The sequence below is a fragment of the Oryctolagus cuniculus genome, chromosome 15 (genome assembly GCF_964237555.1).
Source record: "Oryctolagus cuniculus chromosome 15, mOryCun1.1, whole genome shotgun sequence".
Lineage (NCBI taxonomy): Eukaryota > Metazoa > Chordata > Mammalia > Lagomorpha > Leporidae > Oryctolagus > Oryctolagus cuniculus.
Genome location: NC_091446.1, coordinates 35096274 through 35220846, shown reverse-complemented (window position 1 = coordinate 35220846; position 124573 = coordinate 35096274). Strand labels below are relative to the sequence as shown.

Genomic DNA, 124573 nt, shown 5'->3' with positions numbered 1-124573 from the left:
GAAGGGAATTTGAGATTTTGTGTTCAATTTGGTCTGGATAATTGCTTTAAATACATTTTAATATAGCTTTTAAAACTTTATTTTTCTTTATTGGAAGGCAGAAAGAGAGAGAGAGAAAAAAAGAAAGAGAGTAAACAGACTTAGAGAATCATTTCCTGTATCTTTGTTCACTCCCCCAAATTCCAATGACAGCAAAGGCTGAGACAGGTGAAATCAGAAACCCAGAAGTCAATCCAGGTTTACCCCATGGGTGCAAGGGCCCCAGGAGCTGAGAAATCATATGCTGACCCCAGGTATAGCACTAGCATAAACCAGCTCAAACAGTGAAGCCAGGAATCGAACCCAAGCTTCTGGCATTGAGTGCCTGTGTCAAAAGCAGCAGCTGAATGAATACGCCACATTGTCTATTCTGGGGGATTTGTATGAGATCTTCTGATGCCCATCTTGTGTACTATGTCCTACACACAGGCAGCCTCCAGAACAACTTCAACAAATAAAGGAAACATAAATATTATTAACTCTCAATAAACAACACACTATGTTCATAATAAAGCAGACATCGCACCCAATAGGAGGTCCTTTAATTGACTCCAAGGATAAAGAAATCACATGTGCTCACATGAGCAGAAAAAGACAGGATTCTTCACTTTAAATCACTGTTGAGGAAAGCTTGGTTGGTACAACCAAGAGAAGAGACAATCTCAGAAATTTGCTGGAAACTATTGGGAAACTAAAACTACCCTCACCTCCAGTTCAACTCTAGCCAAGGATGATTCTGTTGGTTTGGGTCTGTCATGTTCTGAAATGAAAAGTGAAATAATGCAGCAATTCAGGGAAATAATAAAAAGAATGCTCTTGCACATGTAATAGAGGAGAAGAGGAAGGGAAATCATTCAGTGGACCCACAGCTCAAAGAACAACAACTTGTTGACCTGAGCAGGAGGTGACACTGTGTTCATGAGAATCTAAATCTCACTGAAACATAAACGTTACTAGATCACCAACGACTATGCTTATACAAAGGCATGTTTTACATATCATCAGATGTTTCTGTAAATTGGCTAGTGCTATTATTTCTAAACTTACTCGCAAAAATAAAGTTTTGTCTTGAAACACCTTAGAGAATGTTTTGTTGGTCATGAATAGAGAGATTCTGACAATTAACAAGGAGTTTCACACCCTACACATTATTTGGATTCTGTCAACTTTGCCTAAAAAAGGTAAAATCATTCCATTTGAGGGATGAGGAAACTTGGCCTGGAGATTCAGTCCCAAGATCAAAGACACACAAACTGCTGATGTTAGACTTCTGAACTGATTCCATGTGTTCCATGTGTTGCTCTGTTCTTTGAAAAAGGCATTCAGTTCAACTGGGCTTACCAACATTTTCAGAGTGTGCTTTGGTTCACTATTGTGTGATTGACTCTAACCTGTGGCTTTCATAATCAACATGAATTTAGTGAATGATTACCACAATAATTGATCAAAATCAGGTTCAATACAGTTTAGAACTTGAACAGTTCCACTTCTTGATTCATGCAACATTCAGGAGAACGAGAAGAAATTTTCTGCCTAATTCACATAGTTCTAAACTCTTAACAGAACCACAACAATTATTTTGTGTTCTCTGACCTCTGTCACTCTCTGTACAGCAATCACATTACTCCTTGAACATATGTGACCCTGCTCTTCTTCTCCTCCTTTCCCATGAGTTGACATCTTGCCTGGACTGTTTATATGCACATAGTGTTTATAAAAATCATGGATAATCTTTTTTGAAAAGGAGAGAGATGGACTGGGAAAGAAAGATGAGACAGAGCGACCACCCATCTGCGGGTTACTCCTCTAATGTCCATAGTATCTGGTGATGTGTTTGACTAAAACTGACAGCCAGGAACTCGAAACAAGTCAACCACGTAGGTAGCATGGCACCAGGAATGTGAGTCAAGGCTGCATCCTCTAAGTGTGTGCATTCTCAGGACGATGGAATGGAGAGCAGCACTGAGACTGAAACTCAGGCCCTGCTCGGGAATGCAGGAGTCCCAAATGGCACATTAAGTGCTACACCAAACACTAGTCCCACGATCATATAAAATCCAAAGATAAAATGATCTTTGGGATCAACTATTCCAAATTTATTTATTTATTTATTTATTTATTTATTTATTTTGTTTGTTTTTGACAGGCAGAGTGGACAGTGAGAGACAGAGAGAGAGAAAGGTCTTTCTTTGCCGTTGGTTCACCCCCCAATGGCCGCCACGGCTGGCACACTGCGGCCGGCGCATCCCGCTGATCCGAAGGCAGGAGACAGGTACTTCTCCTGGTCTCCCATGGGGTGCAGGGCCCAAGCACTTGGGCCATCCTCCACTGCACTCCCTGGCCACAGCAGAGAGATGGTCTGGAAGAGGGGCAACCGGGACAGAATCTGGCGCCCCGACCGGGACTAGAACCTGGGGTTCCGGCGCTGCTAGGCAGAGGATTAGCCTGTTGAGGCATGGCGCCGGCCCCAAATTTATTTTAATGTTCAGAAATGAGCAATTCTTACCTCAGTGATATATAGTGTCATCAGTACATCAGTAAAAGTGATTGTCTTAGAATCCCAGTGTTCCAGACTGGTGCTGTGGCATAATGCGTAAAGCCACCACCTGCAGTTCAGCATCGTCATTGGCTCCAAATCAAGTCCCAGATGCTCCATTCTGTGAGTCTGCTGTGTGGATTGCTTCCCATGTTGGAATATTCACTCCTTTTTAATTCCATTTGTATTACCAAAAACTTAATCCAATCTATATGATCAGTTTAACACTTAATCGTATCCAAATGCTGACTTTAACACTTAAAATGCTATTTTTACCACTGAGCTTAAAGGGATTTGGTATCCCATGGTAAGTTTGTAAACTGTACTGTTAGATGTAAATTTTTGCAAATATATGCAGAACTATACAATTTTACAGTTGCGAACTATACATTTCACAGGTACAACAGTTAATATTCCTACAATGCTGACCCATCCACCCATACTCCCACCCTTCTTCCTCCTCTTTTTTTTTTTAAAAAAAACAACTTTTATTTAGTAAATCTAAATTTCTTAAGTACAGATTATGGATTACAATGGCTTTTTCCCCCTTATAACTTCCCTCCCACCTGCAAACCTCCCATCTGTCGCTCCCTCTCCCATTCCATCTACATCAAGATTCATTTTCAATTCTCTTTATATACAGATCAATTTAGTATATAATAATATTTCATCAGTTTGCACCCACACAGAACATAAAGTGTAAAATATTGTTTCAGTACTAGTTATAGTGTTAATTCACATTGAACAACACATTAAGGCCAGAGATCCTACATGAGGAGTACGTAAACAGTGACTCCTGTTGTTGACTTAACAATTTGACACTCTTGTTTATGGTGTCAGTAATCTCCCTAGGCTCTCCTCCTCTTTTTCTAATTCAAACTCTTGATTTTACTAATATCATTTTCAATTTACACTATACAAATATGATTAACTCTATGTTGAATAAAGTGTTCAACAAAATACTATGAAGGAAAACAAAAAACTGCTCCTCAACCGTCAAGACAAGGACTGTTCAAAGTCATTGATTCCCAGCACTTATTTTAATATAAGGAATACTAATTTCCTGCATTTCATACACACAAATTTACGAACATGGTGATTCCTCCACACTACCATCCTTGACCACACAATTCATATTTTAATATCATAACCTCCTGAATTCCTCACTTCCAGGTTTCCTAGTACCCTGGCCAGTGATCAGCACTGCCTCCTTGCAGTCCACCTTCTACCCTGGCTACTTTTTGCTCAGGAGACTTGCCCCACAGCACCCAAGAACCTGAGGCCGGTGCTCCAGTTCACTCACTTCCACCTCCAATAGACTCATGGCCAAGTACAGGGAACTCGATGTGACTGGAGCCAAACAGTACACTGGAGTGTGTCTGGTCAAGGTTTCTAAAAATTTTTCACCGCAATGGACTTAAGTACCTGAAAGAGATGAAGCTGAGAAACTGCGGATTTCCAAGAATCAAGGAAGAACTGTGGCATCCTTTACTTTGGATGAAGATCTTTCAAATATTCATTATTCTGGTGAGAAACCCCTTTCAGTCAGTGCCCCTCAAGATCATCCATCTACCTTCCAAACTGCTGGATGGTAAACAGTGTTTACCGAGAGCTCACTGGAGAGGCTGTCTCTGGAAGAAGCTGGAATAAAGCGCTGAGTGCCAACATGCTGCCAATGAGAATTACATGAGATTGAAGAGATGGCAAGCAGAGGAATCTCCCAAAGCAGTAAGAACATACCAACAACTGGGTTGTTCTTTTACTTTGGAATGTCTAACTGTGCACTCGGCTCTGTGCCCTTCCCTGGGTGGTCAACATTCTCTACATCTCTTGCTTCCACATTTCCTGCATTCTGTTCCCCCAAGGGAGCTTCTAGGTCTTTGAATTTGAGCCACTGTCCTGCAGAGAAGTGGTCTGATTCTGCACACTAGTCCCTCAGCTCGCTGTGGAAATCCTGAGCTTTTCATCAGTTGCCCTTAGTAGTTTCTATTGTGTTTTGACTTCTGTGTTTTACTGGAAGTGGTTTCATATCCAGAGCCCTGATCTTTCTTGCAGAAGATGAAATAAATTGTTGTTTTCTGAATAGTGAGAATTTTTCCCAGGATTTTTTGCTACCTTGCATATAACCCGATGTATCAGGGGTGTGGACCTGTCCATGTAAGCAGACGCTTCTGAATATTCATTTTCTTGTAACCTTGAAGAAAACTGATTGTGGGTTTCGATTATGTTGCAGCTAATGTTGATAAGCTAATGCCAGGTTTTTGTCTTGCTGTGATGACCACTCTAAAACATGCTGTCTTAATGCAGAGAGAAGTGAATACTTGAATCATGACAGCACACTCAACTTCAACCATGGACATGGTTGAAGCAGTGAGAAATGCTCCCTTATCACCAGTGAATCTGCACTGAATGTCTTCAGCATTTGCTGCCCTTCCCACAAGTGCAGATCCTCAACAGGATGAAGTCCATGCATCATGTCCCTGTCTGGTGCAGAGGCCCATGTGACACAATGGCTAGTTGCATCACACCACACCATGGAGGTTACTGAGCTGAGCCCCACCTGTAAGCAACCTGCACCAACCATGAGGGCTGATCATTCAACATGGGTTGAAGTGGAGGAAACTAAATAAAGTGATTAAACATTATAGGAGTTAATGGATAGACAATGCCTCTGAAGAGAGGGAGTTGCAGACAACAGCACAGAGGCAGAGAGTTTATTCTCTTTCAAATAGGAATGAAGCATAGCTGGTATGAAGGTGGCACAGAAACAAATCCATTGACAGCTGCAGTGATGTCCAGGTCCTTTGGACCAACCGGAGATTGCAGTTCAAAGTTCTGCAAAATGGAGGCCAGGCCCTCTCCCACACAGATCCATTTTCCTGAAAATAACAAACAGAGAGAGGTGTTAGTAAACTGGCACAGGTGCAGTCTCTTATCTGTGGCGCGATCTACATTCTATGCCCCGGTACCCGCCGCCATTACTGACATTCTATGCCCCGGTACCGGCCACCATTACTGAAAGCCAGGTAGACACATGGCCCAAACTACCTGTGCCAAGCTCCACCCCCAACCTAATGGGATTGGCTAATTCCTACCTCACTGCCCACCCCCTGGATAATCTATATTAGACCTCCATCCCAGACATGCATTCTCTTTTTCCTTCGCTGCCCCTTCACTCCGGTTTGTAGGATGTTCCCCAATAAACCCTTTCCTTTATTCTGGTGTTCGGTGTGTTTTGCGATGGTTAACATTAATATATAACAGAGGGCAATCACTTGCAGTCTTAACTCTGAATGTAACAAACACTGTGTTAGTAACTGGTACAAAGAAAATAGATGGTAATTGATGGATGCATGGATGTGTGGATGGATGCATGGATGGAAGTTTGGAAAGGTTTGCATAGACAAATGTATAAGGTCTGGCACACTTCTCTCTCCTATTAGCCCTAGCCATGCACATTTTTCAGCAACTTTGATGCACAATCAAATTTCAGGTTTTGCATTCTACTGTTTTTTCTGACCGCATAAGAACAGTTTTCTGATCCTTTCATTCATTATGTCCTTAATACTGCGCTTCATTTCTCGTCTGTACATTACGTCTATTTCTTTTGGGGCAGATGAAATGTCATCTTTACTATCAGAATGTTGGGTACTCCACACCATGCCTCACAATTGGATATGAGAGAGCAAGAACCAGGTATCTTTTCTCCATACTTCCTCCCTACCCCCTGCAGAGTATGCATCCCTCTCATACAGCACTAAAAACAATGGAAACTGATTATCTTTACTCAGCTAGTCACTAAATTGGGTGAGGTCTTTGAGTTCTTTGAGTACTGTTCTGTGCTTGCTTATACTTGTATCTCCAGACAAGACTCCTCAGGGTGAGAGACACCACATAGAAGAATTTCAATGAAGTTGTGGAGTTGGACATCTTTACAATGGTGTGTGACAGAAAGTCTTCTCAATTTTACCTTCTAGGAAGATATCTTAGGTACCCCGAGTATGCATCTAGAGGAAGAATTCAATCAACCTATAGTTTAGATTTCTCAGGGTGGAAGGAATGTGTCAACAACCCAGAGCCTCAGTAACCTGGTGAATAATGAGGATGTATTGTGAGCAGAGAAAGTTCATGGACATTGCGGGTTGTGTTCCTGATCGTGTACAAAAAGGAATTTACCAGTTCCCTAGATGGTAGCATGGTACCAAAAAGTTTTCTAGTTCCAAAACCAGAAAAAAAAGTACTGCAAAGAAAGAGAACTAGAGACCAAAATCCCAGATGAGCATTTAGCAAGAATTCTCAGATGAATACTAGCTATTCAAATCCAACAACATTTCAGAATCAGTATTCAATTGAACCAAGTAAGATTTAACCCTGGAATGCAGACAAGGTACACCATATGCAATTCAATAAGTGAGATTCATCATATTAACAATTGTGAAATAAAAACCATATGATTAACTCAATAGGTGCAGAGAAATCCTTTAATATATTTAAAGCACCATTTCATGATCAAAACTTTAAGGAAAATGTGTATAGAAGGATCATTCCCATATAAATATATAGGACAAACCAACATCCAGCATCATATTGAATGTGAAAAAATTGGAAGCATATCCATTAAGATGTGGAACAAGACAAGGAGGTCCACTTTCACCATTACTATTCAATACAGTTCCAGAAATTTTGTCAGAGCCATTGTGCAATAAAGAAATCAAAGGGATACAAACTGGAAAGCAGGAAGTCAAAGTATCCCTGTTTGCAGATGACATGATCCTTTATTTAAGGGAACCAAATGACTCCACCAAGGGACTATTGGAACTCATAAGAGAATCTGCAGGATATAAAATCAATACATAAATACATCAGTAATATTTGGATACAAAGACAATGCCATGGTTGAGAAAGAAATTGTAAGATTAGCTTCATTGAAAATAGCTACAAAAATTTAAATATCTTGAAATAATTTTTTGACAGGCAGAGTGGACAGTGAGAGAGAGAGACAGAGAGAAAGGTCTTCCTTTGCTGTTGGTTCACCACCCAATGGCCGCTGTGGCCGGCATTCTGCTGCCAGCACACCACGCTGATCCAAAGCCAGGAGCCAGGTGCTTTTCCTGGTCTCCCATGGGGCGCAGGGCCCAAGCACTTGGACCATCCTCCACTGCACTCCTGGGCCACAGCAGAGAGCTGGACAGGAAGAGGAGCGACCAGGACAGAATCTGGTGCCCCACCGGGACTAGAACCCGGTGTGCCTGCACCGCAGGCAGAGGATTAGCCTATAGAGCCATGGCGCCGGCCTTGAAATAAATTTAACCAAGGGTGTGAAAGATCTCTACAATGAAAATGTTAAAAAATTAAGTAAAAATAGAAAAAGACATAAAAATGGAAAACTCTTCCATTTTCTATTGTAAAGCATAATATCATAAATGTCCATACCACCCAAAACAATTTGAAAAATACCAAGGACATTCTTTTCAGATATAAAAAAAATTGATGTTAAAATTCATATGGAAACATAAGGAATCCCTGTGTTTTTTTTTCTTTTTTTTAACTTTTATTTAATGAATATAAATTTCCAAAGTACGGCTTATGGATTACAGTGGCTCCCCCCCCCCATAACGTCCCTCCCACCTGCAACCCTCCCCTTTCCCACTCCCTCTCCCCTTCCATTCACATCAAGATTCATTTTTGATTCTCTTTATATACAGAAGATCAGTTTAGCATACATTAAGTGAAGATTTCAACAGTTTGCTCCCACACAGAAACATAAAGTGAAAAATACTGTTTGAGTACTAGTTATAGCATTAAATCTCAATGTACAGCACACTAAGGACAGAGATCCTACATGAGGAGTAAGTGCACAATGACTCCTGTTGTTGACTTAACAAATTGACACTCTTGTTTATAGCCTCAGTAATCACCCTAGGCTCTTGGCATGAGCTGTCAAGGCTATGGAAGCCCCCTGAGTTCACTGACTCTGATCATATTTAGACAAGGCCATGGTCAAAGTGGAAGTTCTCTCCTCCCTTCAGAGAAAGGTACCTCCTTCTTTGATGACCCGTTCTTTCCACTGGGATCACACTCATGGAGATCTTTCATTTAGTTTTTTTTTTTTTTTTTCCCCAGAGTGTCTTGGCTTTCCATGCCTGAAATACTCTCATGGGCATTTCAGCTGGATCCGCATGCCTTAATGGCTGATTCTGAGGCCAGAGTGCTGTTTAGGACATCTGCCATTCTATGGGTCTGCTGTGTATCTCACTTCCCATGTTGGATCGTTCTCTCCCTTTTTGATTCTATCAGCTAGTATTTGCAGACACTATTCTTGTTTATGTGATCCCTTTGACTCTTAGTCCTATTATTATGATCAATTGTGAACAGAAATTGATCACTGGAACTAGTGAAATGGCATTGGTACATGCCACCTTGATGGGATTGAATTGGAATCCCCTGGTATGTTTCTAACTACCGTTTGAGGTAAGTCAGCTTGAGCATGTCCCGAATTGCACATCTCTTCCCTCTCTTATTCCCACTCTTATATTTAACAGTGATCACTTTTCAGTTAAGTTTCAGCACTTAAGAATAATTGTGTATTGGTTACAGAATTGAGAAGTTTCTGTTATCCCTGTGTTTATTTTACCTCAATTCATAGTAGATAAGCTTTAGACTGAACTCAGCTTTCCATCACCTAATGACTGGATAAAGAAACCGTGATTATATGCATACTGTTGAATATACTGTGCAATACACATAAAAAGTGAATTCCTATCTTTAGCGATAGAAACCTTATGCTTAGTTAAATAAGCCAGTCCCAAAAAGACAAGGGAAAATGGAGGTCACCCAACTCAAATGCTTAGTAACTTCTGTATTATTGCCAGATTGTCTGAACTTGAGTCACCTTGTATTTGATGTAAATGAATCATTTTTTAAGCCAGCATTAACTACATTTCCTTCTGTTTACACACAGCATAATCTTAATAAATAATTATATCAGTAAGTTAGGAGCACCTCATGAAATTATTTCATGCCCAATATAGAGTTCACAATTTTCGCCTTCTGCCAAAACTTGATATGGAATCAATTGTACCTGCAAGTTCATTAAGAAGCTGAAAGTATGCAAAGCTGATATGGCAGCAAAACCTAGAATGATAAAAGGTTCCTCAAGAAATGATGAGGTCAGCACCACTGTGTCCAGAAGGGAAGCAACTGGCAAGATGGACGGGGGACACACACAGGAATGAATCGGAAGGTACAAGGTGAAGAGACGCTGTGGTCATGAAGATACATCTGAGATGTTCATTGTGCACACTGACCAAGGACAGAATAGGAGTAGTGCTGATGCCAGAACTAATGGACTAATTGTATGGGGTTCTCACCCACTGTATGTGAGGAGAGAATAAGCCATTGAAAAGGACATGCGCGTTTGGAAAGGACTGAAAAGATTGCATGACAGAGAACCTATCGGAAGGAGAAATTTTTAAATATTGAGGACAAGAGATCATTTATATTTATAGTTTTAGTTTTCTAACCAGTCCCTAAGTAGGCATTATATTAATGAAGTTTTTATAATATCGAAATGATCTGTGCATATCAGTGTTATATAATCAACACTCTGAAAATAAACTAAATCCTCTCAGCACATACATTTGCTACACAAAGACACACACACAAAAAATAGCAAAGTGGTAGACTTTCCATACAATAGAGCAGTGATACTGCTGTGATGGCAATTCTGGAGCAATGTCACAAGCATGCTACATCAGGAAGTTCAAGAATCAGTCCCTGCAGGAAAAGAAAATCACTGATCTTGAAACATCTGTCTGGGGAAAGTATTTCAGGACTCTGGGTTCTCATCAGACAGTTGCAGCATTCATGCTAGTGCTTGATGAAGAACTTGTCTGCTGTATTTCTGGGAATTTTGGCGTTTCTCATATAAGTAGAGGCCAACATACGTCGTACCTCAGCTCTGTGGCAGGCAATTTTGGGGCCAGTGTCCTGTGCTGTGTGGCTTTCTGGTCCCAGACTGGGCAAGGGAAATATTTTCCTTTAAAAATAAGGAGTTGTGCCTTTTTATTACTGAAGGGCTGGGCATTGTTTCAACCCCATGTGGTCCAACAACTTCTCCAGGGCATTAAGTGAGGAATTTAAAGAAGCGCAATGACTTTAGCATTTTTTTTCTATTTTTACTGGACCCGATTTTAACAAAATCTGTCACACACTGACCAGTAGCAGAGAAAACAGAACAAGATCCAAGTGACCACATGACAGGAAATATAACCTTTGGTAAAATAATTTAATATTTTCTAAATAAATATGTAGTTGCAGGCTTTGTCAAGGAAAAATAACAATATGTGTGATGCAGAAAATTCTCATTTCCAGAATTGACATATTATGTCCATTTCTCAACAAAAAATTACATGGTATACAAAGAAGCAAGAAATATGACCCATTAAGAATTTAAAAATGATTTTACAGGGACAGCACTGTAGCACAGTGGGCAAAGCCACCACCTGCACTGCTGGTATACCTTTTGGGCGCCAGTTCGAGTCCTGACTACTCCTCTTCTGATCCAGCTCTCTGCTATGGCCTGGGAAAGCAGTAGAAGATGGTCCAAGTCCTTGAGCCTCTGCACCCACTTGGGAGACCTGGAGAAAGCTCCGGGCTCCCAGCTTCGGTTTGGTATAGCTCCGGCCATTGCGGTCATCTAGGGAGTGAACCAGTGGCTGGAAGACCTTCTCTCTCTCTCTCTCTCTCTCTCTCTCTCTCTCTGCCTCTCTGTAACTCTGCGTTTCAACTAAATAGATAAATCTTTTTAAAAAAATGATTTTACAGAAGTAATTTCTGAGGAAACAAAGTCATTGGTCTCATGATAAAATCTTAAAGTTCAATTTCTAAAATGTTCAAGAGCTGAAGAAAATTATATACAAAGAATGAAATACAGTTACAAGAATATGTGTGAAAAAGTAGAATATAACACTAAAGAAAAAGAAAATAAAGAAGGAAAAACAAAGAGAAACTCAGAATTTGAAGATATACTAAGAGATAAGTATTCATGTTATGAGTAGCTATGCGCAGCTGGCACTGTGGTGTAGCAGGAAAAGTCACCTCTTGCAGTGCCAGCATCCCATATAGACACCACTTCAAGTCCCCGCTTCTTGACTCCCAATCCAGCTCCTGCTAATGCTCCTGGCAAAGTAGTGGGAGATGGCCCAAGTGCTTGGGCTCCTGCCCACTTGTGGGAAAACTGGTAGAAGCTCCTGGCTCCTGGCTTTGGATTGGCATAGCTCTGGATATTGCAGACATTTGGGGAGTGAATCAGTGGATGGAAGATCTCTCTCATAATGTCTGTAACTCTGCCTTTCAAATAAATAAATAAATATTTAAAGAAAATAATTTAAAAAGAGTAAATATATAGGTAATGGTAAAAATAATATTTTTATGTTTTTAATGTAAGTGTTTTTAAATAAAAATCTTATAGCAGAATTATAAATATATGTTACTGGATATAACATAAAAAGATACAGTGTGTAATAACAACATTATGCCAATTAGGAAAAGCCAGTCCCAGAAGGAGAAACATTTTGTGTTTCCAGTTATAGGTACCTAGAATAGCTAATACCAGGAAACAGCATGTAGAATGGTGGTTGACAGGGACTGGAGAGCAAGAAATTATTATTTAATAGATATTAAGTTTCTATTTTGTAGAATAAAATAATTCTGGTATGGATGGTGGTGATAGTTACAAAACAAAGTGAATGTGCTCAATGTGACCAAATGTTGTTCCTCTTAAATAATTAGTTTAACAACTTTTCTATTATGCACATTTTGCCACACTTTAAACTTCTTTATGTATTACACATCCTAATCAAATATAATTTATCCAAGAAATTCAGGGGTGGTTAAAAGAAAAGCGATTAGTGCAGGATAACCCATTTTTAGAATGTGGAAAAAAATCATCTCAAAAGATTTTTAAAAACCATTAGCAGTAAGAGTTCAAGTTGCCAGAATAGGAAGGGAGCTTACTGCTCTATAGGGAAAGATAGGTAAAAAAAAAAAAAAAAAAAAAAAAAAAAAAAAAAAAAAAAAAAAAAAAAAAAAACTGAAGATACTGCATTCCAAGGGGAAAGTTAGGGAGAAAACTGTGGTGGAAATTCTGCAGACAGTAGAGGGACCCTTAGATCTATGCGGAGGGCACAGACGCACAGCATGAACATGGACACAACACAGGAACTCAGCGGCTGTGCGCCTAAGAGAAAATAGCTATGGAAAGTGAGGTGAGATCATACTGTAGCAGCCCATGCTACTGACAATATAGCTGGGGGGAGTACCTACCATGAGTCTGGCCTGGAGCCCTGTGGGGGACTCAATACTTGCTAACATAGTGGGCAAAAGAGGAACATTTCTCCCTCCCAAAACTTCCACAACAGCACTTGGCAACTGAGTGATAGAGGATGGATGCCATTTTGGATACAGGTAACAGCTGCACCAGCTCTTGTGTGCAAAGCAACTAGTTGAGACGAGACAGATGCCAACTGTGAATTGGAGAGGGAGGAGGATGAGGAATGGGAGAGTGGGTGGGAGGGCTGGTATGGTGGGAAGAATCACTATATTCCAAATATTGTATGTATGAAATGCATGAAGTCTGTATTCTTTAAATAAAATGTTTCTTTGGGGAAGTAAATAATCAATCAATAAATAAATCTTTAAAATAAATAATTAAATAAATAAATAGAAACAACAAAGAGATCTATAGACCAATATCTCTGATGAACACAGACACAAAAATCCTTAACAAAATATTAGCTAATCAGATCCAACAACACAGCATAAAGATCATTCACCTGGACCAAGTGGGACTCATCCCTGGAATGCAGACATGACTTAACATTCACAAATCAACCAATGTGATGCATTACATAAACAAAAAACCTAATATTATCATTACAATAAATGCAGAGAAAGCGTTTGATAAAATATGACATCCTTTCACGATGAAACACCCTTTCATGAAGAAAACCTTAAGGAAATTGGGTATAGAAGAAACATTCTTAAGCATAATCAAGGCAATCTATGATAAATCCACAGTCAGATTCTTATTGAGAGGTAAAAAATTACAAGCATCTCCAATAAGATCTGAAATGAGGCAAGGATGTCTACTATCACCATTGCTATTAAATATAGCACTGGAAGTTTTAGTCAAAGCCATTAGAAAAGAAAAAGAAATCAAAGGGACACAAATTGGAAATGAGGACGTCAAACTACCCTATTTGCAGATGACATGATTCTATATATAGGGGATCCAAAATACTCCACTAAGAGACTATAGAGACTTATAAAAAAAGACTATGGCAAAGTTGGCAGACACAAAATCAGCACACAAATATCAATGCCTTTGTATACACAGAAAATTTGATAGCTGAGAAAGAACTTCTAAGATCAATTCCATTCACAATAGCTACCAAAAATAAATAGCTTGGAACACATTTGACAAAGGATGTCAAAGACCAATACAATGAATATTACAAAACAATAAAGAAAAAATGTAGGAGAAGATACAAAAAAATGGAAAAATCTTCCATGTTTATGGATTAGAAGAATCAATGTCATCAAAATGTCCATACTACCAAAAACAATTTATGGATTCAATCTGATCCCAAACAAAATACCAAGGACATTCTTCTCAGATCTTGGAAAAATAATTCTACAATTCATATGGAATCACAAGAGACCACAATAGATAAAGCAATCTTACACAACAAAAACAAAACAGGTGGCATCACAATACCAGATTTTAAGTCACACTGCACAACTACACAGCAATTATCATCAAAATAGGCTAGTACTGACAAAAAAAAAAAAGAAATATAGACCAATGGAACAGAACAAACTCCAGATATCAGTGCATGCTTCTACAACAAGCTAATCTTGGACAAAGGAACTAAAACCAATCCCTGGAGCAAGGACATTCTCTTAAACAAAATGGTGCTGAGAAAATAGGATCTCCACATACAGAAATATGAAATAAGACCATACCTTCTACTTTATACAAAAATCCACTCAAAATGAATCAAAGACCTAAATTTATGACCCCATAGCATCAAACTACTAAAGAACATTGCAGAAACTCTGCAAGACATTGCCATAGGCAAAGACTTCTTGTAAAAGACCCCAGAATGACAGGCAATCAAAGCCAAAATTGAAGTGGGATTACATCAAACTAAGAAGCTTCTGTACTGCAAAACAAACACTCAGCAAAGGGAAGAGGCAACCAACAGAATGGGAGAAATTATTTTCAAACTATGCAACTGATAAAGCTTCACATCCAGAATCTATAAAGAGCTCCACAAATTCCACACCAACAAAACAAGCAACCCAGTGAAGAAATGGGCAAAGGAATTGAACAGACATTTTCAAGAGAGGAAATTCAAATGGCCAACAGATACTTGAGCACATGCTCAGGATCACAAGCCATCAGGGAAATGCAAATCTAAACCACAATAAGTGTTGTTTTTTTTTAAAGATTTTATTTATTTATTTTAAACTTTTATTTATTTATTTATTTATTTTAAACTTTTATTTAATGAATATAAATTTCCAAAGTACGGCTTATGGATTACAATGGCTTCCCCCCCATAACGTCCCTCCCACCCGCATCCCTCCCCTTTCCCACTCCCTCTCCCCTTCCATTCACATGAGGATTCATTTTCGATTTTCTTTATATACAGAAAATCAGTTTAGCATACATTAAGTAAAGATTTCAACAGTTTGCTCCCACACAAACATAAAGTGAAAAATAATAGATGATTTTTTAAATTATGATGAAATCAGATCAGACCTATTGTCATGTTTAATCCCTGTGAGAGTCAATGGGAATTGATAATTTCTTTTTTTTTTTGCAGAAGATCAGTTTAGTATACATTAAGTAAAGATTTCAACAGTTTGCACCCCCATAGAAACACAAAGTGAAATATACTGTTTGAGTACTTGTTATAGAACTAAATCTCAATGTACAGCACATTAAGGACAGAGATCCTACATGAGGAGTAAGTGCACAGTGACTCGACTTCTGCTGTTGACTTTACAAATTGACACTCCTGTTTATGGCATCAGTAATCTCCCTATGCTCCAGTCATGAGTTTCCAAGGCTATGGAAGCCTTTTGAGTTCTCTGACTCTTATCTTGTTTAGACAAGGTCATAGTCAAAGTGGAGGTTCCAGGTCTTGGCTATTGTGAATTGTGCTGCAATAAACATTAAGGCGCAGACCGCTTTTTTGTTTGCCAATTTAAATTCCTTTAGGTAAATTCCAAGGAGTGGAATGGCTATGTCGAACGGCAGGGTTATATTCAGGTTTCTGAGGAATCTCCAGAATGACTTCCATAGTGGCTTGACCAGTTTGCATTCCCACCAACAGTGGATTAGTGTCCCTTTTTCCCCACATCTTCTCCAGCATCTGTTGTTGGTAGATTTCTGCATGTGAGCCATTCTAACCTGGGTGAGGTGAAACCTCATTGTGGTTTTGATTTGCATTTCCCTGATTGCTAATGACCTTGAACATTTTTTCATGTGCCTGTTGGCCATTTGGATTTCCTCTTTTCAAAAATGTCTATTGAGGTCCTTGGCCCATCTCTTAAGTGGGTTTTTGGTTTTGTTTCTGTGGAGTTTCTTGATCCCGTTGTAGATTCTGGTTATTAACCCTTTATCTGTTGCATAGTTTGCAAATATTTTTTCCCATTCTGTCGGTTGTCTCTTCACTCTCCTGACTGTTTCTTTTGCAGTACAGAAACTTCTCAATTAGATGCTATCCCAATAGTTGATTTTGGCTTTGACTGCCTGTGCTCCCAGGTCTTTTCCAGAAATACTTTGCCTGTGCCAATATCTTGAAGGGTTTCTCCAATGTTCTCTAATAACTTGATGGTGTCAGGTAGTAGATTTAGGTCTTTAATCCATGTTGAGTGGATATTTGTGTAAGGTGTAAGGTAGGGGTCTTGCTTCATGCTTCTGCACGTGGAAATCCAGTTTTCCCAGCACCATTTATTGAATAGACTGTCCTTGCTCCAGGAATTGCTTTTAGATCCTTGATCAAATATAAGTTGGCTGTAGATGTTTGTGTTGATTTTTGGTGTTTCTATTCTGTTCCATTGGTCTATCCATCTGTTTCTGTACCAGTACCATGCTGTTTTGATTACAACTGCCCTGTAGTATGTCCTGAAATCTGGTATTGTGATGCCTCCGGCTATGTTTTTGTTGTACAAGTTTTCTTTAGCTATTCGAAGTCTCCTGTGTCTCCATATGAATTTCAGCATCATTTTTTCTAGATCTGAGAAGAATGTCTTTGGTATCCTGATTGGAATTGCATTGAATCTATAAATTCCTTTTGGGAGAATGGACATTTTGATGATGTTGATTCTTCCAATCCATGAGCATGGAAGATTTTTCCATTTTTTGGTATCCTCTTCTATTTCTTTCTTTAAGGTTTTGTAATTTTTATTGTGGAGATCTTTAACATCATGGTTAAGTTTATTCCAAGGTATTTGATTGTTTTGTAGCAACTGTTGGTTTTTGTGCATTGATTTTATATCCTGCCACTTTGCCAAACTCCTCTATGAGTTCCAATAGTCTCTTAGTGAGTTCGTTGGATCCTCTAAGTAAAGAATCACATCGTCTGCAAAGAGGGATATTTTGACTTCTTGCTTCTGAATTTGTATTCCTTAAATTTCTTTTTCTTGTCTGATGGCTTTGGCCAAAACTTGCAGACCTATGTCAAATAGCAGTGGTGAGAGTGGGCATCCCTGTCTGGTGCCAGATCTCAGTGGAAATGCTTCCAACTTTTCCCCATTGAATAGGATGCTGGCCGTGGGATTTTCATAAATTGCTTTGATTATATTGAGGAATGTTCCTTCTATATCCAATTTGCTTAGAGTTTTTATCATGAAAGGGTGTTGAATTTTATCGAATGCTTTCACTGCATCAATTGAGATAATCATATGTTTTTTCTTTTGCAGTCTGTTAATGTGGTGAATCACATTGATTGATTTGTGAATGTTGAACCAACCCTGCATAACATGGATAAATCCCACTTGGTCTGGGTGGATGATTTTTCTGATGTGTTGTTGTATTCTATTGGGGAGAATTTTTTTTTAACTTTTATTTAATGAATATAAATTTCCAAAGTACGATTTATGGATTACAATGGCTTCCCCCACATACCGTCACTCCCACCCACTACCCTCCCCTTTCCCACTCCCTCTCCCCTTCCATTCACATAAAATTCATTTTTGATTATCTTAATATACAGAAGATCAGCTTAGTATACATTAAGTAAGGATTTCAACAGTTTGCTCCCACACAGAAACATAAAGTGAAAAATAATAGATGATTTTTTTAAATGATGATGAAATCAGATCAGAACTATTGTCATGTTTAATCCCAGTGAGAGTCAAGTTGGGAGTTGATAATTTCTTTTTTTTTTTTTTTACAGAGGATCAGTTTAGTATACATTAAGTAAAGATTTCAACAGTTTGCACCCCCATAGATATTGGTGAGAATTTTTTTGAGGATTTTTGCATCTATGTTCATCAGGGATATTGGTCTATAATTTTCTTTCAGTGCTGCATCTTTCTCTGGCTTAGGGATTAAGGTGATGCTGGCTTCATAGAAAGAATTTGGGAGGACTCCCTCTTTTTCGATTGTTCTGAATAGTTTGAGAAGAAATGGGGTTAGTTCTTCTTTAAATGTGTGGTAGAATTCAGCAGTGAATCCATCTGGTCCTGGGCTTTTCTTTTCTGGGAGGGCCTTTATTACTATTTCAATTTCTGTTTCAGTTATGGGTCTATTTAGGTTTTCTATGTCTTCCTGGTTCAATTTAGGTAGATTGCATGTGTCCAGGAATCTATCCATTTCTGATAGATTTTTCTGTTTGCTGGCATACAAGTCCTTGTAGTAATTTCTGATGATTCTTTTTATTTCTGTGGTGTCTGTTGTTACGTTACCTTTTTCATCTCTGATTTTATTGATTTGGGTCTTTTCTTTTTTTAGTTAGTTGGGCCAATGAGGTGTCAATTTTGTTTATTTTTTCAAAAAAACACTCCTCGTTTGGCTGATTTTTTGTAATTTTTTTTGGATTCAACCTTTTGATTTCTTCTCTGATTTTAATTATTTCTCTTCTCCTACTAGATTAAGGTTTGATTTGCTGCAGTTTTTCTAGGTCCTTGAGATGTGCTGAAAGCTCATTTATTTGGTACCTTTCCAATTTCTTGATATAGGCACTATTGCTATAAACTTGCCTCTCAATATTGCTTTTGCTGTATCCCATAAGTTTTGATATGTTGTGTTGCTATCCTCATTTACTTCCAGATAGTTTTTGATTTCTCTTTTGATTTGTTGAATGACCTAGTGTTCATTCAGGAGCATGTTGTTCAGTCTCCATGTGTTTGCATACTTTCTAGGGTTTCCTGAGTTGTTAATTTCCAGCTTCATTCTGCTGTGGTCTGAGAAGCTGCATGGTATGATTCTAATTCTTTTGAATTTGCTGAGACTTGCTTTATGGCCTAGTATGTGATCAATCCTAGAGAAGGTTCCATGCACTGCTGAGAAGAATGTGAAGTCTTTAGATGTAAGATTGAAAGTTCTGTAGATATCTGTTAGATCCATTTGGGCAATAGTGCTGATTAAATCTGCTGTTTCCTTGTTGATCTTCTGTCCGGATGATCCGTCCATTTCTGAGCGTGGTGTATTGAAGTCCCCCAGTACTATTGTATTGGGGTCTAAGTCTCCCTTTAAGTCCCTTAACAAATCTTTTAAATAGACCGGTGCCCTGTAATTAGGTGCATATACGTTTATAATAGTTACATCTTCCTGTTGAATTGAACCCTTATTCATTGTATAGTGTCCCTCTTTGTCTCTCTTAACAGTTTTTGTATTAAAGTTTATTTTGTCTGATATTAAGATGGCTACACTCACTTTTTTTTCATTTCTGTTGGCATGGAATATCTTTTTCCAACCTTTCACTTTCAGTCTGCATGCATCTTTGTTAGAGAGATGTGTTTCTTGTAGGCAACGAATAGTTGGGTGTTGTTCCTTAAGCCAGTCAGCCAATCAGTGTCTTTTAACTGAAGAGTTCAGTCCATTAACATTTAATGTGACTATTGATACGTAGTGACTTTGCCCTGCCATTTTCCTGAAGATATTTTCTAGTATATGCTTTGAGCTTCCCATGCTCTTTTACTGGTAGGTGTTCTTCCTTTACCTTCTTTCATATTGATGACCGTGTTTCTGTGTTTCTGAGTGTAGCACATCTTTAAGTATCTTTTGCAGGGCTGGACAGTGGCGGCAAAGTCTTTCAATTTCTGTTTGCTATGAAAGGTCTTTATTTCACCTTCATTCACAAATGAGAGCTTGGCAGGATATAATATTCTGGGCTGGCAATTTTTCTCTCTTAGCACCTGTGCTATGTCTCGCCATTCCCTTCCAGCCTGTGGTGTTTCTGATGAGAAGTCTGCTGTGAGTCTGACTGGAGATCCTCTGAGAATAATCTGACGTTTCTCTCTTGCACATTTTAGGATCTTTTCTTTATATTTCACTGTGGTAAGTTTAATTACCACGTGTCGTGGTGAGGATCTCTTTTGGTCATGTTTATTGGGGGTTCTATGAGCTTCCTGTACTATGATGTCTCTGTCCTTATCCAAACCTGGAAAGTTCTCTGCTAGTATCTCATTAAAAAGGCCTTCTAATCCTTTCTCTCTCTCCATGCTTTCAGGAACTCCTAGAACTCGAATGTTGGTTTTTTTAATAGTATCCTGTAGATTCCCAAAAATATTTTTTAGATTTCTAATTTCCTCTTCTTTTTTTTGGTTTGACTGTATGTTTTCCTGTGCTCTGTCTTCTAAGTCCGATATTCTCTCTTCTGCTTCACCCATTCTGTTTTTAAGGCTCTCTAATGTGTTTGTCATTTGATCTATTGAGCTCTTCATTTCATTTTGATTTCTCTTCACTATAACACTTTCCCGTTCTACTAGTTTCTGCGTTTCATTTTGATTCTTCCTTAAAATTTCATTTTCACGAGAGAGATTTTCAAGCCTGTCCAATAAGGATTTCTGTAGTTCAAGGATTTGCTTTTGAAAGCTCCTAAATGTTCTTATCATAATTTTTTTGAAATCCGTATCTTGCATTTCTTCTATATCATCATCTTCATAATCTTGGCTTGGGGTGTTTTGTTTATTTGGAGGCGTCATAGTGTCATCGTTGATCTTGTTCCCTCGATTTCTGTGTTTGTTGCTTGGCATAGTTAATTCTTTTTTTGTCACTGTGCGTTTTTTTTTTTTTTATTTTATTTTATACTATGTCCGTGTTAAGTGGACTGCCTGCTGTTGGAGGAGCCTTGGAGGCTTGAGATGGGTGTGGCCTGAGAGCTCTGCTTTGTTCTTCTGGGTTGCAGGTGTGCAAAGGTGACACACTCAGGTTATGCGTGGTAAATCTCTTTATTTATTTATTTATTTATTTATTTATTTTATTTTTTCAAGAGGTAAGTAATACCACACCGCACGGCTGTGCAGAATTGATCGTATTTAGCTTCCGATCTCTAGCTTTTACCCAAAGAGTCTGTGCAGGCTCTGTTTCTCCTCTGGACTCCCACTGGGTTGCCTAGGCTACTGAATTGTAGTGATTCAGTTCCTTAGCTCTCCCCTGTTACTATGTAAATCCAGAGAGGGGGCCTGCTCTTTGTCTCTTGCAAACCTTGCAAACTCTTGCAAAGTCTTGCAAACCTTGCAACCTTGCAACGTTTGCAAGGTTGGCAGAGTGGGAAACCCCCACATTTTTTCCTTCTATCCTGTAGTCAGTCTGGTGAACTTTCCCGCTCCCCTCTAGATTCTGACCACCGTTTCCCGGCAATGTCTTGGGTTACTGAGCTCACCTCCCCTTCCAGTGCTGATGTGTGGACTCAGAGCCCTGGGCATCCCAACTCTCCCCGCTGGTGTCTGTGTGACTTCCACTCCCCTTCCTGCACTGGTGCACAGACCCTGCGGCTCCCGCGGCTTGGCTTCTGCGCAGTGGGCGACCTTGTTCTCCCAGTAGGTCCTCCGAGTCACAGTCACTGGATCCAGAAGATTTTCCTCTGCAATTTTTTCCTGATCCTTTTTCTGAGGCTACTGTAACTCCACTTTTATTAAACTAAATTTTCCCGGACTATCTGTTCACGCCCTCACTATTCCGCCATCTTGGCTCCGCCCTCCACAATAAGTTTTCACCTCACACCAGTTAGAATGGCTCTCATATAGAACTCAACAACAACAAAAAAAAATACTGATGAGGCTGTGGAGGAAAAGGCACCCTAAACCACTGTAGATGAGAATGTAAACTGGTGCAGCCACTTTGGAGAACAGTATGGGGATGCCTTAAAAATCTGATACAGAGCTACCATTAGACCCAGTCATTCCACTCCTAAGAATTTACCCAAACAAAAAGAAATCAGCATATGCAAGAAATATATGTACCCCTTTGTTTATTTCAGCAAATTTCACTATAGCATAGATATGGAATCAACCCAGATGTCCCTCAACTGAAGACTGGATAAAGAAATTATGATATATACACACTATGGAACATTACAGATCAGTTTTAAAAAAACAGTAATCCTGTCTTTTCTAACAAAATGGATGCAGCTGGAAACCATTCTCCTTAGAGGAGTAAGTCTGTCCAGAAAATATAAATACTATATGTTCTCTCTGATCTGTGCCAACTAATAGCTTACTTAAAGATCTGTAGGCATGAAATTGACACTTTTAGATGTGATGGTTTTGAATAGCCCTTGTCTCAACCATTGAGGAGGTTTGTTTTTTCTTCATACTATGTGTTGAACTCTTAGCCTAGTGTAGGGTAATAAAGTTAACTGAAAATAGATGTTTGCAAAAAATAAGAATGGGAAGAGAAGGAGGAAAGGGAGGAAAAAGAAGTTAGGAGTGCAAGTGGGAGGAAGGATAGGTTGGAAGAAATCACTATGTTCCTAAATTTGTATATATGAAATGCCTTAATAAAATTTTGAAACAAATAAATTTGAATAATGCAATGCTGTTCACAATAAAAAGGGACTCAGGAAATACAAATAAATTTCCTTATCACTATACAGAAGGTTTTGAAAAATTACAAAACTAAATCTTATTAAATTTTTAAAGCCTAAATCTTATTCTCTGAAATAAAAAGGAGGAAAATAATACAATCAATGTGTACTTTCACCACTGCTATTCAGCATAGCTGTAGAAGGTCTAGCCAGAGAAATTAGACATGAATAAAAATGTATTCAAATAGAAAAGAAGTGTTTCTATCTAAAGATGACATGAATAAATATTTTTTCTTACAACCCACAAATAACAAAGAAAGGGGGTAAATGGAGCTAGATAGGGAAAGAATTAATGAATGCAATTTGAAGTTAATATCAATTCAAAATAGACTGTTACAGATTTAGAATGTTAACAGTATTCCCATGGTAATTATAAAGAAAACAAATTACCATATGACCCATAAATTTCACATTTAGGTATACCCTAGAAAAATGAAAGTGTGTCCATAAGGAATCCTACATGTAGATGTTCATAGAAGCATTATTTCTAAGAGCTGAAAGAAGAAATAACATAAACATCCATCAAAAGAATGATAAACAAATTGTGGTATGTGTACGTGCAATGTGGAATGCCATCCAGCTACAAAAAAGGAATGAAGTAATGATACGCGCCACAGTGAACCTCTCAACAGTGTGCTAAAATAAAGGAGACAGAAACAAATGGTCAAATACATTCAGTGCTTTTACTTGATGTGTCTATAATATGCAAATCCACTAGACAAGACAGCAGATTAAAACTCACTGCCTGACAGGTTAGGGGTTTGGGGAGTTATCATTTAATTGAGAGGATAGGAGTCTGTGCAGTTATGTAAAGGTTTTGAAAGTAGAGAGTTGGTGTTTGGACAGCATTGAGAATACACTAAGTAACACCAGTTTGAAATGTAAAATGGTTCATTTCATGTTATGTAAGTTTCTCCTCAATTTTTACGTGACAATAATGAAAAGGACTATGGATTTAATGCAATCCCTCTAAATATTCACAAGTGTCTTTGTGGAAATTTATAAGTTTGTCCTAAAATTTTCATTGAAATTCAAGGAACCTATTATAGCCAAAATGGTTTTGAGAAAGAACAACCAATGTTAAAAATCTCACACTTCTCTACCTGAAAAGTACAGTCGTTAAGACTTCAAGATGGTACAGCTGGCATAACAGATACATAGATCAATGGAATGGAACTGACAGCCTACAAACAAACTTATATTTATGTTCATTTGACTTATGACCAGGGTGCCAATGTATTCAATGGGGAACAAATAGCCTTTTCAACAAAGAGCGCAGTGATGACATGATCCATGCTCCCAGATTGCCTTCAAGACACCAACCTCTGTCTCCACGTCTGTACAAGTTATTGTGTTACACTCAGCTAAATCCAATTCTCTCTTCTACCAATTCTTTCCCAAGATACAACTGAACACCTCCACACACACCACACACTCCATCTGAAATTCCCTCTCCTGTCCTGCACTGTAAATTGCTAATGACCTCCTTCAATGTGTAGGATATGCAGACTAAGCTTAGTTCCCCTCTCCCTTACACTTGTGCAATGATGATGTCATCTTCACATTACACCATGATTTTTTTAATTGTTTGTAATTATTTATTTGCACAGGAGATGTGCACTGTGTTTCTCCTTTGCAGGATTATTTTTATCTAAAAACAAAACCTAGGTATTCTAATAATTTAACAATTTAATTTTATATTATGTGTCTTCAACACGTTTATGGTAATGTACATTATAGGAAGTATGTATTGGCTTTCGTTTTCTTACACCGAAATAACTTATCTTTTAATTCTTTATTTCCACAAAATTTATATAAAGTACCCTAATGTTTTTCATAATACTGAGAGTTCATTCATTCTGAAGATATGTAAATTGCTTGTCAAACCAGCCTGATCATTTAAATATCCACTGTATATACAGAATTATTCAATGAATCTAAAAATACACAAGAAAACAAATAACAAGCTGTTGTGAACATCTTACCTGCTCCATTTTGATCAAAAAACAATCAATAAAGTCCCTAGGGTTGTAAACATCAAGAAATTTTTGGTTTTCTATCACTTTCTGCATAATAAAATTTTTTGTATTATCAATATTTTTTACTAAGGTGCTATGATTCCTAGGAAATAGTCAGTGAGAGCAGGGAAAGTATTGCAAAACTAAAAGAGACTACAATAATTTGATAAACATTATAATGCGTGTATGTATACATATATACATGCAAACCCAGCCATAAATGTGAATTACAGATATAAATATGAATAAAATAGTGTCCATCTTAAAAAGAATGCTTTTACTGTAAATATGTGGTATTTCTATATGCTTATAGAAATATTTGAGCATGAGAAGTCTGACCAGGTTATCAAAGATAAATTTAATTTCCTAGACTCACACATAATTTTTTTTTTGACAGGCAGAGTTAGACAGTGAGAAAGAGAGACAGAAAAAATGTTTTCCTTCCGTTGGTTCACCACCAAAATGGTCGGTATGGCCAGCGCTGCTTCAATCTGAAGCCAGGAGCCAGGTGCTTCCTCCTGGTCTCCCATGCAGGTGCAGGGCCCAAGCACTTGGGCCATCCTCTACTGCACTCCCGGGCCACAGCAGAGAGCTAGACTGGAAGAGGAGCAACCGGGACAGAATCCGGCACCCCAACCGGAACTAGAACCCGGAGTGCTGGTGCTACAGGCAGAGGATTAGCCTAGTGAGTCACGACATCGGCCTGTTTTCATAGTATAAGATCCTCTTTATTTGAATGTCATTTTGTTTCATAAATCATTTGCTACAAACTTAAAATATAACAGGAAATGACGGCATTGTGGTGCAGCATGTAAAGCTACCACTTGTGAAGCCTGCATCTCATATTGTGTGCTGGTTTGAGTCCTAGTCATGTTTCTCTGGATGTTCAGAAAGTGAGCAGCAAATAGATGGTATCTATATATATTTCTATCTCTCTCTCTTTTCTTCTTCTTCTCCTCCTTCTCCTCCTCCTCCTCTCCCATTTGTTTCTCCCTCTCTCTCTGATCCTGCCATCATATGCATAAATATTTTAAGAAAATAACAGCCTGGATTTCCATTGATTGACAAAGATATTTTTTGTTCAGTCATCCAAGTGGCTTCATAGAAATAGGGCTTGGAGTTTAGTGGAAGAATCACTGGACAAGAAGATAATGGACATAAACATTAGCCCAGTATTTGGACACTCATTTTGCTGTGTGTAAATAAAAATTTCCATCACCTTTCACAGTGTTCAATGACATCAGCTCTGCTGGGACAGTGCTGTCTAAACATTCTCTTCATAGCTTGGTCCATGTAGCATTTAGCACCTGTCAGATAAAGGAACATAAATGGCTTCCCAGCAACAAAAGATCTCACTCCCACCTCCAACCATGGAGAGCTCAGAATCCTAACAGTTTCATTTAATCTTTCCATCAGTTTAAGAAAATCCTCATCTTTATAATCAAAGCGATTATGGAAAATAACAGAGCAGATCACATTGCAGGGAGCACAGCCCAGGATAAAGGTGGGATCACAGGGTGAGGCTGAATAATTGAAAACAATTTTAAAACACCATTAAAATATACATATAAAGCACGTTATTTTTATCCATGTTAATTTAGAAATTTTAAGCAATGTCCTGCCTACAAATTCCTGTGATAGTAAAAAAAAAGTGGCACAAAAGAAATCAAACATAATTTTACTGTAAGCCTGAGTTGACCATTACAACCTAGCTGGCTAAATATTGAGATTTCAAATACTGAATCACATTTATTGTTTTTCAATGCACTCTTTTATCACAAGAGATCTGCTATTTGGAAAGAATACTGAAAAAAGTTTTAAACGTAATAATGTAGGTTTTCAAACCAGAATCATGCATGTGTACAATGCCTATAGACAATAAAGTACTGAAATGGAAGGCAGAAAATAGTGTGGGCCAGGAAATTTCTTACAGATAAAATAATGAATAGTCACAAATAATGAAAAATGAAGTGTTGAACCAGTAGAGAGGGACAAAGAGATGAATTGTGAGAAAATTCACATACTTGAAAGAAAAAAAATTGTTAAAGCTGAAGGCATGCATGTAATATGAGAAAACCCAAAAAATAAATTATGAAGCTTATGATACAGTCTAAAATGATTTGCATTCCAGATAGAGTGCTGGGTTCAACACTAGGCCCCACTCCTACCTCCACTTCCTGACAGTTCAGACTATTAGAGGCAGCAGGTGATGGCTCAAGTAGCTGAGATCATACCACTCAAGCGGGAGACCTAATCGAGTACCCACTTCTGGCTCGATCATAGGCCTGGCTATGTGGGAATCTGGGGAGTGAACTAGTAGATGAGATAACTCTCTCTCACTCTGTGTGTGTGTGTGTCTGTGGTGTGTGTGTGTGTGTGTGTGTGTGGTGTCTGAATGTCTTTCACTTTAAAGAAAAATTTTAGAAAAATAAGTAAGGAAACCATAAGTGTAAGATGGATCTGTTTCCTTAAAGGAGCAAAGTGAGAATTTTAATTTATTTATTTCCAGCATACATCCCATATTGGGGAAGCCAAAAAGTAATTGGAATCTTAATTATCAAGAATTTCAATGTAAAAAAAAAATTCCTTTCTTGAGACATGACTAGCCAATATCTCAAATTGCTTTCCATATATAGCATACTTGAGCAAAGCTGTTTTTTAGTTACTTCTAACATATTGATCTGAACAACTATACCATATAGAAAAATGTGTATTAATAAAATTTAAAAATTACCCATAAGTTGAGTGACCCAGGAAGAGTTCCTGGCTCCCATCTCTGACCTGGCTCAGCCCTGATCACTCCAGTCCTTTGTGCAGTCAAACAGCTGATGGGATCTCTCTCTTCTTAAAGATTTGTTTATTTATTTGAAGGAGTCAAAGAGGCAGAGTGAGAGAGAGAGAGAGTAAGAGTGGTCTTCCATTCACTGATTCACTTATCAAATTGCCGCAATGGATGGATCTGGGCCAATCTGAAGCCAGGAGCTTCTTTTGGATCTCCCATGCCAGTGAAGGGGCCCAAGCACTTGGGCATCTTCTACTACTTTCTGAAGCCATAGCAGAGAGATGCATCAGAAGTGGAGTAGCTGGGGCTCAAACTGGAGTCCATTTGGGACGCCAGCACTGGAGGCCGCGGCTTTACATGCTATGCCACAGCCCCAGGCTGGGGTCTCTTTTTTATGTTTGTTTAATTAAAAGCAGAGTTACAGAAAGTATAGGAGAGACAGAGAGAGAGAGAGAGAGAGAGAGAGAGAGAGAGATCTTCAATCTGCTGTTTCACTACCCAAATTGCCATAGCCCTAGGGCTAGGCCTTGATGATTCCAGAAGCCAGGAGCTTCTTCTGTTCTCCCACGTGGGTGCAGGGGCCCAAGAAATTGCACTATGCTCTGATGCTGTCCCACTATAATTAGCAGGTAGCTGGATCAGATGTGGAACAGCCGGGTCTTCAAAAGGCGCCCATATGTGATGCCGGCATCACAAGAGGAGGCTCCAGGTGCTTTGCTGCAGTGCTGGTCAGGAGATCTCTTGCTTTGTCTGTCCTATGTTTCTGTCACTCTGTCTTTTGAGTAAATCAAATAAATCTTGAAGAAGAAGAAAAAGAAGGAGAAGGGAAGAAGAGGAGGAAAAAGTCGAAAAGGACAAGGGAGTAGAGGGGGTGAGAGGGAGGAGGAGCACAGAGGACAAGGAGAAGAAGAAGAGGAAGAACAAGCAGCAGCAGCAGCACCAGAGGCAGGGCCAGGACATTGCACGCAGCACATCAGGGAGGAGCAGTTTCTTCCATCCTGTAGCATTCTGGGCCACGCAGCAGGGTTTCTCAGAATCTAAAAGAATTCTGATGCCACCAGTTGGCCACTGAATGTTTACTTCTTTCTTTCATTCACCTAGACTAATCCAGAACCGATAGTGATGCCAGTTTTTATTGATTCTGCAGAGAAGTTCAAGATTCATGGATATTCTGAAAAAAGAAACCGCATGTATAATACAATAGATGATTTCTTGAATGAAATTTCTATCAGAAGCTCTTCACTTATCACTGATGTTCAGGCAAATGGCTGAAATCAAAGAGATCCTCAGTACTCCCGATTTTTGTCACTTAGTTATTTTGATTCTATCTACAGGACCTAAATATTTCTCTACTCAACTCCTGAAATTGGTAGAAGAAGCATCAAAGCTTACAGAGAGCATTTTGATATGTAATCAACTGTTTTAAGAGTGTGCATCCAAGAATAGATTTTATTTTAAAAAGAGTCAATCTGTTTACCCTTTGCATACCACAGAAGGAGCATAATGAATACTTACCTTAGTTAGGATTTGCTGATGTCCTTAACATCTATCTGGAGAGTATTTCCAATGATGGGGAAAGGAGAGGGCCCAGAAGGGAGCTTCCCCCTCCCGGAATTCTGCTTCCAGAGAGAAAGGAGAAGTAAACAGCAGAGCCCCAACACCAGGGCCACAACTGGATCCATTCTCTTCTTCCTGGGATCCTTGTGAGCTGGGAAGCACAGGCTTTATACCACTCTTGCTAATATGCTTCTCTGACGGGTCAAACTATGATGCACTTTTTTTTTTGACAGGGAGAGTGGACAGTGAGAGAGAGAGAGACAGAGAGAAAGGTCTTCCTTTGCTGTTGGTTCACCCTCCAATGGCCGCCACGGCCTTCTTGCTATGGCGGGTGCACCACGCTGATCCGAAGGCAGGAGCCAGGTGCTTCTCCTGGTCTCCCATGGGGTGCAGGGCCCAAGCACTTGGGCTATCCTCCACTGCACTCCCTGGCTACAGCAGAGAGCTGGACTGGAAGAGGGGCAACCGGGACAGAATCCGACGCCCCAACCGGGACTAGAACCTGGGGTGCTGGCGCCGCTAGGTGGAAGATTAGCCTAGTGAGCCACAGCGCCGGCCACAAGGATGCACTTTATCCTTTCTTCTGAGTGGACTTTGCCTCCTTTACAGAGAAGAAAAAAGTTTAGTCCCATCACTTTGTTACCTATGCCCACTCAGGAAATTGTAATTTCATTGTACTAGGTTGCGCCCATGTATTTGTAATTGGAAAAAAAAAAAAAAAAAAAAAACAACAACAAATGGGTGGTTTCCATGTGCAGTCATGATAGAGAATTAATTATAATAAAACAAAATTCTGCCAAATTCTGTCTTTTTTATGACTAAAAGAAATCACAATATGCTATGACTTGTATGTCAATGTATTTTATATGCATATAAAATATATATGTAAGTGTGTCTTAGAAGTATGCCAAAAATTAAACACTTTGTACTCAATGATGGCAGCTATTCAAATATTTTATATACTCTACTAGTATTACAGGTAACTAAACATTAGAAAGTAACCATAAACCATACATATTGAACAAACAGAAATGATCAAGTCACTAGCTATATAAATTGGCATGATTTACCATTAAATTTTAAAAGGAAAACTCGAGAAATCAGAGAATATTAATTTTTGTTTTTCAAATGAATAGAGATTCAAAGACAACAGAGGACTTGGCCAGGGTCACAGGGCTTACAAGTCACAGAAGGGAATTTGAGATTTTGTGTTCAATTTGCTTTGGAGAGTTGTTTTAAATAAATTTAATATAGCTTTTAAAACTTTATTTTTCTTTATTGGAAGGCAGAAAGAGAAAGAGAGGGAGATAGAGTAGACAGGGTTAGAGATCCATATCCTGTATCTTTGTTCACTCCCCCAAATTCCCACAACAGCAAAGGCTGAGACAGGTCAAATCAGAAACCCAGAAGTCAATCCAGGTTTACCACATGGGTGAAAGGGGCCCAAGAGCTGAGAAATCATCTCCTGACTCCAGGTATAGCACTAGCATAAACCAGGTCAAAAAGTGAAACCAGAAACCAAACCCAAGTTTCTGACATTGAATGCCTGTGTCAAAAGCAGCAGCTGCACTACTACGCCACAGTGTCTATTCTGGGGGTTCTATGAGATCTTCTGATTCCCATCTTGTGTACTACGTCCTACACATAGGCAGCCTCCAGAGTAACTTCAACAAACAAAGGAAACCTAAAATATTAGTTACTCTCAACAAACAACACACTATGTTCATAATGAAACAGACATTCCTCTTAATAGGAGCTCCTTTAATTGACTTCAAGAATAAAAAACCATATGTGCTCACACGAACAGAAAAAGAGAGGGTTCTTCCCGTTTATTCATCGTAGAAGTAAAATTTAATCAGTGTAACTAAGGAAAGAGAAAATCTCAGAGAATTTGAGGGAAACTCTTGGGAAACTAAGACTACCCTCACCTGACTTTTGGCTGTAGCCAAGCATGATTCTGTAGGTTTGGGACTGTCATCCCTCACCTGACTTTTGACTCCAGCCAAGCATGATTCTGTAGGTTTGGGACTGTCATAGTCTGAAATGAAAAGTAGATAATTCAGCAATTCAGGGAAATATTAGAAAGAATGTACTTACAGGTGCAATATAGGAGTAGAGGAAGGGAAATCATTTAATAGACCCACAGCTCAAAGAACCAAAAAATGTTGACCTGAACAGGAGGTGACACTGTTCACAAGAAGGTAAACCTCACTGAAAGAAAAATGTTACTAGATCACCAGTGACTATGGTTATACAAAGGCATGTTTTTACAGTATCATCAGATGTTTCTGTAAATTGGATAGTGCTTCCTCCTGGTCTCCCATGCAGGTGCAGGGTCCAAGCAGTTGGGCCATCCTCCACTGCCTTCACTGGCCGCAGCAGGGAGTTGGACTGAAAGAGAAGCAACCGGGACAGAATCCGGCGCCCCACCAGGGCTAGAACTCGGGGTCCCAGTGCCGCAGGTAGAGGACTAGCCTAGTGAGCCGCGGTGCCAACCCAGAGCTATTATTTCGAAACTGTATTTGTAAAAATTAAGTTTTGTCAAAAACAATTTAGAGAATGATTTATTGGCCATGAATAGAGAGATTCTGACAATTAACAAAGACTTTCAAACCCTACACAATCTTTGTATTCTGTTAACTTGGCTTAGGTAAAATCATTCAATTTGAGGGATGAGGAACTTGGCCTGGGAGATTCAGTCCCAAGATCAAAGACACACAAACTGCTGATGTTAGACTTCTGAACTGATTCCATGTGTTCCATGTGTTGCTCTCTTCTTCGAAAAAGGCAATCAGTTCAACTGGTTCACCTCATTTTCAGAGTGTGCTTTGATTCACTATTGCGTGATTCACTCTAATCTGTGGCTTTCAAAATCAACATGAATTTAGTGAATGATTACCAAAATAATTGATCAAAATCGGGTTCAATACATTTTCGAACTTGAACCATTCTGCTTCTTGGTTCATGCAACATCCGGGATAAAGAGAAGAAATTTTCTGCCTATTCACATAATTCTAAACTCTTAACAGGACCACATCAATTTCTTTGTGTTCGATGAGCTCTGTTGCTCTCTGTACAGCAATCACATTACTCCTGCCCTGCTTCTCCTCCTTTCCCATGAATTGACATCCTGCCTTGATATTTTATATACACTTAGTGATAATAAAAGTCCTGGATAATCTTTTTTGAAAAGTAGACAGATGGACTGGGAAAGAAAGATGAGACAGAGAGACCTCCCATCTGTGGGTTACTCCTCTAATGCCATAGTTCTGGTGCTTTGTCAGATTAAAACTGATAGCCCGGAACTGAGTGCAAGTCAACCACATAGGTAGCATGGCTCCAGGAACATGAGTCATTGCCTTCTGCCTCTCAAGGTGTGCATTATAAGGACGTTGGAATGGAGAGCAGCACTGAGACTGAAACTCAGGCTCTGCTAGGGATGTCAGGAGCCCCAAATGGCACATTAAGTGCTACACGAAACACTAGTCCCACGATCATATATAATCCTAAAATAAAAGTGATCTCTGAGATCAACTAGTCCAAATTTATTTTGATTTTCAGGAATGAGCAATTCTTACCTCAGTGATATATAGTGTCACAAATACATCAGTAAGAGAGATTGTCTTAGAATCCCAGTTTTCTACTGCTGGTGCTGTGGCTTAGCTGGTAAAGCCATCACCTGCAGTTCAGCATCGCATATTGGCTCCAATTCAAGTCCCAGCTGCTCCATTCTGTGAGTTTGCTGTGTGGATTGCTTCCCATGTTGGAGCATTCACTCCTTTTTAATTCCATTTGTATTACCAAAAACTTAATCCAATCTGTATGATCACTTTAACACTTAATCCTATCCAAATGCTCACTTTAATATTTAAATTCTACTTTTACCACCGAGCTTAAAGGGATTTGGGATCCCATGGTAAGATTTTAAACTGTACCCTTAGGTGTAAATTTGTACTAATGTATGCAGAACTATACAGTTTTACAGTTGCTAACTTTATGCATTTCACAGTTACAACAATGAATTCTTCCCACCATGCTGAAATTCTGACCTACATTCCCACCCCTCTTCCTTCTCTTTTTTAATTCAAACTCTTATTTTTACTAAGATCTATTTTTCAATTATATACATATGACTATATTCTATGTTGAAAAAAGAGTTAAACAATATAGTATGATGAAAAAAAAAAAAACTGCTCCTCAATGCTCAAGACAAGGCTGTTTAAAGTCATTGCGTCTCTTGGCAGTTTTTTAATATAAGGAATACAGATTTCATGCATTTCATAAATAAAAGTTTAGGAACGTAGTGATTGTTCCACACTACCGTCCTTCCCCCAACAATTTATATTTTAATATCGCAACCTCCAGTGTTCTTCAGTTGCAGATTTCCTAGTACCCTAGCAGGTGATCAGCAGTGTCTCCTTGCAGTCCACCTTCCACTGCAGCTAGCTTTTTGCTCAGGATACATGCTCCACAGCACCCAAGGTCCTGAGGCTGCTTCTCCAGTCCATTTGCTTCCACCTCAAATAGATTCATGGCTAAGCATGGGGAACTCAATGTGGCTGGCGCCAAACAGCACACAGGAGTGGGTCTGGTCAAGGTTTCTAAATATTTGTCACAGCAATGGACTAAAGCACCTGGAAGAGGTGAATTTGAGAAATTGTGGATTGCTAAGAATCAAGGGAAGACTGTGGTGCCCTTTACTTTGAATGAAGATCAAGATCATCCGTGTGTCTGGCAAACTGCTGGATGGTAAACAGTATCTACTGAGAGCTCCTTGGAGAGGCTGTCTCTGGAAGGAGCTGGAATAAAGAGCTGAATGCCAACATGCTGCCAGTGAGAATTACATGAGATTGAAGAGATGGCAAACAGAGGAATCTCCCAAAGCAGTAAGACCATCCCAACAACTGGGTACAGTTGTAACAACCAATTACAAACCTGTTGCTAGTCATCAATACAACATTGACTATGAAAGGAGAAACAAGATGGAAAACGAGCCCGAGCTGATAACAGCAAGTTTAGGCTGTTTTCAACCCTTGAGGAGCACTAGTATTCCAACCTTAGGGACCTGGTGGACATCACAAAACAGCCTGTAGGCTAAGTGAAGGAAACCTTGAAAGAAGTTCGTATTCAGAATGTAAAAGGGATCCATAAAAATATGTGGGAGCTCAGGCCAGAAAACAGACACTAGAGGGGAAAAGAAAAGAAAGATTAAGCCAGTGCCTGGGGAGCTGGCTGGTGGAACCCCTGCAGGGTGACACTGAGGCCACAGCCTTGATTCTGAACACTTGAGCACCTGTGTCTGTAGCAGTAACATGGCTGGTACTTTTGTTTCACTTGGACGATTTTTTTAAACCTGTAATTCTTATAAAGTTTCATAAATGTTTTTTTGAGAAGAAAGAAATTTTTATAGACTTGTATCAAACCAGATTATCCATGAATAGGATAGGATTAGGGGATTAAAAGGGTTTTTCTTTATGATTACCTTCTAAATGTAAAGTGAGGAATTTGTTTTCTAGATTAAGACTTTGTCTTGCTCTGTCTCTTGAGGAGCAGATGTAATGCGGATTCAAAGAGAGGAATGTCAGCTACAGAAACTGTTAAGAATGAAAAGTCAAAGTTCCATATTCAGAAAATTTCTGGAGAACCATCTGTTTAAAAAAAATGGAGGGAGAAGGTGCCCGTGTTTCATGTCCAAACACACATTAATAAAAGGAGAGCATATAGGTTTATAGTGAAATGTCAGTTTTCATCCTGAGTTCATTGTACTCAATGATATTGATATGAGAAATGAACAAAAACTTGCTCAGTTAGGACTACTTGGAGCCAGCCTTTGGCAGAGCAGGTAAAGCTGCATCCTGCAATGCAGACTTCCCATACTGGTGCCTGTTCAAGGCCTGGCTGCTCTACTTCCAGTCCATCTGCCTGCTAATGGCCTGAGGAAAGCACCCAAAATGTACCAGTAATAGGCCCATGCTACCCACATAAGAGACCAGGAAGACACTCTTAGCTCCTGGCTTCTGCCTGGCCCAGAGCTGGCCAACACAGCCATCTAGGGAGTGAACCAGCTGACGGGAAGATGGATCTTTCCTTCTCTATAGATTTGACTTTAAAATAAATAAATAAAAATAAATAGAAGGAAACAAAATCATAACCTCCAAGGAGATGATATTAGAAGATGGATTATTTGATAGAGTTTTAGGTCATGAGCTTGGTGCCCACATATTTCAAATTTCTGCCTTCTATAAGAGACCCCAGAGAACACCTTCATCCCATCTGACACATGGAGACACAGCTAGAAGATGCCATCTGCACACCAGGAAGATCCACACCAGATAACAAATGTGCTGGAGCCTTAATTTTAGACTTCCCAGATTCCAGATGTATGAGAAGTAAATTTCTGTTCTGTATAAGCCACCAAGTCTATGACATTTTTTACATCAGTCTCAACAAACTGAGACTCAATTCCGTATGAGTGAAGTTAAAGAAATTCTCGTGCTGAAAAATGGTCTATCATTTCTAAAGGATTCCATCTAAATTCAAATTTACTGGTTGATAGAAAATCTATATGTTTAGTGGGAAGATAAGTGGGCTGATCTGATTAATAAAATTAATGAAAAGTCAAGTTAAAGATGATGTCTACTGCTCATATTATCCATATTCATATTCATCTGTTTTGTCTGCACAAGATCAGGAGAACCACATCCTTACAGAAGAAATAGTGAAATGGCAACAGTGTCTCTTTAAGCTTGCTTGGAATCACAGACTTCTCCCTGAAACCCTCTACCCTTAATTCCAAAACCCTAAGCCTGTGGTAAATTCCTCTGACTTCCTACTCTCCTGAATACCTTTAGCGATCAGGGGCAGTGCCAGACCTGGAAGCTCAACAGTGATCCAGATATCAGGACAGTTGACTCCAGAAGCTGAACCATCCTAGGGAGAGCTGTGGCGTCTGCACAGCTCTCTTTAAACCAGGAACCGAGAGCCTCAAGACTGCAGAAGCCCTAAGAGAGTACAACTCTGGGAAGAAGGTTGGTGGAGACAAGGCACATTCATAATGAAGAGCTCTTCCTCTTTGCCAGCCCTGGAATACTGTATCTGATGGTGGGTATGAGAAGTTGCTGACTGTATCTGAGGAAGGGCCACCTTCTGGATGTGATGGTCATGAGTGCCAAGAATGTGAGTCTTCCTGTGGGGTTTGCCTCCATCTGACCTGAGCAAGGCTGTGTGATGCCTCACCATAGGGAAGCTGGACCTGACATTAGAGGGGTTTGGAGAGCCTCCAGCCTATGTGATATTTCCTAATTCTAATAATAGGATATGAAACTGTGCTCACAACAAGCCCCTATGTGCACCCACTTGACAATGTGTCAGTGAACATTTGTGAAGAGAAAGGAAAATAGGTGGGTGAGTGAAGGAGGGGGAAAGCAAAGATGAGGCATTAAAACCAGGTATCAGGGCCAGCGCTGTGGTGAAGTGGGTAAACTTGCCTCCTGCAGTGCCTGCATCCCATATGTGTGCCAGTTCACGTCCTGCTAGCTCAACTTTGATCCAGCTCTCTGCTATTGCCTTGGAAAGCAATAGAAGATGGCCCAAGACCTCGAGAAGACCCAGAACAAACTGCTGCCTCCAGGCTTTGGATTGCCACATCTCTGGCTATTGCAGCTATCTGGAAAGTGAACCAGCAGATGGAAGACCTGGGGAGTGAACCAATGAATGGATGAACTCTCTCTCTCTCTTTCTTTCTTTCTCTGCCTCATCCTCTCTGCAACTCTGACTTTCAAACAAATATACAGATCTTAAAAAAAATTGGATAGATTCCAAACGAGGGCAATGGAACAAATGGATACAAGGGCAGATGTTCAATGCTCACAAATAGGAGATAAGGGAAGAATATTTTAGTGGAAACAGAAATACAAGCCCTGTAGCACCTGTCCATGGTGTCAGGTCATGGGGACAAAGATCACAAAAAGTTCGTACTAGGATTACTATATTAGAGTAATGAGAAGTCTGAGGAAGGACTAAAGAAGAGGTTCTTTCCAGTTGTTTCTCTAGATTTTGAGTTGATTTCTGTAGGACTGCATTCTGGCTTTTCAGGATTACTGCTTGTTGAGTCAGTGGTTTCAGATTGTCCTGTCTCTCTGGCTGCTGGTTGGGATGTGCCTTGTCAGATAGGACCTACAATATTCCTCTTTTCCTTTGATGAGATGGTCTTTTCATTTCCTTCCTCCTCAAGTTCTCACTCTGCCCTCTTGATGGAGGCTTCCTCTGACTGGACATCTTTATGATGACTTCTCAGGTAGGCTATTTTTTCCTCTTCTTCAGTCCATGTTGGTGTGAAATGTATTGTTCTTGCACTTTGGAATGTCTAACTGCACACTTGGCTCTGTGCCCTTCTTAGGGTATGCTGAAAAATGAATATAATAATAACATGAAAAGCTGAATAATGACTCATCTCCTGAGCAAAGGTGTTCATGTCCTAATACTGTGGACTTATGAACCTATAAATATGTTATTTTAAATAGTAAGTGTGGCATTGCAAATGTGATTATATCAGAAATCATGACAGGGTTAGATAATACTGATTTGACCAGGTGTGGCTCATGCAATCACAGTGGTCTTCATGCAAAGGAAATAAAACGTAGTAGAAAATGTGGCCCATTTTTCTCCCTTTTGTTGACCTTATTGCCCTTGTTGCCCTGCGACTTCGGGAGCATGGCCTTCGGCTGCCTCCTCTCTCGGCCCTCACTTCATTACATGTGCTAAGGTGCTTGTAGCTGCTCATAACTAAACGCTTGCTGCACGTGGCTCCTGGACTGCTCACTGGTTGGTGTGGATCTAGACTTCCCTTTTTGCCTTAGATAGAGCCCTCACTTTCCTATGTGTTTCTCTCAAGAGGAAAAAAAAATCCTTAAAACTAGAAACAAAGAAAGGAAGGATGGAAGGATGGAAGGATGGAAGGAAGGAAGGAAGGAAGGAAGGGAATAAAAGAAAGAAAATATGATAGTGAGAGCAAAAGGTTGGAATGATTCAAAGGAATCACAATTCAAGATTGGTGACATCCAATACACACAGATACACACACAGACACACAGACACATACACACACATCAATAAATGTATTTTATGTTAAAGTCTCTAGAAGAAAACAACTCTGATGATATTTATATCAACCCCAGTGAAACTGATATTGGACCTTAGAATGCCATAACCATAATTTAATCATCTGCATGGCTTTGAGCCATTGCATTTGTGGTAATGAGTAATAGTAATAATGAGAACCAATGCAAATATTATTTGCCTCCTAGTTTACAATAAAGATTAAGTTACAGAAAACATTTATCCAAAAGCAGGGTAAAGGTAAACACTTTATGTTTGATGAAGAAAGGTACAAATGGAAGAGAGATTACAAGACTTAATGAAACATTCTGGTTTGATCTCATTGAGAAGTTGATTTTGTCAGTATACAAGATTGCCTTCTTGCTACACCTTTGTCAATACATGAATTACCACATTTTCATTTTCCTGTCAAGAAGATTTAAAAGGTACTTAATAGTTTTAATTTGCAATATTTATTTTAAATAAATTTTCATGGTTAATAACAACAATCTCCATTTCTTCTTCTATGTCCTTAATAACCATTTCCTATATTTCTACTATTGTGGGGGTTTTCATGGAATATTGTTAAATAAAAAATGAAGTTTGGGGCTGGCGCTGTGGAGCAGTGGGTTAATGCCCAGGCCTGAAGCTCCGGAATCCAATATGGGCGCCAGTTTGAGAACCAGCTACTCCACTTCTGATCCAGCTCTCTGCTATATCCTGGGAAAGCAGTAGAGGATGGCCCACGTCCTTGAGCCCCTGCACTCGTGTGAGAAACTCGGAAGAAGCTCCTGGCTCCTGGCTTCGTATCGGTGTAGCTCCAGCCGTTGTGGCCATTTGGGAAATGAATCATCGGATGGAAGACCTCTCTCTTTCTCTCTGCCTCTCCTCTCTCTGTGTAACTCTTACTTGACTTTCAAATAAATAAATAAGTCTTAAAAAAAGAAGCTTTAGAGTGCACATGTAGTAAGAGTCCGATGTTATAAAAACATGTAATGCTATAGGTATTTATTTATATGTACTGTATATTCTCTGACAATATATAAATACACATTCATATTTGCACAGAAACATGTAAATCTTTATAATAGTTTATTAACTGGGGCACAGTAGGTTCAGCCCCTGTTTTCAACACCAACATGCCATATTGAAATGGCAGTTCAAGCGCTGACTGCTCCTCCTCCATCCATCTCCCTGTTAATGCAACTGGGAAGGCAAGAGAAGATGGACCAGATACATGGGTTTCTGCAATCCACATGGGTGAGCAGGATATAATTCAGGATGCCTGGATTTAGCCTAGCTGTTGCAGACAGCTTTTGCTGACGTAAATATTGCAGTCATTTGTGGAGGGAACCAGAGGATGGAAGATTTCTGTCTCTCCCTCTCTATATGTCATTCCACATTTCAAATAAATAAATAAATCTTTAAAAATAAGTATTAGCATAAAAATGCATGACAATACGTCTCTCTGGGATATGAGCTCAGAAACGGGCATGAATGATGTCAATTTTTAATTTCAGATACAGAAGAAAGGAAACACATGGTTAAAATACAAGGAGTATTTGATTTTCAGTTACCTTTGGTTTAGAGAGGAAATGAGGCTGATTGATTCAAGGACATAGCCCAAAATTGCCTTCAAAATTATGTTAAGTGTGAAACAGCATGATGGAATGTAGAAAAGTGATAACATAGGCTTTCTATGGATTTTGATCATGTCCTGGAAAGAAAGCACTGAGAACATAAGATTAGAAATAGAACAATGCACATGTATACCTGCCTCTAAATTGAAAACAGGGAGTAAAATGATATTCCAAATTTTTATCCTATGTTCACAGTAGCCACAAGAAGGAATATGGGACTGTGAAATATAATGATCATCTTCCCTTGAGCTGATCCTCTCAACTTTCCCTACAGGTTAGAACCGTTCTTAGCAGAGTTTCTTTTAGGGCCTAGCATAATGGCATAGCAGGTAAAGCCAGGAAAAACAGTGGAAGATGGCCCCAGTGCTTGGGTTTCTGATACCCACATAGCAGACTTGGATGAAGCTTCTGATTTATCTGGCTAAGCCCTAGCCATTGCAGCTTTTTGTAAATTAACCAGTTAGTGGAAGAACGATCTCTCTCTCTCTCTCTCTCTCTGTCTCTCTCTCTCTCTCTCTGTCTCTCTCTCTCTCTCCCTCTCTCTTCTTTCCCTCCCGCTCCTTCTGCCTCTCCACTCCTGTTCACTCTTTCCCCCATCTCTATAACTCTGACTTTCAAATAAATAAATAAATCTTTAAAAGATTTGTTTCTCTCTTCTGAAACCACAACTCCAATAACTCTAGGTGAGACTCAGACAAGACAGCTTTCTTCCATCTTCCTTTTCATCCTTCTCTCTGCTTGTCATTATGAAGACTGGTGGGAACTATTGGGACTCTATTTTCTTTTATTTCTTATCTGCTTGATGCACGAATGAAGAGAATACAGAGAACTGACACTAGGATTGTTATTTTATTTTTATTTAGAAATAAATAAAAATAAACTGAATAAATAAATAAAAATAGACTGAACTCAGCTGTCCTTCACCTAATGACTGGATAAGAAACTGTGATTATATACACACTGTGGAATACACATCAAAAAAAAAAATCCTGTCTTTTGCAGCTAGAAACCTTATGCTTTGTGAAATATGCCAGTTCAAAAATGTAAATATCATATGTTTTCCCTGATATGCATTGACAGAGTACAAAATAAGGTAATGTATGTGAACAAAATTCACATTTAACATTTGATTATGATTAATGTCCTTATCAATACTCTTGAGAAAGAGAGGTTTTTCTACTTACTACTGGTTGAATTCTTTATTTATTTGAGGGTTATACTTGTGAACAGAATACAGACTGAAGATATATCCTTGTATAAACTAAAAGAAAAAATAAGAAAGGAGGAGGGCGGAGGGAGTGGGGGAGGGATGGAGTATAGGGTGGGTAGTATCATTATACTCTTAATCTGTACATATGGAACACATGAAATTTGCTCACCCTATATGAAGAAAAAAATTGAATTAAAAGAGTTATCTTCTATGAAGTTCCATGGAAATGAATTTACACCTGCTGAGAAAAGCATGAAGTAGTCACTCTTCTTAAAGTTGCCACTCTCATCCAGAAAGTGTCCAGGGTCAAATACCTTTGGGTTAGGAAATGCTTTTTCATCATGTAGCACAGATATCAGTGTTGTTATGATGTCCGTGCCCTGGATAAAACAGAAACAGATAATCCAAGTATGAAGAAGTCACTGAGCTGTTAAAAAAACAGTGGAAATCACTTAGGACAATGTTTGATCAACAGAGGAGGAAGCCCAAGTCCCAGGAAGAGCAGTGACATCCCCGGCCACACAGACCAAGTAATGAGCAGAGATGAGCGGTGGCAGTGATTTTGCTAAAATGCCCTGTAGCAGCATCTTCCATGTGAGCACGTGGGTTCAGTAGCAAGTATGAAACCCGTGACCATTTATCACTGTGGCACAGTTTGTTTGTGCTCATGTTAAAATTGAGGGAGATCTTTATTATAGTTTAATCCTAACTCAGAATCTGCCCCTACCTCACCACTGTGGTTCAGGGAATACACCAAGCACTTATGTGCTTTCTTGTAAGTCATATAAACTATTATTGTATCAATAAATTCTACGTATGAATGCTATTGTCGTTGTATAGTGAAAATCCTCATTATTGGAAAAAACACACTAAAGTATTGATGTAAAAATAAATGTATCGTTATAAAAGAAGATATATACACACTTCATATCTACAAATATACATGAAGGTACAAGGGTCTTTGAAATATTACTGGAAGTGTATATTATATTTTGCTTTCATTTCCCACAAACTTACTGAACCATATTTTTATATACACATATATTACAACTGGTAAAATAAAAATGGAGATGAAAAATATAATTTCAACAAATATACTCAAACAACTGGACATTTATAAAGTAAAAAATGAAGCATGATCAGCACAGCGTAAATTAGAATCAATATGAAATAAGCCATTGGTCTAAACACAGGAGCTAAAACAATAAAACTTCTAATGACAGGTAAGTGTAAATTTGACACCTTGTGCAGGTAAACTTTTTTCAGCTAGGACACAAATCCCAAATAGACCACATATTATTGCAGATAGTTTTACTGGACAGTAATGTCATCACCAAATAACATTCACAAGCCCAGCCTCTCACCTGTTTTTCTACAGGAGGAGGGGAGATAAAAATGCTTAAGCCGAAAAAATACAAAAGAATATTTTTGATGCATGAAAATTACATGAAACATAAATTTCAATTTCAATAAAAACTGGAACAAGAATCCTCATTCATTTACACATTGTCTATGACTGTTTCCATTCTTTAAGGGCAGAAAGAGAAAGCCATGGCCTGGAAAGTTGAACATATTTGCTTTTTGGCCAATTACAAAATATTTGCTAATTCCAATCTAAGATGATTACCTCCAGTAAGATCAATGGCCCTAGACTGTGGTGGAAGAAATCACTCAACAGATTTGTGAGAGAGTAGACTCATCCATGCAGTGTGCAGATTTCTACACAACACTGCCCTGTGCAGAGGGAGTGAGTGGCTCACACCCTTGGAGCACCACACTCTCTAAAGACATCAGGCACAGGGTGAACCTGAGGGATGAGTATAAAACAGCAAGTACAGCAATCCCCTCCAGCAGGTCCCCAAACCTGATGCAACAGAGGGACGAGGGACGGAGGGTAGAAGAACATATCATTATGTTCTTGGAATTGCATCTATACAACAGATTGACTCTGTTCATAACTAAAATTAAAATTTAAAAATTTTAAAGATTAAAACCATGTTAGAGAACATTTCTCACATAATTTTATGAGGCCACCATTGTCTTGATATCAAAAATCTGAAAAGAATTCTAAAGGAGGAAAAATTGCAACACAAAAACTCAAGAATAAAAATACTGAAGCCTTAAACAATATGTAGTAATGCAAATGTAACTATGTGTATTTACTCATAATACTTAAATTTAGGAGGGGGGTGGAATACAGTGAATATACATAGGCCTAATTGCCTGATTCCTACAGCCATGTGGGAAACCAGAGGAAGTTCCTTGGTACAGGCTTCAGCCTGGACAGCCCTGGATTTGTTGCCATTTGTGAAGTAAGCCAACAGATTAAGATTCTCTCTCTCTAACTCTGCCTTCAAGTAAGTAAATATTAAAATAAAGAAAATCTGTTATATTTTAATATGCAGTGTTAAAAAAGGAAAAAGCTTTTTAACAATTTCTAACAAATGTTAAAATGTTAATTATCCAACAACAACAAAAAATTTGTAAACCACTGTACTAAAAACAAAACATTACTGAGGAAATAACAAAGAGCCTAATCAAAGGGTATCAAAATACATTCACAAATGCAGATTCAACCTGTCAAGATGTCAACCTCTACTGAATTTCTATAGAGATTTAATGTCATACTGATAAAACTTGAAAAACAGGGAAATTGACAAACTGACACCTTTAGCATTCATTTGGAAATGAACCAAAACAATTGGCAGACACCCACAGCCACACAACAAGATCTGAGGGAAGCAGCACTGAGTCCATCAAGATGCCACACACAGGGACTTTCCCCTACTTTCACAGGATGTGGGCAGGGCTGGAACCACACTGTGGGTGAGAAGCTTAAGAGCACTGAGGTTTAATGTAAAAGAAACAAGATTATCTTGCATGAGGCAGGTTAGTGGGAAGGAGGTCAATGAATCTCTGGATCTCATGTATCACAGCATCCGTGTAGGGCATGCGGCTCCTGTCCTGCATGCAGGGGCTCTGGTGTCTGCCAATCACATGCTCAATCTCCTCCTGGACTTTAGCTGAGAAGGCACAAGTAAGAAATAATGGATAAAATGAGAAAATTGGCAATTTAGGGTTTCATGAACCTTAATGAAGGTATCTCAACAGAATTATAAGCTATAAGCCCAGAAATAAATGTAAGTTACCACAAAAAGATACAAACTACCAGTATGATATATTGGTACATATAGGCCATATAAATGCACAGATGAAACTAACACAAATACAAGTAATAAAATGCTCACCCCCCCAAAAAAAAAAAAACAAAATATAATTAAATCAAGAAAACACTGTCCTTGCAGAAAGGAATACAAGAATGAAATCTAGCTTTTAAAAGGCATAGGGCTTAAGTTATGTTAAAACAGATGTGTGTGTGGATGTGGGTGTGTTGATACATGTTATTTTTATCTTTTGTGAGTCTGTATATGTATTTACAGGTTTTGGAATGTGTGTTCATTTGCAATGGTACTCTTATCATCTTCCTACTCCCCAAATTTAGCCCTTTTGAGCATACCTGTAATTTAGAATCATGTTTCTTAAAAACTTCTATTTCTTTATTACCGACTTTTACATTTATTTATTTCCTCGTAAGACAGATGGGAATTTTCATCTCCATCTTTCTCCCATATACACACATGCCCACAATGACAGGCATACAGCAGTCACTCCATTTAGCAGGATATATTTAGATCACACATTTTGATCATATCAGCATTCATTTTTCATCATTCTGAGCACATATATTGTCCTAGAGAGACAATACTTCGTCTTTAATTTTTATTACTTTCTTTGACATTATTAACTTTGTCATCATTTTTCCATTCACAATTTTCTATCTCCTGGATAGAAATATTTCCCAGTGCTCAGATAGATGTTTCAAGCACCTGCTGATAATTCTCTGGTTATTGTGAAACTTCAGGTTATTAGTCACTTCATTATTGTTCTTCATGTCTCTGCTCATGTCTGCCTATCCATTTGGTCTACTCTGCAGTGAATATGTCCAGTACCTGGTACCAGAATCCCCAACACTCTATCCTCCTGTGGGAGCTTTCAGTTCCTAGAGCCCACAACTTCTCACTTGGTTTCTGACATTTGGATGGAGAACCACATTCTGTATTTTTCTGAGAAAATGGGATAAGTAAGTTTTTTGCAAACATGAAGGTTTAAAGATACCCTTTTGCTATTAATGAGATAATAGTTACTCTTGAGAATTCTGATGCTATTCTAGGTCCTAATCTTTTAATATGATCTTGTCCATCTCTCTGAAATGGATGGTGATTTTCTCTTTTATTCTTCTGTTCTGAAACTCCATGGCCTTGTGTCTTGTGCAGATGTTTTTATTTCATTTACTTTGCTGAACACTTGGAAATAATATTTTATCAAGAAGGCAAAATATGGAGGTCTCCATTAGAGCCATTTGCTCTCTGGAGGATTCATGTGGCAGCTGAATTTCAGGAGACAAGATGGAGAGAAGAGTCAAGGTCTTGGAACTCCAAGAGAGCCACACTTTTCTTTGCAGCCTTTACCTCACACCTCTGTGCCTGAATAAAGGGCTTCTGAGGCTTGATGTGCCCAGAAATTGAACTCCCTTTTCCTGAGGGGAAATTCACTTAGCTGAGAAGAGGAGTTGTGGGGGGAACTGGGACCCTGGGACCGGGATAACCCCGTGTCTCAGCCTCTTGTTCTATCCTCATTGACACTTGGGATTTCCAAATCCTAACCCTTGGGGGTGCAGGGACAAAGACTAGCTTCTCTTCCTTGATGACCCTTCCTCTGCCACACTTGGGTTACAGCCTCTCCTTCTCTGCAAGCCAATGATCATCTCTGCACTGCTCTGGGAGTTTCCGGCATTTACTGGAGAGTTATGAGCTGGTTCCTGTACTCACCTCCTTCTACTTTTAAAGCATTATTTCACATTTGTAAGTGTGCAGTTTTTTTTTAAGTGGGAGCTTGCGCAAGGGAAAAAGTGTGTTATCTTACCTCCTACAAAACTAAATTTAATTCAGAAAATATTCTAAATGAATTTGTCAAAACATATAAAATTATTTACATCACCTCTCCTAATATTGTTTTATTCAAGACCGGCTTTAGGGCAATAGACTTCTGTTGTAATAACATTACTTTGGGTGCATCTTCTGACTGAAAGGAAACACCTGTCTTATGCATCTATATTTTGAATACCCCCACACTGGAATTACTTAAGGAAGCCTCACTGAATTTCAATTGGTCTTCAATAAGAAAAGCTTCCTTGTCTTTTTCTCTGTATTAGAGCACTGAATTGTCAGAATGAGGAAAGGTAGCATCAAGACTATACCTACTGCTCAATGGGGTCTTTTTGTTATGAAAAGAAAATGCAATGCTGCGCCTCCCACACATCACTCCCATGAGCTCCAGCACAGCCCCCAAACATCACTGCTCTTCCTCCTGCCAGGCTGTCTTCACTGCTCTAGGATCTCCTCCTGCATTGTACAACGTTGGCCTGTTTTATTCTGATCACTACACTGCACAGAGTACAGTTGTTGGCACAGAAGTTTTTAAACAGTGAGACTCCTCTAGCACAAACAAGGCAGAGGACAGTAGCCATGGCTCCCAAGCTTTTCTCCTGAATGCAGTTTGCTCCTCCCTGAGTCATACCTGCGACCTCGGGGTGCTTCAGCAGGAGCAGGAGGGAGTATCTCAGCGTTGTGCTCCTTGTCTCAGTCCCAGTTCCAAAGAAATCAGACACAGTGGTTACCAAGCTTTCAAGAGTGAACTCTAAATTGTTTTCCTAGGAGTGATTTGATGCAATTTGACAAATTACTTGCCAGCATATATTATTACACAAAATCCAAAATAACACATTTATTTTAAAAGATAGCTAACAGGGAAAACTGAAAGTGCAATATTAGCAAAAACTCTTTAGAGATGTGTGGACACTATTGATAAGGTGCCCCCAAACTTCAGACTATACTATTACTTCTCATCTTCCTAAACATTCCATTATTAGACTCTTGAGTGAGGTGTGTCATGAATATTATTTTCACAAAAGAATATCAGCAGAAGCCTAGTGATACCACAGCCTCTATTTCCTTCTTTTTACTTGAAACATTGTTGAAAAATGGTATCATCTTGGAAGAGGAGGATTTAATCATGAAAATGAGGGTCTATGTGCTAAATATGGCAAGGAAAATGGAGGTCGCCCAAAGTAACGCTTAGCGATCTAATTATTGCTAGATTGGCTGAACATAAGTCACCTTGTATTCGACGTAAATGAACCATTTGCTTAAGTCAATATTAACTACATTTTCTATGTATAAACAAAGGAGCTAAATATAAACAAAACATAAGTCTATTAGTAAGTCAAGATCATACCATGAAATGTATTACATGCCCAATAAAGAGTTCACAATGTGGTCTTCTGCCAAAACTTGACATGGAATCAATTATACATGCATTTCTTTAAGAAGTTAAAATTGTGCAAAGCTGGTAGGGCTGCAAAACCTAGATGACATTGGGTTCCTCAAGAAAAGATGAGGTCAGCACCACTGTGTCCAGAAGGGAGGCAACCAGCAAGAAGGACTGGGGATACGCGCAGGAATGAATTGGAGGTACAAGGTGAAGAGATGCTGCGGTCATGAAGTCAGATCTGAGAGTTCACTGTGCCCACAGACGAAGGAGAGATCAGAAGTTGTGCTGATGCCAGAGCTAAGGGACTAATTACATGGAGTTCTCACACACTGTGAGTTAGGAGAGAGTAAGCCATTGAAAAGGACATGTGGGGCCTGGCTCTGTCGTGTAGTGGGCTAACACTCTGCCTGTGATGCTGAGATCCCATATGAGCACTGGCTTGAGTGCTGTCTACTCTTGATCCAGCTCTCTGAGTGGCTCTGCGAATTCACTAGAAGACAGCCCAAGTCTTTGGGTTCCTGCATCCTCATTGGAGACCTATAAGAAGCTCCTGTTTCCTGGCCTCAGATCAGCTCAACTCTAACCATTGTAGCCATTTGGGGAGTGAGCCAGCAGATGGAAGATGTCTCTCTCTCTTCCTCTGCCTCTCTGTAACCCTGCCTTTCAAGTAAGTAAAATACATAAATCTAAAAAAAGAAGATAAGGGAAAGACAAATGAGTTTGGTTAAGGACTGAAAAAATTATGTGACAGAGAATTGACCATAAAGGGAAATTTTTAAATATTGAAGACAAGAGATAATTCATATTTATAATTTTCTAAACAGTCCCTAAATCAGCATTTTTATCACTAAATCCCAGCCCCTAAATCAGATGTTTTCATAACATCAAAATGACCTGAGTTATGTCAGTGTTATATAGTCATCACCCAGAAAATTAACTAAATCCTCTCAAAACATGAAGTTGCTACACACAGACACTCACATCGATTGCTAATCCCGCCTTCAGAGGGATTTCTAAGTTCATCAAGTTATAATTTCTCTTGAATCATTAAGACAAGCAGTGTGCTCACAAACCACCACTAATATTTCCTTCTTTTTAAGTGGATTTGAGATTCACTGGGTACTAGCACATAACCTGTCATAATTAAGCTAGACTCTATGAAACAATAGCCAAGGGGTAGACTTTCCATACCATACAGCAGTGATACTGCTATGATGGCAATTCTGGAGCAATGTCACAGTCATGCTAGATCAGGAAGTTCAGGAATCAGTCCCTGCAGGAAAAGAAAATCACTGACCTTGAAGGATCTGTCTGGGGCAAGTATTTCAGGACTCTGGATGCTTGTCAGACACTTGCAGCCTTCAGGCTAGTGCTTGATGAAGAACTTGTCTGCTGTATTTCTGGGAACTTTGGCGTCTCATGTATAAATAGAGGCTAACATACGTTGTACCTCAGCTCTGTGACAGGCAACTTTGGGGCCAGTGTCCTGTGCTTCCGTGTGGCTTTCTGGTCCCAGACTGTGCAAGGGGAATATTTTCCTTTAAAAACAAGGAGTTGTGCCTTTTGATTGCTGATGGGCTGGGCATTGTTTCAATCCCATGTGCTCCAACAACTTCTCCAGGGCACTAAGTGAGGAATTTAAAGAAGCGGAAAAACTTTAGCATTTTTCTATTCTTACTAGACCCAAGATTTTAATGAAATCTGTGTCACATCACTTTCTGATAGCAGAGAAAATGAAACAAGAGTCAAGTGATCACAAGACAGGAACTATAACCATGCTAACGCAATTTATAAAAAATATCTAAATAAACAGATAGCTGCAGGCTCTCTCAAGGATAAACGGCAATTTGTGCAAGGCAGAAAGTCTCATTTCCAGAATTGTCACGTTATGATTTATTAAATGTCCAGTTTCAGCAAAAAACTACAGGGTATACAAAGAAGCAAAAAATATTGTCCATTAGAAATTTTAAAAATGATTTAAAGGAAGTCATTCCTGAGGAAGCCAAAACATCAGACATATGATAAAATCTTTAAGTTAAATTTCTAAAATGTTCAAAGAGCTGAAGGATATTATGTAAGAAGAATGAAATACAATTACAAAAATATGTGGTTAAAACTAGAGTATACCAATGAGATAGAAAATACAGAACAAAAAAAACAAGGAGAAACTCAGAAATAAAAGTCATATTAAGGGATAAATATTCCTGTTAAGAGTAACTATATGGCCGGCACCGCGTCTCAATAGGCTAATCCTCCTCCTCCCGGTGCCAGCACACTGGGTTCTAGTCCTGGTCGGGGCACTGGATTCTGTCCCGGTTGCCCCTCTTCCAGGCCAGCTCTCTGCTGTGGCCAGGGAGTGCAGTGGAGGATGGCCCAAGTGCTTGGGCCCTGCACCCCATGGGAGACCAGGAGAAGCACCTGGCTCCTGCCATCAGATCAGCGCGGTGCACATGCTGCAGCACGCCGGCCGTGGCGGCCATTGGAGGGTGAACCAACAGCAAAGGAAGACCTTTCTCTCTGTCTCTCTCTCTCACTGTCCACTCTGCCTGTCAAAAAAGAAAAAAAAAAGAGTAACTATATAGGGCTGGTGCTGTGGTGTAATGGGTAAAGCCACCACCTGCAGTTCTTGCATCTCATATGGGTAACAGTTCAAGTCCCTGCTGCTCTACTTCCAATCCAGCTCCCTGCTAATGTGCCTGGGAGAGTAGTGAAAGGTGGCCCAAGGGCTTGGGTTCCTGCCCTCTAGTGGGAGACCTGGAAGAAGCTGCAGGCTCCCAGCTTTGGATGGGCACAGCTCTGGATATTGCAGTCATTTGGTGAGTGAACTAGTGCATGGAAGATGTCTCTCTATGTCTCTCCCTCTCTCTTTCTATAGCTCTGCCTTTCAAATAAATAAATATTTTTAAGCAAATAAGTTAAAAAAGATTAACTCTACATTAATGCTAAAAATTAATATTTTTATAATTTTAATATAAGTGTTTTGTTTCTATGTTATTTTAAATAAAAATTATTATAGCAGAATTATAAGTCTGTGTTCCTGGAGATAAAAATAAAATACACAATGTCTAATAGCAACAAAATTAGGAAAACCCAGTCACAGAAGGAGAAATGTGTGTTTCCAGTTATACGTAACTAGAATAGCTAATTTTTCATTCAGGTCCCAAAAATGTAGAAGCAATTAGAAAAATTAAAAACAATGTTTTAGATTTATGGGATACCATCAAATGACACAACATATGTGTCATAGGAGTTCCTAAATGTGTGAGAAAAAAGAATGAAATAGAAAGTCTCTTTAGTGAAATAATTACAGAAAACATCCCCAATGGAAAAGAAATCAGCATATGAAAGAGTTATCTGTACTCCCATGCTTATTATAACACAATTCACAATAGCTAAATATATGGAATAAACCCAGATGTCCATCAACTGAAGACTAGATAAAGAAATTATGGTATATATGCACTATGGAACATCACAGAACAGTTAAAAAATAGAATTCCTGTATTTTCTAATAAAATGGATGCAGCTAGAAACCATTCTCAGTGAAATAAGTCAGTCCCAAAAAGATAAATACCATATGTTCTCTCTGATCTGTGGCAACTAATAGCATGCCTAAAACCTAATCTATACATGTGAAATTGACACTCTGAGAAGCAATGGTTTTCAACAGCTCTTGTCTTGATTGTTGAGGAACATTTTTTTTCTTCATACTATTGTTGAACTCTACTTACTGCAAGGTTAATCTTATAAAATTAACTGAAAATAGATGTTTGCAAAAAATAAGAATGAGAATAGTAGCAGGAGGAAAAAGAAGTTGGGAGTACAAGTGGAAGGCAAGGGTAGGTTGTTAAAAATCACTATGTTTGTATTCTTGCATATATAAAATGACTTAACAAAATTTTGAAAAATGTAAAACTGTTCATGATAAAAAATGGCTAAGAAAACACAAATAGAGGGGCTGGTGCCATGGCTCACTTGGTTAATCCTCTGCCTGCGGCACTGGCATCACATATGGGCACCCAGTTCCAGTCCCGGTTGCTTCTCTTCCACTCCAACTCTCTGCTGTGGCCAGGGAAAGCAGTGGAGGATGGCCCAAGTGCTTGGGTGCCTGCACCTGCATGGGAGACCAGGAGGAAGCACCTGGCTTTTGGCTTTGGATCGGCGCAGCACGCCAGCCGTGGCGACCATTTGCGGGGTGAACCAACAGAAGGAAGACCTTTCTCTCTGTCTCTCTCACTGTCTAACTCTGTCAAATAAAATTAAAAAAAAAAAAAAAAAAAAGGCCGGCGCTGCGGCTCAATAGGCTAATCCTCCGCCTAGCGGCGCCGGCACACCGGGTTCTAGTCCCGGTCAGGGCGCCGGATTCTGTCCCGGTTGCCCCTCTTCCAGGCCAGCTCTCTGCTGTGGCCAGGGAGTGCAGTGGAGGATGGCCCAGGTGCTTGGGCCCTGCACCCCATGGGAGACCAGGAAAAAAGCACCTGGCTCCTGGCTCCTGCCATCGGATCAGCGCGGTGCGCCGGCCGCAGCGCGCCGGCCGCGGCGGCCATTGGAGGGTGAACCAACGGCAAAGGAAGACCTTTCTCTCTGTCTCTCTCTCTCACTGTCCACTCTGCCTGTCAAAAAAAAAAAATACAAATAGAAAAATCTTCCTTATATTGATATGGCATTTATTAAAAGTTGTAATACTGAATCTTCTTAAATTCTTAAAGCCCAAAAGCTTATTCTCTGAAATAATGGAAAAATAAATACAAAGAATATGTACTTTCAGTACTTCTCTTCAACATATCTCTGGAAGGTCTAGCCAGAGATATTAGACATGAAAAAGTAATAAATGCATTCAAATAAAAAAGTAAGATTATTTCTTTTTGTAGATGACATATATATACATATATACACATATATTTTATTCATGAAACTCACAAATGACAAAGAAAGGGGTGATGGAGCTAGATAGGGACAGAATCAATGAATGCAATTTGAAGTTTATTGATATCAAATCAAAGTAGACTATTGTAGATTTTGGATGTTAACAGTATTCCCATGGTAATCACAAAGAAAATATAACCATATAACCCAGAAATTCCACATTTAGGAGTATGCAAGAAAAGTGAAAGTGTGTCCATAAAGTATCATAAATGTAAATATTCATAGCAGCATTATTTCTAATAACCAAAAGGATAAAATAACACAAACATCCATCAATAGATGAATGATCAACAAACTGTGGTATGTGAACATACAAAATGCAATATTACTCAGCTACAAAAAAGAATGAAGCACTGATACAAACCGCAACTTAGATGGGCATCTAAACAATGTGCAAAATTAAAGGGGCCAGAAACAGAAGGGCACATACATTGAGCCTTTTTACATTAAGGACTCATAATATGCAAATCCACAGGGACAGAGAGCAGATTACAGCTCACTACCTGACAAGGTAGGGAATGGGGAGTGATCATTTAATGGATAGGATAGGTTACTGTGGAGTGATGTAAAGGTTTTGAAAGTAGTGAGAGCTGGTGTTTGCACAGAATAGGGAATACATTAAATAACACTAGTGTAAACTTGCAAATGCCTCATTTTATGTTACATGAATTTCCTTTTAATTTTTATAGGAAACAAAAAGATCTACGGTTTTAATGCAACCCCTCCAAATATTCACTGGCATCTTTGTGGAGATGTACAAGCTTATCTTAAAATTTATATTGACATTCAAAGGATTAAGATACCCACATTGTTTTTGAAGAAGAACAACCACATTAAAGGTCTCACACTCCTCTACATGAAAACTACAGTAATTAAAACTTCAAGTACTGCTGACATAATGACAGACCCATAGGTCAATGTAGTGGAGCTGACAGCCCACAAACAAACTTAGATTTAGGTTCAACTGACCTTTGGCCAGGGTGCCAAGGTAATACAATAGGGAACAAGTAGCCTTGTACACAAACAGTGCAGTGATGACATGATCCACACCTGCAGGTTGCCTCCTAGACACCAACCTCTCTCTCCATCTCTGCACAACTTACTGTGTTACAGTGAGCTAAGTCTTTGTCTTCCTTCCTCCTACTCTTTCCAACTGCACACTGAACACCTCCACGCACACCACTCACTCCACCTGAAATTCCCTCACCTGTCCTGCACTGCAAACTTCTAAAGACCTCCTTCAATGTGCAGGATATGTGCAAAACCCTCCCAGGCTAAGCTATGTGCCCCTCTTGCTTACACTTGTTCAGTGATGATGTCTTCTTCACATTATCGCATGATAGTCGGTGAATTTTGGTTGATGTAACTGCTTTCAATTCACCTGAGATGTGCATTATATTTCTCCTTGGGTAGATTATTTTCATCTAAAGAACAAGTTCAGGGTATTCTAATCATTTAAAAATTTAATTTTATATTCTGTGTCTTTAAAAACATTTTTTGAAATGTACATTATTTTTTAAAAAGCTCAGCTTCCTTTTATACACTAAAGTAAACTTCTCTTTTAATTCTTTATTTCCATAAACTTTATGTGAAATCTCTTAATATTTTTCAGGATACTAAAAGTTCACTCCTACATGTTAAAGTGCTTGTCAAAATGGCCTGACCATTTTAACATCCATTGTTTCTACAGAATTATGGGATGAAACTCAAAACACAAAATAAATCAAATGATGAATTGTTGTGAACAATTTACCTGCTCCATTTTGATCAAGAAACAATCAATAAAATCCCAAGGATTGTTAATATCCAGGAATTTTTGCTGTTCTTTCACTTTCTCCAAAATAATATTTTTTGTATAATCAAAATTCTTTATGAAGGTCTTATGAATTCCTGGCAAATAGTCCATAAGTGCAGGGAAATTATTGCAGACCTAAATAACAAGACAATAATTTGATGAATTACATATAATAAATTATATATAATAAATAATAAATGTGTATACACACACACACACACACACACACACAAAGCCCGGTTGGGAATTCGGCTGTAATTATGAATAAAATATTGTGCCCATCTCAGGGAAAAATTTTATTTATATATGTGGTAGTTCTATATGCTTATAGAAATATTTGAGGCAGAGAAATCTGACCAGAAGATCAAATATTAAGGTCATTTGCTAGACTCACACATAATTTTTATAAAAGTAATGACAACTAACCAACCACAAAAAAGGAAACCTGTTGAAGTGAAAGGGACACTATAAGAAACCGTGACTTGATCAGCCCTTGTCCTGTTGATGTACAATTTAATACTTTATCCCTTTTAGTGTTTTAGTGTTTTTTGTTGTTGTTGTTGTTCTAGTTAATACTATTGGTTGAACTCTGGAATTAAACACAATTATTCTTAGGTGTTTAAATTTAACTGAAAAGTGATCCCTGTTAAATATAAGAGTGGGAATAAGGGAGGGAGGAGATATACAATTTGGATATGCTCAAGCTGACTTGCCCCAAGTGGTGGAGTTAGAAATGTGCCAGGGGATTCCAATACAATCCCATCAAGGCGGCATGTACCAATGCTATCTCACTTGTCCAAGTGATCAATTTCAGTTCACAATTGATCATAATGATAGGTCTAAGAGTCAAAGGGATCACACAAACAAGACTAGCGTCTGCTAATACTAACTGATAGACTCAAAAAGGGAGAGAATGATCCAACATGGGAAGCGGGATACACAGGAGATTCATAGAATGGCAGATGTCCTAAACAGCACTCTGGCCTTGGATTCAGTCCTTAAGGCATTCGGATCTGGCTGAAGAGCCCATGAGAGTATTTTAGGCATGGAAAGCCAAGACATTCTGGCAAAAGAAAAAAAAAAAAAAAAAGAGGACCTAAATGAAAGATCTCTGTGAGTGAGATCCCAGTAGAAAGAACGGGCCATCAAAGAAGGACATAGCCTTCTCTGAAGGGAGGAGAGAACTTCCACTTTCACTATGACCTTGTCTAAATAAGACCAAAGTCAGCGAACTCAAGAGGCTTCCATAGCCTTGGAAACTCATGACTAGAGCCTGGGGAGTTTTCTGACACCATAAACAAGAGTGTAAAAATGTTAAGTCAACAAGAGGAGTCACTGTGTACTTACTCCTCATGTGGGATCTCTGTCCTTAATTTGTTGTCCAATGTGAATTAATGCTATAACTAGTACTCAAACAGTATTTTAAACTTTATGTTCTGTGTGGGTGCAAACTGATGAAATCTTTACTTTTTTTTTAACTTTTATTTAATGAATATAAATTTCCAAAGTACAGCTTATGGATTACAATGGCTTCCCCCCCATAACGTCCCTCCTACCCACAACTCTCCCCTTTCCCACTCCCTCTCCCCTTCCATTCACATCAAGATTCATTTTCAATTCTCTTTATATACAGAAGATCAGTTTAGCATACATTAAGTAAAGATTTCAACAGTTTGCTCCCACACAGAAACATAAAGTGAAATCTTTACTTAATACATACTAAATCAATCTTCTGTATATAAAGATAATTGAAAATGAATCTTGATGTGAATGGAATGAGAGAGGGAGCGGGAGATGGGAGGGGTGCGGGTGGGAGGGAGATTGTGGGGGTGAAAAGCCATTGTAATCCATAAACTGTACTTTGGAAATTATATTTACTAAATAAAAATTTTAAAAAATGATTCTTATTTTTACACAAAACATGTATGAGTCTTATTTTTTACATAAATCGTTGTTATAAACTTGAAATATAAAAGGCAATCAGAGTATTGTCGTCCAGCAGGTAAAGCTGGAATGCCAGCGTCGTATATTGTGTGCTCCCTCAAGTCCCAGCTATGCAACTTCCTGCTACTGGGTCTGTGATGGCTCAAGTACTTAGATCAAGTATTTAGGTCCAGCTCCTGGCAGCTGCCTGGCTTAGCCCTGGTTGTTAGGGACATTCAGAAAGTGAACCAGCAGATGGAAGATCTGTGTTTCATTTCTCCCTGTCTCTGTGTTCCTGCCTTTCCAATAAATGAATATTTTAAGAATAAAACAGCCTGGATGTCCACTGATTGACAAAGACTTTCTTTGTCTAGTCATCAAAGTGGGCTTTATAAAACCAAGGCTTGGTGTTCAGTGGAAAAATCACAGGACAAGAAGGTAATGAGCACAAACAGCAGTCCAGTATTTGGACACTCGTTTCCTGTGTGTGAATAAAAGTTTCTATCATCTTTCACAGTGTTTAGTGACATCAGCTCTGTGGGGCCTGTGCTGTCTGAACAATCTCTTCACAGCTTGGTCCATGTGGAACCTTACACTTGTCAGATAAAGGAACTTAAAGGGTTTCTCAGGAACAAAAGATCTCACTCTCACCTGCAACCATGGAGAGCTCAGAATCGTAATATTTTCATTTAATCTTTCCATCAGTTTAAGAAACTCTTCATCTTTATAATCAAAGCGATTATGGAAAATAACAGAGCAGATCACATTGAGGGAGCACAGCCCAGGATAAAGGTGAGATCACAGGGTGAGGCTGAAGAATTGAAAACAATTTTAAAACACCATTAAAATATGCAGATAAAGCACTTTATTTTTGTCTATGGTAATTTAGAAATTTTAAGCAATATCATATCTACAAATTCCAGTGACAGTAAATAAATGGCACACATAAAATCAAATATCACTTTACTATAATCCTGAGTTGACCATGACAACCTAGCTCGCTAAAAAATGCTATTTCCAATACTCAGTTCACATTCACTGTTTTTATGTGTGCATTTTTATAACAAGAGATCTGCTATTTGGGAAGGAAAATGCAAACCATTTTAAACTTAATAATTCAAATTTTCAGACTAGATCACTTATATGTGCAATGTCTGTAGAGAACAAAGCACTGAAATAGTGAGCAGAAAATAGTGTGGGCCAGAAAACTTAGAATAGATAAAATAACAGTCACAAATAATGAAAATGCTGTGCTGAACCAGTATTGAGGAACTATAAAGACAAATTGTGGGTAAATTCACGAATTAAAAAAAAAAAAATTTTAAAAGCTAAAGGCATCCATGCAATATGAGAAAAAACAAAAATGAAAAAAAAAAAAAATGAAGCAAGTTGGAGCCGGCATTGTGGCTCAGCAGGTTAAAACTCTGGCCCGAAGCACCGGCATCCCATATGTTCATCTGTTCTAGTCCCATCTGCTCCTCTTCTGATCCAGCTCTCTGCTATGGCCTGGGAAAGCAGTAGAAGATGGCCCAAGTCCTGGGCCCCTGTACCCACGTGGGAGACCCAGAAGAAGCTCCTGGCTCCTGGCCATCTGGAGAGTGTACCAGCAGATGGAAGACCTCTCTCTGTGTCTGTACCTCTCTCTGTAACTCTGTCTTTCAAATAAATAAAATAATTCTTTACAAAAAATGAAGCAAGTCATTGGCCTAGTGCTTATGATACCATCTAAGATGAACTGCATTCTAGATAAGGTGCTGGGTTCAACACTAGGCCCCACTCCTAACTCCACTTCCTGACAATTCAGACCCCTGGAGGCAGCAGGTGATGGCTCAAGTAGCTGAGTTCATGCCACTCAAGTGGGAGACCTAGTCGAGTATGCACTTCTGGCTCTATTACAGGCCTGGCATGTGGCATTCTGGGAAGTGAACTAGTAGATTAGATCTCTCTCCCTCTCTCTCTCTCAGTGTGTTCCTGTGTGTGTGTGTGTATCTCAATCTTTGACTTTCACTTTAAAGAAAACTTTGAAAAATAAGTAAGAAACAATAAGTTTAGGATGCATTTGCCTGCCTGAAGGAGTAAAGTGAGAATTTTTCATTTTTTTATTTCAAACATATATCCCAGATTGAAGAAGCTAATAAATATTTGGAATCTTCTTTATCATGAGCTTCAATGTTAAAAGTAAACAATGAATTTCCTTTCTTGAGAAGTGAACAGCCAATATCTCTAATTGCTTTCCGTATTTAATATACTGGAGCAAAGCTGTCCTTTGGTGGATTCTAATATATTGTTCTGTACAACTATACCAAACTACGAAAGATGTTATATAAAATTTAAAAGTTACCTGTAAGTTAAGCCAGTCTCTCATTTTACAGAGAAACAAATGAAAATACAAGAAAGGTTTTCATTTTAGATGGTACAGTGGAAATGCCACAATCAAACTACTATTTCTAACAGTTGAAATATTGTTAAAAAATCATTTTATGGAATAATGTTTATTTTGCATAACTAGGCATATACATAATACAGGGTATATTTACTTAAGAGAGATAAATCAATAGAGGAAATAGACTCAACAATGGACAGCAATTTTTATAAAAAGTGTGATGGCAGAGAATAGCAAGTGACAGAAACCTTGTTAGGAATTGCCTAGGGAGACAAAACTGCACGTAGCACCACTGGTGTCCAGCACTAGGCCTGGGCCTGGGTAAACCTCAGACAGGTCAGTGAAGCTGAGCATGCAGATGTGAACGCCAGCGAGGGTCATTTCTTGCCCCATAAGAGGCTGATGGGTCATTGCCACCTATGCATTTGCCAAGTTTCCACCATGGAATGTTCTACAATAGATAACAGCATTCAGGCTATGGGGAAAATATTGCTCTTCAGTTCTTTCAGAAAATACACTCAAAACTTATATCCATGATTTCTGATAGGAAATTACTGAAACTGATTTGGGACAGAAGAGTATTAAATGAACTTTTATACCCACACCAGATGCAGAACCATGCTGTACACAGAGCACAGATCCGCACAAACTCCCCACTTCTCTGTTTCAAACCTCCCCTCCCACCATGGGAGCAGCAACCAGGCCTCAGGATGAAGGCTCCACCCACCCTGCAAGGTTTCCCAGGCCAGAATATTCGGGGAAGCAGTGTGAGGTCAGCGACGTGGGGTAAGGGTCACCCACCGCTGGTTTTTCTCAGCTCCTCCACCAGGCAGCGGGCCTCCTCTTGAACTCGGTCCTCAATGCTCCTCTTCCCCATCCCGAAATTCTGCAGGGTCATGAGTGAGAAGCGCCACATCTCCTTCCATGTCTTTCCATTGCTTAAAACATTTCTTGCCAGAATGAGAAACAGAAACTTGGAGGGAGGGAAATCCCAGCAAGTAGGAAGAAGCTGACATGAGGCAGCCACACAGATGGCCAACTTCTGTCTGAGTTGCTTGTCAAGTTCTGTTTTCTAACCTCTCTATCTCATTACCACTGTTTAACACACACGCGCGCGCACACACACACACACACACACACACACTTACCTAGTCCTTTAATAACTTTTTCACCTATAGGAAAACTGCCTCTTCCAGCAAACTCCTCTCCAAGACCAACCAGGGCCTCCTTCACTGACTCGTATCCATGCAGCACCACAGTGGGCCTCATGCCCTGATACACAGTGAACACGGGGCCATAGCATTCTGAGAACTGGGAAGAGAAACAAATATCACCAAATAAAGTACATGTCATCCACAGAGTGTGTCTGATTCAGACAGAAATTAGCATTGTCTATGTTATCTCTTTATTCTGCCATGGATTCAAATATTTCTGTTTATATTAAATAGTAATTATTATGGTTGCCACTCATGAATGACCTGTGATGTTCTGTACAATAGCTCAGGTAGTTGGTATGCAATTGCCAGTTAATTCTTAAGCAACACACTCAACAAGTTTGCAGTGTTTCATAGAAAAAGTAATTGGGGTCTAGTATTCCAAATTTATTTCCAGTTTCCTTTCACCAGAAATTAGAAGCTATTTGCTGCTTATTCAATCTCTGTGGCTTGAAATCAATACCTGGCTGAATTCAGGATCACATGGCAAGCCCTTCTCATAAGGATCCTGACTCAGTAGGCCCGTGATGACACTAGTGATGTATATTCTTAAAAGCCAACCCAAGTAAATCTAATGTTCAGCCCAGTATGAAATCTTCTGGTATTAATAAGACAGAGAACGAGCAAGCTGTCTTTCCCTCTGTGTCTCTCTTTCTGTTATTTTGCCTTTCAAATATATAAAATAGTCTTGAAAAAAATAATCTGTCACCCTCACGGGAGACCAAGGAAGAGTTTCTGGCTCCTGATTGGCCCAGCTCAGCGCTGATCATTGGAGTCCTTTGTGCAGTCAAACAGCAGATGGGATCTCTTTTATGTTTGTTTAGTTAAAAGGCAGAGTTACAGAGAAAGGAGGAGAGACAGAGAGGGACAGATCCTCCATCTACTGGTTCACTCCCCAAATGAGAACAATGACCAGGGCTGGGCCAGGCTGATGCCAGAACCAGGAGCTTCAAGTGGATCTCCTTCAAGGGTGCAGGGGCCCAAGGAATTGCCTCATCCTCTGCTGCTTTCCCAGGTACATAGCAGGAAGCTGGATGAAAAGTAGAGCAACCTGGTATTGAACTGGCTGCATATGGGATGCTCATGTCAGATTTCCTGGCTTAAATGTTATTCTACAAGACTGGCCAGGAGATCTCTTATTCTGTCTGTCCCTCTGTATCACTCTGCTTTTGATTAAATAAAATAAAGCTAGAAGAAGAAGAAAAAGAAGGAGGAGAAGAAGAGGAGGAGAAGGAAGAGGAAGAAGAGAAAGAGCAAGGAGAATGAGAAGCAGACACAGAAGCAGTAGCAGAAGGAGAAGCAGGAGGAGGAAGAGGAAGAGGAGGAGGAGAATCAGAAGGAGAGGAGAAGGAGAATCAGCAGAGGCAGGGCCAAGACATCTCAAGAAGCATCTCAGGGAGGAGCAGCTTCTTCCATCCTGTAGCATTCTGGGCCACACAGCAGGGTTTCACAGAATCTAAAAGAATTCTGATGCCACCAGGTGGCCACTGAATGTTTACTTCTTTTTTTCATTCACCTAGACTACTCCAGAACCCATAGCTTGATACAAGTTTTTATTGATTCTGCAGAGATGTTCAATTTCCATGGATATTCTGAAAAAAGAAACCACGTGTATAATACAATAGATGATTTATTGAATGAAATTTCTATCAGAAGCTCTTCACTTGTCAGTGACCTGCAGGCAAAAGCCTGAAAATCAAAGAAGATCCTCAGTACTCCTGATTTTTGTCACTTAATTATTTTGATTCTATCTATGGGACCTATATTTCTCCACTCATCTCCTGAAATTGGTAGAAGAAGCATCAAAGCTTACAGAGAGCATATTGATTTATAAACATTTGTTATAAGAGTCTGCATCTGGGAATAGATTTTATTTTCAAAAGAGTCAATCTATTTGCCCTTTGCATGCCACAGGAGGAGCATAATGAATATTTGCCTTAGTTGGGGATTTGCTGATATCCTTAACATCTATCAGGAGAATATTTCCAATGATGGGGAAAGGAGTGGGGCCAGGAGGGAGCTTCCCTCTCCCAGAATTCTGCTTTCAGAGTGAAATGAGAAGTAATGAGTGGATTTCATTGTTTTTTTTTTTTTTTTTTTTTTTTTTTTTTTTTTTTTTTTTACTGTTGTATAGTATTCTGTACAGTACATGTCCCATAATTTCTTTATCCAGTCTACTGTTGAGGAGCATATGGGTTGATTCCAGAAAAAATATGGAGAGGTTCACACCCTACACATTCTTTGGATTCTGTTCCCTTTGCCTAAGGTAAAATCATTCAATTTGAGGGATGAGGAAACTTGGCCTTGGGGACTCAGTCCCAAGGCCAAAGACACACAAACTGCTGATGTTAGGCTTCTGAACTGACCCCATGTGTCCCATGTCTTGCTCTCTTCCTCAAGCAAGACTTTCCTTTCACTTGGGTTCAGGAACATTTTCAGAGTGTGCTGTGATTCTCTATTGCATGACTCACTCTAATCAGTCACTTGAAAAACAAACATGATTTATTTAATGATTACCACAACAATTGATTAAAATCAGGGTGAAAAAAGTTCAGAACATGAACAATTCCACTTCTTGGTGAATGCTACATCCAGGGCAAAGAGAAGAAATCTTCTGCCTAATTCACATAGTTCTAAACTCTTAACAGAACCACACCAATTTGTTTTGGGTTCAATGAGCTCTGTCACTCTCTTTACAGCAATCACATTACTCTTTGAAGATAAATGACCCTGCTCTGTATCTCCTCCTTTCACATGAGCTGACGTCCTGCCTGAACTTTTCATATACACATAGTGTTTATAAAAATCCTGGATAATCTTCCTCAAAAAGTAGAGAGATGGGAGGCCTATATGTGGCATAGTGGGTAAATCAATGCCTACAGTACCAGCAACCCATGTAGGCAACAGGTTTGAATCCCATCTGCTCCAGTTCCAATCCTGCTCTCAGCGATGGCCTGGGAAAGGTGTGGAAGATGGTCCAAGTCTTTGTATTCCTGCACCTGTGTGGGAGACCCAGAAGAAGCTCATGGCTCCTGCCTTTGGATCACAAAGCTCTAGCCATTGCGGCCATCTGAGGAGGGAAAACAGCCAACGGAAGACCTCTCTCTCTCTGCCTCTCTTTCTCTCTCAGTGTTAACTCTTACTTTGAAATAAATAAATTAATTGGGAGGGGCAGGCAAGATGGCGGAATCGGAAGGGAACACACTGATAGTCCGGGGAGAGACAGTTTAATAAAAGTGGAGATACTGCAGGTTCAAGGAAGAGTAGGGGAAGAAACAGCAGAAGAAACAATTCCAGAACGAGTGATTCACAGTGGACCTGCATGGAGAGCATGGGAGCCCACAGTTCCGGACACCAGTGGCAGACTCAACACACCAGCACTGGAACGCAAGGTAACCCGAACCGCAATAGCCCGAGACACCGGCAGGCAAGCGAAAAGAGGAGACTAGAGGGAACGACCCCGGGGGGGGGGTTCACCAGGCTAACTAGAAGAGAGAGAGAGAAAAAAAAAAGTGACCGATATGGACACGGGTTTCTCTCTCTCTGCTCACCTCTCAAAGGTGAGCAAGACAAAGAGCAGGCACCATCTTGGACATAAGTCATAAGCAGAGCGACCTCAGATTGGCACCGGCCCTGAGCCTAGCAGAAAAACCTGACTCTGGACAGCGTGAATTACCAGGAGATAAGGACCTAGTGAATTTGTGGTGCTACTGAACTGAGACTGTGAAAAAAGAGATGGTGGGGGAGAGAACTCACGGAATTCATGTGAGCACTCTCCAGAGACGCTACAATTCCGTAACTTTGGCAACCCAGTGGGAGACTGAAGGAGAATTTGAGCCCACTCTGAGGGCAGAACAGATTCCCTGTTTGGTCCTTGGGAAAGAGCTTCTGATCTCTGGCTCCTGTGGGTATATCATTTGCCTGCTAACTACCTCCAACTTCATTCAGCTGTGCGGAATTACTTCCCTTTTGAATCAAAAAAAGAAAGAAAGAGAGAGAGAGAGAGAGATCTACCATGCCTAACCTGGGAGTGTCACCTTTGGCACACCAAACAGAGCTCTCAGGCCACACCTATATCAAGCATCTAAGGCTCCATCAAAAACAGACAGCCCACTTAATCTAGAGTCATAGTATAACAAGAAAAAGCACCACAGTGAATAAACCAAATATCTCCAATATGCCAAATAACAAACACAAAAACCGAGGTAATAAAAACAAGGAAGTCACCATGACGCCCCCAAATGAAAAAGACACTCGAATTCAAGATTATGAAGATGATGAGATGGAAGAAATGCAGCTCTCAAAAAATTGATAAGAATATTAAGAAGTTCTCAAAAACAAATTCTTGAACTACAGAAATCCTTAATGGACAAGATAGAACATCTCTCGCGTGAAAATGAAATATTAAGGAGGAATCAAAATGAAACAAAACAACTAGTACAGCAGGAAACTGTGATAGTGACAAGAAAACATAATGAAGTGAAGAATTCAATAGATCAAATGAAAAACACATTAGAGAGCCTTACAAACACAATGGGTGAAGCAGAAGAGAGAATATCGGGCTTAGAAGACAGCGAACAGGAAAGGATACAGTCAGACCAAAGAAAAGAAGAGGAAATTAGAAATCTAAAACGTATTGTTGGGAATCTTCAGGATACTATTAAAAAACTCAACATTCGGGTTCTAGGAGTTCCTGAAGGCATGGAGAGGGAGAAAGGATTAGAAGGCCTTTTTAGTGAGATATTAGCAGAAAATTTCCCAGGTTTGGAGAAGGACAGAGACATCCTAGTACAGGAAGCTCATAGAACCCCTAATAAACATGACCAAAAGAGATCCTCACCACGACACCTTGTAATTAAACTCTCCACAGTGAAACATAAGAAAAGATCCTAAAATGTGCAAGAGAGAAACGTCAGATTACTCTCAGAGGATCTCCAATCAGACTCACAGCTGACTTCTCATCAGAAACTCTACAAGCTAGGAGGGAATGGCGAGATATAGCCCAGGTACTAAGAGAGAAAAACTGCCAGCCCAGAATATTATATCATGCAAAGCTATCATTTGTGAATGAAGGTGAAATAAAGACTTTTCATAGCAAACAGAAATTGAAAGAATTTGTTGCCACTCGTCCAGCCCTGCAAAAGATGCTTAAAGATGTGTTACATACAGAAACACAGAAACACGGTCATCAATATGAAAGAAGGTAAAGGAAGGAAAGCTCACAGCAAAAGATCACAGGGAATTCAAAGCATATATTAGAACTTATCTTTGTCAAATGGCAGGGCAAATTTACCACTTATCATTAGTCACATTAAACATTAATGGCCGGAACTGTCCCGTTAAAAGACACAGATTGGCTGATTGGGTTAAGGAACAAAACCCATCTATTTGCTGCTTACAAGAAACACATCTTTCCAACAAAGATGCATAGAGACTGAAAGTGAAAGGCTGGAAAAAGATATACCATGCCAACAGAAATGAAAAAAGAGCGGGCGTAGCCATATTAATATTGGACAACCTAAACTACCACAAAAACTGTTAAGAGAGACAAAGAGGGACACTATATAATGATTAAGGGATCAATTCAACAGGAAGATATAACAATTATCAATGTATATGCACCTAACTACAGGGCACCGGTTTATCTAAAAGATTTGTTAAGGGACTTAAAGGGAGACATAGACCCCAATACAATAGTACTGGGGGACTTCAATACTCCGCTCTCAGAAATAGACAAATCATCTGGACAGAAGATCAACAAGGAAACAGCAGATTTAATCGACACTATTGCCCAAATGGATCTAACAGATATCTACAGAACTTTCAATCCTGTATCTAAAGACTTTACATTCTTCTCAGCAGTACATGGAACCTTCTCTAGGATTGGCCACATACTAGGTCATAAAGCAAGTCTCAGCAAATTCAAAAGAATTAGAATCATACCATGCAGCTTCTCAGACCACAGCAGAATGAAGCTGGAAATTAGCAACTCAGGAATCCCTAGAGCATACGCAAACACATGGAGATTGAACAACATGCTCCTGAATGAACAATGGGTCATAGAAGAAATTAAAAGAGAAATCAAAATCTTTCTGGAAGTAAATGAGGATACCAGCACAACATACCAAACTTATGGGATACAGCAAAAGCAGTTTTAAGAGGAAAGTTTATATCAATAGGTGCCTACATCAAGAAATTGGAAAGGCAAGAAATAGATGAGCTTTCAATTCACCTCAAGGATCTAGAAAACCTACAGCAAACCAGACCCAAATCTAGTAGGAGAAGAGAAATAATTAAAATCAGAGAAGAAATCAACAGGATTGAATCCAAAAAACATTACAAAAAATCAGCCAAACGAGGAGCTGGTTTTTTGAAAAAATAAACAAAATTGACACCCCATTGGCCCAACTAACTAAAAAAAGAAGAGAAAAGACCCAAATCAATAAAATCAGAGATGAAAAAGGAAACATAACAACAGACACCACAGAAATAAAAAGAATCATCAGAAATTACTACAAGGACTTGTATGCCAGCAAACAGGGAAACCTATCAGAAATGGATACATTCCTGGACATATGCAACCTACCTAAATTGAACCAGTAAGACATCGATAACCTAAACAGACCCATAATGGAGACAGAAATTAAAACAGTAATAAAGGCCCTCCCAACAAAGAAAAGCCCAGGACCAGATGGATTCACTGCTGAATTCTACCAGACACTTAAAGAAGAACTGACTCCAATTCTTCTCAAACTATTCAGAACAATCAAAAAAGAGGGAGTCCTCCCAAATTCTTTCTATGAAGCCAGCATCACCTTAATTCCTAAGCCGGAAAAAGGGAATGGGAAAAAATATTTGCAAACTATGCAACAGATAAAGGGTTAATAACCAGAATCAACAAAGAGATCAAGAAACTCCACAACATCAAAACAAACAACCCACTTAAGAGATGGGCCAAGGACCTCAATAGCCATTTTTCAAAAGAGGAAATCCAAATGGCCAACAGACACATGAAAAAATGTTCAAGATCATTAGCATCGGAAATGCAAATTAAAACCACAATGAGGTTCCACCTCACCCCAGTTAGAATGACTCACATTTGGAAATCTATCAACAATAGATGCTGGAGAGGATGTGGGAAAAAAGGGACACTAACCCACTGTTGGTGGGAATGCAACTTGGTTAAGCCACTATGGAAGTCAGTCTGGAGATTCCTTAGAAACCTGAATATAACTCTACCATTCAACACAGCCATCCCACTCCTTGGAATTTACCCAAAGGAAATTAAATTGGCAAACAAAAAAGCTGTCTGCACCTTAAGGTTTATTGCAGCTCAATTCACAATAGCTAATACCTGGAACCAACCCAAATGCCCATCAACAGTAGACTGGATAAAGAAATTATGGGACATGTACTCTATATTATACTATACAGCAGTCAAAGACAATGAAACCCGGTCATTTGCAACAAGATGGAGGAATTTGGATAACATCATGCTGAGTGAATTAAGCCAGTCCCAAAAGGACAAATATCATATGTTCTCCCTGATCGGTGACAACTAACTGAGCACCAAAGGGGAAACTTGTTGAAGTGACATGGACACTATGAGAAACAGTGACTTGATCAGCTATTATCCTGATGGTTGATGTACAATGTAATACTTTATCCATTTTAGTATTTTTCTGTTCTAGTACCATTGGTTGAACTCTGTAATTAACACACAATTATTCTTAGGTGTTTAAACTTTAACTGAAAACTGATCTCTGTTAGGAATTTGGAAAACATTATGTTGAGTGAAATAAGCCAATCCCAAAGGGACAAATACCATTTGTTCTCCTTGATAGGTGACAACTAACTGAGCACCAAAAAGGAAACCTGTTAAAGTGAAATGAACACTAGGAGAAATGGTGACTTGATCAGTCCTCAGCCTGACTGTTGATGAACAACTTAATATGTTATCCCTCTTAGTATTTTTTTTGTTTGCTCTACTTAATACTTTTGGGTTGAATACTGTAATCAATACACAATTATTCTTAAGTGCTGAAACTTAACTGAAAAGTGATCGCTGTTAAATATAAGAGTGGGAATAAGAGTGGGAAGAGATGTGCAATTCAGGACATGCTCAAGCTGACTTACCTCAAATGGTAGAGTTAGAAACATACCAGGGGATTCCAATTCAATCCCATCGAGGTGGCATGTACCAATGCCATCTCACTATTCCAAGTGATCAATTTCTGTTCACAATTGATCATAATGATAGGACTAAGAACCAAAGGGATCACATAAACAAGACTAGTGTCTGCAAATACTAGCTGATAGAATAAAAAAGGGAGAGAACGATCCAACATGGGAAGCGAGATACACAGCAGACCCATAGAATGGCAGATGTCCTAAACAGCACTCTGGCCTCAGAATCAGCCCTTGAGGCATGCGGATCAGGCTGAAAAGCCCATGAGAGTATTTCAGGCATGGAAAGCCAAGACACTCTGGCAAAAAAAAAAAAAAAATACCCTTCTCTGAAGGGAGGAGAGAACCTCCACTTTGACCATGGCCTTGTCTAAATAAGATCAGAGTCAATGAACTCAAGGGACTTCCATAGCCTTGGCAGCTCATGACAAGAGCCTAGGGTGATTACTGATGCCATAAACAAGACTGTCGATTTGTTAAGTCAACAACAGGAGTCACTGCGCACTTACTCCTCATGTAGGATCTTTGTCCTTAGTGTGCTGTACATTGTGATTTAATGCTGTAACTAGTACTCAAACAGTATTTTTCACTTTATGTTTCTGTGTGGGAGAAAACTGTTGAAATCTTTACTTAATGTATGCTAAACTGATCTTCTGTATATAAAGAGAATTGAAAATGAATCTTGATGTGAATGGAAGGGGAGAGGGAGTGGAAAAGGGGAGGGTTGCGGGTGGGAGGGACGTTATGGGGGGGAAGCCATTGTAATCCATAGGCTGTACTTTGGAAATTTATATTCATTAAATAAAAGTTTAAAAAACGCATATGACAAAAAAAAATTAATTAATTAATTAATTGAAAAAAAAATAAGAAAACAAAGTAGAGAGATGGACAGGGAAAGAAAGATGAGACAGAGGGACCTCCCATCCGCAGTTTCACTCCTCTAAGCCCCACAATGACTGGTGCTTGGTCAGACTAAAACTGAGTGCCAGAAACTCAATGCAAGCCAAGCACATACGTAGCATGGCCCCAAGAACATGAGTCATTCCCTGCTGTCTGTCAGGGTGTGCATTATCATTAACATGGAATGGAGAGCATCACTGAGACTCAAACTCAGGTCCTGTTAGAAAATGCAGTAATCCCAAATGGCATATTAAGTATTCCACGAAACACTAGCCCCACGGTCATATAATCATAAGATAAAAGGGATCTCTGAGATCAGCTAATCCAAATTTGTTTTGATGTTTAAGGATGAGCAATTGGTACCTCAGTGAAATATAGTGTCACCAATACAGCAATAAAAGAACTTGTTGGGGCCGGCGCCATGGCTCTCTTGTTTAATCCTCCACCTGCGGCACCGGCACCCCAATGGGCACCGGGTTCTAACCCCAGTTGCTCCTCTTCCAGTCCAGCTCTCTGCTGTGGCCAGGGAGTGCAGTGGAGGATGGCTCAAGTGCTTGAGCCCTGCACCCGCATAGGAGATCAGGAGGAAGCACCCGGCACCTGGCTTCAGATCAGTGCAGCTACAGCTATAACGGCCATTTGGGGAGTGAACCAACGGAAGGAAGACCTTTCTCTCTGTCTCTCTCTCTCACTGTGTGGAACTCTACCTGTCAAATATAAAATGAATAAATAAATAAATATATAAATAAATAAATAACTTGTCTTAGAATCCAAGTTTTCCATCCTTCAGTTCAGTGAATTCTCACATCCCATCGTACGGAATTCTGATCTCAGTTCAAATATTCAGGAGATGAACACTGTTAAACCACAACAATAGTAGAATAATACAAACTCAGCTTCCCTAGAACTGTCAGTTAGAATAAGAATTTTGTTGTCCATTTCTAGAATTTATTTCCACAATACAGCTTAAGTTACACAGAAAAACTATGTCCACTCCACACGCACACTCAGACTTTCCTACAATTAAAAACTCTCATGTGTAAGCTTTCTTCCATACATTGAACCAACATCACCAGGAGTTCATATTTTACATAACATTCATTCCTGCCTTGTTAATTCTATCAAATTGACCAATGTTATTGAGATATGTGCACAATTGTGGTATCGTACAGAATAAATTCACTACCCCAAAACCCTCTGTTCTCTGTTTATTCATCTCTCACAACTACCCCTACCCCACCCACTGCTCTGAGGCCTCTGCCCACAAATCACTATACTTTCTACTTAGAGCTGCCTTTGCTCTTTTTCAAAAATTATTGAATATATTTGTCTGGATTTATTTCTGTCTATTATGTTCCAGAATTTATTTGTCTATTTTTACCAATATACTTTAATATAAGGAATAAAAACTTCATGCATTTCATACACACAAATTTAAGAACTAGTGGTTTTCTACACTACGGTCCTCCCCCCCCACAATTCATATTTTAATATGGAAACCTCCAGTGTTCCTCAGTTCCAGGTTTCCTATTATCTTGGCAGGTGATCAGCAACACCTGCTTGCAGTCCAGCTTCCACCACGCTAGCCTTTTGCTCAGGATAATTGCTCCACAGCACCCAAGGTCCTGAGGCCGCTGCTCCAGTTCACTCACTTCCACCCCCAAAAGACTCATGGCCAAGTACGGGGAACTCCATGTGACTGGCGCAAACAGTACACTGGAGTGTGTCTGGTCAAGGTTTCTAAATATTTGCCACAGCAATGGGCTAAACTCCTGAAAGAGGTGAAGTTGATAAACTGTGGATTGTCAAGAATCAAGGAAGGACTGTGGTGTCCTTTTCTTTGGATGAAGATCTCTCAAATATTCATGATTCTGGTGTGAAACCAGATGTAGTCAGTGCTCCTCAAGATCATCCGTGTGTCTGGAAACTGCTGGATGGTAAACAGTATTTACTGAGAGCTCCTTGTAGAGGCTGTCTCAGGAAGCAGCTGGAATAAAGAGCTGAGTGCCAACATGTGGCCAGTGAGAATTACATGAGATTGAAGAGATGGCAAACAGAGGACTCCCCCAAAGCAGTAAGACCAACCCAACAACTGGGTACAGTTGTAACAACCAATTACAAACCTGTTGCTAATCATCAATACAACATTGACTATGAAAGGAGAAACAAGATGGAAAATGAGCCCGAGCTGATGACAGCAAGTTTTAGCCAGGCTGTTTTCAGCCTTTGAGAAGCACTAGTATTCCAACCTGAGGGACCTGGTGGACATCACAAAACAGCCTGTGGGTTACCTGAAGGAAACCTTGAGAGAAGTTGGTATTCAGAATGTAAAAGAGATCCACAAAAATATGTGGGAGCTCAGGCCAGAATAAGGACAGTATAAGAGGAAGTAAGGAAAGATTAAGCCAGTGCCTGTGGAGCTGGTTGGTGGAACCCCTGCAGGGTGACACTGAGCCTCAGCCTTGATTCTGGACACTTGAGTGCATGGGCCTGTAGTAGTCACATGGCTGGTACTGTTGTTTCTCTTTGTCAATTGTTTAAAACGGTTATTCTTACAAAGTTTCATAAATGTTTTTTGAGAAAAAAGAAATTGAGTTATAGACTTGTATCAAACCAGACTATCCATGAATAGGATAGGGTTAGGGGATTAAAAGGGTTTTTCTTTATGATTACCTTCTAAATGTAAAGTGAGGAATTTGTTTTCTAGATTAAGACTTTGTCTTGCTCTGTCTCTTGAGGAGCAGAGGTAATGTGGATTCCAAGAGGGGAAAGTTAGCTACAGAAACTGTTAAGAATGAAAAGCCAAAGTTACATCCTTCAAAAATTCCTGAAGAACCATCTGTTTAAAAAAATGGAGGGAGAGGTGCCCGTGTTTCATGTCCAAACGCACATTAATAAAAGGAGAGCATATAAGTTTATAGTGAAATGTCAGTTTTCATCCTCAGTTCATTGTACTCAATGATATTGATATGAGAAATGAACAAAAACTTGCTCAGTTAGGACTTCTTGGAGCCAGCCTTTGGCAGAGCAGGTAAAGCTGCCTCCTGCAATGCAGACTTCCCATACTGGTGCCTGTTCAAGGCCTGGCTGCTCTACTTCCAGTCCATCTGCCTGCTAATGGCCTGAGGAAAGCACCCAAAATGGACCAGTAATAGGCCCATGCTACCCACATAAGAGACCTAGAAGAAGTTCCTAGCTCCGGGCTTCTGCCTGCCCAAGTGCAGGCCAAGGTAGCCATCTAGGGAGTGAACCAGCTGATGGGAAGATCGATCTTTCCTTCTCTGTAGCTTGACTTTAAAATAAATAAATAAATAGAAAGAAACGAAATCATAACTTCCAATGAGATGATATTAGAAGATGAATTATTTGATAGAGTTTTAGGTCATGAAGCTCCTAACTTTTCTGGCTAAGCCCTAGCCATTACAGCTTTTTGTAAAGAAACCATTTAGTGGAAGAACGATCTCTCTCTCTCTCTCTCTCTCTCTATCCCTCTCGCTCTTGCTCTTGCTCTCTTTCCGTCCCGCTACTTCTCCCTCCACCCTCCTATTCTCTCTCTCCCCCATCTCTATAACTCTGACTTTCAAATAAATAAATAAATAAATCTTTAAAAGCTTTGTTTCTCTCTTCTGAAACTACAAATCCAATAATTCTAGTTGACATTGAGACAAGACTGCTTTCTACCATCTTCCCTTTCATCCCTCTATCTGCTTGTCATTATGAACACTGGTGTGACATATTGGGACTCCGTTTTCTTTTATTTCTTATCTGCTTGATGCACAATCGAAGAGAATACAGAGAACTGACACTAGGATTATTATTTTCTTTTTATTTATAACACGGAGACTGAAGTATGGGTCTAAATTGTCATATTTTAATATTTATTTCTGTTTTATAGTGATAAGACTCGGTAAAGCAGCATTGATATGAATTATCAAATGTGGAATTCAGCATAGGTGTTGCAGAATGTAGGAAACAGCAGATATCCCTGCGATAAGATCCCACTAAACTCCTTTAATTGTGGTTGTGTGTTCACTGGATCTGGTGGATCTGATGGAATAGTAAGATGTGAGAGAAGTCATGGAGGGTGTCTCTGATAGAGGAAGGGATAGACAATGCCTCTGAAGAGAAGGAGTTGCAGACAACAGCACAGAGGCAGAGAGTTTGTTCTCTTTCAAATAGGAATGAAGCAGAGCTGGAACGAAGGTGGCACAGAAACAAATCCATTGACAACTGCAGTGATGTCCAGGTCCTTTGGCTCAACCAGAGATTGCAGTTTAAAGTTCTGCAAAATGGAGGTCAGGAACAAAAACAGCTCCATGCGGGCCAGGCCCTCTCCCACACACATCCGTTTTCCTGAAAATAACAAACAGAGAGGGTAATCACTTGCTGTGTGTAACTGTGAATGTAACAAACACTGTGTTAGTAACTGGTAGAAAGAAAACAGACAGTAATTGATGGATGGATGGAAGTTTGGAAAGGTTTGTATAGACAAATGTATAGGGTCTGGCACATTCTCTCTCCTCTTAGCCCTAGCCATACATTTTTTTTTTTGACAGGCAGAGTGTGTCGTTCCCCGTCTTCGTGGAGGAATGACACAGGACCCTGAGCTGTTCTTTTGTCTGCTCGGCCCTCCCCGGGTTTGCTGCTGGTTCTTCCCGGGTTGGCTGCCGTCCCTCCACCTCCGTGGAAGGGCGGTTCCCCCTGCCACTTTCCCCACTTCCGCGGGGGAGCGGCACACCGCCAGCCGGCTCTCTCGGGGGCTGCACAGGTGTTCCTTCAGATAGATGTTCCTGGTGCATGTCATCTCTCTCCTCCTTTATAGTCCTCTTCCACCAATCCTAACTCTGCTACCCACACGCCAAGTACGCTGCTCTCCTCCAATCAGGAGCAGGTCCTGCTGTTTATTGGTTGAACTGGAGGCAGCTGTGTAGAAGCTGTTTCCTCCTCTCCCAGCGCCATATTGTGGGAGAGCAGATGCATAGAATAAGTCTTAATTCCAGTAACAGTCTAGTCCGAGTTGCTCCCAGTTGCTCCCCACAGATCCCCCTTTCTTTTTATTTTTGGCGTTGATACGCGCCTGTCTTCGGTGCCCTGTGGCACACACTCTGCTCTGCTTGCTAGAGTTGCCCACAGGTGCTTACAAGCCCTATCAATCAGGAAAACCGAATCCGGGTCCTCTCTTCGTCATGTTGTGAGGAGGTTTTTAGGCGCTGATGCATGCCTGTGTTCGGTGCCCTGCAACGCATGCTCTGCTCTGCTAGAACTGCCTGCAGGTGCTTACAAGCCCTACCAATCAGGCAAACCGAATTCAAGCCTTCTCATTGCTGTATTGTGGGGAGACTTATTGGTGTTGATGATGTGCCTGTCTTCGGTGACCTGCAGCGGGTAAGCTGCTAGCCGCCAACAGGTACTTATCGTCTTACTAATCAGGCAGACCGAATCCAAGCCTTCTCATTGCGGTATTGTGGGGAGACTTATTGATGTTAATTCGTGCCTGTCTTCGGTGACCTGCGGCGCAAAAGCTGCTAGCCGCCCACAGGTGCTCACCACCTCCCTAATCAGGCAGACCGAATCCGAGCCTTCTCATTGCCGTATTGTGGGGAGACTTATTGGTGTTGATAACGTGCCTGTCTTCGGTGACCTGCAGCGGATAAGCTGCTAGCTGCCCGCAGGTGCTCATCACCTCACTAATCAGGCAGACCGAATCCAAGCTCTCTCATTGCCATGTTGTGGGGAGGCCTTATTTTTCTCTATTTCTCTATCTCCGGGCATTCCTATTTCTCCTATTTTACTTCTATCTGCCAGCATTCCTATTTCTCTCATTTTACTTCTAAACTTCTGTTTCTTATCCCCGCGGCTTCCTGGCGCCCGCCCCGAGGCTGCTTCTCGGCGCCTCACCCCGCAGCGGCTTACCGGCTCTGCGCAGCTTACTGGCTTCGTGCGCACTCTGCGGTCTCCGCGCCCCTTCGCGCCCGCACCACGGCCTTCGCACTAGCCCTATTTCTCCTATCTATTCGCGCCCCCTGCGCTCTCCCCACTTGTGCCCCACGCGCTCTCTCTGCGCACGGCAGCTTCCGCGAATCACACAGCCTAGCTCACGTTTCCATCACCGGTATTCAGTCTAAGTTCCCCAGGCTAACCTGGCGAATTCAACCTAACCTACGTTTCCGCCTTACGGTTTGGCTTCCCGTCTTTTGCTCCCCGGGATAATCTGATGGATTCCAACCTAGCTTACGCGTCTAGCTTTTCACCTTTTGCTCCCCGGGCTGACTTGACGAATCCCAAGCTGGCTTCCGTCTCCGCCTCAGCCTGCCCACGCGGCTTCATCCTCCCTAACATTTTTTTCTACCCGGTATGTTTCCTAACTTTTCTTCCAACAGTATTCCCCTCTCATTTCTCCTGGCCTCTCGCCACAGTCCGCATCCAAGTCCAAGTTTCTTCTAGGTTTCACTTTCGCTTTCGACCTGCAGTCTGTATCTGAGTCTAAGTTTCTTCTTGCTTTCACTTTAAATCCTAGCTTTCAATCCTAACTTCTTTCCCACAGTCCGTATCCGAGTCTATGCCTAGGCTTTCAATAGCTTCTTCCGGCACCTTTTCTGTCCGGCTTTTCCCTAGGCTCTTTGCTAGTCTCTCTCTCTGGTATTTTCCCACTTCTTCCCACTTCTTCCCTCCTAGGTTTCTCATCCGAGTCACGGCACCATTATGTCACTCCACCTCTTCGTGGAGGAACGACACTAAACCCTGCCTAGGCTTCATATCCGAGTCACGGCACCATTATGTCATTCCCCGTCTTCGTGGAGGAACGACACAGGACCCTGCGCTGTTCTTTTGTCTGCTCGGCCCTCCCCGGGTTTGCTGCTGGTTCTTCCCGGGTTGGCTGCAGTCCCTCCACCTCCGTGGAAGGGTGGTTCCCCCTGCCACTTTCCCCACTTCCGCGGGGGAGCGGCACACTGCCAGCCGGCTCTCTCGGGGGCTGCACAGGTGTTCCTTCAGATAGATGTTCCCCTTAGATGTTCCTGGTGCATGCCGTCTCTCTCCTCCTTTATAGTCCTCCTCCGCCAATCCCAACTCGGCTGCCCACACGCCGAGTACGCTGCTCTCCTCCAATCAGGAGCAGGTCCTGCTGTTTATTGGTTGAACTGGAGGCAGCTGTGTAGAAGCTGTTTCCTCCTCTCCCAGCGCCATATTGTGGGAGAGCAGATGCATAGAATAAGTCTTAATTCCAGTAACAGTCTAGTCCGAGTTGCTCCCAGTTGCTCCCCACAGAGTGGACAGTGAGAGAGAGAGAGAGAGACAGAGAGAAAGGTCTTCCTTTTTTTTTGCTGTTGGTTCACCCTCCAATAGCCACCGCAGCCAGTGCGCTACGGCTGGCGCACCACGCTGATCTGAAGCCAGGAGCCAGGTGTTTTTCCTGGTCTCCCATGTGGGTGCAGGGCCAAGCACTTGGGCCATCCTCCACTGCACTCCCGGGCCATAGCAGAGAGCTGGCCTGGAAGAGGGGCAACCGGGACAAAATCTGGTGCCCCAACCGGGACTAGAACCTGGGGTGCAAGTGCCGCAAGCGGAGGATTACCATATTGAGCCACAGCGCCATCCAACCATACATTTTTCAGCAACTTCTGATGCACAATCAGGTTTCAGGTTTTGCATTCTACTGTTCTTTCTGACTGAAGAAAACAGTGTTCTGATTCTTTCATTCAATATCTATTTAATACTGTGCTGCTTTTCTCTTCTGTCCATTATGTTCTTTTGAGACAGATCACATGTCATATTTACAAAATTTTTTGATAGGCAGAGTGGACAGTGAGAGAGAGAGAGACAGAGAGAAAGGTCTTCCTTTACCGTTGGTTCACCCTCCAATGGCTGTCGCCATCGGCGTGCTGTGCTGATCCGAAGCCAGGAGCCAGGTGCTTTTCCTGGTCTCCCATGTGGGTGCAGGGCCAAGCACTTGGGCCATCCTCCACTGCACTCCCGGGCCATAGCAGAGAGCTGGCCTGGAAGAGGGGCAACCAGGACAAAATCTGGTGCCCCAACTGGGACTAGAACCTGGGGTGCAATTGCTGCAAGCGGAGGATTATCATATTGAGCCGTGGTGCTGGCCATATTTACTTTTAGAATGTTGGGTACTACATGCCGTGCCTTACACTGGGCATGAGAGAGGAAGAATCAGATACATTCTCTCCACGTGCTTCCTCCATCTCCCCTGCAGAATATGCATCCCTCTCCACAGAACTAAAAAAAAAAAAAAAAAAAAAAAGTGGAATCTGATGGTCTTTACTCAACTAGTCGCTAATTTGGGTGAGGTCTTTGAGTGCTGTTCTGTGCTTGCTCATACTTTCATTTCCAGACAACTCTCTGCAGGGTGAGAGACACCACATAGAAGAATTTCAGTGAAGTTGTGGAGTTAACGTGTTTATCGTGGTGTGTGATGAAACTCTTCTCAGTTTTACCTTCTAGGTAGAGATCTTAGGAACCATGAGACTGCATCTAGAGGAAGAATTCAATCAACCTATAGTTTAGATTTCTCAGGGTGGAAGGAATGTGTCAACAACCCAGAGCCTCAGGAACCTTGTCAATAATGAGGATGTATTGTGAGCAGAGAAAGTTCATGGACATTGGGAGTGGTGCTCCTGATCCTGTACAAAGAGGAATTTACCAATTCCAGAGAAGGTACCATGATACCAGAAAGTTAGCTAGTTCCAAAACCAGCGAAAGATACAGCAAAGATTGAGAACTAGACACCAAAATGAGCATTCAACAAGAATTCTCAGCCGAATACCAGTTAATCAAATCCAACAACATTTTAGAAATAGTATTCAACTGAACCAAGTGAGATTGTACTCTGGTGTGCAGACATAGTTCAATATATGCAATTCAATAAATGTAATGCATCATATTAACAATTGTAGAATAAAAACCATATGATTAACTCAATAGGTGCAATCCTTTGATAATATACAGCCCCATTTCATGATCAAAACTTTAAACAAAATGTGTATAGAAGGGTCATTCATTTGTATAAATATAATGACGAACCTACAGCCAGCATCATACTGAATGGGGAAAAATTGGAAGCATTTCCATTAAAATGTGGAACCAGACAAGGATGTCTACTTTTACCATTACTATTCAATACAGTTGCTGAAATTTTGTCATAGCTATTGGGCAATAAAGAAATCAAAGAGATACAAATCAGAAAGCAGGAAGTCAAATTCTCCCTGTTTGCAGATGTCATGATCCTATAATTAAGGGAACTAAGGGACTACTGGAACTCATAAGAGAGTTTGCAGGATATAAAATCAACACATGAAAATTAGTAATATTTGGATACAAAGACAATGCCATGGTTAAGAAAGAAATTGTAAGATTACCATCACTGACAATAGCTAGAAAAAATTAAATATCTTGGAGTAAATGTAACCAGGGGTATGAAAGATCTCTATAATGAAAATTTTAAAAATTAAGTAAAAATAGAAAAAGACACAACAAATGAAAAAATCTTTCATTTTCTTCTATTGTAAGGTGTAATATCATAAATGTGCATACTATCCCAAACATTTTGCAAAATAACAATGCATTCTTTTCAGATCTAGGAAAAAATGAAGCTAAAATTCATATGGAAACATAAGAAATTCCCATTGTTTATTTTACCTTGATTCATAGTGGATGTTATAGACTGAACTCATCTATCCATCACCTAATGACTGGATGAAGAAACTGTGATTATATACACACAGTGGAATACACATCAACAAAAATCCTGTCTTTTACAGCTAGAAACCTTATGCTTGGTGAAATAGGCCAGTCCCAAAAAGACAAATATCATATGTTTTCCCTGATAGGTGTTGACAGAGTTCAAAAAAATGTAATGTATATGAACAAAATCACATTTAAGATTTGATTATGGTTAATGCCCTTATCAATACTCTTGAGGAAGCAAGGTTTTTCTACTTACCACTGGTTGAATTCTTTATTTATTTGAGGGTTATACTTGTGAACATAAAACAAACTGAAAGTATATCAGTGTACAAAGGAAAAGAAAAAAGAAGGAAAGAGGAGGGAGGGTGGGAGTGTGGGAGGGATGCAGTGTATGGTGGATAGTATTATGCTCTTACATCTGTACATGTGGAATACATGAAATTTGTTCACTCTATATAACAAAAATTTGAATTAAAAGAGTTATCGTCTCTGAAATTCCATGGAAACAAATTTTTTACCTGCTGAGAAAGGCATGAAGTAGTCACTCTTCTTAAAGTTGCCACTCTCATCCAGAAAGTGCCCAGGGTCAAATACCTTTGGGTTAGGAAATGCTTTTTCATCATGTAGCACGGATGTCAGTGATGTTATGATGTCTGTACCCTGGATAAAACAGAAACAGATAATCCAAGTATGAAGAAGTCACTGTGCTGGGTAAAAAACAAAAAAGTGGAAATCACTTAGGACAATTTTTGATCAATAAAAGAGGAAGCCCAAGTCTCAGGAAGAGCAGTGACATCCCCAGCCACACAGACCAAGTAATAAGCAGAGATGAGCGGTGGCAGTGATTTTGCTAAAATGCCCTGTGACAGCTTTTGACCATGTGAGCACGTGGGTTCAGTAGCAAGTATAAAACCTCTGACCATTTCTCATTGTGGCAGTTTGTTTGTGCTCATGTTTAAAATGAGGGAGATCTTTACTACAGTTTAATCCTAACTCAGGGTATTCCCCTACCTCACCTAAGTTTCAGAGAATACACCAAGCACTTACTTGCTTTCCCTGAAAAACAGGGAAATTGACAAACTGACACCTTTAACATTCATTTGGAAATGTAACCACCTAGGAGGAGCCAAAACAATTGGCAGACACCCACTGCCACACACCAAGATCTGAGGGAAACAGCACTGAGTCCATCAAGATGCCACACACAGGGACTTTCCAGTAGTTTCTTTCTTTCTTTTTGACCAGCAGAGTTAGTGAGAGAGAGATAGAGAGAGAGAGAAAGGTCTTCCTTCCGTTGGTTCAGCTCCCAAATGGCCACTAAAGCCAAAGTGCTGGAGCCAGGCTCCAGGAGCCAGGTGCTTCCTCCTGGTCTCCCATGGGGTGCAGGGCCCAAGGACCTGGCCCATCCTCCACCGCATTCCCGGGCCACAGCAGAGAGCTGGACTAGAAGAGGAGCAACCGGGACAGAATCTGGCGCCCCGACAGGGACTAGAACCAAAAAGCAAATCTGTCCAACTTTCCAGGCCATGGCTTTCTCTTTCTGCCCTTAGAGAATGGAAACAGTCATAGACAATGTGTAAATGAATGAGGATTCTTGTTCCAGTTTTTATTGAAGTCAAAATTTATGTTTCATGTAATTTTCATGCATCAAAAATATTCTTCTGTATTGTTTCAGTTTAAGCATATTTAGCTTAAAAATGGGCAGGGCTGGAACCACACTGTGGGTAAGAAGCTTAAGAGCACTGAGGGTCAATGTAAAAGAAACAAGATTACCTTAGGGATAAAGTAGTTTCTGAATCTAACATCTCGGGTCACTGCATGGGGCAGGTTAGTGGGAAGGAGGTCAATGAATCTCTGGATCTCATGTATCACAGCATCCGTGTAGGGCATGTGGCTCCTGTCCTGCATGCAGGGGCTCCGGTGTCTGCCAATCACACGCTCAATCTCCTCCTGGACCCTAGCTGATAAGACATAAGTAAGAAATAACGGGGGAAATGAGAAAATTGGCACAGCTGTCATAACAATTTAGGGTTTCATGAACCTTATTGAAGATGTCACAACAGAATTATAAGCTACAGGCCAAGAAAGACACCTCGAAATATAAAATGAGTTACCACAAAAAGATACAGTGTACTCTCCTACATCTAACATTATGATATATTGGTATATACAGGCCATAAAAATTCACAGATGAAATTAGCGTAAATAGAAGTAATAAAATTCTCTCAAAAATCAGAACATAGTTAAATCAAGAAAACACTGTCCTGGCAGAAAGGAAAATAGAAATCAAATCTAAATTTGAAAATGCATGGGACTTAAATCATGTTAAAACAGATGTGTGAAGGGAGGGTGTGTTTGGAAATGTGTTATTTTATCTTTTGTGAGTCTCTAAATGTATTTGCAGGTTTTGGAATATGTGTTCATTTGCAATGTTAATCTTACCATCTTCCTACTCCCCCAAAGTAGCCATTTTGAGCATCCCTGCAATTTATAATCATGTTTCTTTAAATGTCTATTTCTTTATTACCATTTTTAACACTTATTTAATTATTTCCTTGTAAGACAGATGAGAATTTTCATCTGCATCTCTAGCCCACATACACACATGCCCACAATGACAGGCACACACAGCAGTCCCTCCATTTAGCAGGATATATTTATATCAGACATTTTGATTATATCAACATTCATTTTTTCATCGTTCTGAGCACATAAGCATAGTTTCCTAGTAAGGCAATTCTTCATCTTTAGCTTTTATTACTTTCTTTGACATTATTAACTTTGTCATCATTTTTTACTTCACAATTTTCTATCTCCTGGTAAGAAGTATTTCCTGATACTCAGATAGATTTTTCAAATACCTAGTAATAATTCTCTGGTCATTGGGAAACTTCAGATTATTAGTACTTCTACAAAACTAAACTTCTTCCAGCTAACGTTCTAAATACATTTGTCCAAAAAATATAAAATTATTTATACCACTTCTCCAATTTCTTGTTTTATCCAATGCTAGCTTTATGGCAATAGACTTCTGTTGTAATAACATTACTTTGGGTGCATCTTCTGACTGAAAGGAAACACTGTCACTCCCCCTCTTCGTGGAGGAACGACACAGGACCCTGCGCTGTTCTTTCGTCTGCTCGGCCCTCCCCGGGTTTGCTGCTGGTTCTTCCCGGGTTGGCTACTATCCCTTCCACCTCCGTGGAAGGGCAGTTCCCCCTGGCCGCATTCCCCACTTCCGCAGGGGAGCGGCACACCGCCGGCCGGCTCTTCTCGGGGGCTGCACGGGTTCCCTTAGATGTTCCCCATAGATGTTCCTGGTGCATGCCGTCTCTCTCCTCCTTTATAGTCCTCCTCCGCCAATCCCAACTCGGCTGCCCACACGCCGAATACGCTGCTCTCCTCCAATCAGGAACAAGTCCTACAGTTTATTGGTTGAACTGGAGGCAGCTGTGCGGAAGCTGTTTACTTCTCTCCCAGCGCCATATTGTGGGAGAGCAGATGCATAGAATAAGTCTTAATTCCAGTAACTCAGTCTAGTCCGGTCTGCTTCCCACAAACACCTGTCTTATGCATCTAAACTTTTTGAATACCTCCCAGACTGGAGTTACCTCATGAAGCCTCACTGAATTTCAAGTTGGTTTTCAGTAAGAAAAGCTTCCTTGTCCTTTTCTCTGCATCAGAGCACTGAATTGTCAGAATGAGGAAAGGTAGCAGCAAGACTATACCTACTCCTCAATGGGGTCTTTTTGTTATGAAAGAAAATGCCATGCTGTGCCTGCCACACATCACTCCCATGAGATCCAGCACAGCCCCCGAACATCACTGCTCTTCCTCATGCCAGGCTGTCTTCACTGCTCTAGGATCTCCTCCTGCATTGTACAACGTTGGCCTGTTTTATTCTGATCACTACACTGCACAGAGTACAGTTGTTGGCACAGAAGTTTTTAAACAGTGAGACTCCTCTAGCACAAACAAGGCAGAGGACAGTAGCCATGGCTCCCAAGCTTTTCTCCTGAATGCAGTTTGCTCCTCCCTGAGTCATACCTGCGACCTCGGGGTGCTTCAGCAGGAGCAGGAGGGAGTATCTCAGCGTTGTGCTCGTTGTCTCAGTCCCAGCTCCAAACAAATCAAACACAGCGATTACCAAGCTTCCAAGAGTGAACTCCAAATTATTTTCCTAGGAGTGATTTGATGCAATTTGATAAATTACTTGCCAGCATATATTATTACACAAAATCCAAAATAACACAATTATTTTAAAAGATAGCTAACAGGGAAAACTGAAAGTGCAATATTAGAAAAATTCTGCAGGATATGTGGACTCTATGGATACGGTGCCCCCAAACTTCAGACTATACCATAACTTCTCATCTGCCTAAACATTCCATTATGAGACTCTTGAGTGAGGTGTCATGAATATTTCTTTCACAAAAGAATATCAGCAGAAGCCTAGTGATACCACAGCCTCTATTTCCTTCTTCTTACTTGAAACATTGTTGCAAAATGGCATCATCTTGGAAGAGGAGGATTTAATCATGAAAATGAGGGTCTATGTGCTAAATATGGCAAGGAAAATGGAGGTCACCCTACTCTAATGCTTAGTGATCTATTATGGCCAGATTGGCTGAATTTAGTCACCTTGTATTCGATGTAAATGAACCATTTGCTAAGCAGTATTAACTACATTTTCTTTTGGTTATACATAAGAAAATGTAGTCAATAATACATAAATCTATTAGTAAGTTAGGAGCATACCATGAAATGTATTACATGCCCAATAAAGAGTTCACAATGTGGTCTTCTGCCAAAACTTGACATGGAATCAATTATACATGCAGGTTCATGAAGAAGTTAAAATTGTGCAAAGCTGGTAGGGCTGCAAAACCTAGATGACATTGGGTTCCTCAAGAAAAGATGAGGTCAGCACCACTGTGTCCAGAAGGGAGGCAACCAGCAAGAAGGACTGGGGATACGCGCAGGAATGAATTGGAGGTACAAGGTGAAGAGATGCTGCGGTCAAGAAGTCAGATCTGAGAGTTCACTGTGCCCACGGACGAAGGAGAGATCAGAAGTTGTGCTGATGCCAGAGCTAAGGGACTAATTACATGGAGTTCTCACACACTGTGAGTTAGGAGGGAGTAAGCCATTGAAAAGGACATGTGCATTTGGTAAGGACCAAAAAGATTGCGTGACAGAGAACTGACAAGAAGGACAAAATTTTAAATATTGAGGACAAGAGATCATTTATGTTTGCATTTATAGTTTTCTAACCAGTCCCTAAATAGGCATTATAGTAATGAAGTTTTGATAATATCGAAATGACCTGTGCATGTCAGGGTTATATAATCAACACCCAGAAAATTAACTAAATCCTCTCAAAACATGAAGTTGCTACACACAGACACTCACATCGATTGCTAATCCCACCTTCAGAGGGATTGCTAAGTTCATCAAGTTATAATTTCTCTTGAATCAGTAAGACAAGCAGTGTGCTCACAAACCACCACTAACATTTCCTCCTTTATAAGTGGATTTGAGATTCACTGGGTACTAGCACATAACCTGTCATAATTAAGCTACACTCCATGAAACAATAGCCAAGGGGTAGACTTTCCATACCATACAGCAGTGATACTGCTATGATGGCAATTCTGGAGCAATGTCGCAATCATGCTAGATCAGGAAGTTCAGGAATCAGTCCCTGCAGGAAAAGGAAATCACTGACCTTGAAGAATCTGTCTGGGGCAAGTATTTCAGGACTCTGGATGCTCGTCAGACACTTGCAGCCTTCAGGCTAGTGCTTGATGAAGAACTTGTCTGCTCAGTTTCAGGGAACTTTGGTGTCTCATGTATAAATAGAGGCTAACATACGTTGTACCTCAGCTCTGTGGCAGGCAACTTTGGGGCCAGTGTCCTGTGCTGCTGTGTGGTTTTCTGGTCCCAGACTGGGCAAGGGGAATTTCAATCCCATGTGGTCCAACAACTTCTCCAGGGCATTAAGTGAGGAATTTAAAGAAGCGAATGACTTATCATTTTTTCTATTCTTACTAGACCCAAGATTTTAACGAAGTCTGTGTCTCATCACTGACTGATAGCAGAGAAAATAGAACAAGAGTCAAGTGATCACATGACAGGAACTATAACCTTGCTAACGCAATTTATAAAAAATTCTAAATAAGCAGATAGCTGAAGGCTTTCTCAAGGACAAATGACAATTTGTGCAAGGCAGAAAGTCTCATTTCCAGATTTGTCACGTTATGATTTATTAAATGTCCATTTTCAACAAAAAACTACATGGACACAAAGAAGCAAAAAATATTGTCCATTATAATTTTTAAATGATTTTACAGAAGTCATTCCTGAGGAAACAAAGACTTTGGACTTATGATGAAATCATTAAGATAAATTTTACTAAGTTCAAAGAGCTGAAGAAAATTATATACAAAGAATGAAATACAGTTCAAAAATATGTGTGAAAAAGTAGAATGTACCAAATATGAGGAAGAAAATACAGGTGGAAAAACAAAGAGAACCTCTGAAGTAAAAGGCACATTAAGTTATGGGTATTCCTGTTAGGAGTTTACTTAACTGGGTTGGCTGTGGTGCAGCAGGTAAGCCACTGCTTGCAGGGGCATCACATATGGGCACCTGTTCTTGTATCGGCTGCTCCACTTCTGTTTTTTTTAAAGATTCATTTTTTTTATTTTTTTAACTTTTATTTAATGAATATAAATTTCCAAAGTACAGCTTATGGATTACAATGGCTTCCCCCCATAACGTCCCTCCCACCCGCAACCCTCCCCTTTTCCACTCCCTCTCCCCTTACATTCACATCAAGATTCATTTTCAATTCTCTTTATATACAGAAAATCAGTTTAGCATACATCAAGTAAAGATTTCAACAGTTTGCTCCCACACAGAAACATAAAGTAAAAATACTGTTTGAGTACTAGTTATAGCATTAAATCTCAATGTACAGCACACTAAGGACAAAGATCCTACATGAGGAGTATTGCACAGTGACTCCTGTTGTTGACTTAACAAATTGACACTCTTGTTTATGGCATCAGTAATCACCCTAGGCTCTTGTCATGAGCTGCCAAGGCTATGGAAGCCCCCTGAGTTCACTGACTCTGATCATATTTAGACAAGGCCATGGTCAAAGTGGAAGTTCTCTCCTCCCTTCAGAGAAAGGTACCTCCTTCTTTGATGACCCGTTCTTTCCACTGGGATCTCACCCGCGGAGATCTTTCATTTAGGTATTTTTTTTTTTTCCACAGTATCTTGGCTTTCCATGCCTGAAATACTCTCATGGGCTTTTCAGCCAGATCTGCATGCCTTAAGGGCTGATTCTGAGGCCAGAGTGCTGTTTAGGACATCTGCCATTCTATGAGTCTGCTGTGTATCTCGCTTCCCATGTTGGATCACTCTCCCCTTTATTTATTCCATCAGTTAGTATTAGCAGTTACTAGACTTCTTCATGTGATCCCTTTGACTCTTAGTCCTTTCATTATGATCAGTTGTGAACAGAAATTGATCACTGGGACTAGTGAGATGGCATTGGTACATGCCACCTTGATGGGATTGAATTGGAATCCCCTGGGATGTTTCTAACTCTACCGTTTGAGGTAAGTCAGCTTGAGCATGTCCCAAATTGTACATCTCTTCCCTCTCTTATTCCCACTCTTATATTTAACAGTGATCACTTTTCAGTTAAGTTTCAGCACTTAAGAAGAATTGTGTATTGATTACAGTAATCAACCAAAAGTATTAAGTAGAGCAAACAAAAAAAAAATACTAAGAGGGATAACATATTAAGTTGTTCATCAACAGTCAGGGCAAGGGCTGATCAAGTCACCGTTTCTCATAGTGTTCATTTCACTTTAACAGGTTTCCTTTTTGGTGCTCAGTAAGTTGTCCCCTATCAGGGAGAACAAGTGGTATTTGTCCCTTTGGGATTGGCTTATTTCACTCAGCATGATGTTTTCCAAATTCCTAACAGGGATCACTTTTCAGTTAAAATTTAAACACCTAAGAATAATTGTGTGTTAACTGCAATGCAGCACTGTGGGGCTGTACGTGAGCCTGATGGAAAGGAACCTACAAGATTCATTTATTTTTACTAGAAAATCAGAGTTATACAGAGAGAGGAGCAGAGGCAGAGAGAGAGAGGTCTTCCATCCACTGGTTCACTCCCCAATTGGCCGCAATGACCAGAGCTGAACTGATCGGAAGCCGGGAACCAGGAGCTTCTTCCAGGTCTCCACGCGGGTGCTGATCCAGCTCCCAACTAATGCACGTGGGAAAGTATGGAAGTTGGCACATGTGCTTGTGCCCCTGTCCCTTTTTGAGTCCCAGAAGAAGCTCCTGACTCCCTGCTTTGGATTGGCCCAGCTCTGAATATTACAGTCATTTGGGAATTGAGCCAGCAGATGGAAGATCTCTCTCTCTCTCTCTCTCTCTGTGTGTCTCTGCCTCTCTCTGTCTGTAACTCTGCCTTTCAAATAAATAGATCAATATTTAAAAAATAAATTTAAAAAGAACAACTATACAGATAATGGTAAATATTAATATTTTATGTTTTAATATAAGTGTTTTAGTTTCTATGTGATTTTAAATAAAAATTCTTATAGAAGAATTATAAATATGTGTTACTGGTTATAATACAAAAAAAAAAAAAGATGTGTAATAACAACAACATCATGCCAAGTAGGAAAAGCCAGTCACAGCAGGAGAAACATTGTGTGTTTCCAGTTACAGGTACTTAGAACAGCAAATTCCAGGAGACAGAAAGTAGACTGTCTTAAAAAAAAAAAAAAAAAAAAAAGAGGCCAGCGCTGTGGCGTAGTGGGTAAAGGCACCACCTGCAGTACCAGCATCCCATATGGGCACCTGTTTGAGTCCTGGCTGTTCCACTTCTTATCCAGCTCTCTGCGATGGCCCGGGAAAGCAGCAGAAGATAGCCCAAGCCATCTCCAGCATGGAGACACAGAAGAAGCTCCTGGTTCCTGGCTTTGGATCAGCGTAGCTCTGGCCATTATGGCCAGTTGGGGAGTGAACCAGTGGATGGAAAACCTCTTTATCTCTCTGCCTCTCCTTCTCTCTCTGTAACTCTGACTTTCACGTAAAATAAATAAATCTTTTAAAGAAAGTAGGTAATATGGTGTTTGGCAGGGAATGGGGAGCAGGAACTCATTATTTAATAGATATGAAGTTTCTGTTTTGCAGAATAAAATAATTCTGGTATGTATGGTGGTGATAGTTACAAAACAAACTGATTGTGCTTAATGCCACCAAATGTTGCTGCTCTTAAAATAATTAGTTCATTACCACACTTTATCTCTTTATGGATTGCACATTCTGATCAAATTGATTTTACCCAAGAAATGCACAGGTGGTTTAAAGAAAAGCAATGAATGTTGAAAAACACATTATAAGAATGTGAAAAAAATCATCTCAACAGATTTTTTAAAAAGCATTTGCAGTAAAGCTCAAGTTGGCAGAATAGAAAGGGAGCTTAGGGCACTATTCTAGGGAAAGATGGAAAAATAGTTGAAAAAAAAAGTGAAGGTACTACGTTCCAGGGCAGAGTTAGGAAGAAAACTGTTGTAGAAAAGTCTGCAGATAAAAGATGGACACATAGATCTACGTGGAGGGCACGGACACATAGCACGGGCATGGACATAACACAGGACCTCAGCAGCTGTGAGCCTAGAAAAACGACAGCTTTGGAACGTGAGGTGAGATCAGACTGCAGCAGCCCAAGCTTCTGACCATACAACTGTGGAGATACAGTCTGGTGTGAGTCTGGCCCAGTGGCCTGTCATGAACACAATACCTGCTAATGTAGCAGAACAAAAGGGTGCACATTTCTTCCTCCCTCCCAATATACCCCACAACATCGCCTGACTGGTTGAGAGAGTGTGAGTGTCATTTTGAATATACAAAAGATGCTTAAGGATGAGCTATGCAGAGAAACACAGAAAAATAGCCATATTTATGAAGGAATGTGAAGGAGAAAATGTCCCAGTAAAACTAAGAAGGAAATTCACGTAAACAACAGGAGTATTGATGGAAAAACGGCAGGGCCAAGACATTACTTCTCAGTAGTAACTTGAATATTAATGGCCTCAGCACTCCAGTTAAAAGATACAGATGGGCTGAATGGATTAAATAACAAGACCAATCTATTTGCTGCCTACCAGAAACACACCTCAATAACAAAGACACATGCAGACTGCAAGTGAAAGGATGGAAAAATATATACCATGTTAATGGAAAGCAAAAAAAAAAAAAAAAAAAGCCGGGGTACCCACTCTAATATCAGAAAAATAGACTTTAACATAAAAACTGTTAAAGGGACAGAAGAGCACTAGGTAAGGATTAAAGGATCAATTCAGGGCTGGTGCTGCAGCCTAATAGGCTAATCCTCTGCCTTGAGGTGCCGGCACACCAGGTTCTAGTCCCGGTTGGGGCGCCAGATTCTGTCCCAGTTGCCCCTCTTCCAGTCCAGCTCTCTGTTGTAGCCCAGGAGGGGAGTGGAGGATGGCCCAAGTGCTTGGGCGCTGCACCCCATGGGAAACCAGGAACCAAATGGAACTAACTGATATTTACAGAACTTTTCATCCCACAGCTCGAGAATGCACATTCTTCTCTCCAGTGCACTGAACCTTCTCTAGGATAGACAACATGCTAGGCCATAAAGCAAGTGTCAGAAAATTTTGAAATCATGCCATACATCATCTCTGACCTCAAATGGAATGAAGCTGGAAATGAACAACACAAGAATCTCAAGAGCTTATGCAAACACATGGAGACTGAATGACATGCTCCTAAATGAGCAGGGCGTCATAGAAGAAATCACATAGAAATTTAAAAAATTTCTGGAAATGAATGAAGAAGAAAATACAACATATCAAAACTACGGGGTACAGCAAAGTACTATTAAGAGGAAAGTTTATAGCAATTGGTGCCTACATCAAGAAATTGGAAAGGCCCCAAGTACATGAGCTATCAATACATAACAAGAACCTAACAAAATAGCAACAAACTAAACCCCAAATTAGTAGGAGGAAAGAGCAAATTAATATTAGATAAGAAACAAATAAAATGATCCAAAATAAAATTCTAAAGATCAGTGAAATGAAGAACCTATTTTATGAAGAAATAAAATTCATATGCAATTGGTTCAACTAATCAAAAAAAATAACTCAAATAACAAAATCAGAGATGACAAAGGAAATAAAAAGAATAATCAGTAGTTACTAAAAAGAGCTGCATGCTTACAAATCAGGAAACCTATAAGGAATGGGTAGATTCCTGGAGACATACAATCCATCAAAATTGAGCCATGAAGATATGGAAAACCTAAAAATGCCAGTGGCCACAGCAGAGATTGAATCAGTAATAAAGACCCTCCCAAGCAAAGAAAAGCCTAGGACTGGATGGATACACTGCTGAATTCTACTAGACATTTAAAGATGAACTAATTCCAATTCTCTCAAGCTATTCAAAACTATTGAAAGTTAGGGAATCTTCCCAAAATTCATCTATGAAGCCAACATCATCTTGACTATTAAACTAGAAAAAGATACAACAGGAAAAATAACTATAGACCAATATCCCTGATGAACATATATTCATGTGAATTTTCCCTCAAGTTTTATATAAAATAATTGAAAAGATCTATGGATTTAATGCAATCCCACCAAATATTCACTGAGTCTTAATAGAAATTTACAAGTCTACCCTAAATTTATATAGAAATTCAAGGAACATAAGATAGCCAAATTAGTTTTGAAGAACAACTACCTTAAAGGTCTCACACTTCTTTACTTGAAAACTACAGTAATTCAGACTTCAAGTTGGTACTCAGGTATGATGACAGACCCAAAGGTCAATGCAGTGGAGTTGACAGCCCACAAACAAACTTAGATTTATGTCCAACTGACCTTTGGCCAGGGTGCCAAGGTAATGCGATAGGGGACATTGTCAACAAACAGTGCAGTGACAAGGTGATTCACACCTACAGGTTGCCACATAGACACCAATCTATTCTCCACATATGTACAACTTACTGTGTTACAGGGAGCTAAGTCTTTGTCTTCCTTCCACGTACTCTTTCCCACTGCACACTGAACACCTCCACACACACCACTCACTCCACCTGAAATTCTCTCTCCTGTCCTGAACTGCGAACTTCAAAAGACCTCCTTCAATGTGCAGGATATGCGCAAATCCCACCCAGGCTAAGCCCCTCTCCCTGACACTTGCTCAGTGATGATGTCACTTCACATTACAGCATGATAGTCAGTGATTTTTAATTCTTTGTAATTCACCTGAGATGTGCATTATATTTCTCCTTGGGTAGATTATTTTCATTTAAAGAACAAGGCCCAGGTATTCTAACCATTTAACAATTTAATTTTATATTCTGTGTCTTTAAAAACATTTTTGGAAATGTATATTATTTTTAAAAACCAGAAGCTTCATTTTATAGACTAAAGCAAACTTATCTTTTAATTCTTTATTTCTGCAAACTTTATGTGAAATCCCTTAATATTTTTCAGGATACTAAAAGCTCATTCCTACAATAGATATTTAAGTGCTTGTCAAAATAGCCTGACCATTTTAACGTCCATTGTTTATACAGAATATTTGGCTGAACCTCAAAATACAAAAGAAATCAAATAATGAACTGTTGTGAACAATTTACCTTCTCCATTTTGATCAAGAAACAATCAATAAAATCCCGAGGATTGTTAACATCCAGGAGTTTTTGATGTTCTTTCACTTTCTCCATAATAAAATTTTTTGTATAATCAGCATTTTTTAGTAAGGTCTTATGAATTCCTGGGAAATAATCAAGGAGAGCAGGGAAATTATTGTAGACCTAAAACAGAAAACAATAATTTGTTGAATTATATATACATTTATATATACACATATATATATATATATATATTTGCACCCCTACTTAGGAATTACAGCTATAAATATGAATAAAATATGGTTGCCATTTTCAGGGAGAAACTTTTATTTAAATATATGGTAGTTCCATATGCTTATAGAAATATTTGGGGAGAGAATTCAAAATCAAAGATGAAAGTCATTTCCTAGTGGCACACATAATTTTATAGTGTAATATCTGCCTGTTATCAATCTCATTTTTTCCATAAATCTTTAGATAAAAAATTTGAAATATAATAGAAAATCAGGGCATTGTGGTCCAGCAGGTAAAGCACTGCTTGGAATGCCAGCGACCTACATTGTGTGCTCCGTCGAGTCACAGCTACTCCACTTCTTGCTACTGGGCCTGAGAGACAACCTCTGATGGCTCAAGCATGTAAGTTCCTGGTTCCTCGCAGCTGCCTGGGCTAACCCTGGTTTTTGGGGCATTCAGAACGTGAACCAGCAGATGGAAGAATTATCTCTCTCTCTCTCTCTCTCTCTCTGTTTCTCTCTCTCTCTCTCTCTCTCACTTTCTCTGTAATCCTGCCTTTCAAATAAATAAATATTATAAGAAAAAAATGACATGGATGTCCATTGATTGACAAAGACATCCTTTGTCTAGTCATCGAAGTGGCTCCATAGAAATAGGGCTTGGAGTTTAGTGGAAAAATCACTGGACAAGAAGATAATGGACATAACCACCAGCCCAATATTTGGACACTCATTTTCCTGTGTGTAAATAAAAGTTTCAATTATCTTTCTTTTTTTAAAAAAAAAGATTTATTTATTTATTTGAAAGTCAGAGTTACTCAGAGAGAGAAGGAGAGGCAGAGACAGAAAGGTCTTCTATCCACTGGTTCACTCCAACAGCTGGCTGCAAGGGTCCTAGCGGCGCTGATCCTAAGCCAGGAGCCGGGAGCTTCCTCTTGGTCTCACACCAGGGTGCAGGAGCCCAAGAACATGGGCCATCCTCTCCCAGGCAATAGCAGAGAGCTGGATTGGAAGCAGAGCAACCAGGACCTGAACTGGCGCCCATATGGGATGCCGGCACTGCAGGCAGTGGCGTTACCCGCTATGCCACAGCACCAGCCCAAGTTTCCATCATCTTTCACAGTGTTCAGTGACTTCAGCTGTGCTTTGGACTGTGCTGTCTGAACATTCTCTTCACATCTTGGTCCATGTGGAAATTTGCACCTGTCAGATAAAGGAGCATAAATGGTTTCTCAGGAACAAAAGATCTCACTCTCACCTGCAACCATGGAGAGCTCAGAATCCTAATATTTTCATTTAATCTTTCCATCAGTTTAAGAAACTCCTCATCTTTATAATCAAAGCGATTATGGAAAATAACGGAGCAGATCACATTGCAGGGAGCACAGCCCAGGATAAAGGTGGGATCACAGGGTAAGGCTGAAGAATTGAAAACAATTTTAAAACACCATTAAAATATAGATATGAACCTTGTTACTTTTGTCCATGGTAATTTAGAAATTTTAAGCAATGTCTTCCCTACAAATTCCTTTGACAGTAAAAATAAGTGACACACATGCAATCAACACATCACTTTACTGTAAGCCTGAGCTGACCATTACAACCTAGCTGGCACATTCACTGTTTTTATAGCACTGTTGTTACACAGAGATCTGCTATTTGTAAAGAAAATAAAAACTTCTTTAAACTTAGTCATTCACGTTTTCAAACTAGAGTCAGTTACCTGTGCAATGTCTGTAGACAATAAAGCACTGAAATGGCAAGCAGAAAATAATGTGGGCCAGGAAACTTCTTATAGATAAAATAATGAATAGAATAGTCACAATGAAAATGCTGTGCTGAACCAGTATTGAGGAACTATAGAGACAAATTGTGGGTAAATTCACGAATTAAAAAAAAAAAAAACATTTTAAAAGCTGAAGGCATCCATGCAATATGAGAAAATACAAAAATGAGAAAATGAAGCAAGTCATTGGCCTACTGCTTATGATGCCCTTAAGATGATTTGCATTCCAGATAGAGGAGTGCTGGGTTCAACACTAGCCCCCACTCCTAACTCCACTTCCTGATATTTCAGACTCTTGGAGGCAGCAGGTGATGGCTGAGTTCATGAAACTCAAGTGGGAGACCTAGTGAGTACCCACATCTGGCTCAATTATAGGCCTGGCTATGTGGGAATCTGGGGAGTGTACTAGTAGATGAGATCTCTCTCTCTCTCTCTCTGTGTCTGTGTTTGTGTATGTGCATGTATGTATGTGTGTGTGCATGTATGTATGTGTGTGTGTCTATATAATTTTCATTTTATAAGAAAAACATTGAAAAATAAGTAAAGAAATAATAAGTTTAGGAAGGATTCGTTTGCGTAAAGGAGTAGAATGAGAGTTATATTATTTTATTTCAAGCATACATCCTAGTTAGATGAAGCAAAAAATAATTGGCGTCTTCTTTATCATGAGTTTTAATGTTAAATGAAAACAGTCAATTTCCTTGAGAAGTGGACAGCCAATATCTGTAACTGCTTTACATATTTAACATACTTGAGCAAAGCTGACCTTTAGTAGATCCCAGGATATTGTTCTCTACAACTATACCAAATATCAAAAGATGTTTTAATAAAATTTAAAATTTACCCAGAGGTTAAGCCAAGTCTCTCATTTTACAGATAAACAAATGAAAATCCAGGACAGATTTTCACTTTAATTGGCAGATTTGTATGGTGCAAATGCTAGAGTCAGATGATCAACTTGAACTTTATAGGTAAAGAGCTCATAAATTCATAGCTACCTCAATAAGGGCATCTTAATTAAAATTGTTCCGAATGCATGGTAGAATACAGGCCATTAGGATACCTGAATTACTTGCACATATGTCAGGCTTTCTTAACATTTATGTTACTCTACGTTTTCAGACAAAATTTTATTTTATGCCAGCGCCGCAGCTCAATAAGCTAATCCTCCGCCTTACGGAGCCGGCACACCGGGTTCTAGTCCTGGTCGGGGCACCAGATTCTGTCCTGGTTGCCCCTCTTCCAGACCAGCTCTCTACTGTGACCAGGGAGTGCAGTGGAGGATGGTCCAAGTGCTTGGGCCCTGCACCCCATGGGAGACCAGGAAAAAAGCACCTGGCTCCTGCCTTGGGATCAGCGCGGTTCACCAGCCGCAGCACGCTGGCCGTGGCAGCCATTGGAGGGTGAACCAACGGCAAAGGAAGACCTTTCTCTCTCTCTCTCTTTCTCTCTCTCTCACTGTCCACTCTGCCTGTCAAAAAAAATAAATAAAAACATTTTTTAAAAATTTTATTTTACCCCAATGAGGTAGAGGATAATTTGGAAAGCCTTGGGAACTGTGTATTTGTGTATATGTGTGTGTTATCTACAGAAAACCTGATATTCAGTCTTTTCTTTGCTTAGAAGAGATAATTAAAAACAAGGTAATTTGGAAATTGACTGATAATCAGACACATTTTGAGTAACATATCTCGGAGCACTAGACCTGATGGTGGGAGGAAATATGTCACAATTTCTCAAACAAAATCTAATAAACACAGAGAGAAAGCAAAGCAGAAAAGAGGGCCACACTTTGCAAAGGAAAGCCAATATAAACAGCTACTATTAACAGTTGAAATTTTGTTAAGTAAATCATTTCACAAAACAGTGCTTGTATATGTGGAGAATTATGTTACAGGATACATTTACTCAAATTAATCAGTAGAAGAAGTAGACTCAACAAGTGAGAGCAATTTTTATAAACAGTGTGATTACAGAGAATTGTAAGTTCAGGAACTTTGTTAGGAATTACCTAGAGAGACAAAACTACACACAGCACCACTGGTGTCCAGCACTAGGCACGGGCCTGGGGAACCTCAGACATGTCAGTGAAGCTGAGCATGCAGATGTGAACGCCCACGAGGGGCGGTTCTTGTCCCATAAGAGGCTGATGGGTCATTGCCACCATATGCATTTGCCATGTTTCCACCATGAAATGTTCTGCGATAGGTAGCAGCATTCAGGCTATGAGGAAAATATTCATCTTTAAATTTTTTCAGAAATTACACTCAAAACTTATATTCATGATTTCTGATTAGAAATTATAGAAACTGACTTGGGACAGAAGAGTATTAAATGAACTTTTACACCCGCACAAGACACAGAACCAGGCTGGAAACACAGCACAGATCCAAACAACTCCCCACTTCTCTGCTTCAAACTGCCCCTCCCACCATGAGAGTGGCAACCAGGCCTCAGGATGAAGGCTCTGCCCACCCTTCCAGGTTTCCCAGGGCAGCATATTCAGGAGAGCACTGTGAGGTGAGTGATGTGGGGTAAGGGTCACCCACCATTGGTTTTTCTCAGCTCCTCCACCAGGCAGCGGGCCTCCTCTTGAACTCGGTCCTCAATGCTCCTCTTCCCCATCCCAAAATTACGCAGGGTCATGAGCGAGAAGCGCCGCATCTCCTTCCATGTGTTTGCATTGGTGAAAACAATTCCTGCCAGAATGAGAAACAGAAACTAGGAAGGAGGGAGATCCAGCAAGTAGGAAGAAGCTGACATGAGGCAGCCACACAGATGACCAAGTTCTGTCTCAGGAGCTTTTAAGTCTCTGGTTTATAACCACTCCATCCCATTACCACTATTACACACACACACACACTTACCAAGGCCTTTATTAACTTTTTCAGCTATAGGAAAATGGCCTCTTCCAGCAAACTCCTCTCCAAGATCAACCAGGGCCTCCTTCACTGCCTTGTATCCATGCAGCACCACAGTGGGCTTCATGCCCAGATACACAGTGAACACAGGGCCATAGCGTTCTGAGAACTGGGAAGAGAAACCAATATCACCAAAGAAAGCACATGTCAGCCACAGAGTGTGTCTGATTCAGACAGAAAATAGCATTGTCTATGTTATCTCTGTTTTTAAGATTTTTTTTAATGTATTTGAAAGACAGAGTTACACAGAGAGGTAGAGACAGAGAGAGAGAGGTCTTTCATCTGCTGGTTCACTCCCCAGATGGCCGTAATGGCAGGAGCTGTGCTAATCAGGAGGCAGGAGCTTCTTCCAGTCTCCCACGTGGGTGCAGGGGCCCAAGGACTTGGGCCATCTGCTATGCTTTCCCAGGATATAGCAGAGAGCTGGATTAGAAGAGGAGCAGGTAGGACTAGTACCGGCGCCCATATGGGATTCAGGCACTTTAGGCCATGACTTTGACCTGCTTGAGTCAGTGATGACCCACATGCTTTCTCTTTATTCTGCCATGGATTCAAATATTTCTATTTATACTTAAATATGATAGTGATGTGCTATACAATGGTCCATTAGTTGGTATGCAGTTTACATTTAATTCTCAATCTACTCAGCAAGGTTTTTTGCACTATTTTATAAATAAACTAGCATTTGAGAATTCCAAATTTATTACCAATTTCCTGTAGCCAGTAAAGAAACTTATGTACTGCTTATTCAATTATTGTGGCTTGAAATCAATACCCAGCCAAATTCAGGATCACATGGTAAGGTCATCTTATGAGCGTCCTGACTCAATAGGCCCATGATGACACTAGTGATGTATATACTTAGAAATCACGCCAAGTAACTGGCCCAGTCAAGTTTGAAATTTGTTGCTATTAATAAGGCAGAAAGAGAGCAAGCAAGCTTTCTATCTGTGTCTCTCTCTTTCTGTTACTTTGCCTTTCAAAGAAATCAAGTAAATCTTGAAAGAAAATCTGCCACCCACATGGGAGACCAAGGAAGAGTTCCTGGCTCTTGGTTGGCATGGCTCAGCTCTGATCATTGTAGTCCTTTGTGCAAAGAACAGATGGGATCTCTTTTTTATGTTTGTTTAATAAATTGCAGATTTACAAAGAGGAGGAGAGACAGAGAGGGAAAGATCCTCCAACTGCTGGGTCACTCCCCAAATGAGAAAAACAGCTAGGTCTGGGCCAGGCTGATGCCAGAAGCCAGGTGCTTCTTCTGGATCTCCCACGTAGGCGCAGGGGCCCAAGGAATTGCATGTTCCTCTGTTGCTTTCCCAGGTACATTGGCAGGCAGCAGGATGGGAAGTGGAGCAGCCTGGCCTTGAACAGGCACCCATATGGGATGCAAGTGTCAGAAGTAGAGACTTAACATGTTATGCTACAAGACTGACCAGGAGATCTCTCACTGTCTGTTTTCCCTCTGTTTCTATCGCTCAGCCTTCTGAGTCAAGAAAACAAATCAGAAGAAGAAAGAAGAGGAGGAAGGGGAAGAAAAACAAGAAGAGGAAGAAGAAGAAGGAGAAGGAGGAGGAAGAGGAAAAAGAAGGAGGAGAGGTGGAAGAGGAGGAAGAGCAGGAGTAGGAAGAAGAAGAATTAGAAAATCAGAAGCAGAGAAAGAAGGTGGGAGGTGGTTGGGGGAGGGAAGGAAAACAAGCCCCAGAGGCAGGCCAGGACATTGCAAAGCAGCATCTCAGGGAGGAGCAGCTTCTTCCATCCTGTAGCATTCTGGGCCACACAGCAGGGTTTCACAGAATCTAAAAGAATTCTGATGCCACCAGGTGGCCACTGAATGTTTACTTCTTTCTTTCATTCACCTAGACCACTGCAGAACCCATAGCTTAATACCAGTTTTTGTTTGTTTGTTTGTTTGTTTTAATTTTTTTTTATTTTTTTGACAGGCAGAGTGGACAGTGAGAGAGAGAGACAGAGACAAAGGTCTTCCTTTTGCCGTTGGTTCATCCTCCAATGGCTGCCGCGGCCGGCATGCTGCGGCCAGCGCACCGCACTGATCCGATGGCAGGAGCCAGGTACTTCTCCTGGTTTCCCATGGGGTGCAGGGCCCAAGTACTTGGGCCATCCTCCACTGCACTCCCGGGCCACAGCAGAGAGCTGGCCTGGAGGAGGGGCAACCGGGAAAGAATCTGGTGCCCCGACTGGGACTAGAAACCAGTGTGCCGGCGCCGCAAGGCGGAGGATTAGCCTAGTGAGCCACGGCGCCGGCCTTAATACCAGTTTTGAATGATACTGCAGAGAAATTCAATTTTCATGGATATTCTGAAAAAAAAAAACTTGTAAAATACAGTAGATGACTTCTTGAATGAAATTTGTATCAGAAGCTCTTCATTATCTCTTACCTGAAGACAAATGGCTGAAACTCAAAGACGGTCAGAAGTACTCCCTATTTTTGTCACTTAATTATTTTGATTCAATCTACAGGTACCTAATATTTCTCTATTCAACTCCTGAAATTGGTAGAAGAAGCATCAAAGCTTACAGAGAGCATTTTGATTTATAATCATCTGTTTTAAGAGTGTGCATCCAGGAATAGATTTTATTAAAAAAAAAAAAAAGTCAATCTGTTTACCCTTAGCATGCCACAGGGGGAGCATAATGAATACTTACCTTAGTTAGGGATTTGCTGATGTCCTTAACATCTATCTGGAGAATATTTCCAATGATGGGGAAAGGAGTGGGGCCAGGAGGGAGCTTCCCCCTCCCGGAATTCTGCTTCCAGAGTGAAAGGAGAAGTAAACAGCAGAGCCCCAACACCAGGCCCGCAACTGGATCCATTCTCTTCTTCCTGGGATCCTGTGAGCTGGGAAGCACAGGCTTTTATACCACTCTTGGTAATATGCTTCTCTGACGGGTCAAGCAACGATGTACTTTATCCTCTCTCCTGAGTGGACTTTGCCTCCATGACATAGATGAAAACAAGATATTCTTTAGTCGCATTGCATTCTTTCCTGTGCCCACTTGGGAAATGGAAATTTCGTTGTACTGGGTTGCTCCTATGTATAGGTAATTGAAAATAAGGCAGAGAGAGAGAGAGTTATAAAGAGATCCATTTCCTGTATCTTGGTTCATTCCTTGCAATTTCAACAACAGAAAAAGTTCAAATCAGAAACTCAGAAGTCAATCCAGGTTTACCACATGGGTGAAAGAGGCCCAAGAGCTGAGAAACCATCTCTTGCTCCCACGTATAGGATTAGCATACACTGGCTCAAACTGTGAAGCCAGGAATCAAACTCAAGCTTCTGACATTGAATGCCTGTGTCAAAAGCAGCAGCTGAACTACCACGACACAGTGTCTATTCTGGGGGATTTTTATGAGATCTGATGTCCATTTTGTGTACTATGTCCTACACACAGGCAGTCTCCAGAGCAACTTCAACAACGAAACCTAAACTATTCGTGACTCTCAATCAACAACACACTATGTTCATAATGAAACAGACGTAACACCCAATAGGAACTCCTTTAATTGACTCCATGGATAAAAACTACATGTGCTCACCGAACAGAAAAAACACAGAGTTCTTCCAGTTGATTCACTGTAGAGGTAAAATTTAGTCAGTGTGACTAAGGAAAGAGACAATCTCAGAAAATTTGGGGAAAACCCTTGGGAAACTAAAACTACCCTCACCTCATGTTCAGCTCCAGCCAAGGATGATTCTGTTAGTTTGGGTCTGTCATGGTCTGAAATGAAAAGTGAAATAATGCAGCAATTCAGGGAAATAATAAAGAATGCTCTGGCAGTTGCATTAGAGGAGAAGAGGAAGGGAAGTCATTCAATGGACCCACAGCTCAAAGAACCACAACTTGTTGACCTGAACAGGAGGTGACACTGTGTTGATGAGACTCTAAATCTCACTGAAAGATAAATGTTTCTAGATCACTGATGACTATGCTTATACAAAGGCATATTTTTACAGTATCATCAGATGTTTCTGTAAATTGGCTAGTGCTATTATTTCTAAACTGTATTTTTTAACTTTTATTTAATAAATATAAATTTCCAAAGCACAGCTTTTGGATTACAGTGACTTCCCCCCCTTATAACTTCCGTCCCACCCAAAACACTCCCACCTCCTGCTCCCTCTCCCATTCCATTCACATCAAGATTCATTTTCAATTATCTTTATATATAGATCAATCTGGTATATATTAAGTAAAGATTTCAACAGTTTGTACCCACACAGAAACACAAACTGTAAAGTGCTGTTTGAGTACTAGTTATAGCATTAATTTACATTGTACAACACATCAAGGACAAAGATCCTACATGGGGAGTAAGTGCACAGTGAATCCAGTTGTTGCCTTAACAATTGACACTCTTGTCTAAACTGTATTTTTAAAAATTAAGTCTTGTGGGGACCAACTTAGAGAAGGTTTTATTGGTCAAGTATAGAGAGATTCTGACACTTAACGGAGTTTCACACCCTGCACATTCTTTGGATTCTGTTCCCTTTGCCTAAGGTAAAATCATTCAATTAGAGGGATAAGGAAACTTGGCCTGTGAGATTCAGTCCCAAGGCCAAAGACACACAAACTGCTGATGTTAGGCTTCTGAACTGACCCCGTGTGTCCCATGTCTTCCTCTCTTCCTCAAGCAAGACTTTCCTTTCACTCGGGTTCAGGAACATTTTCAGAGTGTGCTGTGATTCTCTATTGCGTGACTCACTCTAATCAGTCACTTGAAAAACAAACACGATTTATTTAATGATTACCACAACAATTGATTAAAAATCAGGGTCAGAAAAGTTTAGATCTTGAACAATTCCACTTCTTGGTGAATGCTACATCCAGGGAAAAGAGAAGAAATTTTCTGCCTAATTCACACAGTTCTAAACTCCTAACAGAACCACACCGATTTGTTTTGGGTTCAATGAGCTCTGTCAGTCTCTTTACATCAATCACATTACTCCTTGAAGATAAGTGACCCTGCTCTGCTTCTCCTCCTTTCCTTTGAGCTGCGGTCCTGGCTTTACCTTTTATATACAAATAGTGTTTTAAAAAATACCCTGTGTAATTTTTTTTGAAAAGTAGAGAGATGGACTGGGAAATAAAGATGAGACAGAGAGACCTCCCATCTGCTGGTTCACTCCTCTGTTGCCCACATTGACTGGTGCTTGGTCAGACTAAAACTGAGAGCTAGAAACTCAATGCAAGTCAACCACATGGGTTACATGGCCCCAAGAATGTGAGTCATGGCCTGCTGCATCCTAGAGTTTGTATTTTCAGGATGATGAAATGGAGAGCAGCACTGAGACTGAAACTCAGGCCCTGCCAGAGAATGCAGGAGTCCCAAATGGTGTAGTAAGTACTACACCAAACACTAACCCCAAGATCATATATTATCCAAGATAAAAGGGATCTCTGAGATCAGCTAGCCCAAATTTGTTTTGATGTTCAGAAATGAACATTGGATACCTCACTGAAAGATAGTGTCACCAATACATCAGTAAAAGACCTTGTCTTAGAATCCCTGTTTTCCAACCTTCAGTTCAGTGACTTCACACATCCTATTCCACAGAATTCTGATCTCAGTTCGAATATTCAGGTGATTAACACTGTTAAACCTATGATAGTAGAATATGCTATAATACTTTAATAATACAAACTCAGCTTCCCTAGAAGTGTCAGAACAAGAATTTCATTTCTAGAATTTATTTCTAAAATGCAGCTTAAGTTTCACAGAAAAACTAAGTAGAAAATATAAACAGTAGCCACAAAACCTTTCCACACTCTCACTCAGGCTTTCCTACAATTAATAATTCTCATTTGTAAGGTTTCTTACATGCCTTGAACCAACATGAGCAGAAGTTCATATTTTACGTAACATTCACTCTTGAGTTGCCATTTGTTTTTTTGCATGAAGTTTCTGTTCAAATATTTTACTCCCTTTTAAATTATGCTATACATTTCACAATGCTGTTTTAAGAGTTCTTTGAATATTTTAATTAAGTCTTTTATCAGATTTTTTGTAAATATTTCTCCATGATTTTTCTCCTCATTACTTGATATTCTCCTTTGCAAAGTAAAAATTTTTCATTTTCATGAAGTTCAGTTACACAATTCTTCTTTTCCTAGAAGGTACTTTTGGTATTGTATTAGAAAACTATTAGCAGACCAAGTCACCTAGATTTTTTTCTGTTATGTCTAATAGTATTATATTTGTTTTTTACATTATTTTTGTGACCCATTTTGAATTAACTTTGTGAAGGGAAAGGTCAATGTTTGTATAATTTGCTTTTTTTTCCTTTTTTTTTTTTTTTTTTTTTTTTTTTTTTTTTTTGGCCTATGAGTCCTTAGCTGTTCAAGGAGCACTTTTTTTTTCCTTTAGTTAACAGATAGAGTTAGACAGTGAGAGAGAGCGAGACAGAGAGAAAGGTATTCCTTTGGTTCACCCCCCAAATGGCCACTAAGGCGGGTGTGCTGCACTGATCCGAAGCCAGGAGCCAGGTGCTTCCTCCTGGTCCCCCACAGAGGTGCAGGGACCCAAGCAATTGGGCCATCCCCAGGAGCACTTTTGAATTTTGAATTGGCTATACTTTCTGCACGGAGCTGCCTTTACTCTTTTGCAAAAAGAAATTGAATATATTTGTCTGGATCTATTACTGACTATCCATTTTGCTCCAGTAATTTATTTGTCCCTTTTTACACTAATACCACACTGTTTAAAAAACTGTAGATTTATAAAAATGCTTGAAGGCAGGGAAAGTATGGTCAGTTATCTAACTTGTTCCTTCAGTATTGGCTATGAAGTTTTTTAAGCTCTCCATATACACTTTACACTCACACTGTTGAATATCTAAAAAAAAAGAATGTTCCTATGTTTTGACTGGATTTGTGTGGGTGGCTATAGATCAAATTAAGAAGACTGGCGTTTTAAAACGAGTCTTCATATTCATGTACATGGACTATATCTTCATTTATGTTTTTTTAATCCATTTGCGATTTTCTTCAAACAATATTGCATATTTTGTCAGACTTACCCACAAGTATTTTATATTTGTTGATAATAAATATAAATGATACTATGTTTTACACTCCAAAACTCAAAGGTTCATTGCTACTAAACATAAAATAACTGAATTCTTCTTATTAAACTTGCACTCTGAAACATTACTAGAATTACTTATTAGATCTGGGAGATTTTTTGGTTACTTTCTTTTTCAATTTTGATTTTCTGGCTTTTAACTTTTTATTTTTTCTCATTTTCATCTTTCTTTTTTTTAACATTTATTTAGTAAATATAAATTTCCAAAGTACACTGTATGGATTACAATGGCTTTCCCCCCATAACTTCCCTCCCACTCATACCCCTCCCATCTCTCGCTCCCTCTCCCATTCCATTCACATCAAGATTCATTTTCAATTATCTTTATATACAGAAGAACGATTTAGTATATATTAAGTAAAGATATAATCAGTTTGCCACCACACAGAAACACAAAGTGTAAAATATTGTTTCAGTTCTAGTTTTATAGCATTAATTCACATTGGAAAACACATTAAAGACAGATCCCACATGAGAAGTAAGTTCACAGTGACTCCTGTTACTGACTTAACAATTTGACACTCTTGTTTATGGTGTCAGTAATCTCCCTAGGCTCTAGTCATGAGTTGCCAAGACTATGGAAGCCTTTTGAGTTCACTGACTTCAATCTTATTCAGACAGGGTCACAGTCAAAGTGGAAGTTCTCTCCTCCCTTCAGAGAAAGGTGCCTCCTTCTTTGATGGCCAAGATCTTTCCACTGGGATCTCACTCACAGAGATCTTTCATTTAGGTCTGTTTCTTTTTTTTCCCAGGGTGTCTTGGCTTTCCATGCCTGAAATACTCTCATGGGCTTTTCAGCCAGATCCACATGACTTAAGGGCTGATTCTGAGGCCAGAGCGCTACTTAGGACATCTGCCATTCTATGAGTCGGCTATGTATCCTGCTTCCCATGTTGGATTGTTCTCTCCCTTTTTGATTCTATCAGTTAGTATTCGCAGACACTAGTCTTGCTTGTGTGATCCCTTTGACTCTTAGACCTATCAGTGGGATCAATTGTGAACTGAAATTGATCACTTGGACTAGTGAGATGGCATTGGTACATGAAACCTTGATGGGATTGAATTGGAATCCCCTGGGACGATTCTAACTCCACCATTTGGGGCAAGTCTGATTGAGCATGTCCCAAATTGAACATCTCTTCCCTCTCTTATTCCCACTCTTATATTTCACAGGGATTACTTTTCAGTTAAAATTTAAACACCTAAGAATAATTCTGTGTTAATCACAGAGTTTAACCAATAGTACTAGAACAAAAAAAAAATACTAAAAGGGGTAAAGTATTACATTGTACATCAAGACAGGACAAGAGCTGATCAAGTCACTGTTTCTCATAGTGTCCATCTCACTTCTACAGGTTTCCCCTTTGGTGCTCAGTTAGTTGTCGTCGAACAGGGGGAGCATATGATATTTGTCCCTTAGGGACTGGGTTAATTCACTCAGCATAATGTTTTCCAGATTCCTCCATTTTTCTGCAAATGACCGGATTTCATTGTTTTTGACTGCTGTATAGTATTCTATAGAGTACATGTCCCATAATTTCTTTATCCAGTCTACTGTTGATGGGCATTTGCGTTGATTCCAGGTCTTAGCTATTGTGAATTGAGCTGCAATAAACATTAATGTGCAGACAGCTTGTTTGTTTGCCAATTTAATTTCCTTTGGGTAAATTCCAAGGAGTGGGATGGCTGGGTTGTATGGTAGGATTATATTCAGGTTTCTGAGGAATCTCCAGACTGACTTCCATAGTGGCTTAACCAAGTTGCATTCCCACCAACAGTGGGTTAGTGTCCCTTTTTCCCCACATCCTCTCCAGCATCTGTTGTTGGTAGATTTCTGAATGTGATCCATTCTAACCGGGGTGAGGTGAAACCTCATTATGGTTTTGATTTGCATTTCCCTGATGGCTAGTGATCTTGAACATTTTTTCATGTGTCTGTTGGCCATTTGGATTTCCTCTTTTGAAAAATGTCTATTTAGATCCTTGGCCCATCTCTTAAGTGGATTGTTTGTTTTGATGTTGTGGAGTTTCTTGATCTCTTTGTAGATTCTGGTTATCAACCCTTTATCTGTTGCATAGTTTGCAAATATTTTTTCCCATTCTGTTGGTTGTCTCTTCACTTTCCTGACTGTTTCTTTTGCAGTACAGAAACTTCTCAATTTGATGCAGTCTCAAATGTTAATTTTGGCTTTGACTGCCTGTGCTTCTGGGGTATTTTCCAAGAAGTCTTTGCAGGTACCTATATCTTGAAGGGTTTCTCCAATGTTCTCTAATAATTTAATGGTCTTGGGTCGTAGATTTAAGTCTTTAATCCATGTTGAGTGGATTTTTGTGTAAGGTGAAAGATAGGGGTCTAGCTTCATGATTCTGCACATGGAAATCCAATTTTCCCAGCACCATTTATTGAATAGACTGTCCTTACACCAGGGATTGCTTTTGGATCCTTGATCAAATATGAGTTGGCTGTAGATGTTTGGATTGATTTCTGGTGTTTCAATTTTGTTCCATTGGTCTAGCCATCTGTTTCTGTACCAGTACCAAGCTGTTTTGATTACAACTGCCCTGTAGTATGTCCTGAAATCTGGTATTGTGATGCTTCCAGCTTTGTTTTTGTTGTACAAGATTGCTTTAGCTATTCGAGGTCTCCTGTGTCTCCAGGTGAATTTCAGCATCATGTTTTTCCTGATCTGAGAAGAATGTCTCGGTATTTTGATTGGTATCACATTGAATGTATAAATTGCTTTTGGGAGAATGGAAATTTTGATGATATTGATTCTTCCATCCATGAGCATGGAAAATTTTTCTATTTTTTGGTATCCTCTTCTATTTATTTAAGGTTTTGTAATTTTCATTGTAGAGATCTTCAACGACCTTGGTTAAGTTTATTCCAAGGTATTTGATTGTTTTTGTAGCTATTATGAATGGGATTGATCTTAGAAGTTCTTCCTCAGCCATGGCTTTGACTGTGTATACAAAGGCAGTTGATTTTTTGAATTGATTTTATATCTTGCTACTTTGCCAAACTCTTCTATGAGTTCCAATAGTCTCTTAGTAGAGTTCTTTGGATCCCCTAAATAAAGAATCATGTCTTCTGCAAAGAGGAATAGTTTGAGTTTTTCCTTCCCAATTTGTATCCTTTCAATTTCTTTTTTAAAAAAAATCTTTGAAATTTTCTACATAGTCATATGATCAGCAAACAATGCCAATTTTATTTATCAATTCCATTTCAGCATATTTTATTTCCTTTTCTTGTTATTACCTTAGACGTAATGTTTAGTAGGATGGCAAATAGGAGTGGCAAGAGGAGAATGCTGGCTTGTTCATGACCTCAGCCAGAAAGCTTCAAATTTCTCACCATTAATATCACATTTGTTGTGGGTATTTGCTGTCTCTCTTTACTGAACTGAGAATGTCCTCCATCTATTCCTAGTTTGCTGAGAAGTTTCTCCACGAATGTGTGTTGGATTTTATCAAATGATTTTACCAAATGTGACATCTCTGAAGTAAGTTGGTAATGGAGTGCATTTATTAATTTTCTTTTTAATAAACAAATATTTAATTTTATATTTTTATTTGTGCTTTTTTATGAAAGTAATAAAAATGTCAAGCATTTCATATGTGCAAATTTAGGAACATAATGATTCTTTCCACTCTACTCTTCCTACCACCTGCATTCTCATTCATGTACTTCCTCCCTCTCTTAATCCCATTCTTATTTTTTACAAACATCTATTTTCAGTTAATTCATAAGATTAAGTCTACAATAAATTCAGAGTTCAATAAATAGTATGAAGATTAAAAAATACACTGTTATTTAACTGTCAAGTCAAGGACTGTTCAAAACCATCATATTGCACAGAATCAATTCCACTTCTGTAGATTACCTTCAGGGTACTCTATTAGTAACTACAGATCAGAAAAAATGTGACAATTGTCTTTTTGGTACTGGCTTATTTCACTAAATTTAATGATTTTCTGTTGCATCCATTCTGTTGCATAAAACATGATTTCCTTTTTTTTTACCACTGTGTAGTATAGTATATCATAGTGTGTACACACACACACATACCATAGGCACCAAATTGCTATTAATTCCCCTTTTAAAACTGCTTTTGCTATATCCCATAATTTTTGATGTTTTATTGTCTCACTCTTTCATTTCCAGAAATATTTTGATTTCTTCTAGTGCTCACTGCTCATTCAGGGCATGTTGTTCAGTATCCAGGTGTCTGTAAATGATCTAGAGATTCTTGAGTTGTTGATTCCCAGCTTTATTCCATTCTTGTCAGTGATGATGCATGGCATGATTTCAGTTTTTTGAATTTGCTAAGTCTTGTTTTATGGCCTAGCACGTAGTCTATCCTACAGAACATTCCATGCACTGATGAGAAGAAGGTGTATTCTGAAACTGTGGGATGAAGAGTTTTGTAAACATCAGTGAGGTTCATCTGTTCCATAGTGTTGATTATCTGTTGTTTCTTTATTGATTTTCTGTCTGATTATCTGTCCATTGATAAAAGTCCCCCATTACTATTGTTTGAGAGTCTATGTCTTCCTTTAGATCTGTTAACATTTATTTTAAACAGCAAGGTGCCCTGTGATTGGGTGCATATACATTTATTATAGACACATCTTCCTTTAGAATTGAACCCTTAATAATTATATAGTGCCGTTATCTGTCTCTTGTAACAGTTTTTGTATTAAAGCCTTTTTCTGATATTAAAAAGGCTATAGCAGCTCTTTTCTTTAGCTTTCTGTTAGTATCTTTGTCCATCCTTTCACTTAGATTCTCATGTGTCTTTGTTCTTGAGGTGTGTTTCTTATAGGCAGCAAATTGATGGGTCTTGTTCTTTAATCCATTCAGCCAGTCTGTATCTTTTAACGGGAGTGTTGAGGCTATTTACATATAAGATTACTACTGATAAGTAATGACTTGGCCTTGCCATTTTTCCACTAATATTCTTATTTTTTACTTTGTATTTCTTTTGTATTTTTACTGGAACATTTTCTGCCTTTACCTTCCTTTATAAATATGAATATTTTGTTGTGTTTCTGTGTGTGGCACATTCTTAAGCATCTTTTGTAAGCTTGGATGAAGGGTGACAGATTATTTCAGTTTCTTTTTGCTATGGAAGGTCTTTATTACACCTTCACCAATAAGTGAAAACTTGGCAGGGTACAATGTTCTTGGTTTGCAGTTTTTTTTTTTTTCTTAAGACTTGGACTATGTCTCTCCATTCTCTCCTAGCCTGTAGAGTTTTTGATGTGATATCAGCTGTGAGTCTAATTGAAGATCAATTAAAATAAATCTGGCATTTCTCTCTTGCACATTTTAGATTCTCTTTTTCATGTTTCCTGTTGAAAGTTTGACAACAATGTGTTGTGGTGAAAAGTTTTTCTGGTCTTGTCTATTAGAAGTTCTATGTGCTTCCTGTACTTAGATGTCCCTTTTCCAAGTTGGGGGGATTATGTATAATTATTTCACTGAATAGGTCTTCTAATCCATTCTTTCTATCCATACCTTCAAGAACTCCTAAAACCCATATGTTGGCTCATTTAGTAATATCCCATAAATCAACAACATTCTTAAATTTTCTATTTTCTTCTTCAATTTTGGGGTCTGACTGAAAAATTTCATAGATTTATCTTCTAGCTCATAGATTCTATTGCCTCACAGTGTCTTTTTTTTTTTTTTTCAGGCAGAGTGGACAGTGAGAGAGAGAGACAGACAGAGAGAAAGGTCTTCCTTTTCTGTTGGTTCGCCCCACAGTGGCTGCTGCGGCCAGCACACTGTGGCCAGCGCACTGCACTAATCTGAAGCCACGAGCCAGGTGCTTCTCCTGGTCTCCCATGAGGGTGTAGGGCCCAAGCACTTGGGCCATCCTCCACTGTACTCCCTGGCCACAGCAGAGAGCTAGACTGGATGAGGAGCAACTGGGACAGAATCCGGTGCCCCGACCAGGACTAGAACCCGCTGTGCTGGCGCTGCAGGTGGAGGATTTGCCTATTGAGCCGTGGCGCCGGCTGACCATGTCTGTTTTAAAATTTTCCAAAACATTTTTATTTGATCTTGAATTCTTCATCTCTAATATTTCATTTTGATTTCTCTTTAAAATCTCAATTTGTGGGAAACATTTTTATTCATGTCATGAATGAATTTCTTTAATTTATGATTTTTTCTTCTGATTGCTTCTGAGTAATATTGTGATTAATCTTCAAATTTTTCAGACATTCCATCACTTCATCTTCACTTTCTATTATTGAAATGTTGTTGTGTTCCTTTGAGGGTAAGGTTCATGTTCCCTTCCTTTTTGTTGTTTCATGAGTTTCTGTGTTATTTTTAGGAATTCGTGGAGATGATTGTTGAGTATTTCCCTTGATGGCATTTATCTCTGAACTATGCCTGTGGCTTAGAGGAATGTCTGCTCTTTCATTCTCAGCATTTGATTATGGCTGAGTAACTAGAAAGCTCGGGAACAATGGTTGTGGGATTAGGAAACAAAATGAAACTTCATCATCTAGAGAGAGGAGGTGCAGATATGAATCAAAGGTGATTCAATTCCAGTTTCCAGATATGAATTCACACACAGTTGCTTCCAATGGAACATGCATTAGGGAGCATTTGTTACCTACTCTCTGGGCACAGTACACTGCTTCTCCTGAGCTAGGAGGACACCTCACTTCTCATTTCAGAATTTAACAATATCTTCCATAGTGTTCTCCAAATTCATTTCCAAATCTATGTGTACCCAAGGTCCATAGGGGCTAGTCTTAAATTAAAAAAAAAAGAGGGCCCTCATTTCCCAAAAACCTTGAATCTGGCTCTCTAGTCTTCTTGGAACCAATCTATGGAAGGGACAGAGTTCTTCATGAGTAAACTTACATTGGGGTGGCGTCTCACTGCACTCTTTAGTGAGAGTGATGCACTTATCCCAACACTACCAGAAAGATTAGCTTCCCCACTGCATCCTTGAACTTAAATTAAGGAAACCCACTTCCCCTTTAACTCCACATCCCCTATCTCAGATTGAGTCCTTGCAAACAGAATCGGGTAGTTTGTCTTGATTTCAATACTCTGATCTGCACAGATGCTTCAGACAGCGAAAGGTGACAAGGAATCCAAGAACCCTGACCTCCTTCTGGGTCTCCCACATGGGTACCAATGATGCAAGTAATTGGGCCATCTTTTGCTAGCTTCCCAGGTGCATCAACAAAAACATTGGATCAGAAGTATTGCATCTAAGACCTGAACTGGCACTTCAATGTGGGATGTCTGTGCTTCAAGAGGAGTTGAACCTACTAAGTCCCAACATCTGTCCTAGTTGTAATCATTATGGGCAATAACTGAGGGTTTCAGTTTCTAAAAAGATATATTTTTATGTATTTAGAGACACACTTAGAGAGAGAGGGAAAGAGAGAGAGAGAGAGAGAGAGAGAGAGAGAGATCTTCCACCCACTGGTTCACTTTTCAATGGTCACAATGACCAGGACTGGGCAAGGCAAAACCAGTTGTTTAGAACTCCATTTTGGTCTCCCACATGGTTGACAAGGGCCCAAGCACTTGGGCCATCTTCTGTTGCTTTCCCAGGTGCATTAGCAGGGAAATGGATCAGAAGAAAAGCAGCCAAGATTTGAATGACAATCATTTTGAATGTTTGCGTCATAAGCAGTGATATAACCTCTTGATCCACAGTGTAAGCACCCATGTCTGTGAGTGCCTTAATGGCCTAGAATGCATGAGTTGTGAAATTGCACTGCCAGTTGCAATACAGATCCTTTAGATAATGTGAGTTTATTTGCATCTCAGAGCATTGTGTTCCTTGAAGTAGGTGTGGGGGAGTCATCAGTTTCTACTCTGCTGTTGTGGCCATCTGTAGAGAGAACCAGTGGATGGAAGGTTCTCTCTCTCTCTCTCTCTCTCGCTCTCTCTCTCTGTAACTCTGACTTTCAAATGAAAAAATAAACCTAAAACAGAATGTTCAAACACATTCAATAGTTTTAAATTGATAAGAATTACTAATTTTGATGCATCAGTTATCTCCTAATGAATGGATTCTATGTCCTTTTGACAGTCCACCTTGATCATTGAGCAATTCCTGTTTTTTAGCTCAGTGAGAAGCCATGCTGTGCAATGGACCTTGAGTATACCCAGGGCCTGCAATTGGCCTGACCAGTATCCACAGGACCTGGTAAACACATTCCAGAAAGGGCTTTGCTGACATAGTGTCATGTTCTACTTTACCACCCTCTGCATCCAGAAGGGCCAGGTGGAAGGGAAATATCTACAAAGCTGCTGGAGACATCCAGGGGTGGAATGCACACAAGCCTTTGCTGTAACCTAGCAGAGCGCCCAAAAATTTGCTTTGTTTCCATTAAAACCAGTTGTCTTGTGTTGGGGAAATTCACACTCTTTTATTAATGGGAAATTGACAAGTGATTTCTTATGAAAAGAGCAATGGAAGGCAGTACTCCTGAGGATATTAGGACATTCATACCATGAAAATACACCAACATAAATTATATGCATCTTTCTAAGGGAAAGAAGTCAAACTTCAAAACTACACACTGTAAAATGTCAGTGCTATGAAAGTTAGGGAAAGGTTTATGGAGTAAGTAAAGATATCAGTGATTGCCAAAGGTTGTATCAGAAGGAAGGTATGAATGTGTAGATGAATTAACCATATCAAATGAATTCAATCATGCAAGATAGTAATAGGGGAAATTATGGTTGGGGGAAAAAGTGGGTGAAAACTCTCTAGACATTCTGATTGGGGTTTATGCTTAACCCAAAATATCTCTAAGAGACATAGCCCATGAATTAAAAAAAAAAGATTTTCTGAAAATGAAAAAAAAAATGGGATGGTTATAGAAAAGACAACACTGAAAACCAAGGTAGAATGTAATGTTGAAAATATGTATGATTTATAAATACAAATATATATATATATATATATATATATATACATATGAGATAAAGTAGAATAAAAAAAGACCTGAAATTTTTGAAAACTAGTCCAAACAGCCCACACAAGGATTAAGATACAGGAGAAAATGCAACTTCTCAAAAGCAACATTAAGTAAAAGTAAGGAAATGCCTTAAACATTGTAAGATAAATTGTTTACAAGTTAGAAACCTATAACCAGCCAACTTGTGATTAAATAAATAGCCTCAACTTTGCAACTAAGTAATGATCAGCAAATGAGAAAAATTACCTCTGCCGCAATTTTGTCAGAAATAATATTGTGCTTTCTGTCTGACAAGAGAGTATAAGAAGTGAAAGGAAAAGCCGGATGCAGAAATGGAAGGTCAACTATGAGAGTCCAAAGGAAAACCTCAGAACGCTGAAATCTTCTAAAGAGAGCCAAACTCAAGGAATGAAGAACAACCAGAGCAGTTGGAAATAGCGAGAAGATTTGGAGAACTTTCCTCAAGAGGATAAAATGTGCAGAATATGTCATGTATTTCATTGTTTTGTTAATTTTAACAACTCAAGGAGGATTTAGAGTGGAAAGAAAGAAACTTATATAGATTCTTCTAAAAACTAAGCCCAATGGTGAACAGATACTACCACATCCAGAGAAAACAAGAATATTATAAAAGATAAGGAAGAGAAATCATACTATACATGATGTTTTAGTGTTAGCAACATGAGCACTGAATATGGATCTAACAACTGCCGTGTGATGGCTCTGCTGGAAGATTTTGGAGGGGAGAGGAACATGCAAAGAGTAAAGAAGTAAAGATTTCTATAAAATACTCACTTAATCTATGTCCCTCCTATGCTCGTGGTCAGGTTCTCTCTTTTAATGGTTGCACAATGATTTTTAACTCACCACACCCTAGCAGTGGCTTCTCTCTTGATATATGCTGGATTTTCTATAAATGGGTAACAGCTAAGAAAGGGCCATGAAAATAAAAGATAGACAAATAATTCAATGGAGCAATGACTCCCAGAAACTAGGATTAAAATGAGCTTAATCACACTATGTACATACACAAAAATACACACACAAACTCACAAGTTTAATGATACATACTCTTGTGCACAAATATGTACAGACTTTTCATAATCACATCATCATATTTATATTCATACATGAACATTCTCGGATGAAACCATATCTGTTTCTGTCTTCATCCACTCACACTGATGTTCAATCTTTGATGGTACTGGAATAATCCTTCAAGAGAAACTCTACTGTGTTGGGGGAGACCAGGCAGCCTTGAATCAGGAGAAATTGATTCGTTTGGAGTAAGCCCAGGGACACAAATTCCATCTATGAAGCTTGAAAGTAGGGAAGTCAGAGGCTTGTAAACTCTCTTGGCTGGGTGATATGAGCTGGCAGAGAGGAGGTCAGGGATAGATTTATACTTCATGAGGATCTGCAGTGCTGAGGTATTTCTATTGTAAATTTTCTCAATGAAAGCAATGCACAGGGCCAACACAATGGCTCACTTGGTTAATCCTCCACCTGTGGTGCCAGCATTCCATATGGGCGCCAGTTCTAGTCCCGGTTGCTCCTCATCCAGTCCAGCTCTATGCTGTGGCCCAGAAAAGCAGTGGAGGATGTCCCAGGTGCTTGGGACCCTGCACCCGCATGGGAGACCAGGAAGAAGCACCTGGCTCCTGGCTTCGGATCAGCGCAGCGCCAACCGTGTTGGCCATTTGGGGAGTGAACCAACGGAAGGAAGACCTTTCTCTCTGTCTCTCACTCTCACTGCCTATATCTCTGCCTGTCAAATAAATAAAAAATAATCAAATAAAACAATTACAAAAGCAATGCACTAATCAGTTTGCTCTGGTCTAAATGTAAGTATTCCCCCCACAATCCATATGTTAATATGGAACTCCAAGGTGATGATATTGGAAGATGAATTCTTTGATAGGTTTTTAGGCCATGAGGTTGGTTCCCACATAATTGAAATTGCTTTCTTTTATAACAGACCCTAGAAATTCCTTCACCTCTCTGACACATGAAGAAACAGCCAGAAGATGCCTTCTATGAACCAGGAAGCTCATCACCAGATAACGAATATGTTGGAGCCCTAATCTTGGACTTCCTAGCTTCCAGAAATGTGAGAAGTAATTTTCTGTTCTTTAAAAGCTATCAAGTCTATGATATTTTCTGACATCAGTCTGAACAGACTGAGACTTAATTCTGTATGAGTGAGCTTAAAGAAATTCTCATGCTAAAAAATTGTCTATCATAAATAATGGATTCCATCTAAATTCAAATTTACTGATTGACAGACAATCTATCTTGGCAGTGGGAAGATAAGTGGGCTGATCTGATTAATGAAATTAATAAAATTTCAAGTTAAAGATGATGCCTACCGCTCATATCATGCATATTCATATTCATCTGTTTTCTCTGCACAGGATCAGAAGAACCTCATTCCTACAGATGCAACTGACAAATGACCTCAGTGTCTCTTCAAGCTCCATTGTAATCACAGACTTCTCTTGAGGTTCTAGATCCATAACTCCAAAACCTGAAGCCTGTACCTCACTTATCCTGCCTTTCTCCTCCCCTGAAAAGCTTTAGGGAGTAGGGGCCGGGACTATGGACCTGTAGGCTCAACAATGATCCAGATCCCAGGACTGTTGAACTCCAGAAGCTGATACTGCTCAGGGAGAGGTGTGACCTCTGCACAGCTCATTTCAAACCAGGAACCAAAGAGCCTCAAGACTGCAGAAGTCCTAGAGAGGATACCTCAAGGAAGAAGATAGGTGGAGACAAGACACATTCATAATGAAGATGTTCTTCCTCTTTGTCCAACCCGAACATACTGTCTTCTGTTGGTGATGTGAAAGGTTGCTCACCCATAATTACTGATGTGCCTCTTTTCGGTAATGTGGTGGTCATAAGTGCCAAGAAAGTGATTCTTCCTGTGGGGGTTGCTTCAATCTGACCTGTACTAGGCTGTTTGATGCCTCACCATAGGGAAGCTGGAACTGACATAAGAGGGATTTGGAGAACCTCCAGCCTGTACAATGTTTCCTAATTCTAATAATAGGATTTGAATCTGTGCTCACTCAAGCCCGTATGTACACCCAGTGGTCAACTTGTCAGTGAACATTTGTGAAGAGAAAGGAAAAATAGGAGGATGAGTGAAAGGAGGGGAAAGAAATGATGAAACATTAAAACACAGGGTAGATTCCAAGGAGGGCAATGGAACAAGTGGAGAGACAGACAGATGTCAAAGCACACAAGTCAGAAATATGAGATAGTATTTTAGTGAAAACAAAATGCAAGCTGTGTGGCACTTGTCCATGGCCTTAGACCTTGGGGACAAATTCCACAACCAATTAGTACTTGGATTATTGTATTAGAGTAGTGAAAATCTGAGTAGAGGCCAAGATCAGTGTCTGAGAAGTCTGAGAAGACTAAAAAGTGGCTTTTTCCAGTTGTCTTTCTAGATTTTGAGTTGTTTTCCATGGGATTGTATTTGGCTTTTCAAACTCAGTGCTTATTGAATCATTGGATTCAGACAGTCTTGTCTCTGGCCTCTAGTGAATGTCTGCCTAGCCAGCAAGTGCCTACAATATTCCCTTTTTACTCTTCATGAAACTGTCATTTTATTTCCTCCCTCCTCAAGTTGTTCCTATGACTGGACATTTTTATAATGACCAGTAGGCTTTTTCTCCTGTTCTTCAGTGCATGTCAGTGTGAGATGTGATCTTCCACACTGGAATGTCTAAATGCAGACTTGACTCTGTGCCCTTCCCTGGGTGGTCAGCATTCTCTACATCTCTTGCTTCCACCACGTTTCCTGCATTCTCTTCACCTAGAGAGGCTTCTAGGTCTTTGAGTTTGAGCCACCGTCCTGCAGAGAAGTGGCCTGACTCTGCACACAGGTCCCACAGCTCACTGTGGAAATCCTGAGTCTTTCATCAGTTTCCCTTAAAAAATTCTATTGTGTTTTGACTTCTTCTGTGTTTTGGTGGAAGTGGTTTCATATTTCAGAACATGGAGCTTTCTTGCATAAATTGACACTAACTGCTGTTATTCTGTAAACTGAGAATTCTTTCCATGATTTTTTGCCACAGCACATATAACATGATGTAGCAGGGGTGTGGGCCTGTCCATGTAACTAGATATATCTGAATTTTCATCTCCTTGTAAGCCTGAACAAAACTCATTGTGAGTTTTAATAATGCTGCAGCTAATGTTGGAATGCTAAAGCCAGGCTTTTTGTCTTGCTGTGATGACCAATGAGAAAAAAAAATTCTGCCTTAACGGAGAGAGAAGTGAGTACTCAAATCATCACAGCACCTTCTACTTCAACCACGGATATCCAGAAGTACTGAGAAATGCTCCCTTATCATCAGTGAAATCCACATGGAGTATCTTCAGCCTCTGCTGCAATTCTCTCAAGCACAGATCCCCAACAGAATGAAGTCCCTGCTTAAAGCCCCTGTCTTGTGCAGAGATCCATGATAGGCTTTCCATGCATTTTTTTTATTTGACAGGTAGTTATAGAGAGTGAGAGAGAGAGACAGAAAGAAAGGTCTTCCATCCATTAGTTCACTTTTCCAATGGCCGCCACGGCCGGTGCTGTGCCGATCCAAAGCCAGGAGCCAGGTGCTTCTCCCTGGTCTCCCACTTGGGTGCAGGGCCCAAGCACCTGGGCCATCTTCCACTGCCGTCCCGGGCCACAGCAGAGAGCTGGACTGGAAGAGGGGCAACCAGGACTAGAACTGGCATCCATATGGGATGCTGCTGCTGCAGACAGAGGATTAACCAAGTGAGCCATGGCGCCGGCCCCATGGATTTTGATCTTAATCCAGAAAATAGCACTCAGAACATATGATTAGCAATACAGCAGTGTATATGCATACTTGACAATAAATTGTATATAAGGAATAAAATAATATTCCATATTGTTTTATGCTCACAGTAGCACCTTGAAGGAGCATGAATTGTAAAAGCTAATGCTCATCTTCCTTTAAGATGATCCTCTTAACTTTCCCTATAGGTTAGAACTGCTCTAAGAATAGTTTATTTTAGGGGCCAGCAATTGGTGTAGCAAGTAAAGCCACTGCTTGCAACCCTGGCATTCCATGTGGACACTGGTTTGTATGCAGTTTCCTGTCCCACTTTCAATCCAGCTCCCTGCTAATGGACCATGAAAAGAAGAGAAGAGGGCTCCAGTGATTGGATCATTGCCACCCAAGTGGGAGACCCAGATGAAGCTCCTGACTTAGGTCTGGCTAAACCCTAGCCATTGCAGCCATGTGGCAAGTGAGCCAGTGGGTGGAAGAACTCTCTCTCACTCTCTCTTTCTCAGCCCTCCCTTTCCCTCTCTCTCAGTGTCTTTGTAGCTCTGACTTTCAAACAAATAAATAAATAATAAAAATAGTTTCTCTCTTTGGAAATGACACCTCCAATAACTCTTGGTAATACTCAGATAAGATAGCTTTCTACCTCATTCCCTTTCATCCCTCTCACTGCTTGTCATCATGAAGATGGGTGTGACCTCTTGGGACTCTGTTTTCTTTTATTTATTACCTGCTTGATGCACAAAAGAAGAGAATACAGAGAACTGGCCCTAGGATTAGTATTATTTTTTTTTTAATTTAGAATGTGGAGACTGAAGTACAGGTCTAAATTGTCATATTTAAATATTAAATCTGTTTTACAGTGATAATATTTGGTAAAGCAGTATTGATAGCATTAGTTAATGTGGAAATCTGTGTAAGTGTTGGAGAATATAGGGAACAGCAGACATTCTTGTGAAATGACCGCACAAAATTCCTTTAATGGAGGTTGTGTGTTCACCGGGTCTGAGGGAATAGTAAGATGTGAGAGAAGTTAGAAAGGATGCCTCTGATAAAGGAAGGGATTGACACACCTCTGAGGAGAGGGTGATGGCAGACAACAGCACAGCGGCAGCCAGTTTGTCCCCTTTCAAACAGGATTGAAACAGAGCTGGTAGGCAGGTGGCACAGAAGCGAATCCATTGACAACTGCAGTGATGTCCAGGTCCTTTGGCTCAACCAGAGATTGCAGTTTAAAGTTCTGCAAAATGGAGGTCAGGAACAAAAACAGCTCCATGCGGGCCACGCCCTCTCCCACACATATCCGTTTTCCTGAAAATAACAAATACAGCAGGTAAACACTTCCAGTGTGTAACTGTTAATGCAGCAAACACTGTGTTTATAACTGGTAGAAAGAGAATATTCAGTTATTGATGGACGGATGGATGGATGGATGGTTGGATTGATGTATGGATGGTTTACAAGGTGTTTGTATAGACAAAAGGATAAAGTTGGACAAACTTGATATCCATTTTAACATCTAATATTAACAAACACTAGTTCAGAAATATTTTTTGAACATCAACACTGTGAATTAGTCCATTAATAATTCAATTATCACTGCTCATTTGACATTTCAAATTTCCATGTATTTTGAGAGACCCAAACATCATTTGCTTCCCTGTTCCCCATCTGATATCTGATTCCCACACCACCTCTCTTCTTAGCTCTAGCTATACACATTTTTCATCAATCTCTGATTCACAATCAAGTTTCAAGTTTTGCATTATACTATTTTTTTTGATAGGCAGAGTGGATAGTGAGAGAGAGACAGAGAGAAAGGTCTTCCTTTGCCGTTGGTTCACCCTCCAATGGCCGCCGCGGCCGGCGCACTGTGGCTGGTGCACCGCGCTGATCTGAAGCCAGGAGCCAGGTGCTGCTCCTGGTCTCCCATGTGGGCACAGGGCCCAAGCACTTGGGCCATCCTCCACTGCACTCCCGGGCCACAGCAGAGAGCTGGCCTGGAAGAGGGGCAACTGCAACAGAATCCGGTACCCGTCTGGGACTAGAACCGGGTGTGCTGGCGCCGCAGGCAGAGGACTAGCCTATTGAGCCACTGTGCAGGCCTGCATTATACTGTTTTTAATGACTGAATAAGAACAGTTTTCCTTATGCTACATTCAGGACCCAAGTCAAGTTCCCTTTCCTTTTTGCATGCATTATGATCGCTCAGACTGAAAACTCTTGCCCTCTATATGGATCCACAACAACATGTCTATGATTCATTGAAGCATGAATCACCTGGAATCATAATTCTTTGTTTTCTTTTGAAAACTGAAGTGTGAATCATCAAAGCAGTCTCTAACGTCAACATGGTATCTACAGTGCCACATATGAAATAGACTTCAAAGGTCATAAGAATAAAGAAACAAGAGGCCTGGATTAAGGAAGCACATATATTGAAGACATATGGATAAATATCCAAGACATATGACAATTACTGGAAAAATAGCAGGGTGCTCTGGAATCATTGTCAGGTATCCTGAAAAATTTCCACTGGTTCCCTAACTTCATGGTTATTTGGCAGATTTTCAAACATCTTCCAATTAGAGTGACCATTCTGATTTTTCCATTCAATATCTCCTTAATACTGTGCTACCTTTCTCTTCTGGTCATGATGTCTACTTCTTTTGGGGCAGATGAAAAGTTATTTTTGGTATTACAATGTTGGATACTCCATTCTATGCCTCACAGTTGAGTATAAGAGAGCAAGAATCATATATCTTTTCTCCATATACTTCCTCCCTACCCCCTGCAGACTATGCATCCATCTCTCATAGCACTAAAAATAACCCCCTCCCTCCCTCTCTCCCTTCCTTTACTCAACAAGTCATCAATTTGGTGTGAGTTCTTTGAGTGCTGTCCTGTGCTTTATCTCTATACATGACACTTCAAGGTGAGGGAAAACTATAGAAGAATTTCAATGAAGGCGTGGAGTTAAATATCTTTATCATGGTGTGTGATGAAAGTCTTAATCACTTTTTACCATCTAGGAAGAACTCTTAGGTACCACCATTACGTGTCTATAGGAAGAATGCAATCAACCAATAATTTAAGATTCTCAATATGGAGAAATGTGTCAACAGCCCAAAGCCCCAGTAACCTTGTCAACATTGAGTATACACAGTGAGCAAGGAAAGTTCATAAACACTGGAAGTGGTGCTCCTAATCACTTACAAAGAGGAAAATTACCAGCTCCAGAGGAGGAACCATGTGGTTCCAGCTGATAACAGAATGTTATTTGGCTCTTGGAGCAGCCATTGTGACACTGTATGGTAAGCTACTACCTGAGATGCTGGCATCCCATATGAGTGCTGCTTTGAGTCCTGGTTGCTCCATTTCCAATCCAGCCTCCTGCTAATGCACTTGGGGAAGCAGGGCAAAATGATGCAAGTGCTTGGTGCTCTGCTACAAACATGGGGGCCTCAGATGGAGTATCTGCCCCATGGTTTCTGCCTGATCCAGCCTTTTCTGGCTTTTGTGGCCATTGTGAAGAGAACATTCAAAAGGAAAATTAGTATCTCTCTCTCTCTCTCTCTCTCTCTCTCTCTCTCTCTCTCTGTCTCTCTCCCTCTGACTATATATTTCTCCCTCTCTCTAACTCTGCTTTTTCTCAGAGGAGAAAAATCACAAGTGTAACCACAAATGCCTAAAAATAAATACAGGAATATGAGAAACATGAAAAAGGAAGACGAGATGACTCTCGGAAAAAAACACAACAATACTTCAATATTAAAATGTGAAGATGAAGAGATTGATGAAATTCCTGTAAAGAAATTCAAAATAATGAACATAAGATTGCACAAAAACAATGAGAAGCAAATTCATGAGTTAAAGAAATTCATATTTGACATGGATGAACAATTTTACCAGAGGATAGAGATATTGAAGAAAAAACAGGAATTCAATATGTAAAATAAAAAATAAAAAATACAATGGAAAACCTTAGCAACAGACTTGGTGGGACAGAAGAAACAATTTCTGTGCTAGAAGACAAGTCTCTGGAAATATCTTGATGGGGCAAAAAAATCAAGAAGAAGAAATTAGAAAAACTGAAAATAGTGTTCAAGATGTATGGGATATTCTCAAAAAACCTTACATATGTGTCTTAAATGTTCCAAAAGGTGTGGAAAGAGGGAACGGATTAAAAGGCCCATAGCAAAAAAACTTTATTAAGTAGGAGAAAGATTGGGACATACTAGTATAGAAGGCACATAAAACTCAAATAGACATGATCAGAAGAGATCGTAATCAGGACACAAGCTTTCAAAAATAAAGCATAGGCCGGCGCCGCGGCTCACTAGGCTAATCCTCCGCCTAGCGGCGCCGGCACACCTGGTTCTAGTCCCGGTCGGGGCGCCGGATTCTGTCCCGGTTGCCCCTCTTCCAGGCCAGCCCTCTGCTGTGGGAGATGCAGTGGAGGATGGCCCAGGTGCTTGGGCCCTGCACCCCATGGGAGACCAGGAAAAGCACCTGGCTCCTGGCTCCTGCCATCGGATCGGTGCGGTGCGCCGGCCACAGCGCTCCGGCCGCGGCGGCCATTGGAGGGTGAACCAACGGCAAAAGGAAGACCTTTCTCTCTGTCTCTCTCTCTCTCTGTCCACTCTACCTGTCAAAAAAAAATAAAAATAAAAAAAATAAATAAATAAAAAAAATAAAGCATAAAGAAGACATTTTAAAACGTGCATGAGAAAAATGCCAGATTCCCTCTTGGCTCCTGGCTTCAGATGGGCGCAGCTCTGGCTGTTGCGGCCAATTGGGTAGTGAACCAACTGATGGAATACCTCTTCTCTGAAGTTCCATGGATATGAATTTAATTACCTGCTGAGAAAGGCATGACGTAGTCACTCTTCTTGAAATTGCCACTCTCATCCAGAAAGTGTCCAGGGTCAAATACCTTTGGGTTAGGAAATTCCTTTTCATCATGTGACACGGATGTCAGTGATGTTATGATGTTTGTGCCCTGGATAACACAGACACAGATAATCCAAGTATAAAGAAGTCACTGAGCTGGAAAAAAATAAACAGTGGAAATCATGAAAGACAATTTTTGATCAACAGAAGGGGAAGCCCAAGTCCCTGGAATATCAGTGACATCCCCAGCCACACAGACCAAGTAAAGAACATAAATGAGTTCATGGCAGTGGCAGTGATTTTGCTAAATGCCCTGTGACAGCATCTTTGATGTGAGCACGTGGGTTGGTGGGTGCCAAAACCTGTGACTGTGCTCCTCATCAAGCTTGGACTCTGGTTCCCACTGCCACATGCTGCTGTATGTCCTTCAGTTCAGTTTTCACACATCTCACATGTGTGGTTTCAGACAGAAGTTGGTTGGTTTGTGAAAGGTCCAGAAACCTGTTCACAAGACATATGCAAATAAACATCTGACCTGCTTAAAAATCACCTCTTCTAAAGTGAAAGCAAGCTCAGTAGCAAGTAGGAACTCATGACTACTTATCATTTTTGGACAGTTTGCTTTTCTTCATTTTAAAAATGAGGGCGATCTTTATTACAGTTTAATCTTAACTCGTGGTGTGGCTCAGCTCACCACTATGGTTCAGGGAATATACGTAGCATTTACAACAAATATTACTCAAACAATTGGACATTTATAAAGTAAAAAATGAAGCCTGATCATTACAGCATAAATGACAATCAATATAAAATAGGCCATTTGTATAAACATAAATTCAGTTTCTATAAAAATTGAAATAGCATCCTTATTCAGCACACAATCTCATGAATAAAAGTTCTGAAGTCCCAAACTATAAGTAGTCATTCAAACCCAACTATGTGTATTTTCTTATAATACGTACATTTAGTGAGGAAAATATAGTCAATATACATTAGCCTAGGTACCTGGTCTCCTGCACCCACGTGGGAAACTTAGAGGAACATCCTGGCTCCTGACTTCAGCCTGGACAGCCCTGGCTTTGCTGCCACTTGGGAAGTGGATCTAAAAACAGAAGTTCTCTCTCTCTCTCAATGCCTCTCAAATAAATAAAGTAAATCTTAAAAAAGAAAATATGTTATGTTTCAATATATAATGTTAAAAATGGAAAAAAAAGTTTAAAATATTTCTAATAAAAACATAAGTTTAATTATCCAAGATTAAAGCTAAGAAATGATTTGCAAACCACTCTGCTGGAAACAAAACATTACTGAGAAAGTGCAAAAGAGCCTAAACAAATGTTATCAGTTACATTCATAAATGGAATATAATTATATACTATAATTATAGTATATATAATTATATTTATAATTTTTAAAAATGAGCATGTCTTACTTATTCTCTTTTACATAATATTGAAATTTTTCTGGTAAGACAGATGAGAATTTTCATATCCATCTCTATCCCATATATACACACATGACCAAACAGACACAGACATCAGTCACTCCATTTAGCAGTATATATTTAGACCACACATTTTGGTTATATCAACATTCATTTTTTCTCATCATTTATGAGCACAAAAATGTAGTTTCTTGGTGAGAAAATTCTCTGTGCTTGTTTTTTGTTACTTTCTTGGATGGAATTTTGTCATAATTTTTTCAATTTACAATTTTCTATCTCCTGGTAAGATTTATTTCCTGATGGTCAGAGACTTGTTTAAGATTCCTAGTAATAATTTTCTGGTAACTGGGAAACTGAAAACTACTTGACACTTCATTCTTGTTTTAGATGTCTTCACGCACATATGCCAATCTACCTGTGTGATGGAATGAGAAGGCCATGCCAAGATGGCTGCTGGCAACAGAAACTGCCTGGCAAAGGGCTGTGATTGGATGGTTTCAGAAACCACATGATAGCAGAGTCTGCCTGGGAACAGACTGTGATTGGATGGTTTTCAAAACCACATGACAACGGAGCCTGACTGACAACAGGCTGTAATTGGATGGTTTCAGAAATTGCCTGGCAACAGAGCCTGACTGGTAACAGGCTGTGATTGGATGGCTTTGGAAACTGCATGGCAACAGGGTGTGATTGGTTAGGGCATAGACTGCCCCTTGACCAGATTGGCTGCCTTGGCTATATAAGCTGCTATACAAACTGAAATAAATGAGTCTGCAGGCTGCTTGCCTCAGGCCTACTTTCACCTGACTCCTGGCCTCTGTGTGGTGACTCTGCGCCTCTTGCCCCCACCGCGCTCCTCCTCTAAGAACGATTCCACCTCAACATACCTGGTCCACTCTGCAGTAGTTATCTCTGGAGCCTTGTATCAGCACCTTCCTGACACTACCATCCTGTGGAGTTCTGATTCTTAGATCCTACAACTTGTCACGCGTGGTTTCTAACATTTGGATGGAGAACCTACTCTAGTGTTTTTCTGAGAAAATGAGATAAGTAAATTTTTTGCAAACATGAAGGTTTAAAGATACCCTTTTTCTATTAATGAGATAATAGTTATTCTTAAGAATTCTGATGCTGTTCTAGGTCCTAATCTTTTAAATATGACTTTGTATTTCTCTCTGAAATGGATGATGATTCTCTCTTTTTTTCTCCTGTTCTGAAACTTCATAACCTTGTGTATAGTGTGGGTGTTTTTATTTCACTTACTTTGCCCAACACTTGGAAATAATATTCTATCAA

General features: G+C 39.9%; 1 protein-coding gene and 3 pseudogenes across 1 annotated transcript; 2 read left to right on the top strand and 2 right to left on the bottom strand.

Moving 5' to 3' along the window:
• Positions 1-23137: 23137 nt before the first annotated feature.
• Positions 23138-59812, bottom strand: LOC100351191 (cytochrome P450 2C15-like; annotated as a pseudogene).
• On the top strand, positions 33572-34252 carry LOC127484154 (general transcription factor IIF subunit 2 pseudogene; annotated as a pseudogene).
• Positions 59813-70375: 10563 nt separating the features above from the next.
• Positions 70376-71076, top strand: LOC100349180 (general transcription factor IIF subunit 2 pseudogene; annotated as a pseudogene).
• A 1479-nt stretch (positions 71077-72555) lies between these two features.
• CYP2C4 (cytochrome P450 2C4) lies at positions 72556-98930 on the bottom strand. Its single transcript, NM_001190431.1, is given in 9 exon segments — positions 72556-73057; positions 78922-79063; positions 80177-80364; positions 82451-82583; positions 91122-91298; positions 92607-92767; positions 95684-95833; positions 96002-96164; positions 98720-98930. Coding segments are annotated over 9 exon segments (1464 nt in total). The 5' UTR covers positions 98888-98930; the 3' UTR covers positions 72556-72875.
• Between the last annotated feature and the right edge of the window lie 25643 nt (positions 98931-124573).